Source organism: Athene noctua, chromosome Z (genome assembly GCF_965140245.1).
Source record: "Athene noctua chromosome Z, bAthNoc1.hap1.1, whole genome shotgun sequence".
In the NCBI taxonomy this organism is placed as follows: domain Eukaryota; kingdom Metazoa; phylum Chordata; class Aves; order Strigiformes; family Strigidae; genus Athene; species Athene noctua.
Genome location: NC_134077.1, coordinates 66,124,752 through 66,268,930, shown reverse-complemented (window position 1 = coordinate 66,268,930; position 144,179 = coordinate 66,124,752). Strand labels below are relative to the sequence as shown.

The following is a 144,179-nucleotide window of genomic DNA, read 5'->3' as shown; positions in this document are numbered from 1 at the left end:
TGCTGGAGCACCTGAAAGTGTGTGGCCATGGATAAACCCACAACAGAACAGGTATACCCTGGAGAGACTGCAGCCAGGGTCAAGGGCCACACTGGAGCAGGTATATCTCTGAAAACATTGTGGCCTATGGATTAGGCCAGGCTGAAACAGGTGCACCTCAAAGAGACTGTGGCTTATAGAAAAGGCTCCACTTGGAGCAGGTGCACCTCTAAGGGACTGCAGGCTGTGGATAAGTCCAAGCTGGAGTTTAGGCAAGGGGAGGAGTTCACTGCACTGTTAAACTCAATGGTCTGGTCTAAAAGGACCAAGGGTCAAGACTGTAATGGAAATACCTTTAAATTGTTGTAACCCATGATTTGAGTTGCATGTTATGGAAATTACTATAGCAGGAACCACCTGAACCAGTGGAGAATGAGCCTTACAAGAAGCAGTGCAAGTGCAGCAGTGACCCGCCCTGAGATCTCTTTGGTGCCTGATAACTTCACACAACACACCAACTCTCCTGTTCTGAGGGACCACCATAATGGATGGAGCCCAAGGTTATGGACTAAATTATGCCTATTGATATTTTGTGAACATTTGTGGATGTTTATGGACATTTTACAGACACTTTACAGGGGTGTCCCATAGACTAAGGGAATAATAGCTTTGTGTATGTATCAGGAGAGCGGTGGTGATTAACTGGGATGCATTTGAAGTGTGGGACCTCAGCATGATATAAATAAGGGACAGATATTGTCCTGGTTTCAGCTGGGATAGAGCTAATTTTCTTCCTAGTAGCTGGTACAGTGATGTGTTTTGGATTTAGTGTGAGAATAATGTTGCTAACACACTGATATTTTAGATGTTGCTAAGTAGTGCTTATCCTAAATTGAGGATTTTTTCAGTTTTCCATGCTTTCCCAGCAAGGAGGTGCACAAGAAGCTGGAAGAGACCATGGCCAGGACAGGTGACCCAAACTAGACAAAGGGATATCCCATACCATAGAATGTCATGTTCAGCACATAAACTCTGGGAAGCTGGCCAAAAGGGGCTGATCAGTCCTCTGGGACTTGCTGGGCATTGGTAGGTGGGTGGTGACCAATTGCATTGTACATCGCTTGTCTTTCTTGGGTTTTATTTCTCTCTCTTTTTGTAGGTACACCTTTTCATTACTTATATTAAATTATATTAATTTCCATTATTAAACTGTTCTTAACCCATGAGTTTTACTTTTTTTTTTTTTTTTTTATTCACCTCCCCATCCCACCAGGGAGGGGAGGGAGGAGTGAGTGAGAAGCTGGGCAGTACTTAGTTGTCAGCTGGGGTTAAATCATGACACTTTTGTACCTTGATTACTTTACTCCTGTGTGTGTTATCATTTAGTAGCTGCCTAAAATCAATACTAAAAAATAGTCCCCAAGCTTTAAGACATTTAGAGGCTGTTGCACATTTGCAGCCAAAAGCTGATTCCAGCTGATTTCCACACTATGCTGCTCAAGAGTATTTTTAGAGTCATCATTGTCCCTAGATATGGCCATTTTCTGTTGTTATTTTGAATATACATGGTGATCTCAGCTCTTGGCTCAAAGATTTCTGCATTTTGTAAGCTCCTACACAAAGGCTTTTGTCCTTTAAAACAGATGCCCAAGGGACTGTGTCATTGTCTCAGTAGGCTGGGTTAGAGAAAGCCAGATGCTTGCAGAGACTGATGTCCTGTTGATAAGTGTGAAAGCTGTGTCCCTGCTCTTCTGGACGACTCTGGGGAGTGTCTCCTGGCGAGCCTGGGTGGTGAGTTCACACACAGGCTGTCTCCACGGACAAGAACGAGTCAAGCAGGTTCCTCATCAAGGGCTGCTTTCATGCATGCCCTTTACCATCCAACGATCCCACATACTACAAACTAGAGCAAATCTTATGAATAAGTAGTAATCTGGGCAAATTACACCTCTAACTCTCTCAATTTTTAACAAAGGAGAAACTATTCGTCTGCTTTGGATAAACACACCACATCTAGACCAGGTAGATGGATACTGTCTGGACAGAGAAGGGTCAAACACTGACAGACCCTGGACTAGAAAGTCTTTTTGTACAGCCAAAAGAGAGAGTTCCTCTGGAGACGATTCAGTATCACATTACTGCTGTTATCATAGAGTGGTCACTTGCATCTGGTGACATTTATTGAACCCCTTACAGTATAACGGTCTAAGACAAAAGAATATTTATCTTCAGGATTGCGAGGAAAGATGGTCATAAACAGTTTTGAGAACTGACAGACAGTGACAGAGCACTCACACCATTTCTCCCTCCTCCCATCACCTCATAGTGTATATTAGGTGACAAATCTGGTCTCCCAGTGAGTTTTCACCTACATCTCCAGTCTTACCAGAATAAGGCTGGATCATTCTCTTTCAAGACTTTTTCACATGAGTAATATCAGTGTTGCCAGCAGGACCATTAATACAGATGAGCATTACTCACACATACAAGATGTACTGGATTACATTCAGACATGACAATACCATGGAAACACCAGTCTGGATTTGCCCAGATAAACACACTAAGGAAGCAGTAGTTATACAGCTGGCAGAAAAATAAGAAACAAAACAGAGAAACCAAAAATACCACTCCATATTAGGTAGTGATGGTAGGACGTTCCATACCTGCTATTTCATAATCCACCCGCACCATCTTGCAAATATTTGTCACCCTTCTCAAAGCAAATACACACTCTTAGGACATAATAAACAGTTACCACTGCTCAACTGTGCCTATGTGTAGGCACAGTTTTTAGAAGCCCTAACAAAAACTGAGCACCATGGTCACCACTGGTTAATTTTACATAACAGCTTGTCTCTCTCCTCACAATGAAGAAAGCCTCAATTTATACTCTATTTGTGGGATCCATGAGAACTCAGAACTGTTTTTTTTCCTGTAAAATGTTGATGCTTTCCTTCTACTTCAAATACACTTTACCCCAAGTAAGTTATTAAGCATGAATATATAATATGAACACAGTTAAATAGCATTATATCAGAAATCTTCAAAGTTTTGAAGGGTGACATCATCAGATATAGGTCAAACACAAGGTACCTTTTATTTCTTACATTATTCCTTCTGTTTCTTAGCAAAAGTTATCATCTGCCAACATCTAAACTCTGGAAGTGCTTGCAGGAGTTCTCTAGCCAGCATCCATTCATAGTCACCAGGGGGTAGTGAAGAATATCATCACTGCTGATAACAGCGTCATCATTATATCCAGTACTGGAGAATAGTACTTGTTTCAACTACCATGTGAAATGATCAGGCATGCCATGATTTCTATCATGGTGCAGTCTGGTAATTATGCAATTTTATTCAATTATCATAAGTCAGGTCATAACTTAGAAACTGAGGAGAAAAATGGCTTAAAACACTTTTGTCTAAATGCAATTGCAGCTCAAGACAAGGAGTTTCAAGTTTTTCCTGGTTTACATAAGGAAGTTCTCACACTAGGGAAGGCAAACATTTGTAGCTTGCCAGAATCAACATCACCTGGTTGTTATCAGTGAAATTAAAAGTTAAGCATGTGCACTGTTTTCTGCTACCAGTTTTTCAGGCCAGGTGCAGGTTCAGGAAGACAACACTGCAGTGTGTCATATTTGGACATTTTCCCAAGGAACAAGAAAGGCCAGAAAAAGACATCTCTCAGGACATGCCAAGTGAGTGGAATATAAATACATCCTTCCAGCACAAGATTATCAGAAGCCAAACAGCAGGGAAGGGCAAAGAAGCAGTAAATTCTGTATCAACATTGGGAAGAAACTGAACTCACTTTCTTTTCTGAGATCTCTTATCATCTGACTTCTGAATTCTAGTATTACATTTATGCAAATCATCTGTAGAAACAGGAAGTATAAGAGAAATGTCCATCAGACAGAAAGGCACAACTCAAATCCATCCTGGCTGTAATCTGCAGTGACAGCTTTCTACGATGGATTTACAATAAATCATTGTTGGTTCTAATTTAGTAGTATATTTACAACTCCAGCTGTTTAATATTCCTTGTAGGAGTATAGATACATTTAAAAAAAAAAAAAAAAAAAAAGTATTCCTGAGACATGCTGGGGCAGATTGTCTAGTCAATACAGCTACAGTAAATTATATTTAGACAGATTTATTTGTTTATGCCTATGCTGTAATATACCAGCTTTTTTATCACAGGTATTGTGGTCACTACATTTTTATATTTTAACAAATGTCTAAAAATCTGATATGTCAATGCATAGGGTTCAGCTGAAAATATTCCACACAAATTAAAAAATCAAGTGAACAGAAATGTATCATGTGTTGCAACTTCATTTTAAGCAAACAAATCAATGATGTTCAGTCTGTAACCTCAGCATGAAAGGTAATTTATGTAGAATAACAATTTTTTCTGAAAGTTTTCTGGAAGTTCAACTGATGCTCTCAATGGGGATCATTAGCATTGTTTTAATGGGAGGGATAGCATAACAAAATATGTTTGCTTCAATTAGTTGTAAATCAAGATAATGGAGCACGATTAGTATGCCTAGACACAAGGAAGACCCTAAAATAACTTTGAGAAGGGAACATGTTCAGTTAAATAGAAGCTACATTGAAATAAATATTTCATAGCGCTGATACAAAGAGGTGTTTATAACCTTCCATAAATAATTTGTCAAATATAATTTATGGGGTGGCCTTAAACTAAAGTACAACAGCCACCAGTAACATGTTTGATTCTTTAAATGGGGCTTGTTTGGTGTGAAAGACAACTTTTCTTCTTTGTTGGCTTTGGCACTTACTTTAAAAATCCTCCTTTCAAAATCCTTCAAGTGCAGTACCTGCAGGAAATAAATTAAGTTCTTAGAACAGCACTGTCTTTGTATTGCATATGCACATTCACATGCAGATATTAGCATGTTACACAGGTGATCAAACCATTTGACAGTAAAGCCTGGAAAGAGTACTTCCACCAGGCTGTGAATACCTATAAACTGGCAGACCCCAGCAACAGATTTATTGGCCCAATTCCCTAGGAGGAGAGGAAAACGTTTATTTGGTCTGAACTTTGATATGTGACTGAGCTAAAAAGGAAGATGCCATTTCTTAACAGATACAAGTTACCAGAAAATTTAAAAGCAAATGAGAACTTTTTATTTCCTGAAAAAAATCCACAACCCTAAACAAAAGAAAAATATCCATGATACATCTCTCAGAAGTAATTTGTTTCTTTAAGAATGAAGCACAACATGAACAATTAGTTCAGAGAGAGCAAATACATAGGTATATATAGGCATTTGTATATATGTATGCATATGAAACAGGCATAGATCAACATTTTATGTGCTTTTCATTACTCAGAAATGTCTGGCGGACCTGAGCTGCAGTTGACATTGAACTGAAGGTTGGTGAGAATTTACTAGTGATTCGACAGATGATCCATGTTGTTGACATGAAAGAAAAAAGGGAGTTTATGTAACAGAATTTTGCAAGACTATGTAGAGAGTGAAATAATACAAATACAAAAGGCAAACCTTGTTGATTCTTGAAAAATGTATGCAACCTACACTAAAATGAACAATCACCATGGCAATTAACCTACCACAATAGTATGAACAAGCATTGAGTAATGCATGCTGTAGGACAATGCCAAAAGTCTTGAAGAAAAGCAATGCCATTGAAATCGTTACCTAGTAAAAATCACTTCTGAGAATTTCAGCAGTGCTTTAACGCTAAATACCTCTCTGTTCCCTGGGGAAGAAAAGCCATGTATATAGGAGAGCCTGGAGGGAAAACTTTCCGAGTAGTCCCATCTGTCACCTATTAGTTACAGAGGCTGTGTTTTGAGAGTGTAAGCATGACACTGAACACAACATGATCTGAGTCATAGCCATCATTGGAACTGTGTTCAGCGATATATCATGTCAATCAGAATTTTGTTTTCACAAAGTGGTGGGAAAAAGCTTCATAGAATGTCCAGGCCATTCAAGTTAGATTGCAAGATCTGGAGCTGAACGTTTACACGAATTTACTATAGATCCAAATTAAAAGCTGTCTCAGTGAGTTGGTCTTTAACTTTCAGAATCTGAACTCAAAACCAATAGCTCTTATTTTCTTCCTCCTCAGCCTGTAAGAATGAAAAAGAAAATGTTAGGCATACAGTACTATGAACAGGTCACAATGAATTCCAGGAAGGGCCATACCAGAATTAATCTATGATTTTATACTTACTAAATCCAAGCATGAAACCTTTCTTGGCGCAACGGCCTGAACTCTTGAGTTTGTGTGCATGTAATATATTTGTCACAGTTAACAAATGCATGATTAGACAACTGTTACAAATTAAGTGATGTAAAAAAATCAAGCAGCACAAAAAGAAAATAAATGTTATTATTTATAACTGTAAATCACCGGGTTTCAAAAATATCAGGAGGGACTGCTGAAATCACATCAGATGTTTTGAATACATGAAGCTGGGCAAGGCTTGGTTAATAATTGAAAAAGTACTAACAAGGAGGAGAAAAGGAGATAAATCTGAAGAATTAAATAACCAAAAAAGATAAAAAGAAGAAAAAAAAAAAAAAAAAAGGAGCCTATTTCTATTGAACAATTTTTAAGTATAAGCTGCAGTTATTGCTATTTGACTCATTACAAAAATCTGCCTATTAACATAGTCAGAGGTAACAACTCCTAACATATATACACTGACCCAATATGTCTGCTGTCATTTCCACCCCGGAGACATGTATTACCAGCTTGCTTCAAGCAATGTGTTTTCAGCAGTCATTCAGTTCAGACATTCAGTGCATTCAAGTCCAGCAAAATTTTGCAGATAAGTAACAATTCCTAAAAAAATAAAATATTTATTTCATTTGATATTTATCTTTTAAACAACCTTCTTCTGGGTGAATCTGGTTTGGCCCCCTTCACTGTATGGAGAGACCCTTTAGGCAAGACAAACACAACTAAAAAAGACGAAACAGCTCTTTCTCAGTTGACACACACAAGAGAGGTAGAATTCACATCATCTTGACACCCTAATAAGGCATTCAAATACGCTTTGCTGATGAGGTAAACGTCAGTGAACTGGGTAAAAAGAGCCAGTTCCTGGAGCTCCCCAGGCCAGATCTCAGTGCTGTCGAGCTGCCCTCTCCCATCAGGTACATCCACAGTGGTGGCCTAGTGACACAAGGAAATCCTTAGATTAACCTCTCTGCTTTATCTATTTAGACTTTGCAGTTCTCATGTAGTGTTTTCCCTCTTGAAGCCTCGCACACCTGATGATCTTGTCCCAACCACACTCCCTCCTCTGTCTTTAATGTTATCATCATTATCTCTCTACAGTCGTCTTTTCTGCTTGCCTTCACATGCTCTCAGTGCTCTCAGTCTCAGAGAGAGTTGTGCAGCTGGGTGGGATCAGAGCTGGATCCTTTTCTACTAGGGATCCCATCCAGAGCAGGCACCTATTCCCAGAACACAGCACACTTCTTACAAGTGTCAGTGGTTGTGCATCCAGATGTGTGCTTTGAGAAATCATACCTGCAATTTTCTTCACTAGCTCAGGGGAAGACAAAAACTTGGGAGCAACAGGAGAATCCCTTTGTAAGAGAATACAGAGTGACAGAAACCAGGCTGGACTGCACAATGTTCTTACCGAGACAAGAAGATAATCCCAGTGCCTGTATTCAGGTTTTAGGAACCGCAAAATGAATACCCCGGGGGGAAAAAAAAAAAAATAAAAAAAATTTTGGCATATACAATGTTATTATTTACTTTACCTGGCAACCAAGACTGTATTAAAAATTCAGATGAGCTGTCTGGTTTAGAGAGTTCAAATCTGTAGGAACAATACACAGTTAAAATGATTAGAGGTAGGAGTGACTAGTTTTCTACTGACTCATTTGACCCTCTCAACTTCCTGATTTTATTTTTTTGTTGTTTTTTAATGCCCACACTGTCCCTTTTTAATGCATTTTGTGTTCTATTCTATAAGGCAGCTCACATGAAACTTAAATAATCCAAAAGGAGAGAAGAAAATCAATTACCTGCTAAATTTAAGATATAAGAGTAACAAACACAACAAGGCATACCAAAGTAAACCTAAATGTGTGAAGAGTTCAGTGAAGCTAAAGTGCTTCTATGAGTTGGTGACAAATTTCCAGAATCTCAGGAGCTTATTTAGGCATCTTATTACCCTGAAATTAATGGGAAATCAGATCCTAAAAAGTGCCCATCTCTAAATTCTATACAAGGAAAGCAGGTTGGACATAGACAGCTACCTAAAATTGGTGTAATGTAGAAAATGGGCCCACTATTCAGTATGATCCTAGGTGGCAGCTGCTATGTTTTGGCTAGTGATCCCTGTGCTCTTTCAGTATTAACTAGGAAGACTTGCATAAACACAGATTCAAAACCTACACACCAAAACCATCAAACTGGGTGCATGTACAGACTGCCTCTGAAATCAGGACACAGTTTCCTTTCTCTGCCAGCGCTGCTGCTCTGAAATGTAGTTAGAAACAGATAGCTACATTCACAAGTCAACATTCAGGATGATTTCTGCCTCTAAGGAAATGAGTAGCAAATATTGATAGTTCCATTTTCACACAACTTCTACATTCTTAAGTGGAAGGCACAGCAAAGCCTTCTTGGACAAAACAACCTCAGAAAATGAATTTTCTTGGGCTGAATTGTCTCTTCCACCTCAGTAGAGATCTCAGAAAAAGTACCTTAAATAACACTGACCAGTTGTGTTTAAGCAGCTCAGTTCCACCTGTATCTTTTTATCACTGATTTTCTGCAGGCAAGCATATTTTTCCATGGTTCAGAGGAAGGCAACTGCTTTAGTTTGGGCTCAAGATAGAAATTTCCAAAGCACTAAGACCTTCAACTGAGAAAAGGAAAACAAACTCAGGACAGGACAAAAAGCTGTGCTCAATTTTATGAGAGTGAGAGAGAGAAAAGATTTTTTATTACCCTTTTCAAAAGCACAGCACTGTAGCTAAGCATTAAATAACAGTTCAATAGGTTTTCATCAATGCAGCAAATGAATTATCTGGGAAAAGTTACATAACTTCTAACAAACTATGTCAGAGATCAAGATAATTTTATACATGATCTGTAAGACTCTCCCCTGCATGAAATAATTTCTTGGATAGAAAAAACATGATCTTTACAGTGGTGGACACAAATGACCTATTATTTTAGTATAAATTAAGATTCCTTCATACAGAAATGAATAAGGAAATTCATTATATAATCGTATTGGTTATTCTACTTCTCTGCAACAGGCATATCCATAATTCCATCATGAACAACCAAAGTGCATATTTATTTCAGGAGCCAATTTAAAAGAGATTCTCTTTGTTATTTTGTTGAAACAAAATACCATGGTCCTATCCCAATCTGTTTCACTGTCTTGTCTTTTCTCTTTTTCCTGGAATGTGTAATTACCACCCTTTTAACAGAAGACATACCAGGGCACAGTTAATCAAACCCACTTGTTAAGATCTAGTTAGCAGCCAAAGATCTGGATATGAATATAGGACTGAATATCATGTCCTTGCAACAGCAGGTGTGCATTTCAGTTATTAACCCATCACAGATACTGCATTAAATAGATCTTTACTGTTCTCAGCAACCGTAACTAAGTCAGCATCACATGGCAATTGTGAATGCAACTTATCTGAGGACTGCTGTTTACCTGGCTCTATGTATTACCTTTTCAGAGTGGATCGAGGAACCATTCTGGCACAACTTTCTATTTCTTTGGAATGTCTCAGCTGAAGAGGTTTTATTTTCCTCCTGCTAAGATCCTGCAGTTTCTGACACAAGCAATAGACTTCCCAGGTGAAATAATCCCTCTCTTAAAACCAGCCAGACAGTTGCAATCAGTGTGGTCAGGATTTATTCTGCTGACTCTGAAACTTCCCATTCAAATGTGTGCACAGTAATAGATGCTGTTGCATATCCCAGAACTGCAGGACCTAGAACAGGGGTTTTTTCAGTCTTTCAGAAGGCCCTTGCCAGGTTTGGGGCATCTCTGCAGGCTGCATGAGTAATACTAGTTTAAGCCTAGAGCTGTGAGCCGACAGGAAAAAATGTTCAGCTACACATTTCAGATGATGTCCTGATTGTCATTTCCCAACACCTCCCTCCCAACCCTGAGGTCCTGGCAGACTGGAGCTGTCCCTTGGCTTTACAGTTTGGCCACACTGGTAAAAGGGTACATCTGAAAAATTCCCAAATAGAAAGATTAGACCTCCCACCACTGCTCAAATTTTTGTGTTTCCTTGAAGCACAAGGCCATAGGACTCAAGATCAAAACCAGTTACAACGGAATTTTTATCCCATATCTGTAATCCATTTTCTATGCCTGTCGTATCAAAACCAAATCCCATCTCAGTTTGTTAGCTGTCCGAAAGTCTTTGAGGACCCCAGGTATAACCATCAATTTTTAAATTGTTCTTCAACTTTCCTTGAATATTTTGAAATTTTTCTTGTGATAATGTTTTCAAGACCAAATACAACTTCCCTCATCAACTTTTTATCGATTCACTATGTTGTTACAAACCTTTATATTCTCCCACTTGAACACTTTTATTGAATCACATTGGCTTTGGTATTACAGCCTTTCCAGTCCTATTTACTATTAATTTACTATTAAGGGGAAAGAACTGCATTCCCTTCCTCCACTGAACATCTTACAATAGCTTATGTAGTTTAGATCCACTAAACAACTTATATAGCTTTATAATTCCCTCTTTTATGTTAAGTGATGCAATTAGTGAGCAACACAAGCAGTGTCACACTCTACAAGGTGTTGGCTTGAAGAAAGTTTCAGTACTTTGCATAGAGCAGGACACCATATCCCTTGTCATTAAGGCAGCTGTGAGCTGGTACCTCCCCCAATAAGTGCTCCAGTGGTGCTGTTGGTAAACAGCTTAGGGTCAACCCTTTTCCTTATTGTGCTGGGAATTAAGATGTTCCTGAATTAAAAGTATTACATGTGTGCCCTGGGGAAAATATTAAAAATCTGGGATCCTGGAAGGACTGAGGTTCGTAGTCTATATGGGGTGAAGGGTGAGGTGAGGAGTAAGATCTAAAAAAAGCAGTTCAGTTAACTCATGTAGGTTGCTAATTCATCTTAGCACTGTTCATAAGCGGTCTGCTTGTGGGTGTTTAATTTTACCTATATTTTTGTGCAGGGATACTCGGTAATCTCAGTGGATATACAGATAACAAAGTATTTAGACTCTGGTGAGCCAGAACTCTCCTAAACTAATGAAGTGCTGTTTTGAATAAAATCCTTCCTTTAAAACATTCTAAAATATATATCTCTCTCTTTCCAAAAAACCTCTCAGGGAAGCACTATACTGTGATAGTTTCTACAGCTAAGATAGTTATGGAGTTTCTTCAGTCAGTGTGACTGAAGTAATTTTATCAACTGTATTCTCTAGTGGTCACTGCCATGTGGAAAGGATGTGCTTCTCTTGACATCTGCCTGCACATCAAGCACAACAAATGGTAAATTCTCTTTTGTCCATGATACATGTTTTGTTGTTGCTGTTGTTTTTGAGGGGTAAGGATAGTGGTCCTGGTTGCTAAAATCATCTGTAATGAAGTCAGCTTTCTTTTTAAGTCTACTCACAGGTCACTGGCCATTTCTAGAATGCCAGCAGGCACTGCATGGTGGTCTTCCAAGTCTGATGTTCTTCCAAGTCTGCTGTGAACTCCACTCTGAATGAGCTGTCCTGCAAGGTGGCAACTCCACAACACAGTCCATGCTGCATCTCATCTGTCCTGGCGCACCTGATCCAGCCCTGCCTAGTCCAGCAGCCCGCTGGCACTTGATCTGCCTCTGTTCTGCTGCATCATGCAATGTGGAGCACCACAGGATGGGTTCTCTGTTGACACCAAAATCCAGTACTGCTGATGGCAAACATGCACCAGTTTATAGGCTAGACCAGTCCTCTTTCTCCAATCTGAGTTGTAATGCTTTTTGAACAGAAGAAAGTGGCATACATTTTTTACCTGGCAAGCAGAGGCTATTATCTGGTCCTTTTCATTCACTAAAGAAAAAACGTATATATAAATTCTAGGTATTAAGTTATGGTTATAATTTTTGAGTTGTCACAGTATGTTGAAATGCAACACTTTTATGCAGTAAATAATAATTATGTAATAAAACAAGGTGGAGAATAGCTGTAATATCATGAAAATATGTACCCATGGCAGTGAAAAGGAAACTATTAAGATAGCTCCTGAAAGCAAACACTTTGAAGGTACTGGACTGGGAGAAATTATTTGGAGGTTGGTAACAAGTGTGTGAGGGCCATTTGACTTTAAAGCATTGTGAGAGTTAACTCACCCCTTTTGTGCTCAAGATACTTTATGAGACATTGCAATCTGCTTTATATGGTTCCATGTTTCTAAAGATCGCATCCAACAGCAACCAGATGAGGGTGAATGCAATTAAAACAGTGTGTGTACATATATACAGTATAGTGTACACTATATGTAGTGTGTGTATATATTATAGTGTACATAAAGTATGTATGTGTAATACATGTACACTAAATATACACTATACATTATGGTGTAGTATAAAATATTACACAAGGTATATTTATATTATATATATTGATCTATCTCTCACATCTCTGACTCAAAAACCTAATTCAGGATTCCTATCTTACTACCCTAGAAATACCGAAACAAAACCACAAAGAGTAACCTGTGGTTTTGTAATCACTCACAGAGAAACAGCAGAGAGAAAATAAGAAAAATCTACCCTTTTCTTACGATGGCTCCATTAAATAAAGGAAACAAGAAACATAAGATGCAAAATCAGAAGCTACTGATCACGCAGGCAGCAACCTAGTGAAGATTGTTTCCATTCACTAGATCTTCCCTAAACTGCTCCAACCGTGTCTCTCAGTAATATCTTACAGCTCATCAGGGCAGTGACACACAACCTTTGAAAAACTATAGCTGTCGAGTGCAGCAGCTGTTGAAAAGCACAGAAAGGAAGGGTCAGAAAGCCAAAAGTTGCCTTAACCTAGCAAAGCCACTGGCCTTTGTCCTGCCTTATCTGCAGTTAACGATCTGTGAAACGCTGTCCTGCATCAGAGTGCAAAGCCCGTTGTCTGAGCAGAACGTGAAACCCAGTGGGTGTCAGTGCCAAACTGGAGCACAGCGGTTGCGAAGTCCTCTTGCCCAGGAGCAGCACTGCACCATTCCCTCCTGGAGAAACACGAGTTTCAGACTTCGGCAGCACGGACATCTGCACTACTTTTACCCACTGTGGGCAAACCACTGATGCTCACTTCATCAGCTTTGATTTGCAGAAAACAGACTCTACAACTTGGAGAGAGTTAGCAGCAGGTATGTTTACTCTGGTGCCGGGGTGCAAGGGGATTTCTCCACAAAGCTTGCACACCAACAGCACATTTTACCAAAAACTTATAGATTGTGGGTATACATATTCATTGGATTACATAACACAAACATACATATGCATAAGTAGGGCTGGGTTAGTCCTAGAGGCTGGTGTCAGCAGTTTATGTTCTCCTTGCACCTGCGCATTGCCTCCTGGTGGTCGTCTTCAGCGGTCTTTGGGAGGAAGGCTCGCAGTCTTTCTCACCTTGTACTTTTCCTCGGAGCATGTGCAGATTGCCTTAGCCAATTTCTTGAACAACAAGAGTGGTTTCAGCTGGTTTACTCATTCTCTCTTATTTAAAAACACCAGTATATTAGTTTCTACTGCCCATATGTGGCTGTCTATTCACTACAAAGACCAAACTTGTTAGAGCACATCTGCTTTCCAAGGACAAGAAACATATTTTTGTCAGAATACAGTAATTCTTGGTAAGTTTCCACAGAAAACTGCTTTGTTTTGATGAACACAGTAGTCCTTGGTAAGCTTCCACAGAACAGTCAGGGCAAGCAGGATTATTAAGTAATATTGAGAAATCATTATAAGTTGCTATAAGTAAATAAGTTGCAAAGCAGGTGATCATTTCCTTGTATCAGTCTGAACCATTTTGTTCATTCTTTCACCATCTCCTGACTTTCTGGCTAGAGCAAACGGTATTGATTTCAACCGACAAAGCTCTAAATAAAGTTTGTGCTTTACTGATTTTCTATTTGCTCCCCTCTTTAGCACTGCAGCTTTCCTGTATACAGAAGACAGGCAAGTGCACCTCCTCAGAAGAAGTTCTACATTATAATCTTGCACGTGGGTCTCATTCCCTATATAGTCTTTAAATAATCTGGTATTGTTGATGAACTCAGTGTAACTGGTAGTAAGTATAGGCCCTAGGTCCAATTCAAAGAGAAGGTGATTAATCTTTGGCAAAGACCCAGGAATGCCACTTCCCAGACGCTGTTTATGGCTAGTTGTAGTGACTTCATACATTAAGCTGAGGACTGATTTGTTAAACTGCAGTGCCCAAGTAGTAACTTGAAGAGACAGACTCTACATGTTGTAACGATGGCACTTTCTGAACACCATCGAATACTTCTGAAAACACGTGCAAAGAAAAAGGATTCATTTTTTTATGGATGTAAAACACCAAAGCATCAATGCTGAGGACAGGACTAAAGCACACACTTAAATCTCATGACTCAGATGCTGTTCTGTGTAAGAAGGCACAAGCTTTATCTAAGCCACAGCCCAATTCCTCCCTATTTGCATGCAGCTTCTTACATGCAAACACATTCATTATGTCCTTCATCTGAAACAGGTTAGACTTGGACTTCCAGTGAACACTACCTCTCTTTATCAAGGCACTGATAGCATAACAAATCCGTTAAAAGAGTTTATAAAAAATATCAATAAATTTGATTGCTAAAAACCTGTATTGTCAAAATTTTAATGCAGTTGTATGTATTCAGGGTTTCCTGGCATTAGCACTTCATTCTGGATCAGTAGTTTACTCCTAAAATATGTTTTTGACCATACTAAATTACATTTTTGACCATACTAATTCACCTTATGTAGTGGATCACCCAAACTGGACACCTTTTGCAGGAAACTAAAGCTGTGCCATAAGAGCAGTCAGCTGAAGGAGCCACATAAGAATTAGTTAAGAATAACTATACTGAAAAATAACTGAGATGATTATCTTCAGAAACAAGAGTTCCACTCTACAGATTAATTTCTTTGGAAACGCATACCTTGTAAATGCAGTCTTCAGTTTACCTGCATCTCCTGTTGGAGTGCCTCTCCAAATTTCCTGGAATAATCAAGTCATAACTGACCAGCATGTGGCAGGTATATCTCAGCAAAGTCTAGCCATTGGTATAAAGTGAACTGGTAGCTGTGCCTGTATTTAATTGTATGACTTCCTGAGGATGATATGTGAAGCCTCTATCAAAACTGAAATAAACTCCTGAATTCCATCACATTATCTGGAACAGAAGATAGTCCTTAACATAGTTAAGAGTTTTCTAGCAATTAACATCCTATTTGTCCCAGGTAAATAAAAGTACTTAGTAAGGATTTTCATTATATTCTATTGGAATATTTGAACAGTTGTCTTCAGAAAGTTCATGAATTTATACCTTTAATGGGTGAAATAGTGTAGCTGGGTTTATATCACAACTACAGTTTAGCTTAAAAATATGCATTTGGATGCAAAATGGGCACTTGCTCTGGCTCCTTGAGGCCAGGGAGCCCTGATGCCACCCACTGGACTGATCATCCCTTAAAGCATTTGGACAATTTGTCAATTATTTTTCCATAACAGTAGTTCCAGGGAATGTCTGCAGCACAACAGCTGGAAACTTTCATTGAGCAAATGGTAAGGGATGTGTTACTTTAAGTTAGTTTCAGATTTACATTTACAGATTTGTAAATTTACGCTTTACAAATCTGGTTCATATCTGCCCTGCTTAATTAATCACTAATGAAAAGACAGATGTTTACTAAAGTTGCCTTAACTCCAGTTACAGGTTTTATCTGCTAATGCAGTAATTCTAATTCTTTGGAAAAAGCAAGGAGGGTAACAATAACTATACAGATGGAGAAGGAAGACTTCCCAGCTGAAATTCAAATTTATTTTCCCATATCACCTAGCTTAGAAGCCTATCAATAAACCATGTAATACATATTTTAATTCTCTGTTGAACTGAGCTTGGGTTTAAACATTAGCCATCTTTCAGACTGTCTGCTTCTTTCTTTCAGCTCACCTCATCTCTCATCTGAATGCCACAGTATAACCTGAAGACAGTTTCTTGGTGTAACTCCACTTTGAAAAGACACTTCCTTTTGTTTTATTTTGGTGGTGTCCCTGCTTAATCTTAACCTTTTTTTAGGGATCAAAACAAGCAAATCTGCATCTCTGGTGTGTCTGTAAGATGTGTGGAAGACAAAGTTTGCTGTTTAATGAAAAGAGAAAAGCGATTGCTTAGCAGATCTCCCCACAGATTCTTCAGTGATAGAGCACAATTTTCCCAGACTACCTGTTGTTAGCACAGCTAGGCAGGAAATTTCTTGACCTCTCTGAGCCATGCCTTACTCAGGTGCATTGTAAGCGCTAGAAGAGTGATAACAGAGCACCAGAAAGGCAATGCCAAGTCTTCATGCACCTCTCATGAGACAAGATAGAACAGTATGCAGCTCCTGAATTTTTCAATCAGGTACCTTTGCTCATCTTCACTTTATGAGTTGTCAGCAACCACACATACCACTTACGCAGTATTTTACCATCTGTCTTTCACACACTTACACCCTGCTTTTTTGGGAACCACATTGGTTGTTGACAAGGATTCCGTCTTTTCTAGCTTCCATCTCCATCCTGCCAAGCACACTTTTCTAATTAACCAATGCTGGGCAGTGTAGACAAACAAACAATTATCCACACAATTTTGGTGCAAGCACATTTAAGACCACATCCACAGTGGAGAGAAAGTCAGATTTAATCACCACTACTAAATTGTGTGATGTGTGGGATTGACAATTGGTTTTGGTCAAAAAAACATATGATTTTATTGTGTTGTCAGCTTTCCTGGGCCAGGGCTTGAGCCTAGCTCAAGCTTTAATAAAACATGCAGCTTTTGTGATAAAATGGAGAGCCATCTCCCTACTTCTGACCCTTCATCCCTGCTCTGATCTTTCCTCACAGATGAAGACTGCATCACCCATTATTCTGAGACTTCACTGCAATGAAGACACAGCCTCAGAGACAGCCTTAGCTGTCCCTGGGCACTGAATACAATTAACAAGGAGGATGTGTGACTTCCCTAAGACTCAGCAGCAAATAGATTAAGGAAAATAAGTTTGACCTTCCAGCTCTTGATGTTGTTTTGCATTCTGTTGTTTCTGATGCTTGCATGTGTACCATTCTCACCTGTCCTTACCACCCAGCAGCTGGCCATTGCCATCCACTTGAATAAATTTTTAGCTACAGCAGTGCTCCTGGGATTTTCATTAATAGTTAATTCCCATGGCAAAAAGTGAATCAAGGAAAAATTTCCCCATGGCAATTTAAGAAGCAGTCCTGCATGTAAGTGAAGTTATACCCAATGTTAATGGAACAGCATTTGAAACCAAAGTAGGAACAAAATGCCCTGGGCCATTTTATCATCTGAGGTACACAGGTGTAAATATGAAAGGTCTCTGAAGTAGATTAATAGGCATTGCAGGTATGTAAATGATCTCTGAATTTGGCACACTATAGAACTTTCTTGTTCTTAGATAAATATCTTAAAGTGCGACTTTATAACACAGAAAAAGTGGTTTTAATTCTGTACGAAAACTCTTATGTCCTTTTAAAATAAAATTAATTAGAAGACAAACCTTGTAAATACTTTTAAATGAATATTAAAGATCAGAGTTTACTTACTTGAAAAAATTCTTGCTTCAAGTTTCACTACGGATAAGAAGTACTATCAGAAATAAAAAAACAACCAAACAAAAAAATAAAGCACCAGACCGTCTTCTCATTTTTCCTAGGCTTCACTGGTGCAATCCTAAGGCTATGCAGAAGTGGTAGTTTGGTTTATCTAGGCACATGTGTCTTTTGTTGCTTCCCCTCTTGCCGTAACTGCATGTCCTTCACAAAGAATAGCATCCAACAGCATATACTGTCAAAAACAACTGTCTAGAATTGTACATGGGCAACTCAACTAAATTTTACTACCTGTAATAAGCTAAATTCATGCTGTCTTTTGCCCAAATATGTGTTGTACTCCTTTGACTTTACCTAGGAATCTTGCCAGCTCAGGCCACAAGTGGATTTCTGGGCACAACTCCTCTAAACTTAAATGAAAAAGATCCTCAGTGCATTGACAGCGGGTCATCAAAACAAGGACTCTTTCCCCAAAACAGTTATTGAAGTATGTAACTCTTAGTCTGCAAGGCACCATCCTCCCATTCCATGAGGAAAAAACAAAACATCACAGAAAGGTTTCTGTGATTCTACCATAACCTACCTAAAAGTTGTTTATACACACATGCACAGATACACACATAGGTTTTACATGTCTCTTGGCCTATTCACTTTCCAGCTGCAAGTTAATGGGTGTGAGAACAATGTCAATATATGCCACTATAAGAACAATCTTTTATGTAACCCAGATTAAAATTTAACTGGCCTGTTTCACTATTCAGTACGTGCAGCCTTTTCAACAGGATCTGATAAAGATAGGTTTTGCTGGAACTTGTTTTCAAAGGACTTACAAAAACAGCTTCCCTGCCACTGGCACTTGGAGCTAAACAAATCACAAAACAAACTCTGTAAAATCTGCTGCATTTGAGAATGAATTACAGTAGTAGTCTGGACATGCTTATAGTTTTATACATGCAGTAATTAAATAAGCCCAAAAAGGGTCTGGAAGGATTTGTGGTACAATGTCAGTCACTAATCTTGCTTTAGCTGCAGTATAATGCTAGTTCACTTTCCAGTCCTGTAGGTAATCACTTTGCTGGCCTGCCAACTGCAAATAGCTGTCAACCAGTAAAGGATGCCTGAAGCAGCCTGGAAGTGAGAATGACAAACCTTACTCAGCTCTATGTTCACATAATTGACTGTTATCACCAAGAAAGTTCAGCCCTCCAACTGGAGCTGAGGGACTGCTGTGGGAGGGAAAAGGAGAGCTGCAAAATCTTCATTTAAATTGTGGAAACAGATGATCAATGGTCAGTGCTGTTAAATCTCTTACCTTGTTTAAATATATGCCCCTCATATGCTGACAGGAAAAGGTGAATTTCTATAAAAAGTCAGTAGGCAATGATATTCTGGATGTACTATAAGCGTAAGCAAGCCTCAAAGGTAGCCCATGTATCTCTTGATAACAGGCTGTCATTTCTGCAAGAAACAGCTTACTGGCTGAAAGAGCTGACACATACATCAGCCCAGTCTGCTGGGAGTTTCTGCGAGCTTCTATCAACAACAGGCAAGACTGTGGTCCTTGAAGTCCCTGTACCTAAGATGAAGCATGCCTATAGCAAATAAGCTGCAGTACAGTTGCATATTTTGATATCAGTCTGTTTAAAGTACTTTAGAAGCAAGCCACAAGAACCAGATGCCCTGAGTTGACTATGAATCTGTTGTTCAAGATAAGCATTTAGGAGACATTACTCCAGGAGTTCAAGATCTTCAAACTTCAAGTTTTAGATCTTTACCAAAAACTCTTTAGACATGTTATCAAAGCAGGATGTGGCAACTGGGTATACAAACCTTGTTAATAGAAGAATTTGTCATCACCTACACAGTATTTTGAAACCAAAGTCAGGAATGCAATTTTCAGAGATTACCAATTACTCTGCATGGCACCATGCATACCTGCGTATATTCCTCAAGGCTGCCAGAAAAACTGTTTATGGATGTGCAGATCGAAAACACTTACACGAATTAAGTATATGGTTTGCAAGAGGAGTGCAAAACCTATGAAAATGCACAGCACAAGCAGGCAGTAACCCATGCCTTTCTCCCAAAACTTTTTCACGTTTCCTAAGATCTTAGAAAAAACTTCAGACAGGGGTTCTTGAAAGGCTACCAGTAAGCAAGTGGAAGGTGTTCCCTTATTGCTTTTTATAGCAGAGATTAGAAACACCAGTTCTTGGCTTCTCACAGAGACAGTCAGTTTCTTAATTACCTGAAACTTTTCTTGGAAAGCTAAAAATACTAAATAATTTTGCAAGGGACAGAGTAAACTTCCAAAGCGTGACAGGCACACATGACTTTTACCCTCTCTGCAAATACATTGTTAAGGATATGTTTTCTGAAGCATAATTTTGTAAAGCATGTATCTCTGGATATTTCTGGAGACGTAATTTAGTTCCATTTTAAAGTGTTCATTTTGTGATGGCCAGTATGAAACACTCTGGATTTAATACACATTTCGTTGAAGCTTGTGGCTTTCAATAAAGATCAAAAGTAATAAAAAGAGGGCTGGAGTAGGATAACAGTTCATTCTACATCTATGGGTTTTTTTGCTTAGGATATCAGTGAACACTAGAAGTTAAAATAACTTTCTTCTGATTGAACAATTTCCTTTAGGCTGCTGATCAGAGATGAACAACAACTACAGACTCCAGTGGATGTTAGTTTTGGAGCCTGGAGTTCCTTGAAATCTTTGCTACCCATGCTGTTTGAGACTTATCTTGATTCTCTAGTGCTATCTAGCGGCTAGTACTGAAAATGATTCATGTGTAGAAATGCAGCTACACAAAAGTCAGCAGCATCTATGGACAAATCTAAGTCCCTCTTCCATGGCTAATGGGAATTCAAGACGTGCATATGAGGCTGGGTACGACAAAGAAATTGCCTATCCCACAAAGCTTCAGAACCCCCCGAGCTCCCAGGCTAAGTGCTCAAGCTGAAACCAGCATCTGACTGCATAAACACTTTTTCCTGTCTTGAAATACCAAACACTCATGCAGGTAGCACTATCTCAATTGCCGGTGGCCACCTTCAGGTCTATTTGTGCCTAAATGAGTGAGCACTTCCCCTCTCCTGTTCCCATTCACTTTTGAACGGGAAGTTCATGTGAACCGGTGGATGATGTGGCGATTGGAGGTCGACTAGGGCACAGTGATGATGAAATAAGAGTTCTCTATTCTCAGAGAGACCAGGAGAGGGCGAAGCAGAACCGACATCCTGAACTTCCAAAGGGCTGATTTTGTCTTGTTCAGGCAACTGCTTGACAGGATCCCTCGGGAGACAGTCCTGAAGGGTACAGGGGTCCAGGAAGGCTGGGCACTCTTTAAGAATGAAGTGCTAATGGCTCAGGAGCAGGCGGTCCCCAGGTGCTGTAAGAGAAGCTGACGCCAGAGAAGAGCACCCTGGCTGAACAGGAAGCTTTGGCTGCAACTCAGGGAGAAAAGGAGAGCTGACAGCCTTTGGAAGAAGAGGCTAGTGACTCAAGTAATTACAAAGATGCTGTGAGGCTATGCAGGGCAGAAATCAAGAGGTCTAAAGCTCAGCTGGAAATTAATCCAGCTTCAGCAGTTGAAGATAACAAGAAATGTTTCTATGTCAACAGGAAAAGAAAGACCAGGGAGAGCCTCCATCCCCTGCTAGACACAGGAGGAAACATGGCAACAAATGATGAGGAAAAGGCTGAGGTGCTTAATGCCTTCTTTGCCTCAGTCTTTAATAACCAGACTAGTGGTACTGAGGGAATCCAGCCTCCTCAGCCAGAAGACAGAGACTGGGAGAATAACCGCCCCGCAATCCAGGAGGAGATAATCAGTGACCTGCTGCATCACACAGACACACACCAGTCTATGGGACCAGACGGGATACACCCGAGGGTGCTGAAGGAGCTGGCTGGGGTGCTCGCCAAGCTGCTTTCCATCATTTACCAGCAGTCCTGGCTGACCGGGGAGGTCCCGACAGATTGGGAATTGGCCAATGTGACGCCCATATATAAAAAGGGTCAGAAGGATGATCCGGGAAATTACAGGCCTGTCAGATTGACTTCGGTGCCCAGGAAGCTGATGGAGCAGGTCATCCTGAGTACCATCACACAACACATGAGGGACAACCAGACGGTCAGGCCCAGTCAGCATGGGTTTGTGAAAGGCAGGTCCTGCTTGACAAACCTGATCTCCTTCTACAACAGGCTGACCTGCTTACTGCATGAGGGTAAGGCTGTAGATGTTGTCTACCTTGACTTCAGTAAGGCCTTTGACACCGTTTCCCACAGCATTCTCCTGGCGAAACTGGCTACTCGTGGCTTGGATGGGCACACACTTTGCTGGGTAAAAAACTGTCTGGATGGACGGGCCCAGAGAGTTGTGGTGAAAGGAGTTAAATCCAGGTGGTGGCCGGTCACGAGTGGTGTCCCCCAGGGCTCGGTGTTGGGGCCGCTCCCATTTAACATCTTTATTGATGATCTAGACGAGGGGATCGAGTGCACCCTCAGTCAGTTTGCAGGTGACCCCAAGTTGGGTGGGAGTGTTGATCTGCTCGAGGGTAGGGAGGCTCTGCAGAGAGACCTGGACAGGCTGGAGCCATGGGCTGAGGCCAACTGTGTGAGTGTCAATAAGGGCAAATGCCGGGGGCTGCCCTTGGGCCACAACAACCCCCAGCAGCGCTACAGGCTTGGGGAGGAGTGGCTTGAGAGCTGCCAGTCAGAGAGGGACCTGGGGGGGTTGATTGACAGCCGGCTGAACAAGAGCCAGCAGTGTGCCCAGGGGGCCAAGAAGGCCAATGGCATCCTGGCTTGTGTCAGCAATAGCGTGGCCAGCAGGGACAGGGAAGGGATCTGACCCCTGTACTCGGCACTGGTGAGGCCGCACCTCGATTCCTGTGTTCAGTTTTGGGCCCCTCACTACAAAAAGGACATTGAATGACTCGAGCGTGTCCAGAGAAGGGCAACGAAGCTGTTGCAGGGTCTGGAGCACAGGTCGTACCAGGAGCGGCTGAGGGAACTGGGGGTGTTTAGTCTGGAGAAGAGGAGGCTGAGGGGAGACCTCATCACCCTCTACAGCTCCCTGAAAGGAGGGTGCAAAGACCTGGGGATGAGCCTCTTTAACCAAGTAACAAGTGACAGGACAAGAGGGAATGACCTCAAGTTTCACCAGGGAAAGTTCAGACTAGATATTAGGAAGCATTTCTTTCCAGAAGGGGTTGTTGGGCGTTGGAATGGGCTGCCCAGGGCAGTGGTGGAGCCCCCATCCTTGGAGGTGTTTAGAGTCAGGTTGACATAGCGCTGAGGGATATGGTGTAGTTGGAAATGGGCAGTGATAGGTTAATGGTTGAATAGATGATCTTCAAGGTTTTTTCCAACCTAGACGATTCCGTGATTCTGATTCTATGATTCAGACTAGGGCAGTTCCAGCCATCTTTCAATACAGAGAAAAGCAACAGATGGCCACATGCCAGCAAATACCTTTGTCTCCTTACCGCTTGTTGTCCAAGATTTTTTCTTTATTCATCTTTTTGTCATTTAGAAGGAAACCAGTCTAATTCAGTATTGCCACTTTTGGGCTTGGTCAACAGATTTAAGGTTTAAGCTCAACTCTGAGTGCCAATAATATATACAGGCACATGAGTTCAAACTATCAATTTAGTAAAATTGAGTACTATTCCTATATATAAAGGGAACAGTCCCATGAATATGAGATCTTTGACATAGGCCTAAGTAAAAAAGCTTTTAGCAGTGAGGAAGTCTGGAGTGTATTCATACTTCATGAGGTGCTCTTAGTTCCACAAACACTGCATCAGTATCCCAGACCCAAACATTTCTCAACTTCAAATAGGATGTCATTGCTCTGAAAGCACAAACTGAGATGTACACCATTCTTAAACACACCAGGCTAAAAGATGTACATTCGCCTTAGAGAAAGGTTCATTGGGAATCACAATAATCATAATCTAATAAACAGATAATCCTTCTGCTGCAGTTTTTCCTGACATTAAAATGCATCTAATACTTACTCTTTTTTAAAAGCCTTTGAGACCTATGGATAAAAAGGGTTAGAGTGCCTATTTTAATTTCTTCCATTAAAAAAATCAAGCCTGGAAGGAAGTATCTGTAGGCTAATAATTACAATTTAGACAGTATTATTCCCTGAACTACACATATATATGCATATATATACATGTGTGCGCGCACACACACACACACAGAAAGCCCTTGACATCCTCCCCTCACACATAATACCTCTGCCTAATACACACACAGATCAAAAGAAGTGGGAGCAGGAGCTGCTGGCAAAATAAAGAGCTTTGAAAAGTCCGGACTTCTTAGGGTAGAAAGAACATCATATGATAGCAAACAGTAAACTGCTCAGTAAACTACTAGTAAGTTATTTCTACTACATGCTAATATTCCATAAATGGGCACTTAAAGTACAAAGGTCGTTATATTTTTTCTTCCAGCTCTAGTGACTGCAATAGGAAAAGTAAAGGCCTTTTTCCATGGGGAAAGAGACTATATACACAGAATGCTGACAGCTGTGCTTTGACATGAACAAAAGCTAAGGAGATAAGGCACAGATTGAAAAGAGAGCATGCTTACTCATAATAGAAAATTCAGTTCAGTCCAGGATGTTTCCAGCTTGACTCAAGCAACTCACTTTCCTGGAAGGACAGATTTATACTTATTGCAAAGTCTCTGTTAGGTAACGCAATTTAACACAAAGGCAATCGCTGCTGTCGTTCAGTGTTGTGAAAGAGGTTGTAAAAGCTTCACCAGGAGATGGTGTTCACAAACATTTTTGTGATGTAATTAATACACATATTTGTTTAGAACCTCTGACTCTACATTAACAATAATTGTATGGATTACTTCTCCTGATGTATATGCTTAAAAAGGGAAGTACATGATAGAACTCAAGATAAAGGTAGAACAAATGGAGGTCCTCAGCATAATCTTTAAATTCAAGCCAAGATATTCAAGGCTAGATGTTAAAAAAAAAAAAAACACAATCAACCAACCAACCAAAAAAACACTGACTTCTAGGACTGCAAGTGAAGTTTGTCAGATTTGTAGTACACACCTGTATGTCGACTGAGGAGAGCTGAATATGCATCAATCCCATCAGGGAGTGACCCTGAAGCTTGCTATGCCCACCACATCTCTCAGAGAGCAAGTCTGTCAGGAACAGCATCAGAGCTTTTGTCCACCTGGGACCTAAACTCAAAATTCATCATACAGAAACCTAGTTACTCTTTCAAAAATGCTGCTGGACCTTATTTCCCATTAAAGCTTGACTTGCAAGGGAAATAGTAGAGCCTAAGCCTCCTCTTTACAGAAACTTTTCCAGGACATGGGAACTCAAGCAGTGAACCATCTAGGTGCACTGAAAAAGAAGCAGCTGCAGATAGTATTATCCTGCATTTAAGATCACCATGAAACAACAGTAGTTTAGTAACTTAAATGTTTCAGTTGTCCTATTTAAATCCCCAACTACTAAAAACAATGTCCATCCCAGACACTAGGTTTGGAGTTGCTTGGATTCCCTAAGAGAATTCTAACATTAAAAGTGACATTTTCCTTCACTAACTGTATTTGTATGTATTTATCAAATCCAAGAAAAATGACATATTTGAAACAATGTCTGAGTCATTTTTTTCATTCCAAGACTATCAAGTGAATAACACCTTATTAGCTCTCTGTACGCAGTTTGAAAAAAAAGTATAAAATCTGGGAAAAAGAGTTGGTGTGGACTTACTAAAAGAGCATGAGAAAAATATTAACATTATCACTTCTAGCCATCTTCTAGCACTCCTAACCATCTTCTAGTCTTGGTAACAGTAACAAAGGTTAATGTTTTCCCCATATGACAAACTTCATTACCATCTGTCCTCAGTGGATCTTGTCACAAACAGGAATTTGCTGCTTTAACCATTAGGATTATATTGATATTTATAAGTCATCTGCAACTCTGACCTTTCTACTCCCATCAGATATGCTAATATTTAACACTGAATAATGAATACACTTTTTCAAGCCAAAACAAATATGTATGTCTTTGGCAGTTTAAGATAAAGATTCTCCCAAAACAGAGAATAATTAATTTCCTAATAACTACCCAAGATGCTGCTCCCATTACTTTTTGTAAAATCCCCAATAATGTGAAACTCTGAATTGCTGGACACGGTGGCTATGGCATCCCTGTGATGAGAAGGTACTTGAAAGTTACAGCTTGCAAAGATCTTTAATGTGCCTCAGCCTAAGTGCTTGTGTGAGGTGCCCAACAAGAAACTCACGCTCCTGTATCTCCATCTGGTGTGCAGTTGTGGAAACCTGGTAAAGCATCCTGAAAATGTACTCTGTGGTCTCTGTTCTCCCAGACTTTGTATCATGCAATCTTCTGCGGCTACGAACAGTGAAGGAGCATAAAAAAATAGTATGAAAACACACCAAACTGTGACACACTATTGTTTGACCAGTGCCAGGAGTCTCGAGAAGGTATATCCCACATTCCATAGAAATACTCAAACATTAACTTCCTTTTAGCTACAATGCCTACCTTGCTCAGCTGAAGTATACTCCTAACTAACTAAACTACACTTAATGAAGCGTATCCTTAACCACTAAACTGCCAAAGGCTGAAATACCAGAAAACAATAACAATTGCTGACAAATTCAAAGCCTCCCTCCCATGTTAGACAAAAACCTTTCACTTGTCTATCTGTAGTTAAACAGGACATGCAACTGCAAGCACTTAAAATATCTAATGTAGCCCTCTCAGCTAGGAACACAGGTAAGATTTATTATATATGATCCAAACACTTCATTTATGTAATAATAATAATACAGAAGTTATATATTTAAACTACCTATCTGAAGATCAAAAAAGATGGACTAATCTGAAAGTAGTTTGACGAAAGACTAAATGAAAGCCTGCTCAGTTACTTTCTAAAAATAACTTGCTGCTGCAACTTAAAAAAAAATCTTTAATTAAAAATAATCCAGTTTAGATAATTCTGTTATCTTCAACTGCAATGCACATAGCTTCCAGGACTAATAGCTTATCAGAAATTATTCTCCTTCTTTTTCTATGAAATAAGAGAAGCATCACTTACCTTTTTCTGCCCATTTTACATGATCATTTTCACTGGGAGTAGAAAGTTCAATAATACTGTGGAAGATTTTACCTACAGCAAAAAGTTAGGAACCTCGAACTAGTTACGCATCATCTTCCATTACCAGGTATGCTGTTCTCAACCATTTGGATTAGTCTAACCTGACACTGTTAACATTTCCCCAAATATCAGTAGTACAACATAACCTGACACAGTGGCTATGAACTAAAATGCATTAAAATCAAGATCTACACAGTTGTTGAGGAAGATGCATGATCTCCAATTCAGAAAGAAAGAAATCCAGCTTGTATATACCCTGCAGGTGTTGAATATGCTAACGACAACAGTATTCACAGTTTTAATAGCATTTGTAAAGGAAGTGAAACTACTAAGATAAAAATTTTCAAGTGGTGCCTAAGACAGAAGTGCTCTCTACACATGAGTATTTTAAATGGTTCAAAGAATTTGTTTTTAAAGAGCAAGAAGGTGTGTGGGAAACCACTACCAGTCTCTTTCCAGTGTTGCTCTCACTTTGAGATAAGGCTTTCTTTGCAAAACACTATTAGAAGTATTACGTTTCCCCACAATACTTGCAAGTCTCTTGTCAGTAAAACAAAACATCTTTCTGCCACTTAAGAACAAAGACAACAACTTTTTTCTTCTTTTAGGTTTAGGTTGGTTTTTTTTTTTAGACAAGTCCATGTCTAGGTCTACAGAATATACAGTTTCTTTTTTTTTTTTTTTTTTTTTTCCCCCCCCTTTCCTTCTAAAAAGGGGCTGGATAGGGTGAAAGGAAGGGATCCTCAATGGCTAATAAATTGCACCCACTCTCCCAACTGAGAATTACCAGTACCATTGCTTCCATAAAGCTAACCCAGAAATACAATCCAACAGAAGAATGAATAGGAAAGCAGCCATGCCAATGACACCTACTCACTGATAAGGAATTAAATATGTATATTCCCATGAGTCAGCTGTCCTCTGTCCAGACCCACACTTACAAGAAGTGACAGTTTCTTTCATTAATACCACTCTAAGATTACTAGTATTGAATAGGTAAGCAGGTAAGAGTTAAATAAAGGACTGGGTATCTGACAATGAGCTGGAGCCCTTAAAATACCAGGCCCTTCAGCTCTAACCCTGTGAAGTCCCATAGTTAACAGTCACATGGAAGAAATGTAACCAAAACCAGAAGACTTGGTAGAACTGGGGCCACTACACCTTGCACTTTGTGGGACTAAATTTGCTATTCAACGCAACTTTCATATCACATGATATAGAAAATCAAACATACTAAGCCTGCAAAGTTTATTACACTTCATGGTCTACTGCATGGCAGCCACTAAGCAGTGGTCATACAACAGCTTTCTCAGCGTGGGGCTCGAGGGAGATCCTGTGTTCTGAAGCAGCAGTCTGGGTCATAGCTAAAAGCAAAGTCCCAGGCTCCAAGGTTCACTGTTTTGATCCCTCATGGCAAGTCCTACACGTGAACGAATGCTTTTTAAACAGACTGAACAATGATTAATGCTGTCTGTTCAAAAAAGCACAGCAGTTTCATATTAATTCCTAGATAGTTTTGCTATCTGATCTCATGGATTTGCTAACTTTGCAAGTGATGATAAAATACTAGAATTAAAACAAAGCAATTATTAGTAGATGGTTTAAGTTCCACATAAAAAACAATGCCTTTTAAAAATTATTAGTTTAAGTCGTTTTGAATTAATCTTTCACAACAGAATGAACAATAATGCAAGCATGCCACTGTAAAGCAATCAGAAACACACCTGCAACTTTATTTCTTCATCATGACAGTTTGGAATTTATTCACTTAAATCCTCCATTTCGACACAACAGCAGTAACAAAATAGCTGTACACTACTTCTGTTACAAATATAGATACTATATAAAGTGATTTTACATACTCTAATATAGGAATTTCTCACTCTAACCAAGGAGTAAATAGAAGAAAACTGAATAACAATAGCATCCAGTAATGGTAACATCTGTTTTATTTCATCTCAAGTCTACCACAGTGTAACTTCTTGAATAATTAAAGAGACAGAGGGTGAGGTTTTTTAGTTATTTCACTTAGACACGGTTATCAGTTTGTTAATACTATTTCACAGACATTCCTCATACTGCTTGTGTGTCCCACTAAAATAAATGCTAGTCTTTCATACGTTCCCCTAATAAAAGGCCTGAATATTGCCTGTGTTTTCAGTTCAGATTTCTCTTAAATAACAACTGACATGGTGGCCTTCTTGCTATGATTTTTTGTCTAATTAACACAAATGGTCTTGCTGCTAAATAAAATGCTAATGAGCTAGGTATTTTTCTCCCTCAAAAGACACTTCAAAATTTTTCTGCAGGAAGGTAAATCATGGGCAAAGTGTGCTTTATCTGCCAGATTCCTAAGAGCCACTTTAAAGGAGCAGAGGCAAAGGCAGGCTACAAGGAGTTAAGGGTTTCAAGTGACTGTGTTTTCTGGATAAAGTTTTAGTGAGGATCCCAACTTAGGAAACTGAGGATGCTGATAAACTTACTGACCACACTGCTGCCCAAAGAACAGACAACTCCATGGTTGCATCGTACTTAGTAGAAACGATGTTATATTTGTGTCTCTAAACACCCTAAACCAGTATTTGTGGCCCTCAAATCTCCTCTTCTGCTTAATGGCGATGCAGGAAGACCTTCACTGCTGTCTTAATGCTCACCTTCACTGGGAAGGATTTTAAGGCTGTTACCCACCTTCAAGTCCTGGTTTTAGGATTCCTCAGTCCAAGGAGAACCCTACCTTTACTGCTACCGATAATCGCAGCAACACCGTAACATCAACTTTTTCCACCATGGCTTAACCAATATGCACAAGTATCTGTCTTCAGCTAAGTAAACTGGTCCTGAAGTAGCTCTGTTTTGAGCATCTTGCAGAAACGTCTGTACGAGCCTGTAGCTAATCTTGCACACTGGAAGAGGAGAACCTTCGCTTACACGTTTCATATTGGAAAGGCTGCTTTCACATCCACATAGGCTAGCAAACACTACTATTATAAAAGTCTAGTTCTTCTAATACTGCAGTTGCAGGCCATTCTCATTCACTAGGAGTAGTTTCCACTCACTACAGTTTTCTTTCTTTTGATACACCATGACTTAGGAAATTTAAAAAGACACAAGTGAAAAACCCACCCAAGTCACCCACTCAGATCCTTTCTCTTGGGCGTTGTGAGGTAATACAGATAATCAGCTAAATCCATTAATCATCTGACTCCAGGTTAAATACTCTTCCTCCTTTTCCTAAAATTCTACATTTTGTTAATACTTTCTTTCTTCAGTAACCTTATTTCTCTGTTCTTACTACTCCTGCCCATGACACCACCTTGTTGTCTTTATAATCTTTCCAACTTATTTCAAATATCCAAAGCCTCTTAGCAAAACATTCCAGTTTTGTTGTCATTGTTAATGCAAATGTTCCTTTTTTTTTTTTTTTTTTTTTTTTTTTGGTGGCTTACAAGCATTCATTGTAACATTAATAGGAAAAGTATCCATATCTTTCCGTAGCTGACATCCTAGTGGTTTGTCAGTAAGAGAAATACTTCTATTGTATATAAACATGTTGTTAAATGTTATTTTTCTTCAGTATTGTAACAGTCCTGTGAAGCTGGAAGAACAAGAAGGATATACAAACATTTCCATTCTCTTTGCTATGTGGAATGTAAATAATAATAATCTTATTGACCCTACCACTTTGGGCAGCCAGTTCAGGACAAAACAGTCAAAGTGACTGTTCCTTTTGTCCTTTTCAGAATAGCAACTGCCTCCTCATGGGTCACCCCTTCTAAACTCTGCCCATTCACCGCAATGATTTGATCCCCCCTCTTCAGGCGTCCATCTTCTGCTGCTGCACCCTGAAACGATACAACATGTAACTGCAGACTCATGCATTTATTTTTCTCCCTGGCACACTGTCCTTATGGTCTGAATAAGATGGGTTCAGTGCACAAAACCCTTTAGATCTTTTTTGATTTTCAATGATTCAAATACAGTATGCCCTGCCCTAAGTTTCACCACATCTAGAAATTGGATCTACACGATTTTTATATTCCCTTACCCTGTTCTTTATATTCCCTTACCCTGTTCATCCAGCTAATATAACAGTTAAACTCTGCTATCATAGAAGTAAAATTCTGAAGATCTTAAGTTTTCAGAAACTAGAACAAGAAATGCAGTAATCAAAACCCAGCTCTGTACTTTGATTTACCATAAAAGTTTGGGAATCTTGATTCCAGCTTTCTCAAACTCAGGGCTGTTCCCTGGGGCAGCCCAAACTATCAAATCCAGGTCAGTACCTGAACTTCTCCAAAGGTCCAGACTGAGTTCAGTCACTTTATCTTGGTATACCTTTCAGACTCTTAGTCAAAATAAATAAAACAGTCACTTCTGCTACCTGAATACACTTTAAATATAAAGCAAAGGAGCTGTTTTTCTAAGTATGTGCACAATTCCAGTTTTGAGAGTTGAAGGCTCTGTCAAATGCAAAGTCACATGCATACGGAAATTCTGAATATAGGACTATAGCCTTCAAATGCTGCAAGCACATTTTGACTAGCATCTGCACTAAGGAAGAAAAGATGTGAGAAACCATAACAATCTTTCGACTTCAAACTCAGGCCATGATTTATGATAGCAGCTGCCGCAAATTAACTAGTAAATGGATTGACTGAAGACATTTACACTTACCTTTGCAAACACCGTCTTCACATAAATGGGTAAGTCTCCATGGGGACTGCCATAACCACCCACAATACTAAAGCCTAGGCCATCTGGTCCTCTATCCAGAGTAATGGTCTTGTACTGAGGAGGTCTAAGAAAATGAGAAAGAGTATTGTGATGTTGTCTAAACTTATGATTTAACATGCAGAATAGTCAACGAGGACAAAATAGGTCAAGAGATAATGGTCTCAAGTTGTGCCAGGGAAGGTTTAGGCTAGATTTTAGGAAGCATTTCTTTCCAGAAGGGGTTGTTAGGCATTAGAATGGGCTGCCCAGGGCGGTGGTGGAGTCCCCATCCCTGGAGGTGTTTAAGAGGGATAGCACATAGCACTAAGGGATCTGGTGTAGTTGGGAACTGTCAGTGTTAGGTTAATGGTTGGACTGGGTGATCTTCAAGGTCTTTTCCAACCAGGATGATTCTGTGATTCTGTAAAAGCATTTTTCCTTTCAAGCTAAGCAATTCATTTCCCTTTCCACTATAGCTACAAATGTTTTTATTACAATGAACTGGCTATTTTAGTTAATGTAAAGCATTATAACTGTCTAACACTCTTGTTATTACTTAAAGGTAGCTACTTCAGACACTTTTTTCAGGGCACAGATACAGCTGCAATGTCCCACTAACAGTGCTTATTAGTGAAGTAGAGATGCAAAATCAGTACTTCAAATCTCCCTAACAAATATCTACTTTAAAAATCCTGTAAACCATTACCCCTCAAAAAAAAACCCCATCTAAAATTAGCCCAGTAGTTTACATTGTAAGGTTTAAATGCTTCCCTCCTCCTCTAATATGTAACTGCATTTGTACACATGCGTTTATACAGACCATCTGTGTATTTCCCCATATATACTTTGACTATAAGAAATTCTGAAGTTCTATCTAAGTATATATGCATGGCTAAAGCACCACATTCACTCTTTTCCTGTTCCTAGAAAAAAATGCCTCAGATTTATGACAGAGTTTGAGGCAAAACTTGTTTACATAGCTCTATCCTTGCAGTATACCTTGTATACGAGAAAAGTTAGATGCTCCTTATAGCCTAGTGCTAGAAAGCACATTACGGCAACACAGGTACCATTTAAGTCTGAGAAAAAGTATTTTGAGTGTATCAATTATAATCCCAGCTACCAAGGCTCAGTGAAACAAAGGAGGCTGTGTTTACAGAGAAGAACTCAAGTAACATCATAATTCTACAGAGGGGCAAAATAAAGCAGCACAGCAAATCACATCATGAAAAATGCAGAAGAGGACCTACGACCTATAGGTCCCATGTATACCAAATGTGTAAGTCATGATTAAATCAAACAATTCATCTGTTATTTGCTAAAATTTAAGGTTTTTAGGTTGAATTCCACCTAAAATAACAGGGTACAGAGGCTGTATATTCTATAGTTACTGACCCTAAATCATCCTGAAAAATGCTGGTTGAAGTTAGTCCCGTAAACTGAAAATTGGATGTAGGTGGATCCTGCTGCTGACCAGTTATGACACTCACTTCTCCTCCAGCTACAACCTAGGAACAGAGTTTGTAAAGCAATAAAATGAGAATGCTGACACTAATATAATTTATTGTAGCAGCTGGCAAAATAGTCTTCACAAAAAAGTCCAAATGTCAACAAAGATTTTTTACCTGCAACTCAACAGTGCCTGAAGCATTTTTTAAGAGGCTAACAGCTTGGGAGTGAGTCATGCCCTCAGTAGATGTTCCACAAATGGTAACAATCCTGTCCCCAACCTGCAGAAGAAAATGTAGAAAATCTAATAAGTTTAGTTACATAGATTTATTTGTCACTTTCTTTCAACAATAGCAGATCTGTGTATTTGCATTTAGCCAGATTTTATCAGTGATATAGGGCAGGAAGAAAGAAATTAGCAACTATTCACTGTACATTTTCTCTTGAAGGCAAATAATCTTTGAACTACATGATGACCTAATACAAAGGTATCATCACAATTAACTAATTACACAGGTTTAGTGTACTCAGTGAAAAGAAGCAAAGATGCTTTACAAAATTGATCCTAACACTCTAGAAATATACAGTATGTATAAAAAAAGATGCATTTTACATGTCACCTGGAGACAGACAGACTGAAGTAGTAAATTATCACCAGAAATTATATGTTTGAATTGATCCTGAAATACCGTTGTTTATTTTCCAAGGAGCATGAGTCAAATTCACAACCTCTGGTACAGACTGTATATAGTACACATACAAATACTGTATCAGGTAAGACCACCCACTTTAACTTAGAACCTAAAAAGTACTATCTCTCTCCTAAGACATAAGCATAGAAAACAAGAGAGATAAAATGGACTGCATACATAAAGTTGCAGGAATGACCACCCTGCTCATCAGCATTGGTCACTTACAAGAATCCATCATTCTAAACCATTCTCTCTACTTCTAATTTTCACAAGCTGACTACCTCTATTATCCAAGATTGCTTTAGGACTTCCTTCCCAAAGTTAGTATCTTTCAACAATTACCTTTTATCATGCTACCAATCCAAGTTACGGTTTTGTCAATCCAAACAGCAAAAATTCTTGTCACAGACAGAAGCACTTACGACTGTATCATTAAACTGTTAATTTATTGCCTGCCTAGAGTAATTACTGTTCAATCTTTACAATCTTCTTAACAATTAACTTACTCTGAGTTTCTGAGTCTGAGCTGCAACTCCATTTGAATGCATCATGGCAATAAATATAGGAACATCTCCGAGAGGACTTCCTACACCTCCAGCAATGCTGACTCCTAGTGAATCTGCAGGACCCTGTTATTGTCATGAAAAAAGATTAGATTTTTCCAGAAAGAAAAACACATACAGAGAATTGTGGGCTTATCTCAAAAAATTACTAAACCCCCCATCTTACAGAAATCAGAATTCCCATGTCTCAAGCCACTTTTTAAGCTAATACTCTTTGCATCATTTTTAGAAAGCACAGAGAACACAATACATGTTTCTTCCCATCAGTGTTAGGTGACAGTTTGCTGACTTAGTTGCATGTTTTATTTTAACCAAACAAAATACTTACAGAATTAAGCATCAGACCCTTAAAGTCAGCACAGAAAGACTGTGCATGAAAAAAAATAGAAAGATAGGATTTCTTGACCTTAATATTGTATATATCAATCTCTTATTATGAACATCTTGAAGACCAGAATTAATCTTTATGCACCCTCTAGTGTCCTATTGTTGAAGAAAAAACCCTAGCTGTTCACTATCGTACAACACCCTACTACCTAACTGCAAAAACAGATATTGTAAACTGGTATCTGCAGATTCTACCGTAAGAAGAAAATGGCTAAATACAATCTTCATAATCAAGTAAACTAAGTGCTGGGCAAAGTTAAATAAGTATTAATATTTTGGTCAACAGAAGGAATCTGTGACTCGGATCTCATGCTCCTGTTAAATAAGGAAGTCAACTGAATTTCACAGTTGAAAACCTGCAGCTGCCATGTAAGAACCTACCCATTAAAAATATGTGTGAAGACAAATGTGAAATACCAAACAATGGGCTTACAACTTTTGTAAAGTTCCCCTGACTTCACTAAAACAGACTCTGCATTTAACTCAGTCTGGTAACAGTAAGACTAGGTCTATTGTCTCTTACTAATCCTTCCTCTTTTTGCTTTCAAAACAGGTAACAAAATGTGATAGCATAAATCGCACTGATATTACATAAAAATTCAGGCAGTGGAGATCATACAATCTTGTCCTAAAAAGACAAGCAAATTCATTAGCTATTGCCACATCAATTCCTCTCTCAAAACAATGATCAGGGATTCTTCCTTTCTGTAAACCTACTAACAACTACAAAACATGTTTCTGATATATACCACTTCACGCTGTAACTTACCTTTTTTATTTCAACTGTTCTTAGTCCCTGTATTTCAGAAGTTGCTGTCAAATTAATTTAAAAAAATAAAAGTTAAACTAGCATTTTTAGGAAATTTTTCCATTAAAGTTACCGAAACCACTATGATGATTCTAACTTTCTGCTGGTTTATTACAGACATATGTTTTAAGCAGATTTTGAAAGTGGTTGTCATTAAATTAACAGTATTGAAATACTTCTAGAATGGGTGAAAAAGTAATTAAATCTCTCCATTTAAATAACTCTTGAAATAAGACTGCTAAGAATCCTCAAATAGAATAGAAAAAAACCCTATTATTTGCTAGCAATACTTTGGTTAGAAGTAACTGTTCTAGGTTTGAGCACAAGACAACTATTCTACATCTATTCTAATTTAACTATACAGCATCCGGATTTCTATGAATAAGACAGGTTGAGTGAAGATGTATTTAGATTAAATAGAAGATTATGGATCAACTTAAGATTCTCACTATCTAAACTTCTGGCATAACAAGCTGCTACATTCTTTTATAAAAAGCTATTCTAAGATATATATTATGCATTGTACAACCACCAACTCTGCAGTGTTTTAATGACTAAGGGATCACTTTCAGGCCTACAGCACATAATGACAACGGTTTTGAGAAAGTAAAAGATCTCAGCTACCAGTTCACACATATAAAATACGGAAAACACCAAAGAAACCTTACTGGTATTCTTCTTTAGACTGTTTTCAAAGGCTTCAGGCGCACTGGACCCAGAAACCGGGAAACTGAATGATGACAGACTGCCACTTCCTTCACTGACCTAAATACAGTGTTAGACTGGATTAGACAGCAGGTTCAGACACCAAATTAATAAAAGTAAAATTGTAACCCTCTGTGGATTCAGCAGGTTTTGCTGTATTTTACTTTTTCTGTGCCCAGTTAAAGCTGACACAGTGAACTCCACATATTTCTTGGTCACTCCAGAGGGCTACTTGTTTGAAACATCATTAGGCCAACCACGATTGCATGCCTACAACCCCATACAATGGTCTGAAGTGCTGCCTCTGAGGGTTGGACTGTGCCCTTATATTTGCACCTTCTATCATCTCATAAAGATCTTCTGGTGCAAAAGTTAGTCACGATTATCAAGGTAGGGACAGAATACAAAATAAAGATCTTTATATATCCACATGTGTGCTCTCATGTTCACCCACTGCATCAGCTAAAACTAAGATTAGGCTCTCTACTCAGCTTCACCTGCACAAATGCCAGAAAGATTTTCACTATACCTGCAAGGCAATGTAAAGGAACAACATGGCTCCCAGTGAGACTAGTTAGACTCTTCAAAACAGTTAACATTGTTGATTTCTTCTGATTAAGATCGCCCAGCACCTAAATGTTTTTGTCTTGTTTGGCATCACTTGTTTTGAAGAGAGCCTAACATTTCAGTCTTATCCAGTCTTAACCTGCTCACTTGAAACTGTTTAATTATGATTTGTCTTAAAATTATTTTTCTTCAGTACTCGATGATCTGCATACCCCATTTATAACCACAGAAAGTTCTAAGGTAAGTTGTGAGCTCTCAGAAACATAGCTCCTACTGGAGCAAATCATGGTATCAGCTACTACCACATGGATCCATTCAAATGCAGAAACTGATGCGAGATTGTAACATTCCACCATTCGACCAGCAATAAAATAAACAAACTTGAGAAAAGCCTGATGGAAATGGTGCAGGTTTCCTGCTTCTGATGACCAAGATTACAGTAAGAATATGCAAGGAGTGGAGAAATTCACTAAGTTTACTGAAACAATACTCCATTGCACGCCAAGCACTCCTAAACTAACAAAGAGGTTTAAAGTTCATTCCAACTACTTCTGGTATTGATGAGAATCAGAGCTCTCTCTGCTTCCCAGGCTGGAGCTGTAAAAAACAGACTATGCTGCACAGCAAAGCCATTTCTGGATTGCATTTTTGGATGGATCATGTCTTAAACAGATACAACATGCTAAAGTGTACATAAAAAATAGTTACCAAAAAGCTGCAAAGTAGATAAAAACTATTCTTCAGCTTGGATCAGGTACATGGAGAATCACTGTCATCATAAAACCAATTATTTTTATTTGCTTTCATTATTTAACCATTATTTCTTCCAAACTAAACAGTTTTACAGTTACACACCTGGCTGCTCTGGGATGTTCTCCTCTCGGAGTGGAATGGACCAGCTTTTATTCTTCCGACCTCTAGTCTTACCGTACCTAATGAACACTAGAGAAACAGTCGCTTATAATGTATCTCTTCTGTCTATAACATTAAAGCCTATGACAATGTTTAAGTCACTTACTAGATGCTGGATGAAGAAAAAAAATTATGGACAGAGGGGAAAATAACAGGCTAACAACCCCACGATAAACACTAAGCAGACAGAGCTCATGGCAGGATCAGAGCCATACAAACTAAGTACACCATAATATTCAGTACTGAGCAGGGTACCTTTTGCATTAACCAGTATCACAATACAGATGTGAAAATTACACAAGGCCACAAACTCTGTTACCCTTCCCTTCCCAGGGAGTAGTTTTGGCTTCTCAATTGTAATGTCAACATATATTTTCATTTTTCAAGGAATAGTGAAACTGACTAATTTCAAAATAGGCACTAAAAATAGTATAACACCTCAAAGTATTAACCATTATTTCTGCTGATATGACACAGTATTTAAACTGGCAGTTATTTCTCTCCTGCTCTTGAAATTATCTGTTGCTTTGGATCCATACCAACATAACTAAAGAAATTTTGGGCAGGAGGTTTTCTAAACATCTATCAGTAGTTTAAGTGACCTTTCTGCGTATGACTGCCACAAAGCTTGGTGATACGGACTGTTGCACATTGGAAAACCTTCCAACTACTCTTTAAGCTTTTAATTATACTATTATCTGCATCTGCATAAAACGCATGTCTCAGAAGGCATTAGGCTGATTTTGGAAACAGGTAAGTTATTATCACAAACATTTAGAAAACTGGACTTCCGAATTAATACAAGTAGTGTTAAAGACCACCTATACAGAAATTTCAAATTTTCAATGCTATTTTGCTTTTCCTTCTTTCTTCCCCTGGGAAGTTGTTAGTATGAAGTCCTGTAAGAACTTAATATTACATAAGTTTGCCTTTCTTTATCATGCTTTAGCTGTAAGAGAAATTTATATATGTAAAAAAATTCACAGTAAGAAATAGACCAATATATCAAAACCAGTAACAGGATATATCCAGTCAAATAGGGTTTCTATACCTCATATGGTATTCCTATTTCACTAGGGGTGATGCTAAAAGAGATTTATTACTAAATTGCCTTTTTTTTTGTTAAATAATGTTGACTTCTCTATGTCCTGGGAAAGACTTGATCAAAGCTCTTTTCTACTTGTAGGATCTAACCTGTATTAAACATACCGCCAACTCCACGACAAAATGGAAAATTGAGGAAGTAATCTATATACCTAAAATTACCACATCCTCACATAAAATGCAAACTCACAAATGAGATTTCAAAGTTATAATGTGTGAAAGTGGGAGGTAATACTTTCCAAATAAACTTGTGAATAAATCAGTTCACATTTAGTTTTATGACAGCTTTCTCTATCTTCCTGAAATCTTTCATTTGATAAATCAGTAAGTCAAATGAGGCGAAAAAAAGATTATCTTTTCACATGTTTTAGGAATACTTAAAAAACAGTGCATGAACAGGCAGAATTCTCAGCCTCACGAGACATTCTAGGGGTCACATGCTACTTAAAATACACTGTGATTTTCCAAATATTAGAAATCATTTTCTAGCAAAATACATTTCAGGCAGTTCAAGACAATTTGTTCCTAAAAACAGAACAGATATCTGAATTAAAAATGGTGACTGCCTACATGTGAGTGATCATGCTTTACTCCACTGATACTGTGTGAACAAAATAGAATGGTTAACAATAATATATGGGAAGTATTTTAAGCCTCATTTCTCAGGGCTAGGACAATTAATTACAAGTACTACTGAGTGGGATAAAGTATTTAAAACATGAATATATAAATGATAAGTGGGAACTTTCAATTAGATATTCCAAAATGTTCGCCAAAATGAAAGAAACTTTCCACATAAAATGGTATTTTAGTTTAGAGGAGATGTAAAACTGCAGCATATGAACAAGAAATGCACTGTTCTTAGATAAAATAAAGTATCAGATAAGAATGGAAAAGTACTATTACCCCAGAAGAGTATATTCACGAGTTCACTGTCAGAGCACAGACCCAATTCTGGAATTCTCATTTACTGGCACACACTGAAAATACAGAAGTGCTCCTACCTCCCCTTTCTAACTCCCGTCCTCACCCCACCCTACCCCCCCAAAAGCAAAAAAAGCTTGAGGGAGTTTTCAACATACGGAAACATACACCTTTGAACGTAAGTGCAAAGAAGCATGATCATGTGTCTATGTATCCAAGAGTCATCTGTGAGTAGCGGCTGTTAAATTTTTTCCAGTGGAAGTTTTCCATTGGAAAATGCTGACTCAATGGAATCCTTACCACACAGCAGGAATGTCTCAAAATCCTGGATGGAAAACAGACAAGCTGGCTGACCAGCTGGACTTCCTGCCAGACCACAAGAAATGTCGTATATCTGACTTCATTCTGGTCTGGAAATAGCAGGGGACATCAGAAGCACACAGTTTATTGAAAACAAAAATTCTGGTTCCAAGAGCTGCAGATAGGTGTTTACTCCTGTTATCTTTATGAGAAAGTAATTTCTTATACTAGATGCCTTGGTCACTGGAAAATGCATTATAATATTTAGTGGATGTAAAGTGACACTAGACATAGGCAGAAAAAAAAAGATTAATATTATCAACTATGAAAGTAATTGGGTTTTGGCACAACTACTCTGATGAATTCTCCATCATTTACAGTCAGTCCTGCATATCGTTCTGAAAATGTGATATAGTTAACCAGTTATCAGTTTTTTGGGGAAAATACAGTATTAAGTTCTAGGTTGTTCTAGGTAATGATCTCCTATTGGCCTATAAACATATGCCACTCTTCACCACCACTACTCCCACTTCCATCACACAAAGTATCAAGACCTGAATACTCAAGACTTTAGAAACCATAAATTTGGATTCCCAGATCATTCTCATGGTCATCTCAAGAACAGTTTGAACTCAGTTTGAATAGAATTAAAACTTTCTAAAAATCTGGATCTCAGTTCTTCACTTTTATCCACCTTCTCTTTTCCCAATACCTTTAGCAAAGCTGCAACAGCCTCCTGGTTAGCATTTCGAACATCTTCTCCATTCACTGTCAATATCTGGTCTCCTTGCATTAATCTCCCATCTGTATCTGCTATTCCTCCTTTGACGATGTCTGACACAAACACTCCCGTATCATTTCTGCAAATACACACAGTGCATTACAGTATTGTTTGAGGGCCATTTTTATGGCTTGCTATTGAGAACACAATAAACATTGTCTCATTTTTCTGTTAAAGTAATGTTGGGCTAATTCCTCTAGGAATGGCCAGTTAGCTTAGGCACAAAAATGACATGTACAGCCTTCAAGCCCACCACAGGATCAGAGAACCAGATCCCAACAGAAACATGAGCATGTCCAGCAAGTCCCAGACACTGACTGTCCAGGAACATTCATACCTTTTCCCAACAATACTCAGCCCAAGGCCTTTGCCAGGCTTCTTTTGGAGCTCTATACTGAGTACATCATACATGTCTTCCTCCTTGTACTGGGCCTCATCTCTGTACACAGTCAGACGAACTTTTTGGGGAGTCTGCCGGAGGACATTTATTGCTTCATCATGTGTGGCATTCCTGAGGTCAATCCCATTCACCTGCAGTGAAAGCATACCATGATTAAAATGTGCAGAACTTTCTAGCAAACAGAAGATGCCTACCTAGCAAATGACAATAAAAACAACCAAAGAAACCACCGCACCTCTAATATCTGATCCCCAGCCCACAGTCTCCCATCCTTAGATGCTGCTCCTTCTTCATATACTTCATGGATAATGATTGCTCCCTGTGGATAAACAAAACAGAAGTAAATTGCATGTTGAAAATTTCAAACAAAAAGCAACTGAAAATTCCTACTATAATTCATCGGTGATAAACAAAACAGTCAGACGTATCATGAACAAATTACCAAAGTAATAACAAGTTCATTTACACTTCCAATTTTAAAAGTGCTTTTTTCTTTTTTTTTTTTCTTTCCCTCGAACTGATTTGTGCTATCTTCCTATAAATTCTACAGGAACAAATGAAGAAAAAATCTCTTCTGTCAGACATTTTAATTCCGTTATTGTTATTTTACTTGAATGACACACATATTTTTCCAACCAACCAGCAAAGTATCTGCTCCTCCAACAATGCTCAGCCCAAGACCAGTCCGCCCTTTGGAGATATCAATAGTTGTTTCACATCCAGGAATGATGGGACAAGTAGCTGGGTCAGAGGCTAATGTGGCTGGAGTTGAGGATCTGCTTGTGTCTACAACAATTAAACATCGTGGTTACAGTTAAGAGGAAATTATTTAGAAAAGTGACTTTAAAACAGCATTTTTAGAGTTCATTGACAGCCCTACAGCAACAGCTGAACAGCTGACCTACAGAGAATGATGCTGCCAACTCTCTCTTCCCTCAGAGAAATACTATCTCATAGTTTTAATCACAGTTGTCCCATTTTTATAGCATCAAGTACCTGGATCACAGTCTAGATAGGCAAAAAAGCTACTGTACATAACAGATTCTATTTAGGTTAGAATTTAAACATCCATGACAGCAACTATGTAATGTGGGTCAAAGATAAACGAAGTACATAGTTTGTATTAAATACATGGATTCAAGGATGTCGGTCCTGCATTTCTGCAATGGGTCGAGGTCCACCTAACTAAATATTCCATCTCAGACTCAGACCTGTATCATGAGATTAAGTATGAATCAAATATAGTGGTATTTCACTAGCAACCCATGGTCAAGTCAAAGGTTACACACATATAATTTTACTTAGTGGCCCTCAGAAAGAACTTTTAAATGGCCACTGACAGAGGTTTTGGAAGCAGTAAGTTTTGTGGTGTAAATACATATTCTCACAGTGAAAATATATACAGCATCCTTATGTAGCAATTTATCTGTAAATTCTGTATCTCTGGTATGTCACAAATAGATCTTCACTTCAGTATTTTAGACAGGTCTGTATCCTTCACAGGAAAAAAAAAACCAAACAGCTAAAAAATACTAGGAGAGAATACTGTGCAGCCACTAAAGGGAAGAATCAGCAGCCAAAATGTCTGGGATGTTCAGATTATCTCTATCACTGATATTCTCTGTGCTTCAAGGAAACATCAAAATTATATTTTTTCCAAAAGTTAAGAAGAAGCATTTAAATCCTTTAGAGGCACTTTAGAAGGGCACTGATTAAAAGAAGTTCCACTGAAAGTAACAAAGGACTTCAGCAATAAGAAATGTGTACTATGGATTTATGTTTGACAAACACTTAGGTCTACTGTGAGCAGTGGGTGCTGCAGGAACAGTAAGCCTCACAACTAAGAGTCTTGCCCTCTAAAGGGAAGCAGGAGGACAGTGAAGACTTTTTAAAGGTAAAGCTTCTGTGTGAGTATAGAACAGGTTACTCAACTGCTCTGTTATGCAAGTTCTTCATGTGTATGATGAGCAACTGCTCATGCTTAGTTCAAGCTAAGTAGGGTAGTCAAGGCTTTAGTAATTCTGTCAAGAAGGCATAAAGTATACATAAAATGCATGAACTAAAGAACTGGAAGTGACTCTTCCAAGACTGACCTCCATCTAGATAGCTGCATCAGTACTGGGCCAAAAATTGCCTACATAGCACTGCTGGCAACACCAGTGGGTAGAGATGTAGTAGAAATCACAACAATAAGGAGAATGCAGTTAGGGATGGGCTGCTCATTTGGAAGGAGTCTGTGCAGAGAGAACCAGATGCAAGGCAGCAAAAAGGTGGACTTAGTAAAGGAAAGCAGAGAAATAAATTGTAAAATCAGGCAGAGAACCAAGAGGAAGGTGATCTTCCAACAGCTGGGTTGTAGATGCCTGCAAATGGTAGTGAAACCAAGTTGCACTCAGAAATCCCCAGGATGCTGGAGGACTGTTGAAATCTCCATCAGTCTTTATCCCTATAGCTTGCTGTGGCAGGGTGGAGACAGAAGGGATACACTTGGACAAAGCAATATATTTTACCCTAAAACTAAATGCAGAAGGAAAGGCAACAGAATTTTTATCTATCAGGTCTCCCATGTGTTAATCTTAAGATTTCTTTTATAGTAGTACAATTGCCTATCAATAATACTGCTAGTAATAAAACATGACTTGGGAATACTGGCAGTGATGTAGATATAAATTAACTATGATTTGTGCATTACTCAAGTTATTATTAGCTTCTTAGTAGTGTGTTGCTTAACCAATAACCATCATCAGTCGCATCTTGACTCTCTACTCTAAAGGGGGAGATCTGTAATCCAAAAGTACTAGAAAATGCAACTCAGAAGACAGCTGAATGCACACAAAAAGATAAATCTTGTTTACAAGCTGGGTTTCCATTCTTATGTAGCAACCCCAGTTAAGATAGACACACAAGGAGAATCTTACTTCTGACTGGTTCTGGTTCTGGTGAGATGGAAGAAGCTACAGTTGCTGGCAATTGCACATTCCTCTTCTCTGCTGGGGCAGTACTGGAAGGGACTGCTGCTGCAGTCAGGCTATCTGTCTCTGCTGAGCTGATTGTAAGCCTCACCATTGTTTTGGATGTCTTCAGGAGACTAATAAACTGAATGATAAAGAGAAAAGCTGGTGAAGAGTGTAACTGGACTGTTCAACTGTAAAACAAAAATAAAGCAAAAGAACTGTTCTGCAAACTGGAGCTACAAGTTACAACCCTGAAGGTTTTTTTGGTAATGAACAAGGTCAAATTTTGTTGTTTTTTGTAAGAAACCGTAATAGAGTTAACTGCAGCCAGACCTGGCTGATGTAAAACAAGTAGCTTCCATGAAACTTCACCAAACTATACCAGATGAGAGTGTGGCAGTCTTTTAGTGGCTTCTCTTCTCTGGACAAAATACTGTATTTATAGCAATTATTAGAAAAACTGGAGAACTAGTATTGTCTTTTAATGCTTGGGTGAAGCCCAATTCTGATCCCAAAGAATTCAATGCCAAAACATCTACCAATTTAAATAGATGTGCTACTTTCACTCTAGATCCTTAATCAGATGTACAGTTGGAAGGAAAATCTGAAAATATTACCTGAAATATGGGAGAGAAAGGACACTAGGGTATAACACAAAAATCCAGTTTAAAGTGATACTGAAAAACCTTGAAAATTAATTGCCATCTCACAGAAAAGTCAACAAATCCTCCTAAGACTTTACATTTCAGTAGAATTAGAGGAGTTTTCAGAAATTACTTACTCTGTCTTCTTCCAAAGCTTACCTACTTCCCTGCAGATAATTTCACTCTCTTACTCATTTACTGCTTTAGAGACAGCAGTGCATCAAAGAGTAAGATGGATGCTGTCCTAATTGCCCTTTAGTAATCTTCTCATGACTAAAGAATCACTTTTCCTGTTAGCAAGGCAGGTGCTAGAAAAAACCTGCCTTCAATTCACTACAGAACCCAAACTGAGTTTGCAGACTTAGAAGTCAGAAAAAAATCTTGGAAGGGAAACATTTTCTCCAGAGGGCTGAAATATGAGGCTTGAAATATAATGAGGCCATTATGACAGACACTCTCCGTGTAGTTCATGATGTGATTTACCACTGATGCAACTCACCTATGTGAATTTACATGTATTAATTCTACTGGTTCTAATACTTCTAGAGGGGAGTAGCTACAAAGAGTCATTATTGAGCGACAGTTCACGGCTTTTATCCTACAAAAAAGTGCCAGTCATCAGATCTGAACCACAATGAAAAAAAAAAATCACGTTCGTAGCACTGAGACAGATGCTTTACGTAGTGTAGTAATATAAAAGAGCATCTGAGCTTTAAATTCTGAGCTTATTCTGCAGTAGTTGTCTTATCCAGACAGTGCCTGTGGATCCTTGGTTCTTTAAACAGCTTTGAAAAAGAAGTCACAGCATACTCGCAAAAACCTCACTGGTATGTTTAAGACACAATAACCTCCTACATTAAGTGGTGTGATTTCTGTAACATTTATGACACTTCAGAAGCACCTTTTCTACTGGATATCCCATAACAATTTCATCATCCACTGCCAGGATCTGATCTCCAATTTTGATTCGTCCATCCTGGAGACAACACAGAATAAAACACATAAATTCTGGATGCAACCTCAACATTTATTTTTTTTTCATTCCCTATTTGGATTTTAAATGTTCTCACACCTTTGCTGCTGCACCATGATCTGTTAAGCTCTTAATAACTACTCCATTAATTGTGTCTTCTTCACTAATGGCAATTCCAAAGCCTCCTTGATCCTGAGGCAAACAGAAAAATGCAAATGGTTAGGTACTGTTTTTATCGAAATATTAGAATACATTCACTAAAGACTAGTGAAGACTGCAAATGTAATAAAAATTTGGCTTTTCACAATGCATCAATATTTTTCTTTAAACTAATCTATCTCTGAAATAGATTTTGTCAACCTACAAACAGTATATTTGCTACCAAGATAAACCTGAAACACTTCTAAATTCAAATCCATTCCTTTGAAACTTACAAGGTCAACTGTGATTCAGCTGTTAAATTCATAAATAAGAGTAAGAAACATAAAATGTATAGAAGCTACAAACTGAGATAAACCAAACTTCATGATATAGCTGCTTTTTTTTTTTGAAACCACAGAAAAAATACATAGGAATAGAAAATACAGAAGATAAAAAAATATATGCTCTTTCCGTGAAATTAGTAAATGTGGCAGAATGAAGTTTCCCTAATGCTTTCACCTAGAATGAAATTATCCAGATACCATTACATGTAAGATATTCTCCTGGTTAATAATGGAAGGATAGATACCTTCCAAGGTGGAACACTGACTGAAAGCATCTATCCGTATGTCCACTGAATGAAACTGTCTTCTCCATGTCAATAAGTAGGAACAGTATTTTTTCCACCCTCATTTGGAAGCTTCGTAGTTAGAGAACACCTAGTCATTTTCTCCCAGCTGCACAATTTCCACTAAATATGTATGTTGTTTGGGGTAATATGGTGCTTGTAGTGTGCTAATTCATTTAGCTTGAACAACTAAGGCAATAATTTTATCTAAGCCACCACCAGCAGTTGGTTACAAAAGCTTTGCAAATAGGACAAGAGGTGACTTCTTCAAGAGACACAGAGTAACTGGCAAATTTTTGTGAAGCTAAAGAGACTCATGAGGTGGCAAGACAGTCATTCTGTCAGGAAAACTTTGAGGTCCAGTCACGAACAGGAAGAACAGACCTCCAGAAATCTCTATTCTGACTTTCAGTAAGTAAGCAAGTTTGTTCGCCATAAGAGGGATTCCATTACAAAAAGCAAGCTAGTGAACACAAATGTGGCTAAGTGTATTTAATTTTCAGCACATACCTTAGGGAGTTCCACATACTGAATGTTTTTACATGAACTGAAGTCAGAACAAGCACTGGCGTTTGCAGCACTGGTATCAATCTAAGAGAAAATGACAACATAACTGTGAGCAACTATATTCAACATTTTGCATTAAAATAAAATAGTGCACAAAGATTTAAAGTGGGTCTGATAATCTTCTGGCTTAATTTAAACTGCTATAACCCTATTCACAGGAATATTAGATTTACTTCGTAGTTTAGATGAACATAAAATAAACCAGAATTGAGCACAGCTGTACTAAATTTAGCGACTTTAATAAAATCTCATTTGTTTTTCCCTTCTTTTTCTTTTGTAGTATTTGCTAAGCAGACAGGGCACTCCTCTGTCCAGAACAATGTTAGTATCTCAGTCAAATGACAAAAACAAAAATTTACTTTACCTCTTGATGTTGAACGGTCCCTGAAGTACACTGTGAAGCCTCTACTGACTTCGCAGGGCAAACAGCCATCTGATTTACTGCATCTTTATTTCTACAATAGATTCAGTTAAAGAATGTAGTAATACAGCACCGTATTTCTTAGAACAAGTTTAAGTCTATTCTTTTACTTTATTTTTGGCACTCAAAACTCAAATATAGAAACATAACAAGACATATTTAACAACCTTACCAAAATTAAAATAAAACAGAACCACTCTGTGAAAAACTTAAGCATATTAAAAATAAACCTTTTTAGTCAAACCTTTAAACAGAACCTACCTGATAAAGATTATTTTTACTTTTGATGGTGCACATTTGATTATTGAGGAAGCATTCTGGTGAGTCCTTCCATAGAGTATTTGTCCATTTATCTACATAAAGGAAGGGAGCAATTATCTCTCAAAATACTTAAATTTGCTTATATTTTAATTTTTAAGCCTTAAAAACATCCATTATCCCACATCACTGGCTAAAGCAGCAATTGTGTAACACAGTATACTGTGCCCTGCTTTCAGTTCCTTCTTCCAGTAAAAAATTACTTAGTTTGATTTCAGACTAACACTGTCGCAGTGCTAAAAATGTCATTCTCCGAGTTATACTGCGTTGACTTGGCACATCATCTATTTCCCCTTGCCATTGTTCACCTCATGACCAATGTGGTGATAAAGCAGGGCCATGGGAAATTTTAACCATAACAAATAAATCACTTATATTCAGCAATAAGATTACTATTTATCGAATCGCAGCTCTGCGCCAGGCACTTTATCCACAGGAGTCTGAACAATGGTGCATTTAAAATCTGAAGATTTGACCTCACAATCATTGTCTTCATTTTGCAGAGCAGACTCACTGAAACACCTTGAAACTCCTGATTCAGATATGATTGGAGGTTATCAGTGTCAATTTGCAGAGTAAGGCCATTATTCACTCACATTTTATTAGTTGCATTTGTTCTTGGAAATGGAAAACTGCAGTGCAGAAGTCCACTCTAAGAATGGGGAAATGATTAGAAGAGGACAGCTTGGACCTACACAAAGGGCAATACTGCAACACACACCGAGGTAGTACTAATAGATGCAGAGAAGCAGTAAACAGTGAGCAACAGATACAACGTACTCAACTGAGGGCTGAACACAACAGCAACCCCTCGGCTCTCACACAGGTTGTGTCCACCAGGCATGGTCACAGGGATACTGAGCCCTGTCATTTACACTGGAGGTGACAATGCAGATGCAGCACTGCTTCCAGTGTTTGCCATGGGCTTGTGAAGAACCATGGTCAGGCTGTCAGCTGGGGAAAGGGTCATGGCCTGCCACAGTTGATGTACCGCTACTTGGGAATATAGAGAGTAAACTCAGATGTCTCCTCTCAGAAGAGGCTGGGACAATCTCTTAGCACCAGTTTGCAAGTTTACAGCGTGGACGGTAAGCAAGAAATCACATGAGAGCAGATTGAGACAGATGTGTTTCAATGTATTCTGAGGATACTCAGCATCTCTAATACCCAGGTTTTAAAACAGATGTTTTAACTCAGTCAAAAGAACTGTCTAGCATTTAACACTGGACTCTGCAAATAAAAGGTCCATCCATGAGACTAAGTCCACAGCGCCACAAATTCGTTAGCTTCTCTCCTAGTCTGCCAACCTGCATTGTTTACTCTCTCAGTGTCTCCTTCAATGTTTGTTCAGTGTCACCATTTCCTCCATGTACCATCTCCCCAGTCTCTCCTCAAAGACCTCCACATATGGTTTTGAAGTTAGACAAAGCATTTTTGTGAGGGTGAAGTTGCTTAATGCTATCAGAAAGAATGCAAAAACCTATAGCAGAGAATACATCTGCAAGTATTGTCAACTGAACTGTGATAATATAAAAATATACCTTATGCTCATATATACAAGGGATGTTAGCTGCACATTCAGCAGTCAGGTCCCTCCACAAAGCCATCAGAAAACAGCCTGAATGTGTCATGAGATAGAAGTCCATAATACAAATTGATTTGTTCCTTTTTCCCCAATTTCATTTCCATTTCATATGTTACACAACATAAAAATATTCTGATATTATCACACTTCAAGCAGACAAGTAATTAGAAACTCTTTAGCACTCCACAGATGGTCAGGCCAAAGGACTTCAATATCTTCCATGGTATGCAATGCACTGCACTTCCATACATCTCCATAACCCAGAAACTGCTGTCATTCACCATTTTTATCCATTTTTAAATACACACACACACACTTTTACTTGGTACTGCTATAACCAGAAGAAAAAAATCCCATCTGCAACTATTTGTCATACACCAGAATAAGAATGTAGTAGCATAGTGATGTCAACTTGGACAACTTGGGGATTTCAAAGTCCACTGAAGACCATCTACATTGCAGCAAGAATCTAACATTTTAGTGCTTTTTCAGTCAGTATGTTTTGTTTTCAGTATAAATTGCAAAAACTCACCTCTAATAACTCATCTGCAATCTGTAACCTGCCATCTCTGCCAGCTGCTCCATTTGGATCAATTCCCACTATAAAGACACTCATCCTGGATCGGTCTTTGTTACCAGCAAGACTAAGTCCCAGTCCTGTCCTTCCTTTTTCCAGCTCAATCATGTGTAGCTCCCCTGGTAGATTTCCATAGCGCTGCACGATCTTTTCTAAATGTAGAAGTGTGGGCAGCAAAGGTTGGATTTACATTAGAAAGTTTTGCCAAGTCACCTAGAAAGTCACGATCAGTGGCCAGTGGGCAGTATCTGACAAAAGAATCCCAAACTGGATGAGAATATTTTAAGTGTACAGCACACTTTCTTTTGAGCTAAGCCTTAGGTGATTTATAACAATATTTCCAGTTACTTGCTTTCCTTCTAATTTCTGAAAACATTAAAATTTATCTTAAAAAAGACATGTTTTGTACTTAAAGGCAATAATCTTCCCCCCTGTAACACTTTTGGATAACAGAAGCTATCACATCAATCACTGCCATCAGCTACCTAGAGCACACTGAAGTTCTTCAAGTAGTCCTAGGTAGGGAATTTGGACCATGGAGGAAAACAGAGACTGGAGTGCAACGAAGAACAAATGAGTTTTGTATTTCACCATATGCATTTGCCCAAGCACCACTGAAAGCTGACAGCAACACTTAACACCTAAACCATCAAGTACACGAGAATGAAGTAGTTCAAACGGGATCCCCTGTATCTCCCCTGTGATATTTCCACACTGAATATTTCAAACATTATCACAAACTTACTCCAACTGTAACCGAACTCATCCTCCTTTTCCACATCCTCTAGGACTCTGATAGAAGATGACTGTGCAACATCACAGCTCATTCCTGAAAATGCTGAAGGAGGGGGCAGAGGCATGCTACAAAGCGAAGTCTTTTCTGGCTCTAAACTGGATTGACTGAATGCCTGTGGAAAATAAGAAAAATGCAGTGGCTCAGCAGATGCAGACTCTGTATAAAGCAAACTAGTATACAAAAATGTCCAAATGCCAAAGACTATGGCTTTGAAGTTTAAATACCAAGCAGCTGGAATTCTAAATTAGTAACACGGCACAGAAAGGCTGCAAGAGATCAAAGATACAAACAAAACACCAGGCAAGGTAAGAGTAACATCACTCCAAAATGTATTCAGAAGCAAACAAAACTCACAATAAAAGCCCAATTCAGTAAAGTTTTATGTGCCACTTTACATTTCAGAAAAAGTCTCTTACAAAAACTCAAGTGATTTTTTTTAATGCCATATTTGTAAAGATTTCTGCCCTCATTTTATTTTTAAAAGCCACTGCACATAAATTCTTCCTATCATAAGCTTTGGAAGCCAAAAAGAAGGGAAAGAAAACAAAGAACTTGGTGCTTTCAAAAATGCCTCGAGAAAAAAAGAAAATAACTGGTATATTAACTGAAAGGACAATTTAAAAACAAAATTAAATAGACAATAACTTAAGAAATCCACAGTAACCGGACTTTTTTCCGACTTATTTACTGGTTTCTTATAAACTGCATAGGGGAGATAAAATAAAGGATAGAGATTAAATCACAAAGGAGACAAATACTCTTGCTCTTGATGTATGAGGTCTATTCATATTCACAAAAAGTTAAAAAGTATAAATGCACAACTACTGAAATATCATGACTAAACACCCAAATCCACAATCTGGCAAGCCTCCATTCAAGTCAGTTTCCCTGAGGAATACAGACTCTAACCTGGGATTTGTCTTCTAAGTGTTCGTACTTTATATAAATTTGGCTTGTTAAGAATAAACATGTAGGCAAGAAAGTCCTGTCTGAATATCATCATTCTGAAGCTTATGTATGCCCAAGAGGCTGGTATTTGGCAGATCGGCTGTTAATGTAAAAAAATTAAAACTTTAGTTAAAAACCAAATATTTTTCCAACACTAGGATTTTCAGGTGTTACCCTAGCTTCATAGCCCTGTTCTCATAATTTCAGCTTTGATTAACTCCAATAGCAAAAGTTTGAACACCATGTCAGATGGTGTCTCTAGGTGCCCAAACCACTAAGACAATTTCTTCATCAGAGGGAATAGTGAAATGGATAACAACATATACCTTGGAAGACTTTAGTCTGCTTTAAATTGAAGGTGTTGAAAAAACTAGAGAGTTCCCAATTTATTCATACTTAGATTTAAGGAAGGTCCCCTCTCTCAAGGAAAATGAGTTACCTTAATTGTCTACATACTCCAAATATTTAAAGAAAGGGCAAATGCCCTGTTTCAGTTCCCTTATTCTGCTTCTGTTTGAAAGAGATTTTCCTTTCACTCAGGAACTTCTTTTAGAAGCTTAAGTAGGAAGTCATTAAATGTCAAAAGTGTGGGGAAGTTTTAATATGGCACCTAAGCCAATCATTTTTATAATGCATATAAATGCTACATGATTTTTTGTACCATTATATCAGTCACAGTGATCTGTGCTTCAAAGCTAAGACAATGCTATCCTGCTGAAATGAAACCTTGAATCACTGAACCTCATGTACAAATTATTTACAGTTTATGCAAATCATACTCTAAAACTTGATAATAGTTACAGGGCAGACAAACTTCAACTGAAGCAGCAAAATTCTCGCAAAGACACTGTTACCTATCGGAATAAGAGTAGGGTGAAAACACTACTTAATAACACTCAAAGTGATTTTTCATAATCAAAAATTAATGTCTTCACCATGGAGAAAAGTTGGTGACAGACCTCTACCTCAAGAAGAAGTGAAGGGGAGAGTGGGTTCTAGAAACACTGATTTTTCAGAATGCTTCCTAGAGTTTTAACTAGAAAGCTACATAACATACTGAAAAAAAAACAGGCAATTTTTTGTGTGAAAGCAGACCAGATCAGCAGACCTTACAGTAGTGTCTGTGTTTTAAAACCAAAATTAACATACCACTTTAGTGTCACTGTTGATAAATGACAGTGTCCAAGAACTTTGCAAAATTAAAGAAAACATGACCAAAAAGTAAAAAATAAAATTGCTGTCAAGGACCTGTGGAAGATCTATAAGGTATGGATATATGGTTACATCCTGACAGATTAGCACTTATGAACTGCAGCCATCATAATCTGATTGACAAAAAAATGCTTCTGTCTGTACCTGTTACATGTACATAAATCTGAACATGTCTAATGTTTAAGGAAATGCTGAAATGAAAGTAAAAGCAAGGCTCCTTTGTGAGAAAGGTAAAAAGGGTGTTACAATGCCCTCTGGGCGGCGGGGACCACATCCTGCCTCCAGAACTCAGCCTGCCACACATTCACCACCAGCAGCAGAAGCTGGGCCCCGCAGTTTACACACACATAAGACTTTTGCTCCCTGAATCGGGCCACACACAAAAAACCTAAAATGCTTTTAACTTATGAAATACTTTCAGTGTGCCATGACACAGTATTTCATTTAAAATGCAAAGCATCAGACAGTGAATGAACCCATATGGCTACCAGCGTCACTCCGATCACAGCCAAGCAAATATTAAAAACGGCAGCAACTTTGGAGCAGTATCACTTTCAGCAAAGAAAGCACACGTTAAGGAAGAAGCAGTACTCCAGAAGGTATCACAGGCCATGTACAAACATACAGCACACATACGGTAGGACCCACTCACTAGAATCAAGACAAACCTTGAACGGTGTGGGAGCAAAAGGGTTAGTTGGGGAACAACAGAAGGTAACCCTAATCGGATTCGATACCTCCTACAGTAATAGAAAACAGCAATCCACGTTACAGCGCCTTTGGCAATACACAGCATTACTAATGAATAACTCATTTTCAATTACAGATTCATTTTACTAACTGCAGCAACTTCATTAACTCCATTTATAAATGAACAGAGGTATTTAGAGGGTTATTAAGGACCCAATTCAGAAACATTTCTTTCTATACATGAACCTTAGTTCAGCAGAAGCAGACAGAGATGACAAAAGGCCATTTTTATCTCAGTGTTAAAAAAAGGAATTATGCAGAAACTGCAAAAACATCAGCATTTCTCTAAAAATACAAGCTATTTTCCTCAGAAATGCTTTTGAAAATATAGAAAATACAAGCCAACATTTATTTTACACTTCTACACTTCTACACCCTCTCCCTCAGAATGGTAACAAACACAGACAGATTTCAAAAACACAATGTAATTATACACCACATATCATATATGTTCATTGTACATTTGATATATTTGACAACATGGGAAAATAGACAAAGGGCACAATCACTCCCAAGATGTAAAATCACCTAGAAATTATTAAATCAGAAATGCATGCACAGAAGAATTAAGCCTTTATTTATTATTGTGTTAGAAGTTAATTCTGTTCCCAATATGAATAACATGCAGTAAGCACTAACCACAAAAATGGAATCTAATTTTTTTAGTATTTCCAAAGATGTCAGCATCCTGTTCATGGTGCATTGAAAGAATTTTCAAGAAGGAGACAGAAAATATTTTCAGCATCATGAAACAAAAGCCACCTTTTTTTTTTCCATGCAAAAAGAAGGAAGAGATATCAAAGCTGAAGAGTCCTAACCACATAAAAAGAAAATGAAGTATCTAGAAGCAAAACACCTCACACTGATGAGAGAGTTACACTCAGGTCAGTATTTCAACATATACCAGAGTCACTGATTTTGTAATTGAGAACCTACTCCTTTGGTAGCTCTGATTAGACCAGATTTAGTGGTTATTATTAATGGAGCTGGCATTTTTTAACTTCTTCAGAACTCTTCTATGTGCATGCATGTCTCTGTCTTTCTAATTCACTGAACAGAATTTCCACTCTCATCAGCACAATATTTTATCCAAATTGGATATAAAAGAATTTAAATGCAGAGAGACACTCATGGCAGAGAAGCACACATATAATGTTTGGTGAGTCAAAAGCAGATAGTGTGTCATCATCCAACCTTGTTAGTGTTGATCTGAGAAGAATCAGCAAATGGGTTAGTGCTGCTGAAGACAGCTGGCCTACAGAAAAGACTGCTCTGCGGGAAAGGCAGGGAAGGGTTCTAAAAGGAAAACATAGTAGAAACTAAGCAAAAACATTTATTTAGCAGTTTGTGCTAACCAAACAAGGTCTGCTTCCTGCACTGTGCTACAGACATGTGAAGGTAAACAAAACTGTATTTTGCCCTGTGTCTGTATCAGCTATGTTTAGCAGAGAGCAGAGAAAGTGCACCAATCCCCATACCTGTTCTAGTCCACAAAGTGCATAAAGTCCAGAATTCAGCAGCGTGACCAACAGAAAATTTACTTTCTGTGATATTTGTACAATTTTGTCCAAGCATCTCAGCATACGGGATACTCTTACACATTAGTCAATTATAAAATTGTGGATTTGGGGATTAGAAGAAACACAATTCTTTGTAATAATGCAGTATGTTTAATTTTATTTTGAAAACCACATATTAATTCTCATAATTTGATTTAACTCTTGTGGTAACACACTGTGGATTTTGCAAAACAGAAGGTTTAGTAATATTAGGCATCTCTAAACAGACTTCATATCTCATAACTTTACAGATCACTTTGTGTGTGTGTGCATGCATCTATAATTTATCTGAATTTATAGTTTAATTAAACTAAATTCTCTGGTATTCACCTTTAACAATACAAGGTACTTCCTTATTATTAGCACAAAAAGAGTTTTCATATTTAGACAAAATTAAAGGCTATCATTTGACCATTTATAGTCCCTATGCAGTTTTTGTAATGCACTCTATTTGGAGATCAGGATCTATTTAATAAAGAGGGAATAGGTCTGATTTTGCATAGCAGGTTGGCAATACTGTTCAAAATATACTTAAAAGTAATTTCTACACTAGGCGTATCCAAGATATAGCTTAAATGTCTGAGGGCTGTGTTTAACACTGCTCAAAAGTAAGAATTATAGTAAGTGGAAAGGAATGTGAAAGGCTTGCAGCATCAACTGATACATTCATATCACAGTAATTTAATCCAGATATATGGTGCTACTTTAAAATTTTCTTAAAGCATTTGCTTTATTAAATGCTCCTGAAAATACAAAATGCATCCCATAACATGTATTCTCAAATATTTTGCAAATCAAAAAGTAATGCAATTTGGTAAGACAACCTATTCTTGGTCCTAAAATATCTTCAGCAATGAGAAAGTAGAGCTGTACATGAACAAGGTTTCTTCACTGGCAAGTCACTCAAAGTCAACAGGCAGTTTCCCTGTACAGTACAACAAGATTTTCTGTTTACACATTTGATTCCCATTGGATTATGTCTTTTATAAAGAGAAGTCTGGGAAAAGTAATTTGCCAGTGTAAGATCCTATTACACTTTAACCATTACATTTGTCATCTGCATAAAATTTTAAATTGTACCTTGATGAAATTTTAAGCAACTAAAATAAGCATCACAGACATTTTATATATAAACAGTGAAACCCCAGTAAAAGAGAAAACAAAGTATCAGCCACAGTAATTGAAAATCTTGCCTTTTGTATTTTGTCATGATGGATAGCACCTAAAATACTACTGCTATCTCAAAATCTAATCCGTGCAACAGCATTGTATTAATATGGATGACTACCATGATAAAATATGGAGCATTTGAGTTTGCCTAAACGGTTAGTTTCAGCATGTTTTCTTACAGTCTAGGGCAAGAAAAGCAAATGTAAAGACAAAGGATATTTTTCCTTTTACTGTTATTTTTTCAAAACAAACCCTAAAATAACAGCATTTATTTAACCTTTTTTTTTTCTTTTTTCAACTAACTTGTGCTCAACAATTTATTAATGTGTCCAGAATGCTAAGATATCAGAAACTAGCTAGCATTTCAGTGTGCTTTTACTCTACAAATTATGTGGGACCATAACCATGGTGATAGATTAATTCTTACTCAGAAATAATTCTTACTCAGACCAGTACCAGTATGAAACACAGATCTGATGGATAACTGCTTGATAGCAAAACTATCAACTAGCTTTTCACAGTCCATCTGCACTATTTGAGTTATTCTAGAGTACAGTTAGGATCTCTAACTACTACAGTAGCCTGAATAAAGAAAACAAATGGAAACAAACTGACTCATAAGCAACATGTCACTTGAAACTCACTGCCTTCCTAAATACATAGCTGTACCATATTAAATGTAACTACTGTGTGCAGGCAGGTAGCTACCTGGGTGACTGCTCATGAATAAAGGCAGGAAATTCCCTGATAAGATCTTATTATAAAGTACAGATGCAAGTTTCAAAAGATGAAGACAATATATATGCCATTTACATAGATCACAATGCAACACATATATACAGTAAATGCATTTGCAATGTTTCTGCTTACAGAGAAACAAGGGCTAATAAACAGTCAAGAAATAAACAGCAAGCTTAATAAGTGGAAAATAGAGAGAACAAAGAACTGCAATTAAAAATAGTAAAGGAGCATTCTCTAAATAAAAGTAAGTTGTGATAAAGTAATGGAAGCATTCCCATCCCAAACTAGCCTTAACATACTGCAGTGGCAATTCTGTTCACATCACAGGAAATGCAAAAGCCTCACTTCAGTAGGTATCAATAACCAACAATCAACAGAGCTTTTTCATGCAACTTTACCTTAGATGACTGACGATAAAATGGATTAGTAGTTTTCTGCCCACAGGGAGCAGAAGCTGAAGAAGGGCTATAAAGAGACTCTGGCTGGGGAACAAGAGTTATAAGACAACTAGTAAATAAACACGCAGCTTACACAGACTCTACAATGAGGAAGTTTAGTTTCTAGTAATGCAAGCAACCTATATTAAAGCTCAGTAGCTTTTGTCTGAAATGTCCATGCAGCTTAGTGACGGAAAACTTCCGTGTACTTCTAGGTCCTTTCATTAACGTCCAATGAATTTATTAACAGGTGCTGTATTTCTGCATGCGCTCCTCAGACATGCTGTCAATCTCTAAGAGCTGGCTTTAGTTAGACTCCTACTCTGCCCCCCAACAAATTATCTTTCTTGAAGCTTTTCAAAATAGTTTGAGGACGGCGTGCTGGAGGGTAATTCCAAATCCAAATCGATTTCATTCTAAATGGAAATAATACTTAAATCAAATCTGTTCCTAAAATAGCTGAGATGGAACTTTCAGGATTAAACATCCCATTCCCAAACACCACCACCTTGAACATTTGTTTTATCTATTACTATTATTACATCTCTTTTCATACTCTTTATGCTTACCCTTGGTCTGCTTATAATGCTCTGTACCATAAAGACTACAGGATTGCCTGCCTTCCGTATGGCTTCCACAGCTTGTTCGTGGCTGGCATCTCTGAGGTCAATTCCATCCACCTGTAATTGGAAGGCCTCATCTTAACATTGCAAGCAGCTACAAGAATCATAAGTCAGGTTTGGATTTTGGTTAGAGAACTTTCACTAAAACCTAAGCCCAAACCTCTGTTGCTGGTGGAAAGGTTTCTACTAACTTGGCCTGAGGTCCCTCACACACGGGTTTGAGATCTCCAAGAGCACTGAAAGGACATCAAATTAAGTATTCTTCATGGTTTTAAAAACAGGTTTTTCAACATTCTTAGTACAGGCTCCATACATTTTCCCACAAGCAATGTAATAGAAGAGATATAATAGGAAGACATAAGGTAATCTGATGAGAGTGGTAGCGTTTGCCAAATATTGCTTCCTTGCAAAACCAACCTCAGAATAACCTGTCTCCTAGGATTTTATGAGATACACAGACTGAAACTTTTTAGGTGCTGGAGGGTCTTTCATTGTGGGGTATTATGTCAGTACGGTGTCCTTATTTTCTTTTCTTTTGTTTTAGAAAGCAAGATAAGAACTTTTTTAGCTACTAGACACTTTGCCCAAAGTTGAACTTTTAGGTCAGAGATGAAAAGCTTTCTCTCTTCTAGAAGAAAAAATTACAAAGGATGGCTAAGGACAAGTTTTTGCCTCACTGCTCTTCTTCATGCCTTCCTATGTATTGGTTTGTCTTATGATCCAGGTAAGAACCATGTTATGGTGAGGTTAGCATCAATAAAGCATTCTCACAATGACTATAATAAAAGCTAGAAGCTAACATAGAAAGGTTATTTGTTAGTGGCAATTCTTGCACACACAGTTATACAATTAGGATTACCCCTACCTTTTTAATTGTCTAACTACCTTAAACTTAACCATCCAGTGTAAATAAAGAGAGAACAAGAACAATCTGAGAGAGAAAATTCTAAACCTATGAAGAACTGAACACCATCACTATTCACTCTTCAACTCCCTATGTCTGAAATACTGTAGGTACTAGTAGAGAGAAAAGCCTAGATATGTCAAAACCTGGGAAACTGAAATAATCCATTCAGAAACAGTCATATTAACACAAGATTAGTTACTTAATTTCACTCAGCCACTCCAACTTCTGCAAGCATCACTATCAGAGACTTGCTGCATTCATAAAAATCCAGGTATTCAGACATAAAGAATGCTTTTTAACTTTGTGGCCATCAGGCAAAATTCCACCTCCCAACTTGCCATACACTGGAAACTCTCCCATCCTGCTGTAGGAAGTGCTACCCGTATTACGGTATTATCTCAGGATCCTTTATATGGATCTTGTAGCAGACAGTAAACTGCAGTTTACGTATCACCATGTAAAGCAAGCCCCATCTGATCAAGGGGAAGAACTATCATCTCCATCACCCTGCTTGTTACATTCTTACTGATGAACAGTCGGCTAAGGACATATACCATGGTGGAGTGCAGTTCCTAGTGGCCTGACACTGGAGACGAGGTGATGTCTGAATTACTGATAATCATCACAGGAAAGACACATTCCTTTCAGTATGTTCATTCTTCAGTATCTTTAAGTGAGAAAGAAGTGGCTGCATGAGCACAGGATTAGCTAAGCAGAACAGAAATAGATAAATTCCTCTCTTCAACAGCACTGGCTACCCTCTCCTCAGGCACAATGGTCTCAAATTCTTCTGTATCAAATCCATCTTTCTTCACGTCAGCAGGAAAAAAATTATGTCTCCCTTAATTCCTGCACAAGCATGATCTGATCTGATTAAGATTTAAGAGGGAAATAAGGTTGGCATTTATTTCCATAACTTGATATTCACTGGCCATTTCTGTTGCTATCCAACATGCAAAGGTAAAACCTTTTAGCTTCACCAAACTAAAGTTCTTTCCTACACATGGTGGCTTTAAAACAGGCAGATTGAACTGCTGGCTTTGTAGATCCCTGCTCACACAGTCATCTATGCTTTAGGTTGTATATTCAACTTAAAGCTGTCTGCCCACAAACACCAGCAGATGGTACTACATGCTGTATGGCTCAAGCGGTGCCAGATGAAGCAATTACACAGCTGTCAGTCCAAGACTGCACATTCATCTCAGCACCTCCTGAGATGCATGCTATTGCAAGCAAAAGGCACTCGGCTGGTACCTCCACGATACGATCTCCGGTTTTCAGTGTTCCATTTTTGCCAGCTGGGCTGTCTTCCAGGATGTGCTTGATGAAGATCCCTCTCATCATTTCTCCATTACTCAAGCGGCTCCCCATCCCTCGTCCTCCAACAATGCTTATCCCCAGTGACTTGCTAGGCTCTCTCCAGAGTTCAACCCTGTTGTGACAAAACAAGGACCCAAATAAATGAAAATCTGTTGTGATTATGACAGTGCTGCATACTGAATACACCTGGATTTGCACAGTGGCTTAAAAACATTCAGAAATAACTCCTCTTTGTAAAGTTTTGTCTTTCAGAGGGTGTTATCTACTGAACTGCTCAGAAAAATCTGTGTATATGGCTGTTCTCTTTATTTTAGATTCTAAACAAAACTTCAAATACTTCTCTTCAACCTTCTTACTGGCTCCCAGACAGTCAGCCTATAGAAATAAATTATGAACACAATAAAGAAACTGCTAGATTGCATGGATTTAACCCAATGGCAGTAAAAATCTAAAGTGAATTACGCCTGCAGTGCACAATATATGTAAGTGCAACAATTCTGGTTTTTTATTTCTCTTAAAATGTATTACAGGTTTCAAAATTTTTCTATTTCACATGAGATTTTATACTGTGCAACTAGATCTGCACTTACTTTCTGGGGTGGTTCCAGTTACTGAAAGCTACATTTTGAAGTTCGCTTTCTTCTCCCTCCCCCTCTTCACGTTCTGGAAGCTCTGGGAGTTCCCTGCTGATGAACAAGAACATGCAGTTCATTTTTAAAGAACCCACACAATCACTAGATTTCACTGCAAAATTTCATGTATTAGATCACCATGCCAGTATTAGAATCTGTAAACAGGGTTCATGTAATGAACTTCTTTTTCAGCTGTCTTGTTAGAATACATACTGTGTTTCGGATTCCCTGTCCAGTTGTCTCTGCAATTAAGTTGCTATCAACTGACAACCACAGAATAAAAGATTCTGCATTTTGGTACTAGAATGAAATCAAAGCTGAAGGTAATTATTTATTGTTTCCAAAATGGAAGAAGCTACAACAGCGGCATTCAAAAATTTTGGATATTCATTTCAAGAAAACAAAAATTGTTAGTCGCTGAATATTTCGGCCTATAACTGTAATGAACTTTTGAAACTCACGATTCTTTCCAATATAAGTTCTGGAAAGACTATAAATGCCAAATTCTCATGTTGAAAGTGCTCAGTATTTGTGATGATACATAAATCAAACTGTATGGTATTTAAGATAAGTTTAAGATGAGGCAGTATTCAATCTCCTTTTTGGGTAGATAAAACACCTATAAAAAGCCCTGTTAAAAATGCCAGAAAAATTTACTAGCCAAAGCAAAAATTATATTCTGAACATCTTTTTATTGTAATGGCTACTGGTCTGAAGAAAACATCCATCTTTCAGTTCTTCTAAAACAAAACATACCTTCCTGAACTGTGCAAAGTGAATGGAAAGTGTATCTGAGAGCCCTATGGGAGAAAACACTGTCTTTAGACTCACCTGACAGTATGTGAAGGAAAAAGTTCAAGTGGCACAGCTCCCTCTGTCTGTTGTCCCAAACTGGCACTGTACTCATCTAAATTTTCTGCTGGCACATACGTAATACTGCAATAGAATAGGACATGATTAAAGCAGCATGAGGACTGCTGGTTCTACTTTTGCTGAGTGTGAGTGATGGATATGAGGAAGCCACTCAAGACTTCTTCACATAGTCATTGACTTCAAAGCCACAGTGCTGGTGTGTTGGGAATATGGAGTTATATGAATCCTTTGTGACTTCACAACAAATACACATTCATGGTCAAATTAGGTAGCTGAACAGCACATAATTTTCTGATGGCTGGCCACTCCATTTTAATTGTCACCTAAATAGAGAAAATGGTGTAACAGAGAAAATCCAGCTTCAGTCAAAACAGAGATGTCTTGTGCAAAGACAAACACTGAAGGATCTGTGAGGTGTGAAGCACTATTACCATCCTAAATGCTGGTGGAAAATGCTTCTGTAGATTGGCTAGAAGAAGGCTTTATGCTTTTCTGAGTTGGTTATGTAACTATTCTAGGTTTCTACGTTTTCAATGAAAAATACTGCAGGGTTTTGGACATAAAGGTGTGTTCCAGCATACCACTTATGCAGCAGGGAGAAATTCCCTGCTCAGTTCCTTCTTCCACCCCTTCACATGCACTTCCAGACAGCTTGGGACACTCAGACAGTCACGTTTCACCAGACAAATGACAGGCAGACTCCTGAAGCCCTGGTGTAACCCAATCATATTTGAATGCCAGAAACAGAAATGGCCCAATAGACTGGGGAGGGGGAAACAAAGAAAAGGAAAAAAGATTAAGGCATGAAGAATATTTCTCAAAAATCTTCCCTCTATGGGCAAAATAACACCATGATCTAAACATGACTACTTAGATGGTCCTCTTTTAACAATGCCTTGTCTTCATAAAAACTGTAGTTGTTCAATAAGCAACTTAGCTATCAAATTTAAGTCTGCTAAGTAAGGTTAATGGAAAAAGAACATACAAAAAAAATGTGTGTCTTCCCACCCATCACATGGTTAAAAGAAATATGTTCATATTTCACCACAGAACACACAAGGGGAAAAAAATTAATCCTGACCACTTCACAAGGATGTGTAAGCTGCTGAGGAGAGACTCCTTCAGCTCTGAGTCTCTCACTTACTTGAAGCCCTCTCCTGTCTGTCACTCCCTGACTGCCACTGATTCCCCCCTCATTACTTTTCTGCTGAATGCAGCAAGCAGCAGAAGGCAGAGCAAACAGACTTTCATACGACTAATGATGTCAAAAACACTCTACCAAAATTTTCGTAAGAATCATCTTGATTTGTTTTCTTTGTCTGTGCCCAAACATGTTCTCTATTTTTTCTCACATCTACCATATGTAGAAAAGTGCAAAAGATGGTCATTAAGAAGGTGCCTAGGATGATGAACAAGTGGAACTCTCCTGTTCTTTTAAGGATAATTTCTAAATCATACTTATTATCACCAGCTTTCTCTCTTCCTTAAATCTCCTCCCTCTTCTGCTTTGGCCTTTTTTCAAACACACAAGTGTTATGTGCTTGACACAAAGTGTTTTCATTTTGAAGTGCTGAGGAATTAACATACACTAGGGAACAAACACTCAGCAGAAGGTCACTGACTCTAATCTGTCTTTCCTGAGGACATTCCAGCACTGGGAGACACATGAGATACAAAGCAGTTATACTGTGAAGGCCTATCAGTGAAATCAACAGAAGCAAGGGGGAAAAGAGTTTTTGAAAATAATCATTATTACTTCTCAGCCATCTCCAACTCCAAATGCATTAAACAATAGCAAAGTGCTAGCATTACGGTCATAAAACCCTCACAGGACAAATGCTGCTGCAGAAGGTAAGCCCATAAGAATACTTTGCCTCTACAAAAACTGCGAGATGTGCAAGCTGCGTTTCAGTGAAACAAATCGTATAATTCATCCACTTACATTCATCAGTTTCATCCCAGTCAAATTCATCAATCACCCTACAAAAATATGTAGGAAATAGTGCATTTTCCCTTGACATTTTGACAGGTGCAGTACAGAAACCAGAACTGCAACCAACATTTCTGCTGGCTAGAAGGCTTGGACAATCTCCTTTATGCTAAACTGCAGCTGGAAGCCGGTGTTCGAAGTATGGAAAGGAGAATGGCAGGCTCCTAAAAAGGAACCAGATATGCCCAGATGTAGAGTGTGATCACCAATCACAGTGTCCAACACCTTTCAACTCTTGTCTAGACCTTTTGTGAAAGGAGCACAAGGCAAACAATTATGCAGGGTCCCAAGGTCCAAGGGCAGTAGCCCTTGTCTCATTTCTGTGCAACATCAGTGTTACAGATCAGTTAAGGAGAGGCAAACCATATGCTCCCCAGCTTCTGGGATACCTTGTTGTTTTTCATTATATAGAACATTCAAAAGGTACAGCTCAAAGGATGCCCTCACAGTCTTATATGCTACTTGCAAACCTTCCAAAAGATCTCTTAGATCGGTAAGCTTTCCTTTCTGTGCACAGCATAGGAACTGAGAAGAAAAGAGGTTCATTCTGCCATTTTTAAAAATGCATCTAAAATTGAGCAACAGAATTACCTAATTGATTTCTACTGATGGCGTAAAATTTAGATAGTATCACTGGGAGGTGTTACATTTTAGCTCTTTGGAAAACTACATTATTTCTATTTTAGTGCTTACCTATAGTTACAATTGCCTAATTTTAAGCACTTCATAAATACAAACCTGAACACTTATTTGCATTTTGCAAAAAACAGCACAGAAAATAGAACTAAATTACATAGATCAAATGCATGAAAAGGTATATTCTTGAAGGACTTTGCATTTTTTCCTTGCTAATGATTCCCAAAGTTCAGTTAACTGCAAAGGTCTCCCTACTTGCTCTTATTAGCTGAACTGTATTACTCATGTGACTACCCTCCTCTCTCCCCTTTGCACATTACTACTGAAATGAAAAGATATACAACAACCTAGCTCTGCTATAAAAATATATATGTAAATATTTAGGAAATACGTATACCAGAAAGAAATGTTTGCTAAGTGGCTGTCTGTCCTGTTCCTCCTTTCTGTAACACACACCAAGGTCAGAGTGTACTAAAGACCTTGGATTTTTATCTGCCAAGTATTTTTTCCCTGTTTAGTACTTCATCGGCAGACACTCCACAGTTAATCAGATCCAACACTTGCTGCATCGCTACTGTAGCTCCCTGACTGGAAGTTACAGTGTGGTCTGAAGACATCCAGAACCATCCTGAACAGCTCAGCATGTGACCGGGATGATGAGGGGCCCAGAGCAAGAAGGGTGTTGGGCTCCTCTCGTCAACTCTGTTGACCCTTGTGCTGTAAAATGGAAACAAAAATCCACCCAGGCACCTGAATGGTTCATATACAAAACGGAATGATAATTGCCTTAATATGGTCACAGGGAAAAGAGTAAGAGAAATAAGTGCCAGGAAATAGGAACAAAGACACAGAAAACAGGAAACAAGTAAATGACTGCTCTACTACTGTGTTGCATTTCGTATCTGCAAAAGAAGTTAGAGTTCAACAATTTCAAGGGAAAGTATATGCAGAGTTTCATAATTTCCTCTCACAGCTGTACAGCTTGAAGAAGAAAGCGTTCGGCTTTCCTTTCTTGAGAGCTACAACCACCCTTCTCCCCACAGAGATGCACTAGCAATGAAAGCAGTGACAATGGAAACACCCAAAGGGCGTACATATGAAAATATCTTGTAAACACAACACTGCATGCAGTACAGAGGAACATTTATCACATGCTTGACTGAACAACCACACAAAATCTTGAACACCAACAAACCAAATAACAAAGTATGGAAAATGTTCAGGACAAATTACTGTCATTAACACTTAAGGTCTAATTTGAATGTTTTTATACATGAAGAAAGTAAAATGTAAGTGCCACAGAAAATATGACACTGAGATTAATCCAGATATCAGTACATTGTACTCATGCCAATTCTAGCAGTGAACCCTGTAAACACACGTGCACATACATGCACACACGTGGTCTGAGTACGTCTGGAGCGGCTGTCATAAAAAATTTAAAAATACTAGCAATGACTTTTTAGAATACAGGTGTTTTCATTGCAGTCTTAGGAAGTATGCTCCAGTCTTCAAGTTTAAAGCCATATATATACACACACATATATACAAACACACCCACACGCTCATAACGTTTTTAAAAAATCTATATATACACATCCACATGAGCAGCCACATGTGCATGCACACACACACACACACACGAAGAGAGAGAGAGAATATGTACCTATATCTGGATATATCCCTGACATTACTATGGATGTCATAAAAGCATGGAATGGTATTACAGACACGTTGCAACACAGAGCCATAATGAGTTTCTGAATCGCCAATACTCACACATAACAGAGGGCCTGATCATCAGCAGGTGCTGGAGAAGATCTAGAATGTGAAGCATATGATGCAGCATCTTTTTACAATGGTGTTAACAAATGTCAGTGTCTCATGCTGAATGTGAGAGGCATACTTAACATAGTTAAAAGTTGCCTTTTTTATTTTTCTTTTTTTTTCCAACCTCTGCTCCATATACACCTCCCCCAGAAATTATGTCCTCTATTACTGTCTATAGCAGTGATTATTAACAATCTTGGAAAATAGAATTGCAATCTGTCTTTTATTTCTTGATCAAGAATTCATTCCCACACTTTAGGCAGGTGAATTCTGATTCAGCTCTGTAATTATCTAACAGATGTTACAAGCAGCTGCTGCTGAGCACAAATCCCTGGCTACTGTAACAGATATATAAGAGCTCCTGGCAAGGTGGAGTAAGAAGTGAAATAGAAAGCATTCTGGTAAGACCACACATCTCGTTTACCACACACAAAGGGAGGAAAAATTAAGTATATAGGTCTGAAACTCAGATTGCTGATTCTTGAACTATACAAAATTAAATTTCCTTTAATAAAATAAAACAAAGCCTTTATATGACAAGGACATCTTATTACATTTTATCAGAAAATAATGTTTGCCACTGAAATACAGCTCTGAAATTAAAATACTTATGCTTAAGCACCTTTTGGGGCACTCTGCTACCCAAAAAAATCTCAGTCTAAAAGTTAAGGTCCCAACTTTGCAGCCCTGTCTGGATAAAGAGGAATGATATATTGATTGCAACACCTGAGTGTTTGTGCACCCTTGTTCTCAAGGAAGACATCAAAGAGACTCAACTTGTTTATTATAAATGCTGGCTCTTGTATCACAAATCCTGCAAGGGGGTCCACCAAACTGGCTCTGAGATGACATCTATATAGCTGCATATCCCTCTCAGCAAACAAGAACTATGATGAGATAATGCTCCATATCTCCAAATTCTTGATTTGGGACTTTACCCACATGATTATATCATATTTTTCTGGGATCCTGTACTGCTTCTGAAGGTTAAAATTACAGAAAAGTTTAATTATGCTTATCAGTTTTCTATCAAAACTACATAGGCCCAAAAATATTGTCCTTATACTTCCAAGACTCCTTTAGAAGCTACCAAATGATTTGGTCTTTCAGTTTTGAGGTACACAAGCCTGCTTCACTTCATAACAGGAATGCACTGAAGAACATAAATATAAAATGAAAGACAAAAATCTTTAGTAAGAATATGAATAGCAACTGTCCCTTTTCTGTGAGATCTTTCAGAGAGGGGATGCACTTTTCTCTGGTAGATCTGAATATTCATGTCTAAGACAAGATTTGGTATTTCTGACATATCTGCAAAAGACTAAGACTACAAAACAAAGCTTATACTCACATAGTGTAAAATGCAGCAGCTATAAAAGGCTAAGCATAAATAGCAAACACATCTGTGTTTGATCACATAACTACAGCACTAATAAAAGACTCCTCACAGAAGAACAGTGCTGTAGCATTTGTGTATCTAAGCAGACATACACACACATGCATGCGCACATTCCAACTAATTTCATCATGGCAGTCAGAATTATAATACAGTTTGAAAGCCTACAATAATAATCAATGTCACATTTAATCAACACTGACTTGCTCGTATTCATGACAGCATTGACAATAAGGTTATTCAATACATGAGCATATCCCATTATTTAAACAAGCTTACATTAAATCATAATCCTAAATGTATGACAGCTATGAGTCAGACAATTAAATCTACCACTTACAGTGAAGATGTGTTCACCTGTTCACAAAATGCCATGTCGCTTCACAGTTAGATTACTTGTGGGAAAGAACAGAACACCCTGCAATCCATTTTGAACTGACAAAAACCAGTGTTACCTGGAACTGCATAGGCACTGAGATATCCTTTTCAAGTTCACTCTCTTAAATAAGAAGAGGCTTCTATTACCAACAGCTCCATTAATCCCTTTTGCAGATCTGACCCAATGCATGTCAGTATGGGTTTGAGAAAAACAACTAATAGATTTTTAGAGCTGTAAACCCAGCACTGGTGTGTCTAGAGCACCATCCACAAGATTAGAAACACCCTCATTTCTAGACGGTGCATGTAGGCAAAGTTAACTTCACAACCATGACATTTAGAAAGAATTGTACTCTAAGGGAAGGTTAATATTCTTTAAATTGACTGAAGTTGAGAACAAGAAACTGTCTCATGAAGGAGGTGAATTTTCCGAAACTTGTATTAATTACTGCAAGTTTAAAGTAGTACTCCCAAGAGAAGATATTTATGCACCAGAACAGCTCCTTCGTACATACTAATAATTTGTGACTTCACAAAACAGACTGTTTCTGCCGTTTGTCACAGATGTACTGAAAATGTTTTAAGTGTTATTTTTCTGCATTAACATCATGCGTCATACTTTCTGACTGGCAGCTAAAACAATAATCCATTACAAAGATCTCCATCAAATGAAATCACTTGTGCAATGGCCAGGACAGTCCACCTTTGAGAAACACCTTGAGGAAATCATTACTTTCTTTAGAAAAGTCACACTATGAGTGCAAAACTCTAACTAATCCCATTCCTCCAATAAAACCAGGCAAGGTAGTAATGATGATGATTACTGAAGACAGTAATAACTTTTCTAAGAACATCCAAAGTCTCTCACGCAAGTGATTTTATCTTTCAAACCCGTGAAGATGTAATCTGAAGGTGAATTATCCATCTGAAGCTGTAACTTAAAGGTAAATTCATGTTGTAAAAACTAACAAGATTTTTATTTAGAATACTTGCATAAATAATGAAATTTTTATTATTAGCCTCTTCCCACCACAATTTATCATCTAGCTTAACCTACTTTATATCTGGTCCAATGAGTGAATGCCTCCTTAGCATAGCCCGGGCTTGTGCATTGGTTAAGTTAGTGGTTGACTCTTCGTTAATGGAGAGGATGCAGTCCCCCACACCAATCCGTCCATCACGACTTATCGAGCCTCCATGGATGATGCTGCGGACTATCATTCCTGAGCCATCTTTATTGGAACTTACCGTCATCCCTATAGTGAAAAACACACGAAACAGAGTATCTTTGAGCCCCAGCTCTGTGTACCAAGAAAAAGAAATGTAAATGGCACAGGGAAGGTAAGCTGGCCAGCTAGCCAGCCTAACAGTGCCAGCAAGCCTATAAATATTGCTCTCACTCCCCCCTGCATTTCCGTCTTTCCAACAAGGGACAGCAGTTACAAAACACAATCACAACATCGTTACTTTACCTTGTGTCACTTCACATACCATGCTCAATATAAAAAAACCTAAGTCAGTTGAAAATTTAAGCAGAAAGTAAACAAGGTAATCCTATTGCTTCTAAGTCAAATTTACCACTCTTCTGGATGGTTCACACATTTCGGTTTAGTTTATGATGGGTCTCTTTGGAAAGGAGGTGAAATAATTAAACAGTTAATTAGGAGCATAAGGCCAATACAACCACACGCTTATTTTCAACAGAAAGCCTGAAGCAGATCCCACTGAGATAGTGGCTGCCTTTCTGCTCTCCTAGGTGGGCCATCGCGTAGACCCAGAAGGGCATCCTCACTTCTGTGAGAGCCTGCACACTACTGATGGATACAGTGGACTACTTGAGTTACACCACAACCCCACCTGTGGCACAGCAGGACACTACTTTTCAGTGTTTATACACACTATTTAACTCTACTTTCTTTTCACAGCAGTCTTCTTCCCCATTTTCCCCCACAGAGACTTACTTGTGGTCTTTGTGACTGCTGTTACATGCATGAGTTGTCACTTATTTTCAGGGGAGTTGATGCTCATGAAATCAACCCCAATGACAGTTCCAGGAAAAGCTTCACTAAGGCAATGGAAAGGTAGCTGAAGGGCCAGAACACTTTTTAATACTGTCAAACTCCTTTTCATTCTTTTTTGTGTGCTAACATGGAAGCTTTCTTTTACTAGCAAGATAAAGCCACTGAAGTAAGAGTGCATTATAGAGGAATATCTACTGGAGAAGGAGGCAGTGACTACCTAACTCTGTGTTCTCCTGGTTTTACATGTAAACGTCAGGCTAGCGGGTGCAGTTGTGTGTTTGCAAGCTCCTACCTTGTTGTCCAGACTGTGAGTGCAAGTAAAATGATAGCTACCCAGAGCAAAACCTCCAATGATACTGACTATGAAAAAACTCTAACCACTTATATACAAACATGGCTACAAAAGACAAGTGACTGAACGCTCTGCTCTGTGACCTTAGACCTTGAGAGGCAGACTGGCTGAACAGAATTTAGAAGGCAGCTATAAGCCCCAGGCTACCGAGACTCAGTCAAACGATACAAACATCTGCCTATATATCCTTCTCAGAGACAAAAATAAAATACTGTAGCCATTTAAAGAACAACACTAATCCAGATACTAGTTTGTGCTTTTTAGGACTCCTTCCAGAAAATAAAAATCACTTAAGAGTGTTGGCTCCTCACACCCACTTGTAGTTGAGATCAACATAGGTCTCTAAAGTATGAGAAGGTGGCCCTGACTAGCAAGAACTGCCCAATAAGCTTCTTAGACACAGGAATACATGCACCTCCCTGGTTTGGTATAAGAAAACCAAGGTTTACCTTTTGGAAAAACTGTAAAACCCATATGCATGGTGGCACTTTATATTAAACTGATGAAAGAATATGGTGTTACCATTGACTGGAGACTTGTATTTATGATTTGCTAGGTAATGACGACAGCTATGGTCAGGCATAATTTAAACACGGGTGTATCAGACACGCAATGCCACTGATGTACTGCCTTGCTATTAAGAAAAGAAGAGGTAAACTGCTTGTCACCTACCCCTCAGATTCATAACATTACAATGTTGAGCACATCACAAATGGCACTTACAGGTACTGTCCTGAGGTGAATGCCCCAGCATTTACATTCACATACTCCTTTGAACATCTCGTGACAGATCTGCTCACACAGGTTACTCAGATCAGAATACGCAAGAGTGGTCTCCACCGGAATACAGGCGGTGCGCACAAAAAAGCAAACTGCCAAGGAAACAGCTGAAATGTGGTTTGAAATTCTGAACCTAACTTTCCTGCTTGGTTAAGCCAGTAACAAACAGTAGTGATACTGAGGCTAGTGTAACAGCACTTTAGAAAAACATCACCCTGGGTTTCTATGCTGACATTCTTATTACAACAGATCTGCAAGGCTGATGTCACACTTTGGACAGCTACAGTTTCAGGTTAAAAATGCAAATGTCACTGTCAAGTTGCCAAATGAATCACACAGGACAAGGGCTTTTCAGCTCTTGCATGTGGGTGCTCCATCCTCTTACCTTTTAAAAATCACAATGAAAAGGTTAGAGCTCCAGCTGTGGCTGTATTTGAAGAGCTGCTGCAAGCTATGGGTGACATCATTTAAAAGGAAAGAAAAAAGTGCCAGTTCTCAACTGAAATAATTGATGCAGCTGCAGCTTTCAACATCATTCACAGCTCTTGATTTAGCTCCTTTTGTAAAAATGGAAGTTAAAAGCAGTGCAGTCATGTGTGTAAATTGGTCACTGTGCCCAGGCAGCTTCCCAGGCCAGAGCACACACAGACCGACTGTAGTGTTTTTATTCCAAAAGCCAGGAAAAAGCATTATTCACATTAATAGTATGGATACAAGAGAGGCTAGTCTTACTTTTATGCATGTAAAGTCTGTACATATGCACCCTACCCCAAGTTTGTATTATTATGCTGTATTACACTTGACATGAAATTTGCTTTGTATGTTCACTGCACTTAACATACTTACAGACACACATGAAAAACACTGTTTCACTGAGTTAAGAGGTTCTTGGAAACAAAGGTTTTTTAACAAAATCCCAATGCCTGGAACTGCACTGTGACCTGCGCTTTGTACAGCCTGGCAATGAGGCAAGTAAAGGCAGGAGTTATCCAAGCACCTCCTAACAATGAAAGTCAAAACTTACACCCACTCAGCCTTGCCTAGAGCTTTGTATGCTGGGGAGGCTGATTTTAAGATAGATCAGTTCCCAACCCAGTTTGGAGGCTGGCTGTATCATGAAGGAGCTGGTGATACGGCGCAGACTGAGCTCCCAGCCATGACTCAGGGCAAACTATTTCAGGTGGAAGTGCCCACTGAATTACAGCATCACATCACCCTACCCACCTCTGAACAGCAAGGGAGTCTCCAGTGGTAGCTGTTAATGAACAAGGGGCCCATGGGCTGCTTTCAAGGTGCTTTCTGTGGACAACGAACTCTACATTTTGAGTGACTGCAAACAGCCAGTGCCCACACAAACTCCTTTGCTACCAACACCAGAGAGCCTTCAAGGACATGCGGCTGGCTGGAAGAAATGGCACTAGGAACCTAAACCAAAGCAAATGAAACACACTGGAAGGGGAGCACCACTGCCTCCCACCACAAAGTCTCCCATGCACTGGCTCTGGGCACTGACCTAGGAGGATGCTATCCCCATGCTCCCCCTCATACTGCTCAGGGCTGCACCAGAGATCAGAGATGGATACTGAAAAACATTTCCATTTGTTGTGACTATTCACTCCAAAATATGCCTCTAGTCAGAATGCTCAGGAAGTTGCAGACTGCACATATTCAAAACTCTGAAATTCTCTACCAAATTATAATATAATTGAGCTAAAAATAATAGCTATTAAATGTCTCTTTTATCTGATTTTCAGAAATACTGAGGCATTTAAGATACTAATATGTAACAAGGAAGGGAACAGCTTGTTTAGACCCTTTTCACCATCATCAGAAAGCAAGATCATTTTGTGTTCACATGTATTTGAAAGTCTAGTCTGCAGCTTTTTAACCAAAGTGTTTTTCTACAGCATCCCTTGGCTATATCTAGTTTTTCCACTATATTATATAAACATATGGATATTAAAAAACAGTGTATTAAAATTGTTATATTAACTTTTAAGAATGACTAAACTCCTTTACAGGAAAAAAAAAATCTCAGTGAGACTGACATTTTACTTTTGTAAAGTAAATATTTGTATTTACAAATTTTTGTAAAGTTCATAGTGACAGCAAATTGATCCACTGACATCACAAAGAGGGTAAGAGCAGTAAAGGATTAATATCCTATTATGCTTTCCCCACTGACACAAGGAAATGATCACCTACTTTGCAACTTATTTACTTACAGTAACTTATAATAATTTCTGAATATTACTTAATAATCCTGCTTGCCCTGACTGTTCTGTGGAAGCTTACCAAGGGCTATTGATACTGTGTTCATCAAAACAAAGCAGTTTTCTGTGGAAACTTACCAAGAATTACTGTGTTCAGCAAAAATATGTTTCTTGTCCTTGGAAAGCAGATGGGTTCTAATTAGTTTAGTCTTTGTAATGAATAGACAGCCACATATGGACAGTAGAAATTGATACACTGGTACTTTTAAATAAGACTGAATGAGTAAGCCAGCTGAAACCACTCTTGTGGTTCAAGAAATTGGCCACGACAATCTGCACATGCTCCGAGGAAAAGTACAAGGTGAGAAAGACAGCGAGCCTTCTTCCCAAAGACCCCTGAAGACGACCACCAGGAGGCAATGCGCAGGTGCAAGGAGAACATAAACTGCTGACACCAGCCTCTAGGACTAACCCAGCCCTACTTATGCATATGTATGTTTGTGTTATGCAATCCAGTGAATATGTATATACACACTCTATGAGTTTTTGGGAAAATGTGCTGTGTGTGTGTGTGTGTGTGTGTGTGTGCAAGCTTTGTGGAGAAATCACCTTGCACCCCGGTGCCAGAGTATGCATGCCTGCTTTATAACTCTCTGAGTTGTAGAGTCTGTTTCCGCAAATCACCACTAAAAGGAAAATGTTTAGTCTTTACTAATAAACCAGAAAACATATACGAAAAACATAAAGCCATGATCCTGAACAGGTTACAAAAAATTTTAGCTACCTTACCTAGACTTGAATTGCCTTTTGCAATAGTGATAGTCTTCTCATACATGTTTTTGACTGAATTTGGGGCTGTGGAACTGCCCTCCAAAGATACTGGGCACCCCTTTTCCATTAAAAGCACTTGGTCCTAACACAAGAGAAAATAACATCAGTTCAGAATACAGAGATAAAAATACGGTTGAACATACTGACTGAACTCATCTCATACAAAAAAATAGGTGCATAATTAATCCAGATTCCTTGTACAGACACATTGGTATAGTCAGTCCATCAAAGATCAAATTGACATACATGACATTTCTGTTTTCATTCAGGTAATATAGCAAATCTACCACAAAGTATGCTTTTAACTTACAGACATCAGTTACACTCTTAAAATTAGTGTGATGAATTCAAGGGCTCTCAAACTCATTCACCACACATGTCTGACAATCTGCGAATGCTAAAGTAACAAATCTTTTAAGAAATTGAACCTCTTCTAAGAATTTCTTAATAAAGAGACACATCACAGGGACTGTCATGTAAAGGAATATTATGTTTGCACACTGTAGTCAAACTGCACAGGCTTATGCAAACATCGGGATGGCAAGACTTTCATACCACTCCCCCTTGGCTTCCCAGACCTGGTTTGCAGCTGTCCACCTCCGCCTTGAGCCTACACCTCTGTTTAGGTGATAAAAAAAGCCCCCTGGCTTGCCCAGGTACACTGTATCCTGCAGCATCTACTGCTATGAGGTACGAGCAGCCTTTATATACACCTGTATGGCCAGTCTCTGGGAGATGACTATCCTGATACTTTAAATTATCTCCTGTTTTGGATAGGTCTAAATCCGTAAGTTTTGATGTGAGTTAGCACATCTGATGGACATTCATAATCAAAGAATCATACACAGCTGTTGGCCATTGCCAACTTCTGTAGGAGATTCTACAGTATAACCTGGCCTTTCCGTATATTTCTTTAATTATTTTTTTAAAAGTAATAAAATCTTTACTTTTCCAGTGGGATCAAGCTGCATGCTAGTAGCAAGGCTTGTACTCTGTGCAATTTCTGCAGTTGTCTGAGATGCAGGCCACGTTGCTCTGTTTTCACTTTCATTTTGGTTGATATCCGAAACATCCAGAGGCAGAAGATCCTTTTCAGTAAAAGCAATTGCAGTTTCCGGACTACTACCCACTACAGACTTTTGCTCTCTCACTCTCTGATTCAGATTCATGTCATACAGATTCTCATCAAATACACAGAAAGCAGCTGTAGCATTTGAACATTCCTCGCCAGCAGACTGTTAAGCACAGGAGACAAAAAACAATCAAAATTTTTCGTAGTATAATTAAAAAGTATATTTCACACTAAAATCTTAAACAGAAGCTAATTTACAGAATTTAAACGTATTTTTGGTAACATCAGTGTCTTCAGCAGATCCCTGCAAGCATTTTACTGTAAAATTTACTTGATTTCTCAGACAATTTCTTCTGTTTTAAAATAGCAGGAATCAATGCAATTAAGTTACTGCTAAAGGCAGAATTCTAATTCATCAATGACTCTCCACTAACTTCAGCAAACACCCACTCATACATTCTCAAACTAGACATAACTCCACCAAATTATTAAAATTAAAAGCTTCCAATTGTCTTTCTCAGGTGGAAGAACTTTGCAAGACCAAGATCTTACTCTCAAAACACTTAGCAAGCAAAGAGCAATTTCAAGAAGCTCAGACAATAAGCATGCAATCAAATAATTCATTTATCTGAGCAGAAATGTAGCCTTGCAGCCCCTACAAACGTTTCTCATCAAGCACAAGGACCACTAATCGCTGGCTCCATTGTGTAAGCCCCATGCTTTGTGGCTCTACTGTGTAAACCTGGTATGATCCAGGCCTTGCAAACGACTTCACCATTAAAGAGGAGATAAAGACCGATAAGAGGTGAGCATCCTGCTCCAGAAGATGCCAGAGGCTGAATGATTCCCCAAGAAACATGAAGTCAGCAAAAATCTGTGGAAACCAGGGGAGAGATAAAGGTGACAGTGGAGGATTGTGATCACTGACTCAATTCAAGACCAAAAAACTTCCCCCTCTTCAAGCATGCACACTAACTTACACAGCAAGTGACGCCAATTTAAATATAACTAACCAACAGCAGGTGGAATGGTAATTACAGACCAATGAATGTAAAATTAGATGAGTTTTTACTAATCATGTAATAGGATAAATAGGCTGCAGTTCCTTTGTGTGGTGTGCTAGCTTTGTGGAATTACCCCTTAGCACCCATCTTTGAGCAACTATGGAATAAACTAGTATGTCGGCTCTGTGTGTGAGATTGGATTTAACATAGCAGGTAATGAACCCTGTTTGAGGGACAACAGAAACATATTTAGATATACCTTCCACACAATGAGAGAAACATGAAAAAGCGGTCAAATCTCAGCAAAAAATGAACATGGAGGTTTTGAAGTATGACAACAATGAAATACAATGATGTAGTTACAGAAGCTCAGCAGTTAGTACTTACTGCAAGTGTATCAATTACAACTGCAATTTTCAAGATTCCAAGATACTGTACTTCAAATATTTAAGGGATTTCAATAATCACCATCTTCTAAAAAAAATCTTCAAATATTCTCTAGCTGAGCTTTCACAGTAAGTAATTTTAAAAACATGTAGGCCAATAGATATTAGAAGGATAATCAAGCATTTGTGGCTCTGTAGCAATATGAGGGATTTTCTCTGAAATCTAGTAAATACAATCACAAGAACGGCTACCTCTGTCTTAGCTGTTATTCACTGGTCCTACTAATTCTCCTATTCCTTTTCCAAAAAGTGGGGAAAACATGTTTCCCATGATTTTGACATATTTTGGAATGTTTTGTATCAAGGGATTTAGAATTTAGGTTTTTTCATCTTTCATGAAGTGCATACATGAAAGATCCATCCCCAGATAATCATCAAGAAAGGTTCACCTGTAAATAAGTGGTTTAAGTAACATCTGAGAAGATAATTGAGCAAAGCCTAAATAAAACTAATCTGCATGATGCAATCAATGAAATAATTTCCTACCTTTTGAAGAGCAGAACATCAGGACTATAATCTATTTACATTATTTCAAAGACAGCTGGGAAATCTGCTTTTAAGTCTGTTTTGTATCTATTTTCAAATCAATGAAAATAAGATCCAGATCATACTCCACTTTATTCCATATGCCACATATACATATTAGAGTTGCAGCATATGCCCATTTTTATTTGTGTTTCACTTACAGAAAAGCCAATGCTCTAATTTTGGAAGACAAACATGATTTCAGGAATTTGTAACTTCAGCAACATGTGGCCTCATTAGAGCATTTACATTACTTTAAGCATTTTTTCACCACCTGTTTTAAAAGAGACACCAAAGGCATTCAGAACCTGCCAACTGCCCTGCAGTCAGAAAAAGTTTGAATACTTCTGCATTCCTCATAGCATCAAATAGCAATTCTTTTCATTTTTGCTGCATATCACTTGCTTCAAAAGAGTTCTTTTATGAACAGATTTTCTCATTATATTTACTTTGTGAAGTAACTTGTAACTACAGAGTATAAAACGTTACTGGACGAAAACTTCCCACTTCATACTGGTGCACAGAGAAGAACACTGAGAAGTCAGTAACATCATCTTTAAAAAAACACGTAAAGTGAAGTAATCTTTTAAACTAATGTGGAAAATAAGACTTTCTAGAGCCCTCACGAGACATATAATGTAAATACCGCCTCTAACTCATAAAATGCTTCTCAGCATGCAAAATGAATAATCCGTTTAAGTAACAATTACAGAGTTAAACAATGCAATCTGTCCCATTGTCACAGCAGAAATGTGTTCTTCTGTGGATAAGGAGAAACCATTAGAAGATGAATTCAGCTTTCCAACCAGTGCCTCATAAGGGCTTAAAATATTCCAGAAGGGATAAAGAGAGCTCAGGTGTGGAGGAAAAAAACAGCAGCTACTGTATTCAAGAGCACTATGCAAACCCTGAAAGAAATCCCTACAGTGTTTCTTTCAAAGATGAATGTTAAGAGAAATGACTTGGAAGACTCTGGATTAGCAAGATAAATCTATAGATTTAAGCCAAGAAAAAAGAAGAGCATGAAAAACCATGGAGAGAAACAAAACACCAACTCTGCTAAAATCAAATCATCATGGATATGTGACCAGCAAGGAAAAAGATACTAATCTTTGTAATACTCCTAAAGAATTTCCTTTAGTGACTTTTGAGAAATTATTAGCAGAGGTTTCATATATACATACTTTTAATTACAGTATCCTTATGAATATTTAATTCAAGAACACAGTAAATGAATTAGCGAACTTATTAACAATGAAGCATAAAAGCAAATCTCAGGAGGAAAACTTACTCTTGCTTTTCATACCTAAAATATAGAATACAGTTTTTGTGTTACCACTCTTTACTGTACTCTGAAGTAGTAACAATTCAGTTTTTGTAGCAGACTGTTCACCACAGCTTTAACACTACAAACAGCTCACCATACTTTTATCTGGCTATACAAAACACAAATCCAAATTTTCAACCTTCTAGCTGCTTCTCTCTTCAGCAGAGAAGTCTGAAGGACACCAGCACCTTAACTGCACTTTAATCCCGTAACAAATAGTGCAGTTTGAACCAGGATGACATAAAACATTTATATCTAATAACACAGCCTTTTCACATGTATAATCAAAGTTTGTTGTCAATAAAACCATCCTCCTTTTTACCTTGGGAGTTGACAATGGAAGAGCGAAGCTGTAGTCCAGCTCACTGCTACAGGCACTGCCATGCAGAGCTATCATTGAAGCCTGAAAGACGTCACTCTCTGGCAAATACTGAGATTCAAAGGTGGACTCATCTGCTAGATCTGCCTCGCTGGAGTCCACCTAACAACAAAAGCAATTCAATTAGCCAGGCTATTTGTTAGCTTCAGATCACATAAATCCTTAGCGCATGTACCTCAGCTGCTACATACTGACTGACACTTTCCTTCTTTTTTTTCCACTCCATGTTTTGCACTGAAGTTATATTTGCACAGCACAGTAGGAAAAAAACTGTGCTTCCAGTTATAATTCATGTTACTACAGTTTCAGAGGTTGCAATGAATATCTGAAATAAATTGAGAGTCTCAAATGAAATGAGTTGCATTTGAGGGCTGAGGCAAGCCCGTGCCTGTCAACAGAAGTAAGAGATGTTAGGAGAAGTCTGCTGTACTGCCTGGCATCAATATTTTGATTTTTAAAGGCCTTTTTTCAGTTTTCGTTTACAAGAATTAGCACTGAAAAAATAATGAGTTTCACTTAGTGCCACCTCTGAGGAATGTCAGGAATGTTCCCTCCACCCAGCTTCATAGGTTCAGTTGTTTTTAAAAGGGTACAAAAAACAATCCTCTGGAAACTGCAATGATTTCACATATATTTATAAGAAACATTTATGACATGATATTTTATTATTTCCAAACTATGTCATATTTGATAACAAGATTAATATGAACAATTCTGCTGTCTCACATGACAAATAAATTTTTTAAAAAGTTTCAGACATGGACATGGGCAGTACTTTTTGCCTTTTTTTTTTTCTTAAACAAAATATAATTTTTTTCCAAGACTCATATACTTTCAAATACTAGAATAAAATTAAGTCCTAAAAGACTTATTTATGGCGCTTCATATACCCCACTTTGATTATAATTCAATCTCCCCTGGCAGAGCTCAAGAAAACAGTGTATGCTAATAAAACTGATCAATCAGTTCAGAGCCATGACCATACCATAAACTTGTATGAAGCAGCCAAGTGTACCCATCTGCAGAGATGGGACCTAACTGTTATTTTTTAGACTTTATGGTTAATCATATTATGAATCCATTATGTCAGATTAACAACAGCAAAAGCAACAATCTGCAGTGACTGAACATACTGATTCCGTTTTGCGGTACAAATGATGAATTTTTTTATTGTCTCAACCATAAATACTTAACAGCTAATTCAAACTGCTCCTTTGGTGTAACTTACTCTCAGCCCATCCTCTGCAAAATGCAGACTAGTTACAAAAGTTATGCCCTGAAAAAAGTGAAAAACAGGGACAGACCTGTAGAATATAAGTGTAGATTTATCTATGGAAAACAGTATCTCACGAGGGCACTATGCAAACACATCTTTAACTGTGTGACTGTACAATCAGTTCCCATATTTTGCACATTTAGACAGTTCACAGAGTTGACAATTCAACCATATTATTATCTGCCATACCTTTCCATTGTTCTTTCACAATTTTTTATATGAATCACAGACAGAAGTCAAATTTTTAAATACTTAAGTTTCAATCTGATCTTTTCAACACATCTTTAATTAAAGGATATTTACATATTTATACACAGGATATATAACCTGGCTTCTTCATACTCCTCACTGAATAGAATAAGGCAAATCCTATTATCTAACTACTATACCAAGGTAACAAACCACAGAAGAAAAAACAGGTAGTCTTGTTTAAAAGCAAGTTATTAAAACCATCTCATCATTTGCAAATGTGAAAAAACAGCAAACATACTGGAATCAGTAATTCAGAGATTTTTGCCTTGGAAGGATCCATTTCAGGCTTTTGTTTGATTTTTCTTTTTTTTTTTTCTAATGAATTAAGTTCTGGTGTTTAGTAGAAACTACTTCCATACTCATGTGTCCAGAAAATGAGGGCCAAATAACTTTAACATCAGACCTAGATCAGTACAAATAACCATAAGAAGAGACTCCTGGAATATATTTAAATTCTGATTGTTTGGATTTTTTGGGGGGGGTTGGGTGGGGTTTTTTTGGTAGTCCTATTTCCTTTGTCTTTTGTATTTCAGTTTTTATTGGTAACTTATAGGCTATGTAAGGCACTGAATGCTCAGGTAAGCCACATGGTTTATACAAGTAACACCTTTTGACCTTTCAAATCTCATAATCACTGATTGATGCTGAAGTCTAAAGAACACTATTAGGAGGAAGCATTGGCAGCTTTTGAAGATGGACAGCATTCCTTGTAAGACCGACTTACATGCAAAAAGAGAGTTTCAAAAACTTTTCAAGGTAGAGAAGTGATGTATTATGATAGAATTGACGTACCACTGATATAGGTGAAGAGATTTATTTACAAAATAAGCACATGAATACTTCTCTACATAAGGTGAGATTTTCAAAGGAATACTTAGTGCATGCAAGCAGAAGTGGGGAGCCATGCACTTTTGAAAATCTCTGCAAAATACTTCCTTTTTTCCCAGCAACTAACATATGATAGGCCAGATTCACAGCTCATGCAAACAGCCAAAATCTCCAGATGTCAGACTACCATGCAGGGATCCATCCCAACTATGGTGGATGAGTAATCTGGTGACAGTAAGCACTAAAAATTAAGCATGAACAGTGACAAAACAACCCCTTTCATTACAAAATGCAAAGGCTTAAGAAATCTTTGGTAAGTTGGGCCACTAACCAGAGCCAGCTCAGCATGGAAGAGGGCTGCATCAGCTGGCCCCTCCTCCTCAAGTGACTGGGCAGTGTAGAAAAAGCAATCTTCCTTAGCAGAGACATAGCCCTCCTCTGGTGAAAGCTGCAGAAAGAATGAAGCTCTGAGTTGGATGAGTGGCTAGGACACAGGGCGTGCAGAGTGTATTATGTGTGAGGCTTTAGAGAGAAATATGAATTCCAAGTGCAGCAAAGAGTTCCTTTCAATCACACTCAGTGTTGGATAGGTAGAGACAACTGTTTGTTTTCAAATCTACCTGAATTGATTCTGCTTTGCATCCCATTTACATCCCCAAGTAATGAAAAAGGCCTATCCACCAGCAATACCACAGAGCCCATAACTTAGCCTAAATTAATTTTCCATTTCTGCTGTTATTGAACATATGCTAAAACTGCCATCAGAGCTGCCACCAAGGGAAGAGCCTAACAGCAGAGACCTTTACAGCCTTGCTATCCACAGAGTAATCTTTTTAGCAGGCAGGAAGACTGCATCCACTATCTGTGTTTTAAGATTGTATCTGACAGGTAGAACAGCCTCAAGAGGACAAAACATAGTTCTGTCTATAAACCAGTAGTTATTTCCAACATAATTTCATGTTAGGTGCATTCATCCAGTACTGCAAAAAAAGCCAGTGATTATTCACAATCTTTAATTAATTGGTAAGCATAATACATGAAATATTAAAGTGCAAATGCTGAATGTTTACAAACTTCTGGGAACAGAACCAAAGCCCTCACACATTGTGTCTTTTAGAGTGACATCTTCTAAAGAATGAAAATGCTGATATGCAAGACATTTTAGTATGTAATACTCTCCGCTACAAAAAAATGAATTTAACAAAGCAAGTTAAAAAAGTACCCTCTTACAATGAAAAGCAAAGTTTCTAGTAAATTAAACATTAGCCATTCCCTCCCACCCTCTCCACAAAGATCTACTAAGAATGAAAAACTGATATCTGTATTCACAAGGTTTACAAGATTATCACTTTATGAAAAGTAAAAATGAACCCTGAAGACTGCACTTGGGCTTACAAATATAGTGAAAGGTATCTTCTTTGTATGTCTGAACTGAGGCCATTCTACTGGTTTTAATTTAACACACCAGGGACACTAGTCCACTAGCATCCTTAATGATACACTATTTCTGTAACCCTAGGTCTCCTTCAACCTCATTCTTCTAATTATTACAGACTACCCTCTAAAACCAAGCCTGAAATTATTTATGGCTATGCTAAAGTAACCAGTTTGAGGTATATGAACTGAAGACTACTCATCACTGTTTAAACATAAAATCTGCAGTCTAAATACAAAGACTGCATAAGTACTATATGTTGGAAGGCAAAGGAATAGGCAAATTCCAGGCAAATTCCATAAAAATGACTTTATGTCTTCATCTCACACACTCAAGAGAATCTTGTAAAGTGTACAAAATTATGCCTGGCAACTTGCAGCCCTAAAAGACTGTGCTGGTTGCAAGATGCTTCATTGTTTTCTCAGCTGCGAAACAGGTGTGCTAGGCCCTGCAATCACTACACCAGTCATTCACTACACAGGTTACTCCTACATGCAAGGAGATACAGGCATCTGTTAAAGACAGTTTCTGAATGTTTTGAGCCACCCAGCTGTACCCCAGAGCATACAAAGTGCATACAGATGAAAAGTACCCATCAAATTCCCAAATCCTTACAGGCAGTGGTTTGGCAACTCCTATTTTAACTGTTCCTGTTGGGGCTCCTTTCAGTGCTTGTACTGCTTCCTCCAGGCTGCCATTTTCCAAGTTGATATCATTGACAAACATAAGTCGATCTCCAGGAAGAAGTCTACCATCTTGCTCAGCCACACCCCCAGGAACTAATGAGCGAATCACAATTACTGTGTTTGCTGGATCAACAGGATCCTAATTAAGCAAAAACAAGAAAAGCATTTCATTTTATTTACTCCTTTATGTCCTGAGCGGCTAAATCTTATGCATGAGCTTTTAATAACCCCAGAGAGGAGTGTTATTAAAAGAGTTGGAGCTCTGCTCCAGATGAAGCCTTCTGCAGGAATGTACCCAGCTGTCCGTACTGGTCATACATTTAGACTTTCACCTATTTTTGATTCTTAAATGTGAAAATTATTACCCCTTTCTAGGTGATGTCCCATTATATATCCTCAGAATAAAATAGTGCTAAATCGCAGAGTGCTGTTCATACTGTAATGAGATTTACACACCAGAAATTCAAATACCTCCTGCTGCAGTGACAGTATTGCAGACTTTATCCTGCCTTACATGTTTGGGAATACAGCTGTGCAATCTTAGATACCACAGTCTTAGACAGAAGCAAAAACTTTAGTGACAAACTGAAATGTTTTAACCACATGTCAAAGGAAAGAACATAGGACACACCACAAACATGACAACATCAAAAAAGAGGTCAGTTTCAGAAAGCTGACTAGAGCTGCAGGATATAAACAAACGTACATTTGTAAAATATGTAAAACTATTTAAGGTACTTCACACAACCCTCCAATATTACTATCCATAAAATTCAGTAACTAACCACATAGGCAACCACTGTTTGTGTCAATGCTACAGAAGAGGCTGAAGCAAAACCTGCCTTACTTTGTGCTGACATGGACTCCAAATACTCAGGCTCAGCTATGGTGTCTCACTGCAGAGTATCATGAGTAACACACTAAAATGTAATCACTATTTCATAATTCAGATACTTGACTGTGCCTTTATCCTTCAGATTATTAAACTACACTGCCCTTCACCTTTATCAGTGTGCAAATGCAAAATACTACCGAGGCTTAGATTAATTCTAAGCAGTGCCCTGTGGGCATAATTTCTACCTGGATGTCACCTCCACATGCAAATGCATTTACTCTTAGTGACAAGATCCAGCAGAGAGCTGGGAGAAGACTGGGTCCTGCAGCGCCACCAAAGAGCCAGACAAAAACCTGTGCTGCCTGCAGGGAGAAATTACTTGATGCCAGATTAAAAATTATCCACTGTGACAACTGGGAACAGGAGGAACATTTGTTCTGGGATCCTGACCAAAAGCCGGCAGGAGGCAGGCACTGAGCTGTTCATCAGGACACACCAAGAGTCACGGCTTGAGAGACCCAGAAATTCTGAAGTCAAACACAAAATGAATGGGGGCATTTAGGCACATCCTGAACAGACAGCAGCTAAGCAAAGGATTTCAGAATTGCAGTTCTGGATTTTAGTAAATCCTGCTTTAAGCACCTAAGTCCTTTATTGGATCTTGCCCTAAGCACCTCAATGCAGGTGCAAAATACATAGCTAAATGCCTGAATATTCTAACTACATCATTCATTGCCCCTGGGGCACTAGAAGGTGAGCTTTCTGAAGACCCTAGTATATTACAGATTACCTGGTTTTCTGGACCAGTATTACCATTATCATTAGAACCTGTAGTCTTAATACAGTAAGAGGAATAAGTAATGTAGCTAGTGGGATGCCTACGAGTAGCAATATCCACTTAGCTTTACTCTATTGCTTGGTTTCCATTAACATTTACCCTTAAAATACATATTTAGATCTTATTGCACGATTCAATCAATACAAAGTATTTTGTCCTCTTCTTAAAGAAAGAAGTGCAGAAGTTACCTGGTAGTCCAATATGCTAAATCCAAGTCCTGTACTTCCTTTTTCTAGCTCAATGCACTGTACTTCTGTTTCCCACATCGCCAAAGATGAGCTTTGCATCTCTTCTGTACTCTGACCCTCATCAGCTATTTCCAAAGCTGTTCCCTCTGTGTCTGAGGAGCCAATGAATCCAAGTTCTATGTGAGTCTGAGAAAAACAAATGTTACCAGTGAAATGTAAATGTTTGTGAATCTGCAGACAAAACTCTGTTCAAGAAGAACAAGATGAAAACTAACTGATATGTCTCTAAACATAGAGAAAATGCACTCAGCAGCTACCAAACGAGTCTGACAAACCTAGCACAGAATTCACGTATCCTTGTAACAAAATATTTCCAAAATGTCTGTCAAACTAAAAACTTCAGAAATCCTCTTAACACGTTTAAATATACATAAAATATTCATTATTAAATGGTATATCTAAAAATATGCCTCAATCTAAACATAGCACTGACAGGAGTCAGAACATTTAATAAAGAATACACACAAACTCACATACATACACATGTATATATGTTCTTCATTTCCCTTGGTTTCATAGAAAAGCTTAGAAACTATAAACTGAATTTGGTGCTTGCCCAGAACTCAGAATTAACAGCGTATCTTTTCATACAAATGCTATTGCCTTGTACACTACACTGCAGGCCATTCTGACACCTTTAGTTCATCAGCCTGCCCAGAGCTTTGCACTTATGAGTGACAGAAGTGTGTCTGCTCATGAACACACACATAGTTCTGCACAACACAAACCCAGAAAGCAAAGTTCAAAACCAGATTAAATATATTCAGATTGTAAAGAACACACAGTTGAGTTTGCTGTAAATCCACGCCCATTTGCAGAAGAGAAGTATCTGGGTAAATAGACCCATGTCCCAGACCTACCAGGATTGACATCTTCTAGTGGCCTAAAGTATAGCTGATGAACATAAATTGCCTTTTTCTATTTTTCTGGTTCTAAATCCTAAAATATTAAAATGTATTTCTTATCTTGTACAAGAACTTTATGGTTTTTTCTCAAGGAAACAGTTATTTTCTGTGATTTTTTAAAGACAAAATACCTTTTCTGTGAGCTGAACCTCAGACAGACTTAGACTCTCCAGTTCTTCTGGGTGAGTGATGGGGGTAGCTACTGGACGACAGCACACCATTGTCACCTTAATAGGCAGTTCTTTCAAGATACTGACCACATCCTTGTGGTTTTCTCCAAGCAAAGAGATCTCATTCACCTCAATAAATAAAGAGCACACAGTATTGAGAATTGCACACAGTGCTTAAAAGTAACATAACAAAAAAGGGTAAAAAACCCCACCAACTCACTAATCACCCAATTTAAAAAAAAAAAAAAAAAAACAACAAAAAACGAAATACAAAAAGCATGCTAATGGACACTATCAACCCTTAATTTTTACTCAGTCTGGTGCGCAGAATCAGCACCAAAATACATTCTGAACTGAACAGATAGTCTCATAAATTGCATGACAGCACCCTACTAACACCACACACTCTGTCACTTCATGCGGAAGAAATTCACATCTTATTTCTAAGAAAAAGATTTAGAAGAGTAAATAGGTGTTCAGTCCCTTCACTGTGTAGGGATATTCCTATTAAATCTTAATATTTTTCCTGGGTATTCTTATTTGGTGACCTTGAACTGTATCTGAAAGATCTGCTATCAGCCAAGAAATGCATGTAAGCATATGCATTCACATAAATATACGTAAGTACATATGAAGCGATGGCTCAAGCACTTCTGGTTACAGCTGTATGCAAGTTACATGTGCTACATTCCCAAGTCACAACCTGTGAGAAGCAAGTCACTGCTCAAAAATTTTTTCTTACTTCCAGCAGCTCATCTCCACTGAACAGCTTGCCGCTTTGTCCAACTGGCCCTTCTGGTAACACAGATCTGATGAAATGATGTCCCACTGTAGCTTCAAGGCTTATCCCTAATCCACTGCTTTCGCTAAATTTGTTAACTACAGCCACCTAAAATAAGATTAAGAAACAGTTACTTTTGGCATATTACAGCCGTACCAGTTTCCATTTCAATTTACATATAATGAGGTGAATATTCCAGAGGGGAGAAACCAGAAATATTGTCACATGTAATTATCACAGTCAGGTAAAAACTGAAACTTCGATCACTTACCACTTCAGCATAAACAAGTGAGAACTGTATATGACAACAATGTATCTAATAATACCTACTTCTGCAAAGACTAGTTCAAAATAAAGTTCTAAACTCAGATACAGCTTTTCAAATGTATCTACAGTAAATGTTCTATGCATTATTTAGATTATTACATCAAACAATTCATTCAGTATGCAGAATGGGTAAGAAGTTTCAAGCACTAGCTCCAAATTCTGGCTAATGAAGGGAGCTCTGAAGCTGACCTTAAAAATTTTTCCTCTAATACACATTTATCCTCTTGAAGCTAGGAAATCTGTGAACAATACTCACAGGCACAGTAACCTAAGAGTTTTGTAATTATTTTGCTAAAATGAACACAGAAAAAGAAATATTTATATTCATAATTTATAATAAAAATAAATTAATCTCAACAGATTAAGAAGCATATGTATGATTTTTATAAATTCAGGAACAAATATAATACAAACATAATTCTACCAGTATGTCAGCAACATAACAGGTGGACAGACCAATATTTATTAATAGTAATCAAAGTTTACCTACCACTATTTCATAATTTGAACCCATAATCCTCTGCCACTTTGCCTTTGTAGCTGCTTCTTCTGTAGTAGTTAGCTGAAAATCTAAAAGTTATGTCTGAGATTACTGTGGCAAAAAGTGAAACATCCTGTCAATTCCTATAACTGATAAAGTATATGGAACATGCAAGACTATGCAATCATTCCCATGATGCCAGAACTTTCCTAAATATTGGCATGTTTTGTCTCACCAGGCTTCAGTTTACCAGAGAAAAATCTTGCAAAATAGTGTTAGATCCCAACCCCCCAAAACGAACTGTACTTTGAAAGACATGAACTTTAGTCAAAAAGTTTGGTGTGCATGGCTGGGAAGAAAGGATACATATTTAAGCTAGCCTCAGTGTTGAGTGAATTTAATGCAACTTTACAATATAATGAGCACAAAGCAAACGACAAAGTTAGAAGCATGACTCAGGCATCTGTTAAACCAGACTGTATGTGGGCTGATAGTTCATTCAGAGAGATGGCCGAAATATTTACATATGTGATATTGCATACTGATCCTGCATTTTACAGAATGTCCAAGGAAATTTTTCAAACAAAATCTGAAGGTTTTGTACTTTCAGAAATATGAGCACAACTGTAAAAGATTTTTTTTCAAACTGTAGGCCCTAGAGGGCAGTGAGACAATGCAAGTCCTAGCTCTTTTTCTTTCTTCCTTTTTTTGGCTAGATTCACATACTTGCATATATACAAGGAGAAATAATTCTAACAGCTAAAGAGCAGCAATGAAATCGGAAGGGAAGGAGGAGAGAAAAGCAGTAACGCTGTGAAAAATACAATGACAGGCTAGGCAGCAAATTGCAGCAACTCTTGATTGAAAGTGTATCTGTAAGCTGAAAAAACAGAGAAAAGCTTTTCTTCTGCTCGTTTTCCCTTCACTCATACTGTTTCAATTCTAGAGCAGGAAATAAAATGCAGTATTTAGATAAAACAGCCAGCAAACACAACAAATTTAACAGGACCCTACATATTCAAGTTCCATGTCTGTTCTGTGCCTACAGTAAGTATCAGAAGAAACTTTAGATCTGAATGCCCATCACAGGCAAAGACTAATATCTTCACCACAAGTTTAAGTTTCCAACTCCCACTGACTTTTAGCAAGAATTCAAAGTGACTAACAGCCTCAGACAGTGTTTTAAATCTAGCCATTGCTCAGAAACATTATTAAAAATGAAGGCATTCAAATATGACAGTACTTCCCCAAAGTAGAGAACCAGCAGTATCTGGAGGAAATGTGTTAAAAAGAAATTCTTCAGCTATCCGAGATAATAGAAAGCATTATGTTATGAAAAGATACATATTACAGAACTCATATGGGTCATCCTGTTCAGTTTCCCTCAAGCTCTGGAAGCAGGGAAGTGTTAGAAAACACATCAAGTGCCACCTCATTCTGGAAAACATATCATCACATTGGACCTCTGAAACGCAGCACAGTACCCTAACAGCTCAAAAGGGAAGGGGAAATACCCATTAGAAAATAAGAATTTCCATTACGATTATGGGAAAGGGAAGGCTGTATAGTGCACCAGAACCGACTGAATTTCAAACATTAACAGAGAATGCAGATTGAAATGAATGCAAGCTCAGGAATTTGTGAAAAGAAAGTTTATCAGAAGAGGTAAAAGTTCTGAAACTGCAGCTGGGCAGCTGCAGGCAGTTGGAAAGATAAGGTATGTTGGGGAACAAGGAGGGAAAAGGCTTAATACACAGCTAGACTAAAAAGAGTAAAAATACAAAACTAGACTAAAAACAGGGCTGAGCATGTAGCAAAAGCAGACTGCTTCATGTGACATCTTTGACACATAATTATTTTTAGACACATAGCCAATGATCTTACAGCACTCAAGAGTACATGTGTACACATATGATTCCTTTCACTTTCTAGCTGTACGTTCTACCTCAGCTACACACCATACAGGAGATAGACAGGCACACAATACAGCTGATCTTTGGGTAAGCACACTCATGTGCACTTTCACAGAAAAAAATATTAAATGTTGAGAACCTGTTTCCTGTTGTTTCATGTCCTTTCCAATATTTACCACATTGTCACTGCATGGTAGTGATGGGGATCCCTGTTCTGTTTCACTGTTACCTGGAAAAAGAAGAAGCAGGTTTTTCAGCTATTTAATGCACTGTGATATTTTTCAAGCTCACAGGCATGCTTAAGGCCACTGACTCTCTCTTACACTGGACTTCCATATTTGGATCCATATGGATCCATGTTTGGTGAATAGAATCTGGCATAAAGGGCCCAGAAGAAATACTATATTTTAAAGACATTTTGTCTTCTGTTAATGCTTTGCCTTCTCCAGTGAATTTTTCAATGAAACGAGAAAAAAAAAAAGCACAAATATCAGTAGCTGCATCTCTATGACTGAAAGAAAAGTTACTGGAAAACATATAACATTCTTTAGTACTCTTTTATTACCTTTTTCTTTTTTTTTGTCTTCCTCTACTTTGTGCAATTCAGGAAGCTGACACTAAAAAAATGAGGACTTGGAGACCTGCATACCTGACAGACTTTTCACTTGTAGAAAGCCTATCCTACCACAGAGTTCTATTAGGTATGTTGCCGGCTGTCAGCTGTCTTGAACACCTTTAGGCTAGAGAAACAGCATTTTTTGAGCATTTCCTTTGTAATTTTTACTAAAGGTGGGAATGAGAGGGTGTCATACAGACAGCATACTACTGGGTCTTTCGAAATCTTGTTCAAGGTGGGTATTATGCCTCAGTCTATGAGTTGGATATACTTCTGCTGACATAAACCTGTAACACAAGTAGCTGAAAAAAGTCTCTGTATCCAGCTTCTGTGCAGATATTCTGTTCAAACACACTGATTTTCAAAATCTGGCACATATACTTCAAGATGTGCACATTGTAATATTGAGCTTCACTAATCTCATCTCGTCAGTAGCAAAATTAATATTGGTCATTGGTTTCTGAACTTTGTACACATATACAGTTAATGCCCTATCAGATTATTAATAACATCTAGATACAGGCCACTCCTCTCATACTTCAAGCTTGTGACACTGACATGCAGGAGTGAAAGGAACTGAGACTTGCTTTTGCTTATTGTGGAGGGTAATCTCTTTGCTTGCTCTTGAATGCAGCTTCTCACCCTTGAGCATGAATAAAACATTCACTGCCGCCTTACCACTTGAAGATTTGAAGGATCAAAGTGCTGAAGCAACTCAGCCAGAAGTGCAAAGCACTGTAGAGCTTTCAATGCTCACTTTGAAAACGTAGCAAATTATACCATTGTGTCTAACAGATTAATCAAACTAAGTAGACCAAATTCTCCCCCCCATGTACAACAGTTCTGCCATCAGTAATAGCTACCCAAAATGAATCTGGCCCATTGTATTTCCACTTTGCAATTGAGAAGAAAAATGTTTCAAGTCAATTTTAAAGCAAAGACAGTTTTAATTACCTTTGGCTGTGCTACTATCCGTTGTTTGGAACAGTAAGTCCTTTTCAACAGCAGCACAGAAGTCCTCCTGGGGCTGAATATGATTTTCCTGCTTAAGCCCTCTTCTGATCAAAGTGAGCCGAACTGTTTGTCCCGTGTGCCGCAGAACATCAACTGCTTGCTGGTTAGTAAAACCCTGAAGATTTGTTCCATCCACCTGCAGGATTAAGCAGCTTTTCAGCCCAAAAGACACCACCCAGAAAAAAAATGTCTAGGGCAAAATAATATGGTGAGCTCTCAGCATCTGTAAGCCTGAGCACAAAGCACGTGATGACCTAACAACATTGGACATGCTAAGCACTTTCACTGGAGTACCGCACAGTAAGGTTACAATCAGTACCACAGCAAAGTGGAGAAAAGTGCTTTAGGTGCCCACCATCACAGTGGGGTCAGGCAGACCTGCTCTGCGAGGTGGGAGAGAACAGCAGCACGTGCTACGCTGGGCATGTTGTGCAGCCTGCCTGCTTAAACACTTCAGTCACCCCCTCCTCTGAGGAGAAAATACTGGGTAAATAAACCAACACAGTCATCACCAGGACAGCTGGGGAGGGGAGGGTGAGGAAAGACCCATCTGTCCACTGTGGTAGAAAGAACTACAGATTGCAGCCACACTGAGGCCAAGTAACCTCAGACACAGTGGAGTCTACTACTGAACACTATGAAGTCCAATTTCCCAATCAAACACTGTTCCAGCCAGCCAGATGTTATCTCTGGTCCACCATTTTAATATTTTAAAGAACAAGATTTTGGCCTCTTCTGTCTGAAACTACACCATTATCTCACTAACTCAGGGTTTCTTCTGAAACTCAAGACTTTGGCATTACTTAATTTCATCCCATAATCCCTAGTACATGCCACTTTTTATTCTCATCCTTGCAAACTCCGTATCATCCCACTCTTTCTCTGTCTCACCCCTTGGTACCTTTAATTTCTGAAATACTTCTAAGAATACTATATTCCTTGACTCCAGTAGTTGTTTCAGTGTATCTATACAACACATATATTCCATTATTTTAATTCCTTCCGCATGAAGAATGACTTCCCCCAGACCCTTAATCATTCTGTTGCCCTTCTCTGAACTTCCTCCAACTCTGGTGTCTAAATACAAAGTAATTAAGAGTGAGGTGGGGTTGTTTAATCTTTCCTCCACACTTCAGCAAATGATACTGAAAAATGTTTATTCTTTTGTCTGAGTTCACTCAAATGTTCTTATTCTTCTGCACCTGCAGTAGTAGAAGAAATCAACTTTGGAATAATCATTTTTTGCCATTTGTACTCAGCAGTTAAATCATTTTAAAAATCCTATATACCTCCACAAACCCATTCATACTCGGAAGGAGACCATAAGTTGTTTATTGATGCCTTCACACAAATGCGAGGACGGATCTGTGACAGCCACAAAAAAGAGGTTCCAGCACTCATGACCTGATTTTCACCACACAACTAATATTTTATGAATTAAAATATTTTCTTTTAAAAATAATTTTGAAAACAGTTGTTTAATTTCAATCAAACAGTGAAATTTTGCCTTTACTAAGCAGTCCCAAAACTCCTACTGATCAGATACACACATAAAACAGATTTTCTTAAGAAACATGTTTCACACAGGCAGCATAATCAGAGAGATAATGAGATCAAAGGCTCAGTCAAAAAAAGGACTCACCATTTCAACTCCAATCCTAAATGTTTTAAACAAGTACTATATAAGCACTTCTTTACAACTTAAAGGAGTTTTGCAGACAAATGAACTTCTTCTTGTGTTTACTTACAACTATAATTTGATCTCCCACATGGATTCTGCCATCATGTTCAACAGCACTGCCTTTTGTGATGCTTTTCACAAAGATACCAGAAGGTTCTTGGAGAGAGAAACAGAGAAAATAAAATTAACTAATTTAATAAGAAACAATTTAAATAACGCAACAATCTCCCACTAATGCCACGAGCCAAAGGGAGAAAAAGAAAGAAAAAACAATCTCCAAGATAAAGAAAGAATCATCAATAAAGTATATGCTTTAGGAAAATAATACTATATGTTTTACTTAAAGGATGAACTTGATTAATGTCAGCTTGTGTTGGACCAGATTTCATTCAAAATTTTACAATGTCCAATTCCAATTCTTGCTGCAAAAGAAGACATAGTCTAACTTATTTTTATCTAAATGTTGAAACCAGCATCAACAGAAAACATATTTCTGACTTTTGGTCAGATTTAAAACTGCAGGACAGAAAATTCAGTTTGAGTACACTAACCTGATAAAATATGTATTTTCTATGTACTTAAGAACTGCTCAACAAAATGCATGCTTGGATAACCAAATGTAGAAAATTATAAGCAAATAGGACAACATAAACTTGAACCAGTTTTTAAGTACAGCTGTAAGTCAGTATTTGATCCAGTAAAAAAAAAAACACCACACACACACACAAAAAAAAAAATCCCCAAAATAGAAACATTTTAGACAGGTACCGATTTTGAATCAGAAGGAAAAGTCATACATATAAAACACCTACAGAAGGGACATTAATACAAAAAGAAATCCATTTCAGGAAAAACACATTGGAATTTTAAACTTCAATAGCTCATTAAAGTGAAAACCTATGGAGTTCCTACATATGGATTTTGCATAGTACACATGAAATCAACAAAAATACCAGCATGAAGTGTCACGGAATTAGGTCTGAGGGTCACAGGCCTGCTACACTGGTGTAAGAAATCTTAACAGAATCTACTTTCTCTCAACAGAAGTTAAGAAATTCATTTAAGTCTGTTAAATAAATACATTTGATGGGAAAATAATCCATTAAAAAATGGGGTTTTACATCTGTCGAGACATCCCAGTGCCTCTGCAGATCTGAAACTCATCTTTTATACGACAAAAGTTAGTAGGAAGAAGGGCTAAACCTATATTTTCGTTTAATGACTATATTCAGCTTAGGAGGAGTAAGAGTACAAATATATTTCAGTCTTGACATTGACAATTCTTTTCTGTTTTTTCTTAACTTGTTGTTTCTCCAGGTTTTTGTGAATAATTAAATGACTGTTCTTACTAACTTCCAAATGTTTTTGTATTTTGTAACAGCTGTATGACAACATGACATTGCTACTTCTCACTCATGAAAGATTCAGTGGCAGATCTTGTTGTCCAGTAGTTTGATTGCTGCTTCTCTGACAGCAAAGTTGTACTTTAAGTGTTAAGTAACAAAATTAAGTGAGATTCCCAATTAGTTTCTAAGGCAAGATTATCTTCTAATGCAGTAATATGTAGCACAATAATTTAAAGTTGAAGATTGGTGATACTCCAACACTGAATCAGTTAAAATATGCTATGTCCTGGTTCAGCTAGGATAGGGTTAAGTTTCCCCAGCAGAGAGAGAGAGGGAAGGGATCTCCAGTCGGTTTATTCATATCATACTGACTCAGATCCAGCACAGGAGCCCGGGAAATTTTTCCTTTGAGGCTTTGGTGACAGTGAGCAAACGAGCGAGCTGTCTGTAACCATTGCGGTATTTCTCTGTATATCTTTTGTCTTCTTTACTGTTATTGCTGTTTATTGTTGTTATCATTGCTACTGTTGTTATTCAGATTGCTCATTACACTGGTGTATTAAATTTCTTCCTATTTTAACCCGGGGTTTGTGCCCTAATTGTGTCCGAGGATGGGGAAGGGGCAACAGCAACGTGGTCTCTGGTCCCAGCAGAGCCTAAACCAACACAGCCTTTTTGGCACACCAACGTGGGGCACAAGAGGGCTGAAATAAGAATCAAAAAGGGACAGACCCTGACCAGAGTGTGTGAGAGCAATCTGTTATGTACAGTTTTTTCTGTTTGTATTCGTACTGTTTGATAAGAAAATGTTTGCAATGCTGGCCCACTTGCATGGTGGGGCTGGATTATTCCTTACATCCACTGTGTGTTCCCAGTGCTGGTGTTTGTTGTCAGTGGAAAATGTATAAAGGGGATTGTTTTGTCATACTGGCTACTGACGGCTTATAATGTGTTTGTATCGTTATGTGGGGGGGTGGGCCGGTACCTGTTTGCTGCCTGGGCTTTTGTTAGGGGTCTCACCCCCTCTATGGGTGAGCCAGGGGAAGAGATCCTCTCGGGTTTTGAGAGTTTCAATTATCCTTGGAGCCTGCAGGCCAGTCTGATTGTGGCACAATGCCTTCTGAATGCCTGCCTGATTTCGGTTTTGGCCATGCGGCACTTCTCTAACAATAGCAGTGCCCGGAAACCTGCCCCGAGGTCAGATAATAGTGAGTGGCAAGGGGTGTGGGAAAAGATGGGCAAAGGCCTGAGTCGGTGGGCACCACTAATGCTTTGGAATTTCACTCCCGAACAAATGCAGAGCCCTGATAAACTGATGGAGTGCTTACAAAGGGTGTGTTACCAAGCGGGCAAAACCCAGGAGACACAACTCGCTGCAATGTGTTGGGGACTTGCCCATGCCTACCGTGTCCTCTTTAATACCACCCACTGCCCTCAAGGGGGAGAAAGGGCTGCAGGATCTGAGAGTGAATTTACTGGTACAGCAGCTGGGCCGGGGGAACAGGCAGAGCCAGTATCAGTTGCCTCCACCAGCACAGCAGCTGAGCCAGAGAGCCAGCCAGTGCCGGTATCAGTCGCCCCGATACAGAAAGCAAAATATACCAGAAAGTCAGCTCACAAAGTGGGGGATGGGGATGAGCCAGGCCCATCACAGGAACAGGAGGAAGGGCCAGAGGTGATTGTCCGATCTCTATCCCTGACTGAGCTGCGAGATATGCGGAGAGGTTTCAGCCGCCTCCCAGGCGAGCAGATTTGCCCCTGGCTACTCCGATGCTGGGACAATGCAGCCAGTGCTTTTGAAATGGAGGGGAGAGAGGCCAAGCAGCTGGGATCTTTGGCCAAGGATGCTGGCATTGATAGGGAAATAGGGAAACAGACTCAAACCCTCAGCCTTTGGAAGCAACTCCTGCTCAGTGTAAGGGAGAGGCACCCCTACAAGGATGATATCCTATGTCAGCTAAGCCAATGGACCAGCATTGAGAAAGGCATCCAGAACCTCAGGGAACTGGCTGTGTTTGAGATGATCTATGGTGATCTGAATGATGAGCAGTCACCCATGGACCCAGATCAGGCCCCTTGCACACACCTGATGTGGCAAAAGTTCCTGAAGAGCGCACCAGAAGCACACTCGAAAGCATTGGCAATAGTGTCCTGGTGGACAGACACCCACACTCTAACAGTGGATGGAGTGGTTGGCAAGCTCCGGCAATATGAGGGAAATCTCCCTTCATCTCAGCATTCCTGGGTCTCAGCTGTGGAGAACTGTTTCAGAGGGTCCAGAAAATGGAAGAGGACGTGTCCTACATTCCACCTACACAGGCTGATGTCTCAGCCATTAGAAGTAAACGTTTCCCCACAGAAGAGAAAGGCAGCAGAAGGCACACACCACGAGGCACCCTGTGGTTTTTCCTCCGTGACCATGGAGAAAACATGAGGAGGTGGGATGGACAGCCCACTGCCGCCCTAGCTGCATGAGTAGAGCAGCTGAAAGGGAACACCATTCCAAAAGGGGAGTCCTCTGAGAAAAGCGCAGCTCAAGTGTCCAGTCAGAAATCCCCCAGGCAGAATAGAATGGTGAACATTATGTCTGACCCTCTTGAGGGGACCAGTAAATCATTCTTGCAAGAAGTGAGTGATGCTGAGCAGGATTAGAGGGGCCCTGCCTCCAGCCAGGTGGAGGAAAGGGATAATCGGATTTACTGGACAGTGTGGATCCGATGGCCTGGCACGTCAGACCCACAAGAGTATAAGGCTTTGGTGGACACTGGCGCTCAGTGCACCCTGATGCCATCGAGCTGCAGTGGGGTTGAATCCATCTGCATCTCCGGAGTGACAGGGGGATCCCAACAGCTGACCCTACTGGAAGCTGAAGTGAGCCTGACTGGGAAGGACTGGCATAAGCATCCCATTGTGACTGGCCCAGATGCCCCGTGCATCCTGGGCATAGACTATCTCAGGAGAGGTACTTCACAGACCCAAAAGGGTACCGGTGGGCTCTTGGTGCAGCTGCCCTGGAGGAGGTTGAACAGTTGTCCACCTTACCCGGCCTCTCAGAGGATCCCTCAGTGGTGGGGCGGCTTAAGGTTGAGGAGCAGCGAGTGCTGATTGCTACCAGGACGGCGCACCGGCAGCAGTGCCGCACCAACCGAGATTCCCTGGTCCCCATCCATCAGCTGATCCGCCAACTAGAAAGCCAGAAGGTGACCAGCAAAACTCACTCACCCTTCAACAGCCCTATATGGCCAGTGAGAAAGCCTGATGGCGAATGGAGGCTAACTGTGGACTACCGTGGCCTGAATGGAGTTATGCCAGCAATGAGTGCTGCAGTGCCGGACATGCTAGAGCTCCAGTATGAACTGGAGTCGAAGGCAGCCAAGTGGTACGCCACGACTGACATTGCTAACGCGTTCTTCTCCATTCCGATAGCGCCAGAGTGCAGGTCACAGTTTGCGTTCACTTGGAGAGGCATCCAGTACACCTGGAATCGATTGCCCCAGGGGTGGAACCACAGCTCCACCATTTGCCATGGACTGGTCCATACTGCACTGGAGAAAGGTGGGGCTCCAGAACACCTGCAGTACATTGATGATATCATTGTATGGGGGAACACAGCCGAGGAAGTGTTTGAGAAAGGGAGTAAGATAACTGAAATCCTCCTGAAGGCCGGCTTTGCCATTAAGGAAAAGAAAGTTAAGGGGCCTGCAAGGGAAATTCATTTCGTAGGAATAAAATGGCAAGATGGGCGTCGCCACATCCCAGTGGAGGTGATAAACAAGATAACAGCCATGGCCCCACCAACCTCTAAAAAAGAGGCTCAGTCTTGCCTGGGCGCTGTGGGGTTCTGGAGGATGCACATCCCAAACTACAGCCTGATTGTGAGCCCTCTCTACTATGTAACCCAGAAGAAGAACGATTTTGAATGAGGCCCTGAACAACAACAATCCTTTGAACAAATTAAGCGGGAGATTGCCCAAGCAGTAGCCCTCGGGCCAGTCCGGGAAGGGCAGGAGGTTAAGAACATGCTCTACACCACAGCCGGGGAGAATGGCCCTACCTGGAGCCTCTGGCAGAGAGCACCTGGGGAAACCCGAGGCCGACCTCTGGGCTTTTGGAGCCGGGGATACAAAGGCTCTGAAGCTAATAATACACCAACTGAGAAGGAGATACTGGCAGCGTACGAAGGAGTTTGGGCTGCCTCAGAAGTGGTCAGCACTGAAACACAGCTCCTCCTGGAACCCCGACTGCAGGTGCTGGGGTGGATGTTCAGAGAAAAGGCCTCCTCCACACATCATGCAACAGATGCCACGTGGAGTAAATGGGTTGCGTTGATAACACAACGGGCTTGAATAGGGAACCCCAGCTGCCCAGGGATATTAGAGGTGATCATGAACTGGCCAGAGAACAAAGATTCCGGGATGTCACCAGAACAGGAGGTGACACGTGCTAAGGAGGCCCCACCATATAACGAGCTGCCGGATGAGGAGAAGCGATATGCCCTGTTCACTGATGGGTCTTGTCACATTGTGGGAAAACATCGACGATGGAAGGCTGCTGTATGGAGTCCCACACGACGGGTCACTGAAGCTGCAGAGGGACAGGGTGAATCGAGCCAGTTTGCAGAGGTGAAAGCCATTCAGCTTGCTTTGGATATTGCTGAGCAAGAAAAGTGGCCAAGGCTCTACCACCTCCACACCGACTCGTGGGCAGTGGCGAATACCCTGTGGAAATGGTTGCAGCAATGGAAGCAGAGTAACTGGCAACGTAAGGGTAAAACCGTCTGGGCTGCTGAAGTATGGCAGGACATTGCAGCCCGGGTGGAAAACCTCGTTGTGAAGGTGCGCCATGTGGATGCCCATGTACCCAAGAGTCGGGCCACTGATGAACATCGACACAACCAGCAGGCAGACCAAGCTGCTAAGATCAGAGTGGCTCAGGTGGACTTGGACTGGCAGCGCAAAGGTGAACTGTTCATAGCCCGGTGGGCCCACGAGACCTCAGGCCACCGAGGTAGAGATGCAACATACAGGTGTGCTCGAGATCCAGGGGTGGACCTCACCATTGACACCATGGCAGAGATCATCCACGGATGTGAGACATGTGCTGCAATCAAACATGCCAAGCGGGTGAAGCCCCAGCGAAATGGAGAGCGATGGCTGAAATAGAGATATGGAGAGGCCTGGCAGATCGACTACATCACACTGCCACAGACCCGCCACAGGAAGCGCCACGTGCTCGCAATGGTGGAAGTAACCACTGGATGGCTGGAAACTCACCCAGCGCCCCACGCCACCGCCCAGAACACCATCCTGGGCCTTGAAACCCAAGTCCTGTGGCGACACGGCCCCCCAGAGAGAATTGAGTCAGACAACGGGATCCACTTCCAAAACTGCCTGGGCAGAAGAACACGGCATCAAGGGGGTCTACCATATCCCCTACCACGCACCAGCCTCTGGGAAGATCGAGCGCTACAATGGACTGTTAAAAACCACATTGAAAGCACTGGGAGGTGGGACCTTCAAAGAGTGGGACATGCATCTAGCAAAGGCCACCTGGCTAGTCAACACAAGAGGATCTGCCAGTCGAGCTGGCCCGGATCAGTCAAAACCTCCACGTGCTGTAGATGGGGCTAAAGTCCCTGTGGTGCGCATGAGGAATATATTGGGAAAAATGGTCTGGTTTAGTCCTGCTCCAGGCAAAGGTAAAGGCAAACCCATCCACGGGATTGCTTTTGCCCAAGGACATGGGTGTACCTGGTGGGTGATGCAGGACGATGGAGAGGTCCGATGCGTACCACAGGGGGACTTGATTCTGGGTGAGAACATGCCGTGAATTATGCTGTGCCCTTGTTAACTGTTGGTTTGTTATTGTTAACTGCTAAATGGCAGCTGGACATGACGCAGATGGTATAGAATGAAGGGGTGGATTATGTCCTGGTTCAGCTAGGATAGGGTTAAGTTTCCCCAGCGAGAGGGGGAAGGGATCTCCAGCCGGATTATTCATACCATGCTGACTCAGGTCTGCTGTGGCAGCCTGGGAACGGTTTCCTTTGTGGCTTTGTGTCGCGGGGAGCAGGCAAAAGAGCTGTAACGAGCTGTCTGTAACCATTGCGGTATTTCTCTGTATATCTTTTGTCTTGTTTACTGTTATTGCTGTTTATTGTTGCTATCATTGCTACTGCTGTTGTTCAGATTGTTTATCACACTGCTGTATTAAATTTCTTCTTATTTTAACCAGGGGTTTGTGCCTCACTTCCAGCCTGACCGGTTGAGGGTGGGGGAGAGACAACAGCAACGTGTCTCTGGTCCCAGCAGGGCTTAAAACCATCACGTGCTATCAGATCTCACACATTCTACAGTTCAATTTGCCTTTTAAAGATTCAACTGGAAACTGCTAGAAAGCAGACTTACACAAACTGTGACCATCCTGTTCTATGGAACATATTGTTAAAATTTAGTCCAGCTTCTCAAAGTCAACAAATTATGTCTATAAACTGCTAATAACATAGGATATATCTATCCATACATTTCTCTAACAATATATACATGGGTAAAAGTCAAATGAACATCTCTTTGAGAAATTTTACAACACATTCAAGAACCGTCCCTTCCCTACAGTATTGCATTTACCAAATCCCTCACAGGGATGCCTAACAGAGTTCTGGATCATTTTTCTGAAAAATGTAGTGGAAATTACAAAATAAAAATACACAATTGTACATGAACATGAACTGTAGCTTTTCTATATTTAAATTATTTATTGGCTGCAACAGCCCAGAGGTCAACAAACATTTATTATATTCAGGTCACTAAGGAATTCTTGATCTGCCAGCAGTACTACACACATTGTTTAAAAAGTATAATAATAATACCTCCTAAAACTACTCAGACTAGTAAGGTATAATCTTGTAGAAGCCTTTTGAAAATGAAAATATAATTTTAAAATCCAGCTCGTTCTAATAAAAATGGCTCAAGCTATTTTAGATTTGCTTTGCAAACACATATAAGCACAAGCTTTAGACAAGAGTGAATATAAAAACTGATTAAAAAATGTTGAGGTGGAATTTTATAATAAAACTGATTCCTTCTGATCTGAATGTCCTTCTCACAAAAGGATAACAATTACTTTTTCTTCACAAACTTTAAAAATATTGTAGATGGTCAAGGATTTTTTAGAGATGCTATATGAAAACTAAAATTAAGTCTTTGATGCACATAAACCATAGCACACAACAAATTGTAAATTGCAGGAATCAATAAATACCTGATGTTTTGTCTCCAATGTAACCAGCAATCGTTATTCCTAATCCCTGGTTGTTTTTAGTGAGTTCAACACTGAATTTCTCCCCATCTTCAGAGCTATCAACAGAAGTATCTGCCTAATAAGAAAAGCATGATTAGAAAGTAAGCTTTTTTTCTTTTATGTCATTAACGCCACCACATTCTTTTCTGTCATTAACATGTAAAACTAGACACAAATGTAAAAAAGAACAACTTTGTTTCTCCTCTTATTTAGTGTTCAGGAGAGAAACTAGATATAGGCTACATTCCTCACTGTAAAGCAAAGCAGGTAATATCCTGCCCCACTGCCCCTGGCATATTAACCCTATAATATCTAACCCATAAAAACATTATTCTATTACTAAAATGACTGATGAGATTAATGCAAAGTGAACAATGAACCTCTTGTACACTAAGATACACAAACCATGCTTAAAATATTAGAATATGCATCTTGTTGCCCTTCTGGGACCTCCTCAGACCCAGCTTTAGACTGCTGTGTTATTAAAAAAGAAGAAAAATAGACCAAAATTATATTTTGTATTCTACTTGTTTAAATTCCTGGTCAATAACTATAGCTATTTTTTTCCCTATGCATGTTTAAAACATAATAAAAGCTGTTACTAGTGAGGCAATTATGTTTCTTGTTTTTGAAAGACTTAAAAATTCTGGTTTAGAAAGTAGCAATTATACTGCCAGATAGTTAAATAATGACAATCTCTGCTAATATCTACTAGAAACCTTCAAATTTCAACAAAGAATTTTGGGGATAATGAATTCATTTATTTATTTTTAATGAAGGTACAATACATATTAAAACCCCATTTCAGCTATACCGCTTTCATATTAAAAGAAAAAAGATCCACTTTTAAAAATTAATTTCAACTTTTAAAAAAGTGGTTTTTTTAGTTTTTCATCTTTCAGCTGCCTAAACCAGGTAGCCACTGGCCACTTTCATAGCTGATATATATCAGTGTATGATTACATATACAAGGCTTCAATTTCATTGTATTGATATGGACATCAATATTTATGCACATACTTAAAATAGAAATTCATAAATATAGTACAAACCTATCAAGATGCTGCTATACTCCTATTTTATTCTGTCTCCTGCATGACAAATAGAAGCTAGTATTTTTTAAAGTGCCAGTACAGCAACCAGGTAGACACTTAACTAAACCCAGTTTGACTAGATGAGTATGCACGTCCCAAAAAATAGAAGACTTCAGAGAGCTATGATGCTACTTGCCAAATGAGAATCTGACTTCAGTTCTTTATCTGAACAACTCCACCCAAAACCACAATAAACACAAGAAAAATACATTTCTACTGCTTTAACCACCTCTCTGCTTAACAATATAGGATTATTTGGCCACAGGTAATGCCCCTAAAAAACTGCTCTGATTTCTACAGTCTCATGAATTTTTACAGGATAAACTTCTACCAGGGACATTATGAGAAGTGCCTATTTTGGAAAGCCATTCTGCTCTCACTAATACCTTTAAGAGCATCAATGAAGTCTTCAGCCACCCTGTATTTATCAGAAGGAAACAGAAAAACTAAACTGTCTCCATCACAATCTTCACTCCAGACCCAAACTAATGAGGCTTGCAGCACCATTAACTGGGTGTACCCTCCGAGATCAAGACTTGTGCAGGCAGAATCAATTTTAAAATAGTCTGCCTCCTGCCAGGAGAGATGTACCAGGAACAAGGTACTGAGAAGGATAAAAACAGAAAGGAAGATGGCAAAAAAGTCAATTTTTGCTACTTGGTGACTTTGAACTATTTCTTTGGTACTAGAAATGCCATACATATTGCAGCTGCAGACATAGGCTTCAACACTGCATCACAGAACCTCAGAAATGAAAACAGTGAAGAAGTATACAGATTAAATTATCAAATTCAGCTTCTCTTTTGAGACTGCTGCTTTTCCAAGAAATAATATTTGGACGAGATATTGATCCCTTTATCTAAAATACAGCCAGGTTTTCATGCCTCCTTCATGTCTTTAGAGACACAACAGTACCAGTTTGTCACTCCACTCAGATGCTCAGAAGACTCCATGTTAAGATTAACTTTCTTTGCCTTATACAGAAAAAAGGGGATGAATACATGTTTCTTTTCTACAGATACCACTACAATGGATAGAGGCAAAATAATGGTAATCATTCAAGAATCGTTAAGTCTTTTTTAATTCCCAAATGATCTATTTGAAATGTAATTTGTAACTGGGAAGAAAATGCCTAGAAATACAACAGCAAAAAGTAAAACAAAACATTATTTGTAAGTCACAAATTCTGTCTGGTTGTAGGCTCAAAAACAGCCACCAATTTTTTTTTTTCTTTCATTCACTTACTCCACGAAATCACATTTAAATGTATCTGGTCATAATTATACATGAAAAACATTACTTCCTGGCTCCCATTAAATTACCAGGCTTTGATGCAAACATGCAAATGACCTATTTTGTAGAGGTTTTGAGCTGACAAGACATGATAATATTTACAGCATTTTTAAAGTGGTTTGTAGAGGAGAAACAGCACAGAGAGCACAGTCATCAGCAAGGGAATAAGGGCAGCAGTTTTTGTGGAAGATTCTAGCAAACGAGCAATGGCAAGTGATGTAGGAAAGAAGTGTCATCTGTGGGCTGGCTGGAACAGGGAGGAACTGTCTGATGGATGGCTGCAGTGATATGGAAATAAGAAATGCTCCCAGAGACAAAAAAGGACAGGCGGAAAGAGAAATGCTACAGAGCCAGCTTGCTCTGTCTGAACACTGCAAGGTTTCAGTTGCTCCCCAAGTATTATAGAACAATCACAAGCAACCCAAAACCAGATGTTATTCAGATCACGCTTATGGAAGTCCGAAGTCTTGATTCTAAAATGCTTCAGGTGTATAGTTCCTTGCATTGTGGACTCACAACAATTAACTTCTCCCAGACAGTTAGCTAAGAACCCTACTGGGAAAGAAAATCCTGGCTTTTAAGAACATAAGTGTGAAAGGCATTCAAACAGCAGTTAAAAGAAAAGGAAGTTTGAATTCAAAGTTTGCCATGAGTTAAGTATATTCACTGATGCTTACCTGTTTCTCTGGTGTGGAGATGGGAACTGGTGTACCTGGAGGACCTGCTGGTGGAGGTGGCTCCTCAACAGGACCTCTTGCAATTACCAGTTTCACACGATTTCCACACTGCCTCAGAACTTGCGCCACCTGCTCACTGCTCATTCCAGCAAGATCCGTATCACCGATTTTCAAGATGTGGTCTCCACTACACAATCTCCCATGCTAGAGAAAGAATAATGATAAAAGAACTCTACTAACATCCTGCCATTTCTCCCAAATACCATACAATTAGAAAAAACCCCACATAGCTTTAGTCAGTTTTAATACATATGAATCAGGTGACATTTTTTGGGTGCCAAGTCAATATCATGATAACATGGAGAAGGAAAGTAGGTTGCCTAATACTACACTAATTTTACTGGAAATTTCTCCAGAAATATCCAGGACATCCTTTTTCAAGCGGTCAGTCAGCTGAGCACAGAAAAAAATTCATATAGTTATGGTTACTACCTACCAGTATTTAACAGCTACACATTGTAGTTCAGGTTTCATTTCCAAACACACTTCCAAAAGACAGCATACAAATACATATTCACCTTTGCACTTCTGTTTGAAAACTGGTCCTCAGGATTAACCATAACTTCAAAATAAAACACATTTCTCTCCCTCAGCATGATCCAGTTTTTTATAATGCTATACACTGGTTTACTCTCTTACTGATTTACCGTCAAATCAATAGAAAAGCTTCACATTAGCCCATATGAAGTGTATTAAAGAGACAGGTCTGTAAAAGGAACCCATCTACCTGCTCAGGAAAGGAGTGCATCAGTAAATCCTGTCCATACATCTCCAGGCCCTGTTATCAGGTCACCACTTCCATGACTGGAAGACCGACCAGTATAATGTAACAGTTTTGAAAATGTGATTTAGAGCCTAATCCAGCTTCTACACTCAAATGCACAGGTCTCCTGCACTAAACACACCTTTACTGAAGATAAATTTCACCACTTACTCTCTCTTTTTTACACTTATGAGGAAAAAAGCTACCAGTACTTCACATGATTATCAAAGTAAAGAGTAACTTCACATCCTACTGAAGAGTAAACAGAAGGGTAGGTTGAATTTACCTGATCAGCCACCCCTCCTGGAAGGATCGTTTTAACAATCACTCCAGTTGACTTTCCTCCCACTATCCCAAATCCCAGACCCGAGCCATCATTCACCAACTCAATGGTCTCCACATGCTGCCAGTGAACCTAAAACGAATAAATACAAGCTTTCAAATGACTAAAATAAGGACATATGTATTAAAATTCGCAAAACAGTTTCTCTTATTTTTTGGGTATGTTTCTGAATAAAGTAAGGTGGAAATATGGGACCTTTCTAACAATTACTATTAAGATTATGTAATATTTAAGCAATAAATTGCTCATTTCATAACATTTGGAATTTTTCTGGTACAAACCAGAGCTGGTTAGTGTATCAGGCCTTTCAAAACCTTACTGAATGAATTTAAGCATCAACCTAGGACTCTCCACCTTCATGTCTCATTGCAGTCAGCAGGAAAAATACTGCTGCTAGGAAATCTCACAAGACTGGAAATCAAAACCTTCAGATAAGTGCACGTTCACATCAGCCATTATAACAAAGCACTGGAGAAAGTATAAATCCCATTCAGAGGTTAACGCTGAAGGTAGCACCAGGTATTGCAAGGTAGGTTAGCAAAACTGCCCCCTGTGTAATGAACAAAGATTTCCCTGTTGTTCAATGTCAACAGCACTGCAATGAAATAGCTCTGATGGCAGGCTTCATGTTCTGACAAGCGCTCTGAAAGACGAATGCTAGGTTGCTCACATGGGGCAGTACTGACGGGATGACTGGAAGTTCCTGGTATTGTTTCTCCTGAAGAACAAACCATACCATAAACTCATCTGAACTTTAAAACTGCAGCTTGTGGTCCACCAGGTAGAATCTTGAAAATAAGCAGTTACTTTGGAATAATCAAGGTACTGCAAATTCAAAGCCCTGTAGTACCTGTTTGGGGATCTGCAGTCTTAACATAAACCAATGATGAGCAAGCAAAGACTGAAGGAAAAAGAATGCCTCCAGATAAGCTGCTCTGCTCCCTTATTTGAAAACAAAGGGAATAAAACATCTGGGAAACGCATGCATAAAGAAAGAAAAGGAACTGTGGTAGATTTGAAAGAAACATTTTTTCAAGCAAAGGAATATGTAGGCAATCACACAGAGAAAGAAGTGTGTCACACAAATAGTGGAAGAGAGAAGGCCTCTCCTATGTTCTGAAAGGAAAAGTTAGGCCAATCAGTTTTATTCCTGCACACAGAAGAAAAGAATAATTCTGAAATTTCTTCACAAAAAGTTTTATGCTAATGATTAAAATAAACACTAAAACAGCTGCTTTATCCAGACTGATTGCTCCACATACTTCTGACTATCAACTCCCTTAAAGGAAGAGCTACTGATGAATGAATAGCTAAACCTACAGAAACTGAAGACAGGCTGTTTCCTCTCAGGACAAGTCATTACCTGACTAAGGTACCAGGAAGAGAAAGTACAGTTAATACCACTATGTTTCCGAGCTATGTTCTCTACACCTGGATGTGCAAAATTTTTCAAAAGAAAGGAAATGTAGCAGGAAAGGAAATGTATTTTCAGGGGGTCCTCAAGTATGTTCCTATACACGGCATTTTGATGGCTCTCTTGTTGCTTTAATTGAGCCTCACTGCTAACAGACAACAGAGAAGCACACATCTACCTGGTGGTGCCGATCGGATTACAATGCCTGAAAAACTTCTGTTTGCCCAAGCAGAAGGCAAAGAGAAAAAAAGATCCTCTTTTCTGCTACCTCAAAATAAAGCTTCATAAAATAAGGTAAACATGCTCTATTGGCATGAGTGGATACAGAGAATTTGGCAGATGGGAAGAAGGAATACGTCCAAGATCAAGATTCCCCCCCAAGCAAGCCTGAATATTTTCTCCTCCTTGCATGGGAAAAGGTACAACAAAAATAGACAAAAAAATATAAAGAACTGTGAAGTACATACAAGTTACAAAAAAAGTCTCAAAATACTAGATGCAGGAAGTGCATACATGCCCAGAACTGAATACACAGACATCTGGGGTATACTTACCGGGTTGGAATGGGCTGAAACTGTGCTAGCAGCAGATGGAGACCGGGAAACTACAGGACTGATGAGCTGAGGGAAAGTGCCCCTGGCCACAACTAGCTGGACATTATCTTTTGCTTTCTGTAGGATGCTGATAGCCTGTTGATGTGTAATTGTCTGATCAAGGGGTTGTCCGTTAATAGCAAGGATTTGATCTGCTTCCTTCAGCTTTCCATCTCTGTCACACATGTGTAAACAGGGAAGGAGGAAAACAAAATAAACAAACAAGAAAAACCAAAGAAGTGTTGCCACAAGAATTACAGTATTTTGACAATTTTCCAGTACTTTTAATAACCTGTTTTCTATTTCCCCCACTTCTTAATCTCTCCCCGCAGTTTTGCTGAAAGGAGCTGATGCAGCACCCTAGTGATTGCTTCCTTTGAAGCTAATCCCACTGCCACTCTCCCCTGGCTACTACCCCCCAGCTAGCTTTCTTCTCCCAGTACCCCCATGCGAGACTAAGCATATTAGATCTCAGTCACTCCCAACCACAGCCTGGGAAGTTAAGTTTATTCTTGACTTTGAGCCTCTTGCTTAACAGACCAAGTGCTCCGCTTTGTTCAGCGCACCCATTCTGAATATTCACCAAACCGTACAGTGGAACATGCTTTCATCAAGATGTTACAGAAACAAATTTTGTTTTGCACAAAACAAAGGGGGGGGGGGGGGGGGGGGGGGTGTGTGTCAAAAAAGAAGGTGAGGCAGAGAGAAAAACAGAAAGAAAATGACAAAACAGATACCTTTTAAATGAGGGGGAAAAAAGCCCTGAACAAATTTTTTAAATCACTTCATATTCTGTCAAAGGAAGGACTACTGTAAAATTACATAATGAGCCCTCCCTCAGACCTACTTCAAAGCAACTGTATAAAGCCTAAACAGATCAGTTACCCTCTGCATTCTCTACCGCTTCTATTTCTTCTGCAACAAACCAGCGAAATTTCTGGAGTCCTGTCTCCAAAATCCCGAAGTGGCAATGCTTTGTAAACCAAGGGCAGCAATGAAAACAATGACGTCTATTACGCCAGCTTCTGTGAGCACCTGCAGTGTAAAAGCCAAGGTACTCAACAGCATTCAGGAGAAGCACTATTTAGCTTCAGCCCATAATATTTCACTTCTGAATCTGAACTGTTTTTCAGAACACTCTCAAAGACTTATTATTGCCAGGTCTTTTCTGATTTATGAACCCTTACTCATCAGAGTCAGACAGGGCCTGATTCAGTAAAGATAGGTGTTCAGACCACAAATAATCAGAAAATTTCTCCCTACAGTACAGTGAGAAATAGCTCCGAGATGACTCAGCAGCCCTACACAACATACAGAGTACACCATGCGGTGGGATCCTGAATGGCAAATCCACACACAGTGATACACCCCACCAGTCTGCAATGAACCAGTGCTGCTGCCATTCACCACTGAGTTTGTTCCCTCAGGTTCTTCTCACAGCAGAAATACATTTCCTCAACACTACCTGTGGAATCAGGATTGAAGTCTAAAGCATAATTTCAGCAGGCTACTATTATTGCTGAGTTTCTGATAACAGTCCAACAACTTTAGGTCAAGCCTTGCTTGACTTAAAAGCTGGGTTTCACACCTGCTCAGTGGGACCCTACCTAAGAAACAGCCCCACTAGTTACACCCAATTTTTTTCTACCAAATTGTTTTTCAACGCATTCAAGGATGGCAAAATCTGTATTTCAGCTTTAGAAGCCATGACACAGAACAGTAACCTCCTCATTTTCCCTCTTGGAAAGGAGATATAAACAAACCACAGAGAAACTACATCTGTAGTTTCTAGAAATTCAGAACAGATCATACACTGCCCTGTTCCAACATTACATAAATTGAAGTGATAAGTAATTTTAAGCCTGCTATGATATATGGCTTAGAATATGAGAGAAAGGTCCCCTTGTATCACAAAAACAACCACAATAACACAACTGAACTGCAGTGTCAGTTAACACTCAGTACACTAAATATTCCAGTAGTAATCTTACCTATGTGCTACACTTCCCTCCTGGATTTCTTGCACAAATATTCCCAGTTCTCCCCTGTTTTCACTCTTGAGACCCACGACACTGAAGCCCAGACCACCACTTAGAGGTTTAATAAGCTCAATGGTCTCAACAAGGCGACCCTGTTCAGTAGGAGGAAAAAAAAAAAAAAGGGGGTACAAATGTTTAAAATGTTGAAAAGCAGCATTAATGAATGTGATAAACAACTTGGAAATGAGTTTCTAATTTGACAGCTACAGCTGGACAAGGCTACGCTAGCTAATAACTGAAACATAGTTATTCAGTTCTGATTTCTTCCTATCATGCAGAAGAGTGTAATTGTCACTTATGAAAGATCTGAGAACTAAAGATTATTACAGCCCAGAAGAGGAAATTAGGAAACACCAGGTAAATATACACACTTAAGGCTTAGTAGTTACTAAACCAGGATATGCATCTAAAAAATTTTAGAGGGTACAGGCCAACTCTCAAGTAGAACTCGAAAACTTCAGAAAGAGGGAAAAAGTAGGACTATGAAAAAGGCTCTCCAGGAGAGTAGCAGAAGACTTCCTCTGTCTGGCTGTATTACAAATTAATTAGAAAAATGCTAGAATATATGCTTGGCCATGCCCAGCTTCAGCCACTGAAAGGACTCATACACCATTTCTGCCTACCACAGGAAAGCAGTAAGATTACAGAACAATGCTAGCAAAGCCAAAAAGGAATTTTCCATCTTATTTCCAAGCAAGCCACAAAACCAGCTTTCATTAGTTATGCATACAAAAGCATGCTCTGACAAAGCATATCCTTCACACACAGAGCGCCAATCCTACAATGAGCATGAGAAGATAATGGCATGCTGATCTGAGAGAGACACACTGCCCAGCTAAGGACAATAACTCAGCACCAACAATGCCAAGGCTACTCTTCCAACTGTTTTCTCATTGGCCAATTGTTTCTCAAATTAAAAGGTTATTTTTGTTTTACATAGCAAATGAGCTCTGGTTTGCTTAGTAACTCAACTGCTTTTAAATAAACATGCATTTATTTTAATCATCCAGATAATCAGTGATCCACATTTCATGGACATACTTACCTGGGACATATTTCTGACTAGCTGCTCAAAGTCATCACTACAGGACTTCCCATTAATCTGAGAAGTAATGGATCTCATCGATGCTTCTAGCACATTAGCTGGGCTGCCATTCTGCTGAGCCAACAAATATGACTCATTATGTGGCAAGGACCCCACGTTCATGCCATGATGGAGAAGCTGGGGGAATTCACTAGTGGAATGTATGGAAGGTGTAATATTTACCTGCAAAAGATTGATGACAACACAGATCTATAGACACAGCAGAAACCTCCTCCTCAACCAAGAGCATCATAATAGACCAACTTCTTGTTAAAAATATTTGAAATCCCAATTTGCAATTTTAAAAAGACATTTTTAAAAGAAAAATTATCTTTAATATTTATAATCAATGTAAATTTGTTAATTATGAAAATAAAACATGACAGAAATTGATGAAAATAAACAAATTATTTTCCATACTCTGTCTAAAATTCTTTTGCTCATATCAGCATAGCAGCTTGAAGCACTCCAACACAACGGCAGATGTAAACAAGTATGAACAAGCTTTTTCTACAGTACCAGTATTTTTAAAAACAAATTTATCAACTATTTTAGAAGCAAATTAAAAAAAAAAAAAAAAAGTATGTGTATTTTGATGAAAAAAGAAAGAAACCTCACCAGCTACATAAGGAAAAAATGTCACCTGTCAGGGTTTCTGCATCACTATGCACTACAGCTGCCAACATGACTCTCTGCATGAGCTAGAATTAAATACAGAATTACTGAACAAGTCTAAAATCAGCAGGTTGATCCGAAAACCACAGCCGTGCCTTTACATGGACAGCCTTGACAATACAATTCTCTTACAGCAGAAAATAAGAAAATTCTCTGCTTTGCCCAGCCACAGTAAAGTACCTATTTTCAAGCAAGTCTCTACCAACCAGTCTAATAAATGGCTAGTGGTGGTATAAAGATCAGGTGAACCAGCAGCTCTCATTTGGCTGTTGTTCCGCCTGTCTGTTCACTGTCAACAGGCACCGTTTCACTTCACACTGATGTGTTTCACACTTGCCTGGCATACTAACCACAATTTAGGACCACAATATTGAAGCCTCAAATGCTTTCATTATTCTACAGTGCAAATCTTCTAGCATTCTGCACCACAGTACGAAAGACTGGTATTTCCCTTCCTTGAAGCCTTATTTTTAAACTTCTAGTATCAACAAAAAAATCCAAAATGTAAATGTATTTTAAAATGTCTACTGCACCAGTATCAACTGTTTAAGAATGCTACTTCCATTAGGTTTAGCACATCATTCTCCCAACAGTCTGGACATTAAAAGGTCAGTATTGTCCTTCATCACACAATCTCATCTGAGTGCTTTAGGAAAATAAAATAGAACAAACATTATTTGTTATACACCTTATGTGCCTGGGAAGACCCTTAAGTTATAGAAAAAACACCACAACACAGCACTGAAAAGTCCTCAACAGCACTTATCCAGATCTGACATAAAAAAACTACAAAGAAGAAAATCAGGATGCGTGGAACTCAGTGATTTCCACCACAGTGTGATTACATTCTATTGTCCGTATTTGTGAGGAATCACTTGGGTTATGCTTTAAACAAATCATAATGCCTAAAATGTGCACACATGCACTTTCTTCAATCACATACAGCCATTTCAGCAAGCCTGTAAGGAACATGTAGATAAGCGTTGTTTCACAGTTAATTACATGTAACAACACCCAGATACATAATCACATTCTTTCAATGAACTCTACATTTCCTCTTACATTATATTCATGGATTTGATACTACTGAAATCTATACCATACTGTTTCTTATCTGAATGAGTCCATATAATAGGTTAATTCACTTCCACCTTCCCAATGTCATTTGTAACATTCATACTATACTAAAAATCTTATTTTTCTCTAAAAGACAAAAAAACACTTTCCTGTATGCACAAACAGCAAAGAAAAAAAAGAAAATTAGCTACACATCAAAAATAAAAGGTTACTGAGTATGACACACTGCTCTTACAGTAAGTTGTATTATATACCTTCTCTGAATCCAAAATACTTCTTGTACTACTCAATATCCCATACAGCACAACCTTCGGTACGCAGAGGAGCTCTATGCCCATTCTGTACTATGTCCCATATATGTTCTGCTAGTACTGCTAAACAAGAGGACTGCTTTGGGCAGCTTATTTCACTGTTTGCAATGTTCAAATGGCAGGCTAGCCATGATGGACAAAACCAGAAGATGGAAGTTGTTCATGTTTTTCTAGGACATTTGACGTAACTAATTATTAACTCTATTATTCTGAAGACACTGGTTTTTATTTGCATGATGACTGAAATACCACTGAAATGAATTGCTGCACACTACATATAGCAGGAAAAGGTAAAAAATAACCCTCCAATCCACACCAGTTTAACCAGAACTTTTTAAAAGTTCTAGTTAAACCTCAAATCTTCAGTGCAACTGTGATTCCAGCACAGCTACAATGCAGTATCAAACATCACCTCTTCAACAGCAATTGATAGCAACATCTCATTTTCATCACATCTTTTTTAAACAAACACAGCTACATGTTCAATGGAGCATATGCTTAACATGGCAAGTCTACCTCACATAAAGTGGCTTCTGACTTCTGAGAGCAAGAAAAATCAATGAAACTCTAAGAAAAAATGTCAAACTGTTAAGAAAGTTCTGTGAATATGCAAAAAGCTTAGTTTTCAGAATGTCTGCTCTCCCGAAGCACACACTTACACTTTAGAAACATTTCTGTTTTATTATGATATTTATAATGATCCTGAAGGTAGAAGTTCAGAATCCCCAGAAAAATTACAAGCAGAAACGCAACAATCACTCTCTCCTGTTCCCCCTGAAATACACGCTTATAGCATGCAAAGGTTGAGAAGAACTGGCATATATTCTTGCTAACCACAGAAGTATAGGTCATTCCAGGGGGAGTAATAAACTACAAGTGGAAATCTTAGATAATGCTCTTGTGGTTGTATGAAATATTTTTCATAACATATAAACTGCACTACTTTGTAGTGATCACTGTAATTCCATCAAAAAGAAGCTTTATTGCACTGCGATTGTGTGAGCACCATATGAAAGAATATTGCTTTGTCTAATAATTTGGCTTATGCTGACAAACCTTCCTTAACTGACTTTCTCCATACTGTATGTAATCTCTGCAATGTGGACATAATTTGGCATAAGATAAAAATTCACAAATAGCACTGAGTACAACAAAACTTATGTTACAGACACTAAATGCAATCAAACAGTGCTTACATGCAGTTGCTCAAAATATCTTTAACAAAAACAGAGCTACCAAAGCCATGTCTGCAGTGAATCACATGTATAGCAATATAATCAGCATTCCTAGGTCTCAGTTTAGACAAGAACAATTCCTTGGTGTTTCTGCACTTCAGCCATTGAGCCCCGGTTCCTGGAAACCCCACAAGCACAGGGCAGTACTTCAGCTGAGAGAAAGTGACCTGAGCAACAAAAAGGGCAGCTGCCAACAGCGACCGCCCTGGAAGCGATGGAAGCGCAAGCCGGCCGCCGTGCAAGCCTTGCACGCTGCCGGGCACCCTCCCCTCTACTGCCCTGCCCGGCGCTGCCTGTACCCCAGGGGAAGCCCCCGGTCCCCCAGGGAACAGGCACCGGCACCAGCACTGCTCCAGCACCGCCCTGCCGGCTGCTCCTCTGCGGCTCCATCCTGGGGGCGGGGAAAGCTGACCCCAAATCAGCATCTCAGAAGTATTTTGTTTCAAAACACAGAGCAAACAGCGTTGCTGCAGAGAGGGGTTCTGGTTAGGAACAAAAGGTCTCCTCTACTTGTGCAAGCCACAGAGTTAAGCGAGTGTTCACAGGCAATATGAAAAGGCAGCTTCTCCACTTCTCCCCTAAATCTGCTCTAGCGCTGACACCCAGCTATCCCGTGCATCCCAGTATGTGCTGCACCGTCGGAGGACTCTCCCCCACGACTGCATTGTGAACGAAAAAATATGGTCAAACTCACAAGCATAAAAAAATCTGAGGAATGCAGCCCAGCCAGGAGAAGGGTATTTTGTTCTGGCAGAGCCCTGTGTGGAGTGAAGACAGGAGGAGGAGGGAAGGAGATGACTAGGGAGAGACAATAAGGAAAGGAAGAGAAGGGGGAAGAGGAAGAGGACTGACAGCACTTAAAAATATTTTATGAAGAAAATACCACTGAAAAGTTCAAAACATCACAATCTCTTCAAATTATGAGACTGCTCTTCAGCATAAGAAAACAAGCATTCATTGAAGAATAAGTATACAAATAAGCAGAAAAAAAAATGGCTCCTTTGATGTTCTTCAAGTGACTAGTGGAGTCAGGACAGTAATTCTCAAAAAAAATCCCTTTGCTGTCCCTAGAATTTTCTCACTCCAGTTCTTAACTTTGCGGTGACAGATTTGCAGTGCAAACAAATCCTGCTTGCTTGTTTAAGGAAAAAAAACTTTAAGGCACCTACCAATAAGCACCAAAGCATCAGACTGGATGACTTTACCATCATGCCTCACCAACATTCAGATGAAGGAACACACCACTCAGTCCACACCACTGCACGTAACACAAATGCAAACCAAGAGGATCTTGTTAAGCACGCAACAACAGTGAAGGGTAACAACTTCCAGTTAACACAACAGAAGCTTTAAGGAAATGGGACTGCAAATCTGAAACACCTTTATGCATGCAAAAACACACTTTTTCAGATTTTTTTTAGTGCTCAGAAGATCACTCATAAGAGAAAAAAAAAAAGTCTACTATTTTAGACCATAAAAAATTGCAGTAACTCTCACTGGAATGCAAGGAATATTTCTCTGCTATACCCAATCTGCATGTGCAAGTGTTCACATAAGCACGTATCAAGAAGAGAATTGACATCCAAGTAGCTTCCCTGTCAGCTAGACTGGCTATGTACCATGCAACATGTACAGGCTACCGAAGTTACTGCACAGATAAACCTGCAGGGTTAGGTCTGAGGGTAAAATTATTATTTGCTTTTAAAAAATACACATCTGAAATTACCCACCTGCAGTATCAGCTGCTTCATTTTACTAATTTGGGTGACTGTATTTAAAAACAGAAACAACCTTTAACTATACAGTTAATGTCTGTAAGTGAAAATTTAATTTGACTTTTCACCAAACTCCTGTTAATGCTTCAGACACACTTTAATTTCTCACTACATATTCCCAGGGTCATCACCACATAGTTCACACCATTTCTGGATCTCACTGGTAAATTCTCCTTTTCAAACAGCAAAGCAAACAAACCCTCAAAACAGCTTTTTTTCTAGCTTTTTTTAAATCACTCCAATGTCATCCAGTGTCTACATACCAAACATGCAAAATCTGAAATACATGCTCACATATAGCACTGTAGACACCATTCTAACTTATTTCTTGTCTGTGCAAAATAGCATCAAGATGATCCACAAGAAGCAATAAAGGGCCAGTCTGTGCTCTTCTGCCACACAGCTGAAGTAGCATCAAGACTGTAAGGACTCTTCACCACCTGCAGTTCGGCCAGAGACCAGATGTGACTCCACGCTGACAGTAAGGTCAGCTGGTGACAGTAAGATCAGCTGCATTCTCCCACTTCTCCATTTCTGCATGCCAAGCACAGAGCTGCCCATCTTGCAGGAGTCTACAGGAACAACTATTTGCAAAGCCAGGTACACAGTTTAGTCCTAATTCAGTTATTGAACTACTTTTTATATTCTTCAAGTTCTTACGCTGCTGACAAGGAAATTAAATTACAGTAATAAATAATCAAGTCAATATAGCTGAGTTGCTGTGCCTTTTCTCATCCTCACCAAAGAAATAAAGAGAAACCAGAGAAGTAATACTTTTACTTAAAACCCTGAGCAAGGAAAAAGGAGGTAGGAGCTCTTACTTCTCTTTGATCTTTTATTCCTATAAGACACAAGAGAGCAATAAAATGCTCTTAGGAATAAAATCCTAAGACCTCATAAAACACATGTTCCTTTTGAACGGTAGAGACAGAAAACCTTATGTTAACTCTCCATGCAGTATCACTATTTCCCTACCGCACACGCTGTAACAAGCATATATACCAAAAAAAAAAAAAAACAATACACAGACTATGGGCCTTAACAAAGCCCAGAAAAGTCAATGGGTATATTCCCCTCAGTTCCCTGAAGCTTTGGATCAGATATTTAATTTAGACTATTTGATTTCACTATTCAACATGTAGAGACACATATATTTTTTGCTCCTTCTTAGCCACTTTTCTCTTGCGCATGGAAGGCTACTTTCCCTACCTGATCTCTCAGTTGTTGAACAGAAGTCTGAAGGTTGAGAATTTGGTTAAAGAGAGGACTCTGAAGCACTGATTTTAATAAGCTCAATTTCTCCTCGTTTGCAATGTCACCTCGATCCCGAAGTTTTGCCTGTAAGCGTTCCATAGCCTGGAGGGCCCGATGTGTATCTGTAGCAATAATAATTCCTAGTCAGTAACAGTTTAGAAACAGCCACATACAAGGGGATAACAGCTTTAAATGCATCGCTCTCCACTGTTTAAACTACAGAGGACTTGAATTGTCCATTTCTGAACAAAAATCCCAACCCAAACATGTCTAATGAATCAGAAAGCCAAGTGCACAGCACAAAAAAAGAAGCCAAAGAAAATTACATTTTTGTCCATCAAGAACTGAGTTACAAAAGTGAAAGAGTCTTCATTAAAATTCAGTTACAGGAACTGTGGCTGCAGATCACTGTAAATAAGCAGCGACCAAAACAGCCATAATAGAGAACATTTGGGTCTTTTCATACAAACTTTTAAAATTCTAGTAAAGATTAAAACAGTGAAATCAAGATGAGAGCCTAAATATTAAATACACTAAACAAATGATGGTACACCTTTCGTTTTCAAATACCAAATACAAAAACCCAAATGCACCATGTATTTCTAAGCACAGTACATATTTTTTACAGAACCACTCTCAGCAGTATATACCAATAACCTAAATCTATCATGTACATTTTATATGGCCACAAAAATATAGTGAGAGAAATAAAAAAAAAAAGATTACCAATCGTTTCCAACATGTTTTCTGCTTCTCAGCTTCTATTCCAATAATGGTAAGAGGCAGCAAATAGAGTATTTCCCTGAAAAATAACAGAAAGGGAAAAGGGTCACATTTACAGAAGCACTAAGCTCTGAAGAAAAAAGAAGCTTTACTTCTGAAAACAAGAAACAGCCCCATAAAATAACAATCTACAAAACCTGTATCTCCTTAGATAATTAAAATAACCTAAGAAGTGACCATATTCTGAGTCTCTTTGGAGCTTAAAACCTGCCTGAAAATTGCTTTTAGGAATATACTTTGTAATATTTTCGCATTTCCATATCAAAGCTGCTGTCTGCATACTATTGCACAACACGTCCTGCACTGCCTTCATCAGAAGCTATGAATCACAGCTGTCACAGATACTTTACAGAGTTCCATTGCTTCCCTTTTCAGTGATTCATAAAAAACATTCCCTGCAGGACCAGTTTTCAAGCTCTATGTTGACCATTTCACGTTCATGAGCCATAGCACATTTTTTTAAATCTCTCTTTAAAAAGAAAAGTCACAGAGTCTTTCATGCCATGCAGGCTTGCAGGACACCCACACTACAGCCTCCACTATTAATGCCTAGGGTAGCTGGGACTCGGATCTGGATGACGGCTGGGTTTTCATCAGTGTGGATTTCCAGGCAGGAAATTTTAGACTGGGAGGAAAAAATTCGGAATTGCTCTGTTTATTCTTTTTCATTTTTTGGGGGGTAGGGGTTTTTTTTCAACAGAGTACCTGCAATTGCTCAGAAATTTCTAGTGACAGAACGTGTCTGATGGAAATGGATAGCTGAGGAGAAGTGAGGAGTTCAAATATCATTGCAAGTGCATGAACTGAGCTGTGTATTTTATTGTCTTATCCTTCACAACTGTTCCTTTGTTTTACTGATAATAGGAAAGCACTTCAGTACAGCATCCTGACTTAAATCTCTTTACCAATATGCAGACAGCTGTGATCTCTAAGCACACAAGAAAAATAAGTCTTCCTTGAAACTTTTGAGAAAATAGGAAAAGGAATGGCGTTGACAGATCTCTCAGTAAGACAGCCTAACTAGAATTCAGCAGAACCATTAGTTATACAACCTGAGCAGGACAAGCATGAATTGTTCCTCACAATAAAAGCAAGAAAACAGTTGTAAACATATATTCACTTAGAAGGAACAAAAGCCAGGATCAACATTTTGACAAGCCTTATTATTTGCAGCTTGTGTAGAAAACCCAAATCAAGTGGGTTTAAAATGGTTTCAAATTCCATTGCCAAGACCTCCCTAGTTTTGATATGACTGAGGCTTCATATCAGTCTATTTTATTGCATTTGAATTTGCGCATAGATTGGTACAAAATCACAGATCATCCATTTTAAGACAATGTACCACTTAGGGACAGATGTTCAAATCCTCTGAATTTGACTTTGTCAAAGTAACTTTATTCCATGATCCAACTCGTGCATATCAGTAGTAAATAAAAACAAGCCTTTACGAATTTGTTTTCACACTTGGCAAGGCAAATCCCAGCATGTGATCACCACATCTGAAAATCAAACCAAGTACCTTGCATTTTCACCTTGTCGCTCTAAAAAACAAGACAAAAAATGTCTATTTTCCATGAGGAGGGCTGGATGAGATTTAAACATTATGACGGAAGCTGGCTTACCCAAACCTTAATCACTGATAGCTTCTCCTTCTAGATTAATAAACTGCTATCACTTTTCTATTCAGAGCCCTTATTTACAAATAGAGGCATTTATGTCATGTTCACAGCTGTTTTTCTCAGTGGCAATGCCAACCAAAGCAGTTCTTTCCTGTTTCACTATTCAGGGCTTCATTCACAGCTACCCAGGGCTGTGTTGTGGATGCAACAGAGAACTGTGTGAAAAAAAGACATGGAGTATGTTTCAGTCATTTCAGTGCCATGACCCTGTTTATCACAGCACTATACAAGCACATAGTATTGTACGTTCAACTCATCTTCTGAGGAAACTACTCAGGAAAAATACAGGGATACTGTTCTTCTGCTTTAGTTCCCCGAGAATCTCAAGAAGAGATGCAGCTGTAAAAAGTCTGTATCTTTTGGAGTAGCTGTATATTGCTTTATATTATGATTCAACTTGCCGAAAATCTTATTCTTGGTGTGCTGTGAAAAGCATGTTTTACAAATGACAGAACAGACAAGGTCACCACTGTGTTTGTGCAATCCTAGAGGTACAAACTCTGATGGTTTATAATGGAAGCTTTCTAAAAGCAGGCACAAGTCCTGAACACACTCTATAGATGGAGATGATCCTGCCTAATTTGCAATGAAAAGAAGTCCTCAGCTAAGACACTCACGATATACTTTTTAATTACCTCAGGCTTTAGAGGTCAAAATACTGCTCCAGAGCTATCTCAGTGTTAGCAAATCCATTTTTAACTCTCAGTTTAATTCTCTGTATTTTGTGTTTATATTAGCAGGGAATTCCTCCTCAGCTGACCAGCTTAATGCTTTTGTCAATTGTGTTACTAAGAAGGAACATGACCAAAACTGCCATCAGGATGTTTTCCTTCGGGACACTTCCTCTGACGCAAAAGCAATGCATTCAGGCACACCAGCATTTCTACATGCCGCAGTCTGAGATGACCCATTTTCTCTGCCTGCAGTTTGAAATGGTGAAAAACTACCTGACTGTGCTCCTGCTGTGCCACATCCATGATCTGTCACCACCAGTTTAGGGGCACATTCACATAGCCGAAGTACAGCAGAAGCAAGCACACATCTGTCCAACATGCACCACAGAGGCACACCATAACCACCACCACCATCCACTACAGCCGCAAGCCCTGGCCTTTAAACCAGCTTGCTGCTAGGTATTTTAACAATAACACACTGCTGAAGAGTATGGAGACATGCATGATTATTTATTGAAAGGAAGAAGTCTATCATTTGCTATAGTGTATATTTTCATAATGCCATCACTTTTAGATGCACAAATGGGAAGTTTAGTTCTGATTCTCTCATTTTGCATACTCCTGGCAGCCTGTACCAGAGGAGTCGGAAGCCAAAACCAGCCCTTTTATACATGATACAAATACTGTTCACACCTCAAAGAGCTTACTAGCTTAGCTCAAAGTAGCTTTAACTATTTTTGCATTTCACTGCTAAAGTTCGCTAAAGTTCATTAATCTCTTTACAGTAATAAGAACACAGACTGAGTTAGACTTTTTTACTGGCAAGTTGAAGAAATACTGCTAAATGAATAGCAAGTTAAACTCACTTTCAAGTTTTTAAAGGCACAGTTACTTCAAAGTTGTGGCCAAAAAAAAAAAAAAAAAAAAAAAAAAAAAGCACGTTCTCTTTTTCCTCCTGTATTATAACAGGAAAGTAGAAAACACAAGTAATTTTGGGCAGGTACATGGTGAGAAACATTACATCTTCTACTACGCATTCAAAAAAGTTAAAGATGATCCCTTTAATACTTGCACATCTGAAATGTGATTCTTCCCATGCTAACAAAGATGTGTTTTATACACATTTCTCCACTATTTATGCTGCCCTTCTACAAAATCAGTTGCCAGAAAACAGCTGGCATGCTGCAGCTCTGTTTTCTTTAAGCCTGCTCCTAAAACACTAAAATCCACAGGTGTCAGAATTTAAAAAAATAGACATGAAAATTAAGTTGATCACCTCCTTTACACTGCAACCATGCAAGCCACTTAGCTAAACAACAAAAAGATACATGAAAAGTGAAAGATAATCCACTTCCAATCATTACTCTTTCACAGCCGATCGTATAGTTCCTACAAGAAAACTTACTCTGTTTCATTGACAGATACTCCATCTACTATTCCACAAAGCTATTTCAGATAATTCCCTAGAAACTAATGCTCACAGCACTGGATTAGCAAACATGCGATGCCAAAGATAGAAAACACAGTAATAGGCTTTGCCCTGTAGCTCCTGCATTACCTGAAGTGCTCTGAGGATGCAGAGGAAATGCCTATCTTAAGAGTGATCTCTAGGACCAAACTTTGACTAGGAATTACTTGAGATTAAAACGGAATCCATTTCAATTACACAGCACAGTAATCACAACATGCATTTTATAGCTGCTAAAGAGATTTTCAGAACTTCTGAATTTCAACACCCGGACCTGGATTTGTCTGAGCTAGAGGTATCCTTTCATAACTAATTTTTATTCCATGTCACTTTCCTCCCCTACGTTCTAGCTATCACTCAAACAGGCATGTAGTGTTACCACTGCCTGGCATGGGAACAGAAACCAAACTGCACAGGAAGTGGAAGATACTAATTACCGCTAAACCTTCTGCTTTGCCTGGTATTTCCAGGAGCTCTTCCGTTTTGCCCAGTTTTGCCCAGTTACCTCCCACACGCTAGCTACCATTCCTAGGAGGAAAACTAAGGTGATTCCCAGAGTCCCTGGGGAGAGTCTTGTCAATATAAATGCAGCAGAAACCATTCATGGTAAATTGAAAGATCTCACGCTTTTCTATCTATTCTTTCACTGTCACAAAGGCAATTTTGCTGTCGCATACAGCACTTTCTAGGATTACAAGCAGTATTACAAGGACTTGACAACTACAGCCTGACTGGTATAGCATTCACTGCCCGTAATGAAAAGAGATACGCATACCTGCACACACAGCAAAAGGGTGTGGAAGTAAATGTGGGAGAACAGGGACCAAGAGGGAAAGGAGAATAAACAAAAACTGGAAACAAAGAAAGGAGTAAAAAGGCTAACCTGTCGTTCTGACAGGACATGAGCTTGCCAAATTAACATCAACCACTTGGTTTCATCAGCCAAGAGACCCTGGACTGCATGCTTCTGAATGACAGAAGAGAGAACTGACTCAAATTAAGGATTTTATACAAGCAAAATTAACATGCTCTGTTTCACAAAGAACAAAGCAGATTTCAACTGACTACCTGGAATGTAACAGGCAAGCAGGAGAAGACTGACATCTACATTTAAGAGCTATGCTAATGAAAATTGTTCTGAAACATTCGAAGCATAAATAAAGAGGCAGTTCAGAAACTAACGCACAGCCTATATTAAGACTATAAGCAGTTTTGTTTGGAAAGTAACATTACTAACCTCCTGTTAGCACAATGCTGAATGCATCAAAGAGGTGTAAAGAGATGATAGTAGTGGCTCTATGTTAGAGAAAAGTACTGTGATAGAGCGGAACAGCATTATGTATTTTAAAGTAACTATGAAAATAGAATTATGAAATTCAACTGTTTTTAAGTGCTGTACGCATCACATTAATGTATTAAGGAAACTTACAATGCTTTTGGATGAACAAGCAATCTCGTTGCTGTGTTTAATTAATAATGTTCTGCAACACTTCAAGGAGTCCTACATGAGCCTAATATCCATGTCAGCTGACGTGCAAGTTACAACTGCAACTGGGAAATAGGCCTAAACTATACTTAACGCATTCACCTGCTGATAAATGTGTGATACTGAGTACTCAAAAGGAATTTGTAAAGAGTACTGCAGAAACAACAACATAGCAGGGAAAATTCTTCTGGTGAGATTTTTTTGTTTTGTTTAGTTTTTTTTTTTTTCTTAAGAAAACTAAGATTATCCCTTTACAAAAAAAAAAAAAAAAGAAAAAGAAAAAAGATCTTTCATTAAATATTTTAAACTGAGATTTTGAATCACTTTCTTCTAACTTTTGAAATACAGGACTATCCTCAGAAACTGAAAAGCAACTTTTTACTATATGCAGAATATATGCAACACTACATATACTGAATTAACGTATGAAACCCAGGCATGGTTATTATTGCCTCTTTATGTTTTCAGGATAGACAATTGATTAACATATTCATTAAACTCAGTTAAACCTGATGAAACATAGTTTCTACAACAATCGCACTTCTTCAGGTATACTGGATTCTTCAGAGAAGCGACAACAGCATACATAAGTGAATAAATAAGAAGCCCCACTGAACAGCTGCCAGTAAACTTCGATGAAGAGCTGCCATTTTCCTCACAAACTGAAAACACAAATTTTTCATTGTATCTTGTGACAATAATGGGTGAGTAACGCAGAAAATCATTACAGCATGTAACAAGACTACAGTGCAAGGTGTCTCAGATGCAAGGACGGGGTCTTAAACGCCTACAAAATACTCCAGTACTGTCTAGGCAGAAATGGTATATTTATATATTCACCTGTTTGGAATGTCAATAGCAAATCAAAACTGTCCTTACCAATGATGATACAGCATACTGCCAGCATGGCATTGTATTGGCTTAAACTGCTTTAGCTGGGTGCTCAAATATAAAGCTAATTAGAAAATTTACTGGATACCTCCACAGAATTTTAAATTTTCTTACATGAAACATAGAGCAGATGATTTAAAAGGTCTTTATAATGGTTCTCAATGCACTGATTAAAGTGTTATCTATTAAAACTATTTACAGCTATCTGTGGGACTGAGAAGTTGTACGGCATTCCTCTCTGAAGAATTCACAGACTCAGAGCCAGATGGAATATAAAGATCACCCATTAGTATGTAAGTAGTGCAGTTCTCTTTTCTCTAGTGCTGATACTGATCGAACTTTGCTAGTGCACTTTTGTGCAGAGAGTAATGTCTCCAGTTCCTGAGGAAAAAGCTTTCTGAAAGCACAAAGGAAGCCATTAGAAACACCAGTGCTAATCACTAAAGACTATATGCATGTTATTGTTAACAAGATGAAAGATAAAAAAAAACATGTATACTAAAAATGGGTTACATTTTTTAAAAGGAAAAAAAGTACAGTGATGTATTCTGTCACAAAAAATGTTCTCATTCTGCATTCTTTTCTTCTAATGTTACATTACTTTCCATTTCCACCTGAGCATTAAACATTTCCAAAAGATATTTTACCACTTTCCCCTTTTCCAGTTTAGATTCTTCCTTCCCAACGAGTTGTTCTTATCTTGGAAAATGCAGTAGTGATATGGAAACCACAAGGCATTACATAATAGACTTCCGCGACGGCAGAATTCAGACCCTTCAGCTTGATTACAGCAGATCGCTGCTCTGCTCCCGGCAAGAGACTCTCCTACTATCCTTTCTGGCACCAAAGCCAGTAAGGACGTTTTCTGTCAACAACTTATACTAACAAAATCTTCTGCATGTGTTAGAAAGAAAAAATACAAAGGGATGAGGCAGTATTTATCAAAAGCAGGAAGAGAAGTTAAAAAAAAAAAGAACACAACATTGTTCAGCAAATCAAATCTGTTAAATGTGGTACACGGAGTTCAAACGGCCGGCTTTGTGAGAGTTCTCCTTTTATCTCTTTCCTCCCTGTTATTTCTTTCAGTAAGGTAAGGAGGTACCGGCAGCAATGGGGGGCCACCACACGAGAAACAAACCATCCCGCAAAGCAGACCCCTTCCTTCGCACATCCAGACCCATTCGAGGGCACGCACAGCTGAGGCTTGCGCCTTTCCCCTCCACTCCCACTCTGCCAAGACGGTCACGTTCCAATGCAGACCGGGGGGATGCCGGAGACCCACAGCGGGGTCCGGACGCGCGAAGAGCGCCAACGCGTGCGCGGCTGCAGGGACCGGCACGGGCACCCGAGCGAGGACCCGCGGCCGCCGCCGCACCGGGACCCCGCGCACCGGCCGCAGAGGAATCGCCGGTCTCGCTCGGGCCTCCGGGCCGGCCACGGCTCCGGGCGAAGTCTCCGCGTCGCCGTCCGCGAGCGCCGGGCGAGGGCCGCTGCGCCCGGGAGCCCCCCCGGGCCGCGGCCGCCCGCGGGTCTGTGGCGGCAGCAGGCGAGGGAACCTCGCCCGGCACGAAGCACTGCCGCTGGGGTTAGAACAGGGGGGAGGGAGGAGGGGGCGAGCAGAGCGCCCGGCAGCAGCCGGGGGACGCGCGGCTTTTGTTTACGCTCGGCCGCCGCCCCCCGCCAGGCCGGCTGAGCCCGCGGAGCGCCCGCCGCAGGCCGGAGCCGCGGCCCAGACCCCTGGGCCGCCGTCCGCGGACAGCTCGGCCCGGGGCGAGGGGCAAGCAACAGGCTCAGCGCCCCCCGCGGCTCCACGGCCTCCGTCCTCCTCCAACCGCCCGCCACCCCCGGCCCCGGCAAACCCTGGCAGATGAGCAAAGAATTATAAATAAAAGTTGGCGAGGTAAATACGTTTCAAAAGGCGGCTCAAAACTCCAGCGACACCGCGGGCCCCTCCCGCCCTGCCCGCATCCCCGGAGGACGACGCGGCAGGCTCGCCCCGCTGCCCGGCCCCACACCCCGCTTACCCCGGCGGGCCCCTCGGCACGGCCCCGCTCTCCGCCTTCGCCCTCCCCGCCCCCAAGTAACGGCGCCGAGCCGCGCCGCGGGGGAAGCGCGCTCAGGCACGCCCCGGCGGCCTGAAACCTAATCCAGCCCCGCCGCCCCCCCGCCCCGGCCCGGCCCCGGCCCCGGCCCCCCCTCCCCGCCGGGTCACCGGGCGCCGCGCCCTCCGGGGCTGGCTCGGGCGGCCGCCCGCAGCGTGGATGCCGCCGCGCGGAGCGGGTCTGCGGCCCCATCCCGGCGGCGGGGGGCAGGGATACGGGGGAGCTGGAGGGGGCACGTTTGAGAGCTTCCCGCCCCGCTCGCTCCCCGCCGCGCCGCGCCGCGCCGCGCCGCAGCCATTCCAGCAGAGTTTCTCTCCCGGCGGCTGCAGGCGAAGCGGCAGACGGGGCCGAGCGGCGGAGCGCACGCCTTGCCGGGGACGACACCGGGGAGCCGCGCTGCCCTGGTTTTCCCTCCCAGCTTGCCGGGCTGACAGGGGGAACGCCCGTGGCATGGAGGAGGCGGCACGCTGACCCCTGCCCCTCTCGGGTGGTGCCCTGCCTCCTGCGGCTGGGCCCGGCCCCGTCTTGCTGCCCCAGGAGCCACCGGCTTCGAGTTCGACAAGATGAGCCTCGGCTGGAAATCTTAAAAAAACCCAACAGCAAACAACATGAAGTTAGACAAAATGGTAAATAAGGTCATAGGGCTAATGATGATTTTCCATCTAAGAAACAGCTCATTAGTGTCTTAAGATGCTGTGTACCGTTTACATCATGAGAATGAAGCACATAATACAGAAGTGTTTGCAGTGACCACAGAAAAATAAATTCTGCAAAAAGTGGAAGGATTTTGATGTTTGTTAACTTTGCTTCACCTAGTGAATATTATCAGGGTCACGGCCTCCCCTTTTCCTTGCTATAACGGTGTTGTAGATGTGCTTCCGCGGCTCCGTTGAGGTAACACCGTGCACAGAGACGGGAATCCAGGACACAGCGGCCCTGGCTCTGCAGCCACTCAGTGCACTCTTCATTCTTGCCTTCTGATTTGGTTTGATTCTTCCTCCAAATGAATTTTAACTGTAAGCATCGTCATCTTCAAGTGATAGTTGTTTGGGGTGGTTTTTGTCCCACAAAGAATTCATTGTTTTGGAGATAGAATGGAATACTGCAGTATTTATTTGAGAGAGGATCAGTAAGTGCAATCCAGGTAAAAACAGTTTAACAAGCAGAACATTCATCATGTAAACTTTAAGAAACGCGGCTCTTTCTTCATTTCATCTTTTTTTTAAAAAAAATTTAGAAGATTAACTTCTGAAAAAAGTTGACCCTACTAAGATACTTCTCTTTATTATAGTTGGCAGATTGAAGAACTCCAAATGATTAGCTACCTTTCCTTCTGTTGTATGTTAAAATATGCGTGTAATTACACCTATTTAACAATCATTCTTCCACTTCTCAACTAAGAAAAAATAATTTTCAAGATTTTATTCAGTTCAAGATTTTATACAGTTGACACTGTTGGATCCAGTGTTTGTTGGTGAGCATATTGCTTTTTAAAATCAAATATAGATGCTCTGTTTGCTATAGCTAGGATATTGAACGCTCTATAACTTGTCCCACCAGCTTTCTGTGTTACACAAGCCTTTACAGGATCCAAAATAAAATCTTAAAAAAAAAAAAAGGTATAATTTGTTTGCATGTATCATTGTTCAATAAATAAGTCACAGTGGATTAGATAGGTGCAAAATCAGACAGCTATTGTTATTTTTTCTGTTGCTCAGGCTTTAACCATGGCATTCCAATGAAAAAAAATTACTCTAGTAAGATTGTTTGGAGCTAAAACAGGTCAAAATTAGGTGCAATGGTACTTTACTTCTGATGAATAACATCAACTGTGTTCTTCCCAGTGCAGCTTCTGTTTGTATGGTTATACCTCTCAGATAATATTTTAACTGCTATTCTCAAATAGAATTAGATTTTCAGTTAGATTTTGTGAAGTCCTATGAAGCATATATGAGGTAGATTATACCTACTGAAGGTCAAAACATCATGCTACCTTATACCTTACCTGTATTAAAAATATTTGCATGGGTATAATTATGCTAACATAGCTGTACCCACAAACTCTCCGTAAACATGCAACATGTATGTAACAGGAATTTGCATCGCAGTAACATAAAGAGCTCTTGTGTACAGTAGCTGATGACTCTGATCATGCAGCCACAGTTCTAGCAAATAGTAAAGCAAACTATTAGGAGTTGGAGTACGCTAGTGGTCTTGTGGCTATATCTGGTAGTAGATTCAGAAAGATAACTAGACAGGCATCAGTAATTACTTTTTACTTATTGCTTCTTTTTGCCAGAAGTGTTATAAAGTAGGACAAAAAGACAGTCATTCACTGGTTCCACAATGAGGAAACAATGTTACCTCTCCAGCCCCTTCACAGAAATAAAGGTCTCCCAAGTATTGTTTCCCCAGTGTGGTTTAGGTGATGCACGACACACAATGTTATTTACATAATGTTACTTACACTAACACGATGTTACTTACACTAATGGCTTCATTAGTGTAAGTAGCATGGCTATTAATAAGAGATCCTGTCCTTAAAATGTCCTTAAAATGTGAGGAAAGAGAATTTACTTTGTACTTCAAGTCTAAATGTGTTTACAGACTAAAAAAGTAATTGATATATGTACATAAATTTATCCATGTGATTTTAAATAAAAACTCCAAGCAGTTTTTTTTAAAACATAAGCTTTCTTCAAAAGACTATTATGACCAGAAAACCCACAATATAATATTCTGTCAGAAAGGGCTACTAAGGAGGAGATGAAGGGAAAATTAATAATAATAATAATAATAATAATAATAATAATAATAATAATAATAATAAAAATGCTATGTTCTCCAGTATTAATCTCCAGGAAGATTTAATTTCTCTGGCTGATTTATAATATCCTCATGGTAGGAATATCAATATTGGATAAGATGTCTGCCTTCCTGATTTACTTACTGCTGGTAAAATATCAGCAATTAATATTAATGATGTGCTGGCTAGGTTTATTAGAGAACATAAAGGAGAAGTAAACTGAAGAAGAAAAAGTCTTTATAAAGGTAACAGGGAGGACTAAAAACAAGTCTATGTGTCCATTAAATCATTCATCAGACCGCTGTTGGGAATACAGTTTTTTTAAACAGTAATGAGAACAGGAACTAGCAAATGAAATGAAAGTCTGATTCTGCTCTTATCCGAGTCATGAACATTGACTTCACTGTGAGAAGGATATTGCCTGTGAAACACATTTGACAACATTCATGGCACAAGTCAATTTATTTCCTAACAAAAAAAGATGCATCCGCAGCAGTAATTGTTTAGTTTCATCACTCTGGGTATTATATTTTGGTATGGGCATTGGTATGGTGGTGGAATATATATTTTAGGGACCTAGAAGAATTCTGAGGACTCAGAAATATTTACATATTTTATATTTATGCTTGAAAAATTCCATCTCTTAACTTAGAATAGCGCATAAAAAGAGACCAATAAACCCTTTTCATAATCACTACCTAAATTAAAAATGGAATACATCTCTGCTTTTATAACCTTATTCTTCAATATTACCGCATAATTTTGTTTATGTATACTCATGTATTTACAATATATAGACATATTACACTTTTCAGCAGAGCATTTACTCTGCTTTTTTAGGTTAAATACAGCTAATAACAATATTTCTAGTTAGAAAATGGTAATAATTATTATAGATCAAATTATATTGCCCAGTGTGTAAACCAAGAGTAATCCATTGCATTAAGTGGAATTAAACTGTAGAAAACCAAGCTGAGATCAAAGGTAATTATGATCCTAATTGCTATAGCTGCTAATCTAAATATATTAAGTATGTGGTTATGCATGCTATCCTCATTAGTCCAAATACAGCTGGATCACCATCTTTCTTTTTCATGGAGCTCTTTAGAATACAATACTTTTGACTACATTTTCCCGAAGTTCTACTAGCAGAAGCATACAGTCAAATTAAATACAATACGCTTCTCCGTCACTTCAACATAAAAATTACACTTCAAAAGTCAGATGGCAAGAAGTAACTATGCAGTTGGAGGTAACACCATCCATGTTGTTATGCAGAGTTAAAATTAGAACTTTATCTTAACTTTGGTCCTTGGAATTTATTCAATTTTTGGTTTATTATGCTGGCAAGTACAGAATATTAGTTTCACTTACTGGAGCATACATGTTGGCAAGAATGGTGCATAGATTTACATTTTAAAGGTTTTTAGGGAAATTGTCTCCCCTGGGGACATACTTCATAACTGTTATTTTTGCTATTGGAGGTTACACATGTGCGTAGAAGAGAAAGTATGCCCCATAAGGTAAAAGAGAGTAGAAAAATCATAAAAGGTATGTTAATTATTTATAACTACAACACAAGATACTTGAAATTATGGCAAATTAGAAGGGCATTTATTTACACACAAACAAGATTGTTTAAAACCACAGGCCTTCCCCATAGCAGGGAATTGAAGCCAAATAAATGACAAAGCATATTAACCTTATCGCAGATTTTTCAGACACATAATACCTCCAAGGAGAGTCTGGTTTTGTCAGATTAAGGCTTTTTTCAAATATTGTGTTTTGCTGAAGATGGCCACATATTTGACAGATGCCACTCTCGGAAAATCTAATTTAAAAGGCTTTTCTTGGAAGTGCCTCAAAGGATACAGTGCAGAGCAACATGTGATCTGGGGTACTTGTCATGCAACAGTTGTTCCAGTATTTGAAAAGATAAGACAATATCTCATTAATAAATTTTGTGTTAGAAAAATTGGTAGATCCTACATGAGGTTTCCTTGAGTTTTAAAAATTTCAGAATGGGAGGAACTGAACTGACAAGCTCAGGAATTTGTATGCAGTTGATCATGTTAATGTTGTGTATTGGAAATGATAGCAGCTCTTCCCTAAGTGTTGGTATATCACAACAGTGATCTAAGTTTATCTGAAAAAATGCCATGTAATTAACCAGTTTTAGAGCCAGGTAGACTACAGTACATTAGATGGGAGGGAGCCATGTTTATAGAAAGAAAAGGAAATAGTTATCTGGCAGGATGATTTATTTTCAGAATAAATCCTCTTGAAGATGAATTGCTGAAAATAAAGTAAAGCAGAGCAGTATGTACAGATCAATTTGTCGTATGGCTCTGCAGTTTATCACTGTCCAAATAGCTTGTATTTTCCTCTGTATGCACCATTTAGCTAATCAGTATGACAGAGATCCTACCGTATACGATGTATGATGCAGACTAGCTTTAGAGTACATGTCATCTTCAATTTTTTGCTTCTGATCCAAGATGTGAAATTGGAGAGGTATTTCTGTTTTGGTGGTTTTCAGAGTTAAAAGCTTAGGAAACTTACAGCTCTGCATTTGCAGTCTTGAGCCTTTTGTTCCCAAAACAAGTCATGATATTCCCATTTTGGATGAACAGTTCCCTACCTACTGGACCACCAGAATGGTGTCTCCCAGTCCCAGACAAGAACCAGCATCAGAGTTGTATTCTGTTTGAGAGGGCAGTGAAGATTTACAGATCATTTTGCCAAGTCATCACGTGTACAGAGAGACCTTGCAAACAACCTTTCTCCATGACCTTCCACAAATGCTTTTCCAAAGGCACTCTTTCCACATGGCTCTGCGTGATCTCTCTCAGTTTTAAGTTACGTGTAAAAGAAGAGGCCAAAATGTACATCTGTGTCCTTCTTTCACCTTATTTATGGTTTAGCTGCACTTTGGTTTAGGACTAAAACTATTAGTATTACTAGTATTATTAACTGCAGTTAATGTCATTAATACATAGTTGAGTCGAATATCTGATTATTACAGACTAGAAATTACCAACACAGTGTTGGTTTTGGTGTCAGTATGGAAATTTTGAGTCTAAAATCCAAACATGCGAAGTGCATGTCCCTCTGCCTAGAAACTTGAAAACTACATATTGCTCATTCACATCAGCCCAGTCGTTTGTGGATGGCAAGTGACATCTCTGAAGATAATAGCTCTGATCTCATGGAGAGGCTACCCCAATAAAAGGCTTTATTAGCCATTATCCCTTTCATCCTACACTAGTGCTATTTTGTCAAGCAAAATCAGCACCTGTAAAAACAGGAAGAGTGGGGGGAACATTTCCCATAGAATATCTCCTATTCAGTAAGCTGGGTGAAAGGAGGAAACTTTGGGTGCTTTATGCTACAGACTGTTGGCCCAGATGTGAATGAGCATGTCTGTAACTGGCTGAATTTTTAAGGTCTCAGACATGTTCACTGATGTAAAAAAATTACAGTTTGCTTCGATTGATACTCAGTGCTCAACTTGTCATCCTCTCCACATGCTCAGCCACTGCAAAGGAGTTCACTGTTCCTACATGCCACCAATAAATTACTAAGAAAAACTCTAAAAACACAGAAATGAAAGAGGTTTGCACTGTCTAAAAAGTTGAAAAGGTTGGCATTTCTGGAATTAGCCCATTTATATAAGTATCTGACAACTGTAATGTCCATTTTACTTCATTCTTGCATAAGAATTTAGTACTAAGTGAAAATCACTTTAGCAAATGAAACAAACATAAATTTAGTTCAACTATACTCTCATCAACATTAAAAAATCTGTGTTAGAGAAGGCTGATTCTGTAAATCCCTTTTTCTGTTAAAATGCTCTTTGGTTTAGGTCAGCTGCTTTTCTTATTGATAAGGGTTCCTTCTCTCGGTGATATTGCAGTGAGAAACTCTTAAAGACTTTGATATAATGTGTGCAAATTTGCCCTTAGTAAATGCCAGAAAATTCCATCATCAGTAAAAATAAGGATAAATATTCTGTATAAAAATGCACAACTATAGTAAGCTGAATCCCCTCATTTTCAGCAGTAAAATGATTGCCCATCTGTACTCACAACTTTTTATGCAGAAAACACTTAATTTTCTAGCTAGTTAGTGTTGCCACTGTCATTGGATAAGTATATTTTTTTTCTCCAACCTTTTAAAGATTCATACAGTGTGCAGTGCACAGGACAAGATCTCAAGGCAGTCATAAGCTTCCTTCTAAGTCTTCTTCTTCGCTTGAGACAACATCAAGTCTACAACCAGTCAGAATCTCAAAATGCATTATGCAAAGATAGGCTCAGATGAGCTGCAATTTGTTTTTAATCATATGGTTGCCTTTTAATTTTTGTTGCCAAAGGGATAAACCAAGAGGAAATGGATTTAATAACTGCAAAGGGATGAATTTAAAAGCTGTTAGTAATATTTGAAGTCTGAATCTAATTTGTATGCAGGAAGAATGAAGAATAACGATGTCACTTCAGAAAATAAACTAAACAAAAATCATCCTTTCTGTCTTGTGCTCTTCTCTCTCTTGTTCATATAATTTGAGAACTTGAGCCTTGAAAAACAGAACTCTAAGTGCCCAGGCAACTACAGAAACATAGGAAGGTAAAGGGCACAGAAATATTGAACCTATTATATCTCATAACCTTGTATTACCTTAATATATGTAGATGTTCCTGAACATGAAGAAGGGCCAAAATGTACATCTGGTTTGTAAAATGCTACTGTAACAGCAGAAAGGAGTTGTTGCAGACAGCAAGAGAGACGTTTCTACATCTCCTCCTCCCCCTTGAGTGTTTTTTAATAGGAAAGACTTGACAAGAGAGACAGGAGTGAAGCTGGCATCAGGAAAAAGCCTTGTAGCTTTTAGGACTGCTTTCTGCATAAACTAGGTGGAACTTAGATCACTAGTTTGCATACAACTCCCTGCCTCACAGCACAGAGCCCATCATCCTGCTCATGAGACTACAAGAAGATTTTCTCCTTTCCTGTTCCAGGTTACTGTGTGTGTTCTCCTTTTCTGGGTTAACTCACATGGATTTCACTGCAGAAACATTGCTGGTGCCTTCAGACATCTGTGCCTGCAAGATCACCCTCACTGTAGAAGTCTTCTGCAGATGCTTTTTCTAATAAAGCCACTGTCCATTCCTCTGTAGTGAAATAAATGTTGTACCTGGGTATTGAAACTATCCTCAGCAAAGTTAGAGAGAAACAGTTCTTACAGAATTTCCTCAAGCTGGACAGATCAGAAAGCTTTTTTCCAGATCTGTGCAAGTACCTAGAGAAAGCTACCGGTATTGTTACACCTAACAGTCAGCCCCATCCAAGTTTGCTGCCTGGGTCTTCACACCTTGAGATCTGTCAGCATTACATTTGTAACATTGAAATTACCTAGATGATTCCATCTTTGTTTGATGATATACTTTTGGTCTACCCTCAGGTAAGCCCTGCCAGAATTCATAAACCAGACTTCCTTCTGTCTGATTTTGAGGACTATACCCAGACTTTGCTGTTAGAAGATACTTTTCTGCCTGGCTATCACAATGACTAAAGGCATCCCTTCTTGACTGTTTTTAAGAAAGAATTTGGCACTGAAAAATATTAATTGAGAACCTTCTTGGAAGAGATTTAAGCTCATATTTCTTGCAAAAATAACCTAGACTATCCTAGCTAATGGTATGCTGAGTTGGGCACAGTCTCTGCATTTGACACTGTGCTCATGCATGGCATTATTTGCATTTAAAAATAGAAGTCTTTAACCTAGCTCACTTCAGGAATGTCACAGTAGTGTCCTTGATCAGGACAGCCCTCAGTCCAAACAAAGGGAAGAATGAAAATTGATTCAGGGTCTGCTATGCTCCAGGTGGAGAGTCTGCCCACCGAACTATTCCAAGTATATGTGGACATCTCTACTCTGTATGAAAAAGAGTTAGTGTTTGTTTCAGGTATCAACTAGATGGAAAACTTCATGATCCATAAACCTTAAATGATAGAATATGCCTCAGTCCAAGGATGGAGAAAGATTTGAATATCATTGTCTAAGTTCTTCCTTGCTAAAGCAGCTTTTGTTCCAACATCATTTTGAAAGACAGAAAATGCTCTCTGCCCCTATCTATACTTCCATCAAGGCCCTGAAAGTCACAGCAAGGAGTAGACATCCAGTATATTTGCAAGCATATACCAAGCTGGACTAGTCACATTTCTCGGATCCAGATCCAGATTCGTTACCTTCTACTTTCTGTCTCAGGAGAAGATCCAAAGAGGTCTCTTACTTCATAAGAAGTCAACTTTGGGAACATCTTTATTTGAATCCTTTTGTATGAATTGTAAAGGAAGTGCTTGAAATAGAATCATAGAATCATTCAGGTTGGAAAAGACCCTTGGGATCATCAAGGCCAACCATCAGCCCTACTCTTCAAAGTTCTCCCCTACACCATATCCCCCAACATCTCATCTAAACGACCCTTAAACACATCCAGGGATGAGGACTCCACCACCTCTCTGGCAGCCTATTCCACTGCCTGACCACTCTTTCTGTGAAAAACTTTTTCCTAATGTCCAGCCTAAACCTCCCCTGTTGCAGTTTGAAGCCATTCCCTCTTGTTCTGTCACTAATCACCTGTGAGAAGAGACCAGCACCAGCCTCTCTACAATGTCCTTTCAGGTAGTTGCAGAGAGTGATGAGGTCTCCCCTCAGCCTTCTCCTCCTCAAACTGAACAGTCCCAGCTCCTTCAATCGCTCCTCACAGGATCTGTTCTCCAGGCCCTTCACCAGCTTCGTTGCCCTCCTCTGCACTCGCTCCAGCACCTCGAGATCTCTCTCGTATCTGATTGTTTTTTCACTTATGCAGTGAGGCAGGGGGGTGATCCCTGAGGGGGGCTCTCGCTTCTGGCACCAAGTGACAGGTGCGAGCTGGATGCGACCCACTCTGGGGACAGAGGCAGGTGGGGAGTTTGAGTGGGGTGGTACACCTGTCAAAGCATAACACAGGTGTCCTAAGGCGAGCTCAGGAACGATGGAAACCTCCCACAGAGCAGAAGGGCAAAAGCTCGCTTGATCTTGATTTTCAGTATGAATACAGACCATGAAAGCAGGGCCTCACAATCCTTCTGGCTTTTTGGGGTTTAAACAAGAGGTGTCAGAAAAGTCACCACAGGGATATCTGGCTTGTGGCAGCCAACTGTTCATAGTGATGTCTGTCTCTTTTTTATCCTTCGATGTTGGCTCTTCCTATAAATACTTTGAACAGGCAATTTTATTTTCCAAATAGTGTATCACTTGGCAATTTTATTCAAGAACAGTATGGTTATACCCAGTTATAAACAGTTTTGAGGGGGAAAAAAATATATATACCAGTGATTTTTCAACCTTGATGGGAGATTTGAGAAATTGGATTTTCTGTGGGAACATAAACACCTTATAGATACTGAAGACACTCATTAAGACCAGAGGGGAATTGTAAACTCTAGAAATTAAGGAGTTTGAACATCTGTTAAAATTCAGTAAGTGTTTCTCCAATGAGTGAAATAATAAATTGGACAGACTTTCAGCACAGAATCTTGGAGAGAATCAACAAAAGCGATTTATATTTCAAATTAATTTGGCAGATGGCTCAAAAAAGGGTTTCTTAATTTATCTTTGAAACTGTAAATACACCCAAGAGAAACTAAGAGAAATTTAAGGACTGCATTTACCAAGTGTCAGATGAAGAGGGGCATGTAGTGTAGTCGAGTATCCAACACTGCAACTTGCTGAACCTATTACAAGCTCATAAAGCTAGAAAGGCTTCAGATCCCTAGTGCTTTCTCTGCATAACTGGTCTCCATGGTGGTTCAAGATAGCCCTGGGACCAGTCCTGACTTCTTGTTGCTACCTTACATGTCAGATGTGCCTACATGCCACAATGCCTTTTTCAGTTTAAAACTGTTGCCCCTTGTGTTGTCGCTGCAGGCCCTGGTAAAAAGTCTCTCTTCATCTTTCTTATAAACACCACTTTAAGTACTGGAAGACCATGATAAAAGCCTTATCTTCTTCAGGCTGAACAACTGCAACTCTTTCAGACTTTCTTCACAGGAGAGGTATTTCAGCCCTCTGACCAATTTTTTTGACCTCCTCTGCACCCGCTCTAGCAGATCTAAAATCTGATGCCCCAGACTATAGATGAAGTCAGGCTGGCTTGCCTATGTGTGGTGGTTTTAGGCCCTGCCAGGACCCAAGACCACGTTGCCATTGTCCCTCCCCACCCTCAGACTGAATGGGGGAGGAAGTGAGGTACAAACCCCTGGGGTTGAGATAAGGAGAAATTTAATACAACAGTGTAACAAATAATAAACCGAACAACAACGATACTGATGGCAATAACAATAAACCGTGGTAACAATGAACAGGACAAGAAATAAACAAAGATATACCTCAAGGATAGAGCAATGAAGGGGAGCAATCGCGAACCAAAACTGTCGCTGCTCTTCCCACGCTTGGGTGTCTGGACCTGACGTCAGCATGGTATTGAATAACCCAGCTAGAGCTCCATCCCCACATGCTGGGGAAACTTAACCCTATCCTAGCTGAACCAGGACATAATCCACCCCTTTATTCTATACCATCTGCGTCATGTCCAGCTGCCATTTAGCAGTTAACAATAACAAACCAACAGTTAACAAGGGCACAGCATAATTCACGGCATGTTCTCACCCAGAATCAAGTCCCCCTGTGGTACGCATCGGACCTCTCCATTGTCCTGCATCACCCACCAGGTACACCCAGGTCCTTGGGCAAAAGCAATCCCATGGATGGGTTTGCCTTTGCCTTTGCCTGGAGCAGGACTAAACCAGACCATTTTTCCCAACACATTCCTCATGTGCACCACAGGGACTTAATCCCCGTCTACAGCATGTGGAAATTTTGACTGAGCTGGGCGAGCTCGACTGGCAGATGCTCTTGTGTTGACTAACCAGGTGGCCTTTGCCAAATGCGTGTTCCAGTGTTTGAGGTTCCACTTCCCAATGCTTTCAATGTGGTTTTTAACAGTCCATTGTAGCGCTCAATCTTCCCAGAGGCTGATGCCAGATTCCCAGAGGGGGATATGATAGACCCCGTCGATGTCGTGCTCTTCTGCCCAGGCATTTATGAGGTTGTCTTGGAAGTGGGTCCCGTTGTCTGACTCAATTCTCTCTGGGGTGCCATGTCGCCACAAGACTTGGGTTTCAAGGCCCAGGATGGTGTTCCGGGCGGTGGTGTGGGGCGCTGGGTAAGTTTCCAGCCATCCAGTGATTACTTCCACATTGTGAGCACGTGGCACTTACTGTGGCAGGTCTGTGGCAGTGTGATGTGTGATGTAGTCGATCTGCCAGGCCTCTCCATATCTCTATTTCAGCCATCGCTCTCCATTCCACTGAGGCTTCACCCGCTTGGCATGTTTGATTGCAGCACATGTCTCACATCCGTGGATGATCTCTGCAATGGTGTCAATGGTGAGGTCCACCCCTCGATCTCGAGCCCACCTGTATGTTGCATCCCTACCTTGGTGGCCCGAGGTCTCGTGGGCCCACCGGGCTATGAACAGTTCACCTTTGCGCTGCCAGTCCAAGTCCACCTGAGCCACTCTGATCTTAGCAGCTTGGTCTGCCTGCTGGTTGTGTCGATGTTCATCAGTGGCCCGACTCTTGGGTACATGGGCATCCACATGGCACACCTTCACAACGAGGTTTTCCACCCGGGCTGCAATGTCCTGCCATACTTCAGCAGCCCAGACGGTTTTACCCTTACGTTGCCAGTTACTCTGCTTCCATTGCTGCAACCATTTCCACAGGGTATTCACCACTGCCCACGAGTCGGTGTGGAGGTGGTAGAGCCTTGGCCACTTTTCTTGCTCAGCAATATCCAAAGCAAGCTGAATGGCTTTCACCTCTGCGAACTGGCTCGATTCACCCTGTCCCTCTGCAGCTTCAGTGACCCGTCGTGTGGGACTCCATACAGCAGCCTTCCATCGTCGATGTTTTCCCACAATGCGACAAGACCCATCAGTGAACAGGGCATATCGCTTCTCCTCATCCGGCAGCTCGTTATATGGTGGGGCCTCCTTAGCACATGTCACCTCCTGTTCTGGTGACATCCCGGAATCTTTGCTCTCTGGCCAGTTCGTAATCACCTCTAGTATCCCTGGGCAGCTGGGGTTCCCTATTTAAGCCCGTTGTGTTATCAACGCAACCCATTTACCCCACGTGGCATCTGTTCCACGATGTGTGGAGGAGGCCTTTCCTTTGAACATCCACCCCAGCACCCACAGTCGGGGTGCCAGGAGAAGCTGTGTTTCAGTGCCGAACACTTCTGAGGCAGCCCGAACTCCTTCGTACGCTGCCAGTATCTCCTTCTCAGTCGGTGTATAATTAGCTTCAGAGCCTTTGTATCCCCGGCTCCAAAAGCCTAGAGGTCGGCCTCGGGTTTCCCCAGGTGCTCTCTGCCAGAGGCTCCAGGTAGGGCCATTCTCCCCAGCTGCGGTGTAGAGCATGTTCTTAACCTCCTGCCCTTCCCGGGGGCTACTGCTTGGGCAATCTCCCGCTTAATTTGTTCAAAGGATTGTTGTTGCTCAGGGCCCCATTCAAAATGGTTCTTCTTACGGGTTACGTGGTAGAGAGGGCTCACAATCAGGCTGTAGTTTGGGATGTGCATCCTCCAGAACCCCACAGCGCCCAGTAAAGACTGAGTCTCCTTTTTAGAGGTTGGTGGGGCCATGGCTGTTATCTTGTTTATCACCTCCATTTGGTGAAAAAATTTCCTTTTTTAAAGACTTCCTCGGCTGTATCCCCCATACAATGACATTGTCAAGATATACCACAAGGATAGAGCAGTGAAGGGGAGCAATGGTGAACCAAAACTGTCACTGCTCTTCCCACGCTTGGGTGTCTGGACCTGACGTCAGCATGGTATTGAATAACCCAGCTAGAGCTCCCTCCCCACATGCTGGGAAAACTTAACCCTATCCTAGCTGAACCAGGACACTAAAGCTACCTCCATGGTCACGGCATCATTGAATTGACAAATTTGTGCTGGAATCCTTGTTTTGTTTAGTGACAGTCCTTCAAAAGTGGGTGTCAAGTCTACTGTCATAAAGTACATGGTAGATTTGACCATAGGTGGGAAAATTTTACAATAAATAAAGCACATGATGGAAAATTTAGTCATATAGGCGTTTAAGTGTGATATCAAATTATACGAAATGTTTCTAAAAACATCTGTAACAGCTTACCAGTATCCTCATTTTTGTCTCCTTTTACAAAGAACAAGCTCTACTGCAGTATTCTCACAGCTGGAAAATAAAAGGCAAACTGTAAGCCTGTTTATGGGAACAAAAATATCATTTTCACATATTTAGGTTTTCTAGTTACAGCAGCATTTCCATAATATCTTAAATGAAATCACTATTTGCAGCCTATAATGTCAGTTTAGATTTTCCATTATCACAGCCTTATGGATTATTGAATGATATGCAAGGATTGTTTTGTATTGAAAAATATAAAAAGAATGTAATTCTCATAAATTAACACTACAAAAGAACCATGTTTTTTAACTAATATTTATGTGATATGCAGTTGGAGGGCTCCAGCTAAAAGCTGCTTTTCATATCTTAATATCTATAGTAACAATAAATTAGTGTTTTAAATACCTTTTCAAAAACTATTTTTAAGTATCTTAAAATAATAACTGTTTATTTTAAATTATTTTATATTCCTAATGCCTTGCTCTAATGCCATATGGAGAACATGTCATGTCAAGATGATTAGACTGGGCCAGACTGCTTGTGATTTGTTGTAGTTTTAGAAAGCTATGCATCAGTAAAGGGAAGATATTTAACATGGCTAATGGTCATCAGTTCCTCTGAGCAAACTATAGTGAGTCATGTATCCTTATAATGACTGAAGCATAAAAGGATTTATCTAGTATAATTATGATATTTAATTTACAGAGAATATGAGATCTTCACATGTACAAAATATCTTCTTGTCCAAAGCTACTGGTAATCAAGACACCTGTTAGTATTTTCACCTCCCAAGTTAAGCATTTAATCACTTAGCAAGACTACTGATCCTCCATCTCAAACTTCATAATTTCTTGCTGTTTTGATAAAGTCCAGGGCCTGAGATAAAAAATATAATCACATTTAAGAAGTGCATAAAACTGTAGCTCCTCTCTGACTGCAGGTAAAATATAATTGTTTCAAGTGTTGCTCTGTTCAGCCTAGCATGATCCTGTAATGTGTTATACTGGTGTTTTGTGCATCTTGTCAATGAAGTACATTTAATGATGAGCATGGACAGAAAGCAACGAACAGCTGCTATATATAACCTGAAACTTTTATAATTAAATGGGCTATTCCACAGACCATTTCAAATATAATTTGAAAGACAAAGGGCACGTATTTCTTAATGAATCTCAGAGGATCTAATTTTTTAGTCTTTTTTTCTCCATTTTTGAACTGGCAAAGTACCAGTTGTGTCTCCCTCCTCTGGTCAAGACAAAAATGTTGCTCTGCAATCAGGGGTCTCAAACCAGAATTAGAGAGAACATTCCCAACAAATTATTTTTTGTGAAATGTGACTTGAAATCCAGTGATGAAACATTATTTTAAACGTGGTACCTTAGTATACCTTTTTCTTTGTCTGGTTTTGAGGAAGAAACATTTAAAATATAGGAAAAATTTTCTATTAGAAGGTTACAATCTCATGTTTGAAAAAAGACTGACATAGTCTCCATCATATATTAAATGGCTGAGGACACATTCCATTGGAAATTTTATTACGTTTAAAAGTTCTTGTGTTTTTGTGTTTTAAAGACATGATTTGAGAAGAACATTAATTCATTGTGTACTGTTCCCTGTCCATCAGCTTTTTAGCATACTCATTTCTATGGGATTCCATTCCATTTCATGATGTGCTTCACTGGCTATAATTTAAAAACTCCTCCAAGAAATGTCAGAATAACTTCAGTCAGAGGTGATTGCAGGATAGAGTTGGGTTCTCATGCAGACGCTGTGTTGTGGGATGTCAATACTGTCAGAGTGATAATACAGCAGTTCTGATGTAATTAACTAGGGCTATTTAAACTCTGACTCAGAAAACCTGTGCCAGCCATTAAATTTGTGTTCCATTCCTTTTACATCACTGCAATAGTATTTGTTTAGTACTGAATTAGCCATTAGCATTCCCAGTCCCTTTCAGTACATGACTATGGAGTGCTAAAAAAAAAAACCAAAATTTGTTGATATAACAACCAATCAAAATACCAACCAAAATACTCAGATTGTGACCTGGCAATAGTATATTTACTTACAATGAAAATTTAGTTCCTGAAAATGTATTCCATTATTAGCAAGATGTGAATACAATAGCATAGTTGGTTGTTTTAATAAAAAAATAAAAAAAAAAAAAAAGGAAAGCTAAAATAAGTACTTGCAGGGAGTGATGTTTTCTTATACCACAACTAACAAGCTTGTAATTTTCTACCTCAAATATCACACATAATAGTTAAAAATATTGTTATACCAGTAGATGTCAGTACAATCATTGAACTCAGCTACAATATAGCAGAGTATATTCTTCGTACTCACTGCTGCAGATGAATGGAAGTATATTGCTGAAAGTTAGTATATCATTAAACACTTAGTCCAACAGTTTTGGAGAAGATTGAGTCTGTACTTTTTAAATGGATTAATTTATAACATCAAGAGCCTGAAGAGATTTTCAGTGCTAAAAATTTCAAAGGTATTTTCTAGGCATCTTTACTTGCTGAATAGCAATTCTAATTTTCCATTTTCTTTCCAAACACATTTCATAACATTTATTGAAATAGGTACTGGGGCTTGGTTTTTTCCAACCAGAACCTGTGATTAGAAATCCATCAAAGGTAAGCGTAGTTTTCTCTGACCTTTCCAGATGAGTACAGAGAGCTGAGAGGATTACAACTCATGTTCCGTTAAGCCTATATTACAAAAGTTTCCTCTGACTTTCAAGAGGATGGGGAAGTTTAAATAAAGCTTGAGGTAGTCAATAGGAAGGGACCCTGGAACTGGTTAAACCTTGAAGAAAAGAGGAGGTCGGAATGGCATGATAATAGCCTTAACAAGTGCAGAACAAGACTGTTTCTACATCATATATTTGCACAGGAGCATGGCAAACTCCTGTTTACCAGCTCTGGTCTGGGAAGATTGTTTTCCCACAGTATTGTCATACTGTTTCACCTTCTTTCATTTTTAATATTTTGCTCCTTGGGTTGAAATCCTGACAAATCCCTACCCTCCAGCCAAACAAAAATCTGCATTTGGGGAAGTATACCATACTCACCCCACCAGTTCTCATAGT

At 39.3% G+C, this 144,179-nt stretch overlaps 1 protein-coding gene and 1 long non-coding RNA gene across 2 annotated transcripts; both read right to left on the bottom strand.

Annotated features, from left to right (window-relative positions):
- Positions 1-5,169: 5,169 nt before the first annotated feature.
- LOC141973420 (uncharacterized) lies at positions 5,170-9,455 on the bottom strand. The gene is made up of 3 exons (XR_012635519.1): positions 7,764-9,455; positions 6,695-6,831; positions 5,170-6,112 (listed from the first exon to the last, which is right to left on the bottom strand). It is a non-coding gene; the product is annotated as an uncharacterized LOC141973420 (long non-coding RNA).
- A 19,288-nt stretch (positions 9,456-28,743) lies between these two features.
- Positions 28,744-126,977, bottom strand: MPDZ (multiple PDZ domain crumbs cell polarity complex component). The gene is made up of 46 exons (XM_074931965.1): positions 126,920-126,977; positions 118,641-118,716; positions 117,870-118,036; positions 111,549-111,770; positions 110,456-110,595; positions 108,426-108,639; positions 106,401-106,529; positions 105,292-105,495; positions 102,189-102,303; positions 93,650-93,738; positions 91,842-92,037; positions 90,411-90,500; positions 88,368-88,447; positions 87,512-87,658; positions 86,731-86,898; positions 85,635-85,820; positions 83,703-83,912; positions 81,984-82,100; positions 79,240-79,398; positions 75,491-75,778; positions 74,502-74,625; positions 69,404-69,602; positions 62,075-62,179; positions 61,202-61,294; positions 60,546-60,723; positions 58,331-58,441; positions 50,894-51,056; positions 50,104-50,300; positions 47,930-48,021; positions 47,612-47,702; positions 47,191-47,271; positions 46,011-46,103; positions 45,840-45,914; positions 44,259-44,436; positions 41,981-42,126; positions 41,576-41,659; positions 41,278-41,471; positions 40,872-41,019; positions 37,775-37,861; positions 36,316-36,412; positions 35,609-35,652; positions 34,396-34,518; positions 33,374-33,478; positions 33,144-33,256; positions 31,710-31,833; positions 28,744-30,877 (listed from the first exon to the last, which is right to left on the bottom strand). The coding sequence occupies exons 2-46, from the start codon at positions 118,654-118,656 to the stop codon at positions 30,731-30,733; spliced, it is 6,129 nt and encodes a 2,042-aa protein (XP_074788066.1). The 5' UTR covers positions 118,657-118,716; positions 126,920-126,977; the 3' UTR covers positions 28,744-30,730.
- Positions 126,978-144,179: the final 17,202 nt, after the last annotated feature.

Coding starts and splice junctions, on each gene's coding strand:
- MPDZ (XM_074931965.1), bottom strand. Junction 102,304..105,291: donor TCTCCACACCAGAGAAACAG/GTAAGCATCAGT, acceptor TTTTCTTATTAG/GCAGATACTTCTGTTGATAG. Junction 61,295..62,074: donor TTTCCTTCACATACTGTCAG/GTGAGTCTAAAG, acceptor GTTCATCAGCAG/GGAACTCCCAGAGCTTCCAG.